Source organism: Cibotium barometz, chromosome 18, assembly GCF_041138505.1.
Source record: "Cibotium barometz isolate CiBa-2024 chromosome 18, ASM4113850v1, whole genome shotgun sequence".
NCBI classification, from domain to species: Eukaryota; Viridiplantae; Streptophyta; class Polypodiopsida; order Cyatheales; family Cibotiaceae; genus Cibotium; species Cibotium barometz.
The window spans coordinates 29,016,066-29,160,244 of NC_141063.1; the positions used below are offsets into that span (position 1 = coordinate 29,016,066).

At 44.7% G+C, this 144,179-nt stretch overlaps 2 protein-coding genes across 3 annotated transcripts; both read right to left on the minus strand.

The window, feature by feature from the left end:
* Positions 1-5,714: 5,714 nt before the first annotated feature.
* On the minus strand, positions 5,715-72,200 carry LOC147629167 (inosine-5'-monophosphate dehydrogenase-like). The gene is made up of 4 exons (XM_086812419.1): positions 71,116-72,200; positions 70,846-71,025; positions 6,288-6,545; positions 5,715-6,192 (listed from the first exon to the last, which is right to left on the minus strand). The coding sequence occupies exons 1-4, from the start codon at positions 72,121-72,123 to the stop codon at positions 6,121-6,123; spliced, it is 1,518 nt and encodes a 505-aa protein (XP_086668545.1). The 5' UTR covers positions 72,124-72,200; the 3' UTR covers positions 5,715-6,120.
* A 22,238-nt stretch (positions 72,201-94,438) lies between these two features.
* Positions 94,439-134,854, minus strand: LOC147629168 (tlg2p-like protein a). Of its 2 annotated transcripts, none has more exons than XM_086812420.1 (8): positions 134,551-134,854; positions 101,220-101,499; positions 96,625-96,714; positions 96,428-96,502; positions 96,218-96,295; positions 95,959-96,024; positions 95,797-95,877; positions 94,439-95,704 (listed from the first exon to the last, which is right to left on the minus strand). In XM_086812420.1, the coding sequence occupies exons 1-8, from the start codon at positions 134,736-134,738 to the stop codon at positions 95,597-95,599; spliced, it is 966 nt and encodes a 321-aa protein (XP_086668546.1). In that variant the 5' UTR covers positions 134,739-134,854; the 3' UTR covers positions 94,439-95,596. The 2 variants fall into 2 exon arrangements, with proteins under 2 accessions (XP_086668546.1, XP_086668547.1); XM_086812421.1 differs by having other exon boundaries at positions 101,220-101,494; positions 134,551-134,848.
* Positions 134,855-144,179: the final 9,325 nt, after the last annotated feature.

A 144,179-nucleotide genomic window follows, 5' to 3' on the forward strand; every position in this document is an offset into this window, starting at 1 on the left:
CTGCTTGTATGAAACCCTCTATTTTAAGGTATGTGATCTCTTGCCCTATGGGATTGGGCTTTGCGGATTTCCAATGGCACTTTTCCTTCACCGGCTTTGCTTTGAGGCTACAAGCTCACGTTGCGATTAAGGACATGTCATGAGAATGCCCTTGTAGATCCCTTTGGTTTGAGGTAATCCTAGACATTAGCTCTTTACCATTCCCTACATTCCATGTTCCTCGTCCAAATGAAGAAGAACTAGAACTTGGTTCCGTGGGGGTGAAGAAGCTTCTATAATGATCTCTTGTTGAAAGTGGGACTCCTACTTGCATTGTATGTGCTTGTTGTTGTGTATTTTGAGGAACACTCATCTTTACTGGTACAACAAAAGGGGACATGTCCTGATGATTACAGTAACTGTGATTGTTGAGCTGCTTGTTGTTGGTCCTAGTCAACCTAGCTCACGATCCAAACATTGTGGGCATTTGGACATGGTTTAACCACTTCCTAGCGAATGGACCTTGAGGTTCTTAGTCCTGCTCCCGCTCCTTCGCTTAGGCTTTGCCCAAAGATAGGGTAGTTTAGTGCCTTTCTCATTAAATTTATGGTGCAATTTATAAAGCCAGTTGGTGAATTCGAAGCTCAAAGGACTGTGAAGGCTCCTGTTTCCAAGTGTTATGCTATCCCTCCACTTAGTATGTGTTTTGTTGGCTCGTTTCTTCCCAAAGCTCCTCACTTTAAGGTTGAGGTGGATGTAAAGGAATCTAACCTTCTTAATAGGGGAACGCTCTGTTGAGTTGTGGCTGTTTGTTGGGATCGAAAGGGGGTGGGTTTGAGAAAGTGTGGTTTAATGTGTATAGTCAACTATATAGTCGTTTTCAACAATTAGTCTAGATTGGGTTTGCATCAAGGGTTTCACTCAGGTGAAATGAGTTTCTAATGCTTCTTGAAGTATGTATGAAACTAATTTCAAACATATCTATTCAGCTCAAGCTACACAAAAGTTGGTTTTTTTTTTAGAGTTTTGAGTTTTTTGGACCTCTTTTTTTTTGTTAGGCTTATGTCTGTAGATTCACATGTCTAGGCTCAAGTCTCAGGCTCACGCTCTAGGTTCACATGTTGAGGCTCATGTCTTTAGACTCACATCTATAGGCTCGCGCCTTTTTTCTATGAACTAGGCTCACGCCTTAGGCTCATACACATACTTTTTATTTTTACAAAATAACCCTACCTCAAGAACAAAATTTTATACATTAGGCCTATGACAGGGTTAGTGTGTAATATTAGGTGATAATTGTTCTTTAATACCCTAATAAGGATAATAATGTTTTTTTAAAATATAGCTAGTATAAATTGTATGACAAGAAAATCCTTAAAGGACATGAATAGGTATGTCCTTAAAAGTCTTTGAGGCATAATAATTGGTTGGTACAATATTAGGATACCTCGCGTCTCTAAACTCATGGCTTATGTATCTTGACTCATGGCTCATATCTCTAGGCTCACGGCGCATGTCTCTAGGCTCACGTGTTGACTTACGCATTTTTTCACGTGACTATGAGCTCACATCTTCCAACTTGTGAGCTCACAGCCCAATTCTAGACTTGTTTGGCCATGTCTCTAGGCTCATGTGTTGACTCACATATTTTTTCGTAGGGCTATGAGCTCACGTCTCCCAACCCGAGAGCTTGTTCATGAGACTACGAAGGTCACAACCCAATCCTAGACTCGTTTGGCTTAGTTTTTAGAGTTTTAAAAGGTTTTTTGGACTTGATGTGGGATGATTAGTGATCTAATTTTAGTTCTACAAGTAATTAAGTGTTCTTTTTTACTTTGATTATATTTGCATGTTTTTAAGCTATACATTTTTAAACAATGTATGAAAAAATATGAAATACATGAACATCCCACTCTAATCCACACCTAATGGGGCTTATTACCTCATGTTTTTAGAGAGGATCCCACTCCTGATCACTAAGCTATTCATTGGCTCAATACAATATGATTAAAGACTTATGGGCTTCAAAATCATGTAAATCACCAACGAACCAGGGTCTTTTCCTTTTAAGATATAACAATAGAATGTCCTAATTCAAATAAACTTTAAATCAAAATAAAAAGAAAAAAAAAACTAACACATTGAAGGCGAGCCAAAACGATATGTTTTTCAGACTGTAACCTTCTAATCAACACCGCATAATATTGGATGATTCTAATATTGTCAATATGTTTTTTAAAATGTGACCTAATTACAACACCAGATAATATTGGATGATCCTAATATTGCCATTATGTTTTCCAGAGTGTAACCTCCTAATCCACATCAATATTGAGTGATTCCAATAGCTTTAGAATTTGATGGATAAATGGAGCTAAGCCCTAGGCTAGTCTTGCCTGGTAGCAACACCAAATATGTTCAAGACTTACCTTAGGCTTGCTGATGCATGTGTTGGTGGGCCTTACCTTCAAGCGGCAAATGCAACTTCCCAATGTGAATACACTAGCTTGTCCTGCGTATCCTCACCCCATTATCACACTAGAATGCTCCATGGAGCAAAGAGAGAACTCTAGATGGAGGCAAATAGAGATTATCCTTCGCAATGGTTCTCCCTCATAGAAGGCGACGAGGAAAGAAGATGAAGCTAATGTAAAAGAGAAAAACCTACAAATAATCTTATCTAGCATGCATCCATTAAGTAAGCAAGATTCTACAGCATACATGCAAGCAAGAAGAGGGAAGAGAGCATTCTATTGCACGGGAATGATTGTGTATTGCTTATTGTAAAAAATGACTTTTATACAAGTGACTAGTTTTCACACTAGGCCAACCAAACTTAAAAATGGACGGACCTCTATTAGTAGTCTAAAGAAAGTATGTATTGAGAGTCCATAGACTTTTCCTATTAATCACCAGAGAAGGCTGCTTTATATGTTCCACCATCGTCTTACAAAAGATAAGTACTCGTTTAAAGCGAGTAAAATGGGAAAGCGTCTTATGGTAGGTTGGGCAAGTGAAACCATATTTATCTATGGGTTCGAGCTGGTAAGCTGCCAAAGCACCCTTCAGTAGGTCAGGTAGGTAAAACCATGTTAACCTATGGAGTGGTATAGCTAAAATGGTGACTAATAGGAAAAGGGATCCGGATAAATGCTTAGTTTCATCTCTCGTAGGACATACCGTACTACTAGATGTTGGAATATTTTTCCTTTAAGCTAGTTTATGAATTTGAAGCAATTCCTCCCATAGAAAAAGAGATTCAATGTCTTAGAATTGCTTTGCATGAGTGTTCAAGTCAAGAGCTTACTTTAGTCTTACCTTAATCTTACCGAAGCATGTGTCCTTGGTCCTTGTCTTTGAGCCACAATTGTAACTTCCGAATTGGGTGTGCTAGCTCATTTGCATTGTGTGTTCTCACTCCATTTGTTACATAGTAATACTCATTTGTCAATGGAGTGGAGAAAGATCTCTCTATGCATAGATGGAGACAAAAAGAGATAGCCTTCGCCAATAGTTCTCTCACAAAAGGCGAGGGAAAAAGAAGAAGCTAATGCAAGAGGAAAACCTACAAACAAACTTATTTAGCATGCATCCACCAAGAAAGAAAGATCCAATAACACACATGGGAACAAGAATAGAGAAAGAAAAAGTTTTCTATTGCAAGGGAATGATTGTTTAAGCAAATTATCAAAAAATGGCTTATATACAACCGACTAGTTTTCACACTAAGCTAGCTAAACTTAAAAATGGTATGGCCTCTATTACTAATCTTAAGCAAGTATATATACGAAATTTTTAATTTTTTCTATTTGACATTATGCTCAAGGTAAGGCCACTTTATATGTTCTAGCACCCTCTTACAAAAGATAAGTACTGGTTCGAGCAAGTAAGATGGCAAAGTGATTTATGGTAGGTCGGATGAGTAAAACCACGTTAACTTATAGAGTGTGGTTAATAATGAGTAATGTGGGAATAATGATCACATTACTGATTGTCTTGTCGTGCTCAATTAGAGGCTATGGAAGAAGATAAAGAACTAGCCCTAGTGAAGGCTAGATTTGATAAACTTCGTAAGAAGCCGAAAATCAAGAAGAGTTCATTAGGACTGAGATATGATAGTATGCTTGATGAATGACATGATTAAAAGCTTATGATTAGGTGCAAGTGTATTAGGGTCTCAAAAATGGTTCTTGGATGGGAGCAATGCATGAGAAGTAAATGGTTATCGGTTGAAGCCGTTTTTAGCAAGACAAAATGAGCCATTTGCCAGGCAGCAAGCAGTTTTTTTATGTTGATGCATGCACATGCATGCTTTCTCATGTGTGCATATATGTGTATGTAAGCTGAAAATCAAGGAGGTGTTCTCCATGGGTTCTGAGCAACATAGATGGTCAAAGAATCCTTGTTGGTGCGGTGGAGGCGCTCTCTCTCTCTCTCTCTCTCTCTCTCTCTCTCTCGGAAGCGTCCGTATGTATGTGCTTCAAATCGTATGGGAACACCGGTTTGAGAGGAGCAAAAGTTAAAACTGCTCGTCTAGGTGCGTTAAGCGTGTACAAAGAGCATTGGTCAGAATGGATCCAAAAAAACACTATGCGCAGCTCATAGCTACACGTGTGTTGCTCTTTACCACTGTAGTTTACTACAATACCAATCTGATGGGCTTCTCCAAACTACCAATACCAAGTTATTGCACACAAGGTTCTTCCTCAAGTTTTTATTAGTACCATTTGAGCTCAATTTTTTGTGTGTGGTGTACCCAGGTTGTGAGCGACTCTTCATCATATTTATAAAACTAAACTCTCCTGCCAATCAAATATAAAACTTTGCTCATATATATAATCCATCAAAAATGACTGCAAAGAGTGTATATTGCTTAGTTAGCAAGAGAGATTACTAGTCCGCTCATTCTTAAGCAGATTGCATTTGTGCTCCCTGGAAGTTCATCTAAGTGAATAAATTCCTTCTATCATTTACTCTCTTTCTAAGAGTTTGACCCAATTTGAAACATTTGTGACTCTCCACTAAAAAGTATATATATATATGTATATATATACATATGTATATAGATACATATATACATATATATGTATCTATATACATATATATGTATATATATACACACACACACACACACACACACACACACACACACACACACCGTGGACACATAGCTCAAGTCCATAACTTATGCATACAGTGTTCACATATGTGTATAAATGACGACACATTGTCACAAGGTTTTTTTTCCCTTGTTGGGTTTTCCACACAATATGCCATACTTTGATGTGCGATTATGTCTTGACCCATCGTCATCTTAGGCTACTTTGCAAGCAATAATTCATTCTATACAAGTAATATTTCAAGAAAAAGAAATTGGGGACTCGAGAGAAAAGCAAAACACTGAATTATTGTGATCATTTTGAGTACTAAATGGGAAATTGGCCTTGAAAAACGCAAGTACCACGACGACTTGCTTGATCGCACACCGATCCACTTGGTCCTTCCCCACTTGGAGAATGGATATCCTCCACTCCTACCAATACTAGTGTATCCATGTTGTGTAAAATCTTTTGCACACTCAAGTGAACCTAGCCATACGACTTTTGTGTTTGTCCCCCTCCTCTCTCTCTCTCTCTCTCTCTCTCTCTCTCTCCATGATGTCTCTACATCCCGAGCAAGCCCTCTGAAAAATTCCTCCACGTCACGCTTGCAGGTCAGCAAGCTGGACTAAAATAGTAAATTGCTACTCCAATTCATATATAAAGTAAAGTATGCGAGACAAAGCAGCAGCATGCAGCTGCAACTCCACATCTAAAGAACTGGGTGGCTATCAGCCAAATTTAAGTGTTTAAAAAGTCCATTTGTAAGTTCAAATAAAAAAAATAGCACAATAATCAGCAGAAAGCATGAAGCTGCTTGTGAGGTCCCTTTCAAGATGAAGCCGCTTGTGAGGTCCCTTTCAAGATGCCCTTGTCATGTATCAGCAGTTGGATTGATAGGAGCCAAGCCACTATATTTGAGCACAAACAACACTACGTATTATTTTCTGTGTCTAATAGAATATAGCCAAAAAGTCCCTAGGGATTGCAACTAGAAAACCTCACAAAATCCAGTAAGTAATCCTCATCCACCCCAAGCAAGTCAGAACCACTTCTTTTCATATGAGACTAAATGATGAACTCCCCCTTCTGCCTGGGCAGCACCAGTACGAACCTGCAAGTTTAATCGGTTGTTGAGTAAAAAGAGCAGACTTGATAAACAGTGAGAAGGGTCAGAATACAGAGCAAGAAGGCAACATTAGCTTTTACCTCTAGCTTAATGCTTCCCTTCGCAAGTGAATCATGAGCTTCTTGTATAGATTTGACTCCAAGATCTTGAAAGCCTTGTTTCACTGCATGCATTGTGTAGGGAATCAACTTGAGGATGGATCCTTTGTCAGCTACAGCACCTGAAACACCTTGAGCAATTTTGAGCTTGGACTTGTCACCCAGATAACGAGCATCACTCCCCTTGGTCATGGCTTCAAGAGATCCCATCCCTCTGTACTTCTTTAAACGACAGCCATCCTGTAGGAAGCACCAACCTTTGAATCATAAAACAATCGCCCTCATGGTAATTCATCCACAAGACAATAAACCATCAACATGATCAAGCAAGCAAATGCACCAGGCCGTATAGAGGTTCACTACGTGGTACAAGATCTATTCTATGATCTACTTTCCTTCACAAATTTCTAGTCTTTAGAAGGTAGGTGTGAGCATGATACACCGCATCGTGGTGCTATGCGACACACTGGCTCAGCATTATATGTAACATCATACAGTATTAATACCTTTTTAGGATTATTTGCCGTATGCCATGGCCCCATTGTGAGCCCCAGTCCGGGACATGTCACGCACCAGCTAAGTAACTCGATCTCCCAGCCTTAGGCGTCAAGGTCAGTCCCTCTTGGAGAGCATAAGCATTTAAGTCACCTAAGGATAGTACATGTAGGGGTCAGTCCAGTAGTGTAGATGTGCATGAAAAAGCATATAAGAGCATCATGTAGGGGCATACAGTCATTGTCATTGTGCAAAGTTCTCCAAAGAAATACAAGTTTGCCAGGGGGGTTTCAATGGGTAATTGGGACCCAATCTGGTGTCGACTCTTATCTTCTCACTGTACTCCTCACTCTCAAAATAAAGTGGATTGCCTAAACTCATAGGTTTAAAGAAGGCTTTGTTGCACGTTATGATGGTCAACCTATTGGTATCAAAGCTGCAGGTTGTGACTTAACTTAGGAAAAACAACCTAGGTCTCCACAATGTCACGAGAGACTTCTTCAGCCTAAACTCACAGGTTTAAAGAAGGCTTTGTTGCGGGTACGACGGTCAACCTACAGGTATCAGAGCTGCAGGTTGTGACCCAACTTAGGAAAAAGAACCCAGGCCTCTGCAATGTCACGAGAGACTTCTTCAAAAAGCTACAAAAAAGACATGGAAGGAGAGATCAACAAAGAAGGTACCACCACAAAAACGCTTCCGCAATTCAATGAACACTTTGTCAAAGCAATCTTGAAACAAAATTGATTGTGTAGGCAACAAATGGAGGCTAAAGAAGAAGAAGCAAAAAAGCCAAAGGAATAAGCTAAAGAGGAGGTTGAAAAAGCCAAAGAACTTTCAAAACTTGAAAGATTGTTCCTCATCATGGAGCAACAAAGACAAAAAGAAGAAGCCAAAAAGGTTGAAGAACGAAGGGCCAAAGAAACCCAACGTGATGATGAATGAAGGGTTGAGGATGCCAAACGTAGGGTTGACAAAGACTGACAAACAACAGGCAGACCAAGCAGCCCAACAACACCAACAAAGGCTTGAACGAGACATTATGTAATTCCAACACCAGCAGTTCATAGCATTTCTGCGGGCAAACATGATGTCGATACTTTCCACCATGGCACAACAAGGTCCAAGTTCCTCTACCATCCCAACCACCACTGTCATGCAAGCTCAACCAAATTTTAGTAAGTGTGATCATTGTTGGGGTAAAGGCATTATGCCCACCCTTATAGTGTGTACTAGCCCATAAGTTGTATAGAACATAGTACACTTAGTACTTTTAATGTACTAAGTGCACTATGTGTACTAGAGCAAATATACATGTGTGATAGGGGAGTCACACACTCACACTTGATGAGTTGACTTATCCCCACATGTCTCTCTCTCTCTCTCCCTTCTTCTCTGTGTGTGTCTCCCACATGAAACCCTAACTCTCATCTCCCTTCAACTGGTATCAGCACGGTTGTGTCTGTGTGTGTGCCGGTGTGCGGAGTCATCTTCATCGCGAAGAAGAAGCTCGGCTATGGAGCCTTGAGCTTGGCACGAGCAGAGAAGATTGCTTGGAGCTTTCTGGTGCTCAGCAAGGAGCACGTGCGCAGCAAGACAGTGAGAGGGAGTGGCAGCCTGTGCGTGTGAGCATTGGAGACAGCGCTGGACTTTAGGCAGCGTGAGCAAAGCACAAGGCGTTGGGCATCAGACTCCTGGCCACAAGGCGTAGCAACGCACACCACAGGGCTGCGAGCGGCTCGCAGCAGGTGAGGCGCCTAGAGCTAAACGCCGCTAGGCAAGTGACTTTCTCGAAGCGTCGTGGGGGACTGTTGAAAAAATCCTGGCCACCGCAAGGCGTTGCACGCGCTGCGACACGCCACCACAGAGTGTCCGCCGGCACGTTTACGTGTCCCCGTGGAGCTCCCGCCGCCCACATGCAACCCCTTCGGCAAGCTCGTTCACACCTGCACGACTCTCCAGCCGGGGTCTTGAAGGTCACCTTGTACGCCTGCACCACGATTGGAGTAGCTGACAAGTGGGTGGGCTACCAAGGGCAGCGCTGTTCATAGGCGCTACAGGTGCTCACGGGCTTCCCTCTTGGCTGCCAATTGCAGCGCTACACAAGGAGGTCACGCAAAGCATTGTGCAGTTGCGAATGAGGTGGACGCACAGACAGCTTGGGCGGCCATAGCTAGAAAACTTGGAGGAGGCAGCGGCAGAATCTAGACTCAAGCTCGTCCGGTGACATTTACTGCACCAATACAGTAGTTTTCAGACAGCAGCAGCAACAACAGCTCCTTCACGATTCAGCAAATACAAAGACACCCCCCTTTTCTGAAACAAAAAAATCAAATATTGTCTGAGGTATTTTGCTTCAATTTTTTGGGATTTTGCATGTCCTTTTTCATCAATTGAGCAGGTACAGGTCCAAATGGCTCAGATTTTGAGCAAAATTGGCAAAATTGGGTGACATTGGTCACATTCCGGGTCAATTTGCAGGAAATTGGATGTCAAAATTTGGGGCTTTTGATGTAATTGTGCCATTGAGCATTCATACATGCTGTATGATGTGAGCAATCTCACATTTGGGGCAAAATTGCAAGAAATTGGAGTGCAAATCAAAGGGCTTTTGTGCCAATTGGGTTGATTTGCATACAGGCAGCACTGGCATTTGATGCTTTGGGCAATGTGTTGATGCCTGTCAAGCACTCAATGTGCCATTAAATCAAGGGTCTTTTATGTATTGGATGTATATGTGGCCAAGGGGCAGCATTGTGAAGACTCTGGATGCCTTCATGTGCGTTAATGTACCATGTATGATCAGAAATTGATCTTGAATCAAGGGGCTTTTGCTCAATTTCTGTCCGGGACTTTTGTATGCAGTGGTGAGGACTGTTAAGGTCTGATTTTCACTCATTTGGACAGCCAGGAGAGCATTTATTGCTACTGTACTTGCTGGTACAAATTTGGTACAACTTTGTACAAGTTTTGGCATGGCTGTACATTGATTTGAGTGAGGAAAAGGTTTATTTTCAGCTGCTGTACTTGCCGGTACAGGTTTGGTACATCATTGGTGAGCACTTAGTACTGTTGTACAGTACTTTGGAAGGGGAACAGAGCACATCTAAGGTGCTGTCCTAAATCTGCAGCAACCAGATTTTGGTGATTTTATCACATTCAGTGGGAGAAGAGTTGCATTCGTGCTTCCGCAGTGGGAGATAAACTTTGGGAGAACAATTGTGAGCACTCTGTGTGCTTTGGTGCAGTGTTTTGCACATCTTGCAGGGAGTCAGGCATTGACAAAGGTTGCATATTGCTATGGCAACCACAGGTGAGAGCTCTTCATTGCTTCACATCAAGAAGCTTGAAGGCTCACATAATTATGACATTTGGCAAACCCAGTGCTATAATGTGTTGCTCCAGAAGAAGCAGCAAAAGCCCATCAAAGAAAGGGGTGTAATGCCTGCTTCTCTTACTGCTGAAGAATGGGAAGATATGGATGAGCTAGCAAGATCCACTATCATGTTGTCTGTGTCAGACACTTTACTTTTCAGCATACGTGAAGAGAAGACAGCTTGGGGAATGTGGCAAAGATTGCAGGACTTGTATGCCCAGCAAAGTGCCTCAAGCAAAGTGTATTGGTTGAAGAAACTCATAGGTCTTCAAACGAAGGAAGGGGCGTCTATGACAGCCCATCTAAATGAGTTTAATGGTGTTGTCAGCCAGGTAATCAATCAAAAGTTGGCAATGGACGATGAGTTCAAAGCCACCTTTCTCTTATGCACTTTGCCAGAGAGTTGGGACACATTCAGGACAGCCACTAGCAATTCAAATGCTATGCTGTCATATGCAGATGTTGAGGGTGCTCTCCTTCAAGAGGAGATGAACAGGAAAAACAACTCTGTTGGAAAGTCCAATGGAATGAATGCACATGGGAGATCCCAGCAAAGGGGTAAAAGCCAAGAACGGGGAAGGAGCAAGTCCCGCTCAAAAAAGGACTTGGAATGCCATTATTGTGGCAAGAAGGGACATATCAAAAAGTAATGCTACAAATGGAAGAATGATCAAAAAGAAAAGGGCAAAGGAAAAGACAAAGACAAAGATGAAGCCAAAGATGCAAAGTCAAAGGACAAAAGTGGAGTCAAGATTGAAGAAGTCAATGTGTCACATGCAGGTGACAGTGAGGATGAAGTCCTATTCACGTCTTTACTTGATGCCCATTCACTTCTTGCAGGAGATAGTCATGGTATGCACTCATGGATCATTGATTCAGGTGCCTCCTTTCATGTCACAGGTTGCAGAGACTTGTTTGTCAGGTATACTGCTAGCAATGAAGGAGTAGTTTATTTGGGTGACAACCATGCATGCAAGATTCTTGGCAGAGGTGATGTGAGGCTTGTGTTTTTAGATGGCTCACAGCTTATGCTCCATGATGTCAGGCATGTGCCTGAGATCAAGAAGAACCTGCTTTCTACTGGACAGCTTGATGATGCTGATTATGTTAGCACATTTGGTCGTGGAAAGTGGAAGATTAGTAAGGGCTCACTGGTTGTTGCCAGAGGCTCTAAAGTGGACACTCTTTACTTCATGCATGCAGGTGTTTGTCACCATGCTAATGTAAATGCAACCGAGCTGCCGGAAATCTCTATGTGGCATAGCCGGTTTCTCTAAAGTTTTCAAGTTTTCAGTTTTGTGAGCAGTGCCCCCACAAGAAAGCTCTTGGACAGAAAGATGCTCAGTTAGAGCTTGTGCATACACATGTATGTGAGATGCCTCAGCTTTCTTTGGGAGGGGCAAAATATTTTGTGTCCTTTATTGATGATGCCACACGCAAGGTGTGGGTTTATCCTCTTCGTTTGAAGAGTGATACATTCTCAGTGTTTGTAAAGTTTGTTGCTCATGTTGAGAATCAAACTGGCAAAACACTGAAGGCTTTGCGTGCCTAGCAGAGTCATCTTTGATGATGATGGACATCATGGACAACAACCAAGGGTTGTAAATCAGCCATTACAGCAGCAAAACCAGCCCTTAAATGGTGCTGAAAATGGTCCAAATGGACAGCCAGAGATGGTAGAAGATATCCCTATGGATATACCACAGTTAGAGGAGATACCGGGCATGATTTTTCAGCCTTATGGCATGGAACAGGAGCCACCAATAGGTGATATGCAGGCTGGACAGCAACCTGCAAATGAAAGTCATTGGGTACGGAGGTCCACAAGACCCTCCAGAGCCCCTGACAGGTTTGTTCCAGGGGTTGACTACTTGATGCTCACTGACTGTGGGGAGCCCTCATGTTATAAGAAGGCTTTACAGAGGGCAGACAAGGCTCTTTGGGAGCGTGCTATGAAGTCAGAGATGGATTCTCTGCACAAAATGGAACATGGAAGTTGGTGCATTTGCCTACAGGCAAGAAGGTTTTGCCATGCAAGTGGGTTTACAGGCTCAAAGTTGCACCTGATGCAAAGCCAAGATACAACGCCAGGTTAGTGGCTAAGGGCTTCAAGCAGGAATATGGTGTGGACTTTGATGAGATCTTCTCTCCAGTGGTCAAAATGACCACACTTAGAGCTGTATTAGCTTTGGTTGCTCATGATGATCTGGATTTGTTTCAGATGGATGTGAAGACTGCTTTTCTTCACGGTGATCTCCATGAGGAGATATATATGCAACAGCCAGAGGGTTATGCAGTGAATGGAAAGAAGAAGCTTGTATGCAAGCTGAAAAAGAGTCTCTATGGACTCAAACAGGCACCAAGGGAATGGTATCATAAATTTGATACATTCATGAAATCCCAGGATTTCAGGAGAAGTGACATAGATCACTGCTTATACACCAAGAAAGCTTTGGATGGCAGTCTATTGATCCTCATCTTGTATGTTGATGATATGTTGATTGCCGGGAAACCTCGTAAAGAGATGGATGCCTTGAAGAAGAGGCTGCATCAAACCTTTGATATGAAGGATTTGGGTGATGCAAATCACATTTTGGGTATGCGGATACTTCGGGACAGAAATCAGCATGTGTTGTATTTGTCTCAGAAGGAATACATTGGCAAAGTTTTGCAGAGGTTCAATATGGATGGAGGGAAGAAGACTAGTACTCCTTTGCCTCCATATGTGAAACTCAGTGCTATGGACAGCCCACAGTCGGATAGTGACAAGGCTGATATGGCCAAGATTCCGTATGCTTCAGCTTGTGGCAGTCTCATGTATGCCATGGTTGCTACCAGGCCGGACATTGCATTTGCAGTGGGAGTGGTTTATAGATACATGGCCAAACCTGGCAAGAAGCATTGGGAAGCAGTGAAAGGTGTCATGAGATACCTCAAGGGCACACAGGATATGTGCATATACTTTGGCAAACAGGATGCATTAGTGCATGGTTACACGGATTCGGATTATGCCGGTCATCCAGATAACCGGAAGTCTACTACCGGTTATGTGTTTACATTCACAGGAGGTGCTGTGTCATGGATATCCAGGATGCAGAAGTGCACTGCCTTATCTACTACAGAGGCCGAGTATATTGCAACCACCGAGGCTTGCAAGGAGGCATTATGGCTATCTCGGTTAGTGGTTGATTTGGGTTATACAGGGGATATTCCATTGTTGCATTGTGACAGTCAGAGTGCCATCCAGTTGGCAAAGAACCCTGTCTTTCATGCAAAGACGAAGCATGTGGATGTGAAGTATTACTTCATCAGAGAGGTGATAGAGAACAAGCAAATTCAGCTTGTTAAGATTCATACGGATGACAACCCGGCTGATATGTTGACAAAGAGTTTGCCTCCAGAGCGATTTGCTCATTGCAGACACTTGATGGGCATTGGATCAGACCAGTTTCAGCCTTGATATGGCCTTGTATATTATCATGTACATGCTGATTTTTCTTTTCCTTCATTTAAGGGCACTTTGCCTTTAAGTGGGAGGTTGTTGGGGTAAAGGCATTATGCCCACCCTTAGTGTGTACTAGCCCATAAGTTGTATAGAACATAGTACACTTAGTACTTTTAATGTACTAAGTGCACTATGTGTACTAGAGCAAATATACATGTGTGATAGGGGAGTCACACACTCACACTTGATGAGTTGACTTATCCCCACATGTCTCTCTCTCTCTCTCCCTTCTTCTCTGTGTGTGTCTCCCACATGAAACACTAACTCTCATCTCCCTTCAATCATGCTGTAGTTATGCAATTTATTCATCAATTTGTAGCATTCTTTCCTTTGGCTAAGCTTTCAAATCCTCAAAACCGAGTCCACCCGACAACCCCTTACCTCTCTGGCGAAGCAATTACCTGGTGGCAACATTGGTCCAATCTACATGTAGACCCAATCATAGGGGCTCCTCAGTATGTATGCGACACCTTCGTGTCCGACCTCAGAAAACAGTTTCTTCCTCCCCAATACATGACCAACCTTGAGGATGAGTTCTGTTGACTCTCCCAAAATTGGTCTCCAATACTGACATACTCTAATAGAGCTATCACGTCAACGCAACAGTTGGGCATATCCGGGGAGGATAAATTGAAACTGTTCATTAGGGGATTGGATACGAACATTAGGTTCACCATACGTAATTTTGAGCCATAATCATATGACAGGGCTCTTACTCTCACCAGCCAGGGCATTTCCCAGTATGAAAGGGGTCTCGTGGGAATGCAAAGTACAAGCTTTGGGAATGGGGGATTATCTTGGAATACAAAGGATCACACTCCTAAAATTTAGGAGAGTTGCTATTTTTGGCCTGACTCCGATGGAAATTATGTTCGTGTCATTACATCTAGAATTGAGCAGATACCAAGAGTTGCCAAAGTACTATGACAAATGGACTACTAATTGGGATATTTTTAGAGGTAAAGATTATGGGAGAACCCATCTCTTAGATTGGGACATGTGGCAAGAAAGTGGATCAAAGTGAGACAAGTGGCCTCGCACTTGTCACTTCAGCTATTGTGTGGCTCTCCACTTGTCATTATAGTCTTCTCTTGCCATTTTAGCTCGTGGGAGGCCCAAATCTATAAATTGGAGCCCTTTCTCTTCATTTGGAGGAGGCTATTGTGAGGCCACTTGTCACTTCAGCTATTGTGTGGCTCTCCACTTGTCATTATAGCCTTCTCTTGCCATTTTAGCTCGTGGGAGGCCCAAATCTATAAAGTGGAGCCCTTTCTCTTCATTTGGAGGAGGCTCTCTTGCTGCACAATAGCCTCTACCACCGTTACATGCTGCCCTAATGATGGCTACTCTCTTTCTCTCTCTCTTGACGGCTGCCCATGAAGAATACCGGCTGTTGGGCCCTGTTTTGGAGGTTTCCATCGCGAAGAAATACTGAAGGCAAGGGTATTTAATCATTTATTATGATTTCTAGCTATTGTACTGACCCTTGTACTTGCTATACCAACCATTGTACTTGTTGTACCGACTAAATGGAGAGTTGAACTTTCTAAGCCAACTCTATTGCATGAAGACCCGTGGTTTTTGGGGAAGAATCAGTACCCACACGGAGGTATATGGTTTATATTGTTGGCTTGGCATTTCTACAGCTATGTGCCGGCTGAATTTTATGGTTGCCTCGTGTTGGGCTGTGTTATGGCATTTGTATATGGATAATCCGGCATCTCCCATGGGGAGAGTAAGGCCCTCAAAGCTTGTACATGATATTATTCTCCTTGGGTAATAAAACTGCTGGTTGGTGGGTTCTAGAGGCTGTCAGCATGCTGAAATATCTCCACGACCTGTTTAATATGCCATATAATGGGGCGCCTTTTCCATATGCTGGCTGCCCTTATGCGCTGGCCTGCCTTGTTGTCTGGCCGACAAGCTGGTCAAGGCCTTGTGGGCTGGCCAACTTGGCCCCTAACCCATCTAGGCCTGGCTGCCTTGCTGCCCATGCCTTCCAAGCCTGGCCGACAGCATGCCCAGCCATATGGTGGCTGTTGGGCTTGGCCATGGCCCTCCTTGGCCCCTAGGGTGGCCCACAAGAATTACCCCCTTTGTAGGCAAGGGACTTAAACATTTTTTGGGGTGGCCCACAGGGCTGGGCCGCTTCGACCTACATGCTCATGTACCCTAAACCAAGCATGCTCCAATCTAAACCTACGATTGGTGTCCCATGCAGAGCGTGGTTCACCTCTGCATCATTCCAAAGGGTGACTCACAGTATGGACTAGCACTGCTTCATGTGTGGGACTTGCACACCTGACCAAGACCATGTACGGGACTTGTACACCTGACCTTGGATGCTTAAAGTGGAACCCTGGCTCACTCGTCCCGAATTGGGGCTCACAAGGGACCAATTTCCACTCCAAGTCCTGCATCTTCTTATACACCGATATGTCCACGTGGCACCCGAGTGCAAGATGCATATGACATCCTTATTCCATGAGGACCGACCCTTGGCTTTTGAAAGCAAGAAGTTTGATGATACCCACGTCAAATGGCATACTCATGAGAATGTCACGTGCATCCCGCACTTGGATGCCACGTAGACATTTCTGCACAGAAGGTGCAGGACCTGGGATGGTGAACTCGTCCCATGTGAGCCCAGTCCGGGACGAGTCAGCCAGGGATCCATCTCACTCGTGCGAGGTCAGGTGTGCATTGTCCTGCACATGAGTCCAAGGTTAGGTGTGCACTGTCCTGCACATGAAACAATGCCAATCCGCATTGTGAGACTCCCTCTGGAATGATGTCAGTTGTTCTGTATGTTTGGTCACCAGATATCAGACAGTTGTGTAGATGTAGGTATGCAACAGTTGTGGACACAGGGAAGGCTATGGGCCACCCAAAAATGGGGCCAAGCAGCCCCAGGACATGCCCACCAGCCCAAGGAAGGGCTGGGCAGGCTGTCGGCCAGCCCAAGGAGGGCTTGGCCAAGCAGCTGACTGGCTCTTAGGCCAGCCCAGCCAGTTGGCTAGCCATAGGGCAGCATAGGACTGCAGGCGGCCAGTGCCCAGGCGTTGCCCAGCAGCCTGCGCTGGACTGGACAGCAGCCCACAGGGGCAGCCAGGACAGTCCAGTGTGAAAGCAAGGCATTTTCAGCATTTTATATTATTAAAACCAATCGTGGAGGTAAAGTGAACCAGCCGACTGCTCCTGATGAGAAGTATAAACAGTGGAGGCCATAATCCCAATGATTCATCTCATCATTCACCAAGTGCTCAAGCAATCCAAGGGGCCAAGACAGCCAAGGGCTTGCTAACGCAAAGGGGTGAAGGATTCAGGTCAAGGGCAGGGTATTCCCAGCCAAGAAAAAGGTCCAAGATTGCTGTATTTTCTTTTAGTTTTCACATCATTCTAATAAAGCAAATACACCATCCGTGGTAGGGGCCCTACAGAGGGTAATTGGGACCCAATATTGTGTCCTCTCCATCTCTCCCTCTCTCTCTCCATTTTCTGCACTTCTCCTTTCAAGTTTGTGCGTTAATTTCCGTCGCGAAAAGAGTGCTGAATTCTGAGTTTTGAAGTTACCGATCTTTCTCCGAAGCTTCCGCATATTACAGAGAAATAGTTATATCTGGTTATTCATGCATTGAAATTTGGAGACATTATTTGTATGGATCCAAATTTGTTGTCTTGATCAACCATGAGTCGATCAAGTATTTTTGTGATAGACCTAAGTTGGGGGGGAAGAAGACACTATGGGCAGAGTTAATGTAGGATTTTGATATGGAGATTCGGTATCGGAAGGGTAGCTTGAACAGAGTTGCTAATGCATTGCGTCAGATTGGGGAGGTGAATCTTTTGAGTTTCACCGAGAGGGCTATGTGAGACCGATAGATATTTTGGTCAGTTTTAGCAATATGTTTAGGAGCTCACGGATCATTCCACCTATCAAAGTGGCTGGAGGTCAATATCTTATTCGGAACAGGTGGTTATTCCAAAATGATAGAGTTTGAATGCCAAATAGTATTGAGATTAGTAGAAGGATCCTTTATGATTGTCTCTAGCATGTCATCTGGGGTACAACGAATCTATGACTTAGTAAAGTGTATGTTTTACTGGCTCAAGATGAGGGCAAAAGTCCAAGACTATGTGGTAAATGTTGCATGCATGGAAGCCTTGCTGTAGTAATCCATAGCCCTAAGCTTGATTAAGAACAAGATGCTGAATAAACATGATTAAGACAGAGGAGAGAAAAGAGAGAGAGAGAGAAAGAAAGATAGTTTGTCAAGGTTTTCTTAGTATTATGGTACAAAAAGGTGACTGAATGGCTGTACATCTTCTAGGCCCTTGGTCTACCCCGTAGGGGTGACCTTTGGCCTTCTACATGCTACTATTGAATGCTAGACTCCTTCAGAAGGTGAATGATTGACGTAAATGCTAACTTATGCTATATATATATGCTAGAGGATTCTAGTCAGCCTATTGGGCTGCTGTTAGCTGGCTATGGACAAAGAATGTTGGCTAAAAATGCTACATTAAATGCTGCGCTTATTCCTAGATCTGTCCCATATGTTGGCTGATTAAATGATGTTGGCCGCCTACCTACCTGGGTGCCTTGCTGGCTACCGAGTGCTATATGACAGTCTCTTTTGACTGTTGATGACTGGGTAACCATGTGCTCCATGATGATGATGTTGATGATGCTTTATGCTAAGCCTTAACAATTTTCCTAAGGCTTAGGCCATGGCACGGGTGTGCCCTCCTGCTAAACTTGATGACGAGGTGGACACTCTGTCATCCTTCCTCCCTGGACTTCTAACTTTGACCTTCTACTTCTAACTTTGATACTTTGTTTGAACACCTTCCACTTCTGATCTCCATTTCCAAGTCTTGTTGAAGACCTGAGCATTTGTTCCATTGTTGTCCCCATGCCTTCTATCCCTTTCCCTTCACATAGCGGCGGGTCACTTGTCGGAACTGATCATTCCTATTGCTAGGCCTTTGTCAATGAGCAGCTTTTGCCTTTGTCAGTGACAAGCTCATGAGTCATAGTTCTGTCGGAATGGGTAGCGGAAATGAGACAAACACCTGTGAGAACAGAAATGCAGAACTGCAAGAAAGAAAGAAAGAAAGAAAGAAAGTTATATTAACGTCCACGGGAGGCCGAATCCAACCTATGGGACAGATCAGGTACATCCATTTACATTCCACTCTGGGTATCGGTGCCAAAGAGGCATAAAACTGAATAAAAATAACTCAAAATGAACTCTTAAGACTCTTAAGAGTTTAAATTACAATGGGTTCTATTGCATCTAGTTCCAAATTGAGGTTCAAAATAAAAATAGCTATATTTCATCCATGGATGGATTTGCTCTTGAGGGGGGTGGGGTATGGAATTCTTTAATGATTGCTTGTCCTCCTCTGTATATTGCCCATTTGCCATTCTTTCTTGCTTCTTTAACTTTATTCAACTCTGCCGATCTGTTCTTGAGTTGTAGCGGGGTGAGTTCATTAGCTATCCATACCTTTGTCCCTTGGAGAGACCTTGTTTGCTTCATCACTGCTATTTTCTCATTGTTGTCCATATAGGAGACTTTTGCCTGTGTACCCTTTACTATAATAGAGATAGGGTCTCCTAAGTCCATGAAGGGGACTATTTTGCTCAGTTGTGCTGTAAGTACATCTGTATCTAATATGTAGTCTTCTCGAAGCTCTTGAGCTAAGTCTGCCCTATCCCAGCCTTGAGGAAGACCACCGACTCTGATTACCTTTTTGTTACTTTCCATTCGTTCCTTTTCTTTGACCGCTGATATGACTTCTTTAACAAAATCTTGTGAGTTAATTGAATTTACCTTTGAAACATGGTTTGTCGTTTCTGTTTGTAGTGTTGTAGGTATGGGTCCTTCTCGTGCTTCCTCTTGCTTCGTCTTCATGGCTTGCACTTGCACTTTCAGTTCGTTGATTTGTTCATCTTTCTTGATAGTCTCGTGTTTCAGTGCTGCTAATTCTCCCTGGAGTTTCTTCAGTTCTTGCATGAGGTAGGCTTCCCATGGTGTCGGCTTGCTCACGGGTGGAGGAATGGGCGGTAATCGTGAAGCGGTGACTGAGGCAAAAGACTTCTTACTTTCCATGTGTTGCTGCTGATAAAGGAGAGGGCTGTTGGTGGAACGAGTCTCCCCTCAAGGGTACCCTCTCCCCTTTGGGGGAGACTTAGAAAATGCGACCTACAAGATGCTCAGCTACAAGTGCAGGGGAGAGTTATGTTGCTGCCTTGGGGACCTGAGCAAGGGTGGGTGGGGTAACGGGGTGAGCAAGGGTGGGTGGGGTAAGGGGGGCGAACAGAGACGGACGAGGAGCGAAATGCGAAATGGGCAGAGACTGAAGCGGGGGCGACGACGGGGTGAACGGGCCGAACAGAGACGGACGAGGAGCGAAATGCGAAATGGGCAGAGATTGAAGCGGGGGGGGGGGGGGGGGGGGGGGGGGGCGACGGGGTGAACATAGCCACACCACAAGCAGCCTGATACTTTGCCTCAGTAGAAGACATGGCAATAGTTGGTTGCCTCTTAAACATCCCAAAACCGATTAATGTACTTTTGCACATTATCTCCTTGTTGATCCAACTTGTCCCACTCTAAGCACACCTTCTTCTTGAAGTCCGTGGGCAAGAGTTGAGCTTTGAAAATCTCCTTGAACTCCTTCCAAGTTTTTGGATTGAGGTTCCTAGTAACAAGTGTTAGATACCAATAACTAGCAACTTCTTTGAGATGTATAGCTACCTCATGGAGTTTCGATTCTTCAGAATAATTATGATTTTTGAAGGCCAAATCAAACTCCCTAATGAAAGCTAAGATCTTTGTGATGTCACTGTCCTTCCCATCATAATATGCTAATTTCACACTTCTATCTGTTAGACATCATCTCCTTCTTGCTGGCTTCCTGTTTCGTGTCCTATTATAGCCTCTAGGACTGACCATGTTAGTCAGAGGGGCTCGTCACCCCTCACATACATTTTCCCACATTATTCCCCATATTATGGAGTCTTGGGTATTTTCCCAGTCGTGGAGGTTTTTTATGACCAGTCGGCTGCCTACTCATGGGCATATATATAGCTGGCTTGCCTCCCTCATTTCTCAATGCTTGCTTAGCATTGTTTGCTCAAGTCCCTCACATACGAGGTTTTCTCCCCTCTTGCTCGGGACATGTATTCCTTTTGGTGATGATATTGAGAGCAGGTTCTCACCTGTGTTTCCTCTCCATCTCTCTCTCTCTCTCTCTCTCCCTCTCCTGTGTTTCCACTTTCCCGTCTTCCGTTGCACATTCTATTATGGTATCAGAGCGCTGGTGATCTTCAGTGTTGGATGCTCCCTCCTCTCCCCCTTGCGTTTTTGCGTTTTCAGCAAGGTGGACAGATCTGCATTTTTTTTTCTCAGAAGTGCTGCTGACCACCTGCCTCTTCCAGGCATTTTTTCTTAGCAGCCCGTGGTCCTTCTTCATCAGTTTGACCTCTGAGAACACATGTTTTTTGCACTGTTTTCAGGGCAGCAGCACATAGGTTGCTGCGTTTTTCTACAGGTGGCTGTCTACAGCAGTTTTCAGCAGTTCTCGGCATTCATACCCCCCCTTAGTGCTGGTCACCTGTTTTGTACAGGCCGCCAGCAGCATGTTTGCTACGTTTTTTTCTTCTACAGGTTTCTGATGCTGATTTGCTGATTTGAGGCTTGGGTGTACCTATTTCTTCTGCATTTCCAGATTCAGCTCTTTCTATTGCCCCAAATACCTCTACGTTTTCAGATTTGCAGCCATGGTTGCTGCGTTTTTCCTGAACTGATCTTGCTGGTATTCACCTGGGCTTCATCTGTTGGACCCGAAGGTACCTTCTCTTCAACGTTTTTCCTCATAGGAGGTGTGGACACTGGTTGACCTGAATTTTCAGGTTTGTAGCCCCTTGTTTGGCTGCGTTTTCTTCTCCAGTGGACACAGATTACTTGCAGAGGGGGGTTTCTTGTTTGGATTGTGGCTTTGGAGGCAGTTTGGTACCTGAGGAGGATTCTGAATTTCTGATTTCAGTCAGCGTTTTGCTGATTTTGGAGCATCTATACCTGCGTTTTGTTCCTAGCCTACACGGTTTTCCGGTTTCTTCATGTTCCTTGCCTTTTGTTGGCGATGGAGTGCTATTTTTTGCTGGATAGTAGTGTTTTGGCTGCGTTTTGCTTCCCACGGGAGTTTTCTACACTAAAAGGGGGCCTTTCTCCAGCTACTTCACTTGAGGATCAGTTTCGGGAGCTGTTTTGTATCTGTGGAGACGTTCTTCTGTGACAGGAGTTTACAGATTTTGGAGGAGAGCAGTGATCTTTTCAAAGATCTTGAGCAGAGTTTATCGTGCCCGAGCCTCTGTTCTTTGCAGTGTTTGCAGAACAAGGAGGGTGTTTTGCCCTTGAGGTGTCATCCTTTCACATGGATCATTTATTTGTTGCTGATTCTTGGAATCTAATTCTACTTATGGAACAGTCTTCTGCTATCTGTGATGCTTTTGAGGACTTTGTTACCACTGCAGTTTATATTCCTGCTTCCCTTCCTCATTGTGAGGAGTCTATCTCTGCCTCTCTTTGTGATGCTTCTAAGGATGCCCCTCACCTTGCCAGTCCAGCATTTGGTTTGTTGTGTTGGGGTAAAGGCATTATGCCCACCCTTATAGTGTGTACAAGCCCATAAGTTATAGTACATAGTACACTTAGTACTTTTAATGTACTAAGTGCACTATGTGTACTAGTGCAATATACATGTGTGATAGGGGAGTCACACACTCATATCTTCATGAGTTGACTTATCCCCACATCTCTCTCTCTCTCTCTCTTGTTCTCTCTGTGTATGTCTCCCACATGAATAACCTAACCCTAATTCCTGTTTCTCCCACACAACTGGTATCAGAGCTAGACTGCCTGGACCTGCCTACCTTCAAGCTACTATGGATGGACCTGTGTTCACCTTCGAAAGCTACTCTGGACGGACTTGCTTGTGTTTTTCTTGTGAAACACTGGCTGTCGCTGCACAGTGGGCCGGACAACCTGACAGATCTTGCTATCCTGTTGGGCGCTGCAAAACAGTGATAGGGAGTGGTTGAGGTCTGGCCACCGCAAGGTATAGCTGCGCATATACTAACGCCTGGCCACAAGGCGTAAAACTCTCGAGGGGAGGCGTAACAAAACGAGCACGCACAGTACAGGTAGCGAATCAGTCGTGGGCTGGCGAGCGTTAGCCATTGAAGGAGGCGCAGCCAATCAAAGGAAGAAGCAGGCGGGTGCCAATCGAACGAGTAAGAAGCTCAGGCTGCCTACTGGGAGCGATGGCGTAGAAGGCGAACTCAGGCGAACATGGCGCCGGCTGTGCAAACTCAGCGAACATGGCGAACACACAACTGCACTCACGCGGGCTACAGGGAGCGAGCACTAGGCGAAGGCAGGCGGCATACACGTGAACGTTTCCGTGTAAGGTTTGCCACCGACATCACTGGCGCCTGCAACAACCATTCAACTGGCTTGCTCGGGACAGTCGTGAGGCGTTGGTCCAAAAGCGTGTTAAACGCTAAGCGTCCATACTCAGCCTTAGCATGGAGCGAACACAGGCTGCTTACCATAACCAGGCAGCGTAAGCAGGCGAATACACAAGGCGAAGAAGTAGACGGCTCTGCAGATCATGCTGAAGCCCAAGGTCGATGCGGCTTCAGGCCATTAGGTCTCCCCGACACGTGTGCAGCCCCCTTCTCTACAGCAGCTTCATCACCCTCTTCTGCAACAGCGAATCAGATTTCTGCAGCAGCACCAAATTCAACACACCCTTTCCTGCAACAAAAAAAAAATCAAAAATTACAAGGTATCTTGCTTCAATTTTTTTTGGGACTTGCAATTGAGCAGGTACAATCATCAATTGAGCAGGTACAGGTGCCGAATTGCTCAATTTCTGAGCAAAATTGGCAAATTGGGTGACATTGGTCACAATCAGGATCAATTTGCAGGAAATTGGATGTCGAAATTTGGGGCTTTTGATGTAATTGTGCAATTAAGCACTCATACATGCTGTATGATGTGAGAAATCGCACATTTGGGCAAAATTGCAGCAAACTGCAGTGCAAATCAAGGGGCTTTTGTGCCGATTGTATTGATTTGCAAAATTTGCAGCAAATTGCAGTGCAAATCAAGGGGCTTTTGTGCCGATTGGATTGATTTGCATGCAGGCAATCGCATTTGATGCTGTGGATAATGTGTTGATACCTTACATGCACTCAATGTGCCTGTAAATCAAGGGGCTTTCATGTATTGGATGTATATGTGGCCAGGGGGAAGCATCGTGAACACTCTGGATGCCTTCATGTGCGTCAATGTACCATGTATGATCAAAAATTGATCTTAAATCAAGGGGCTTTTCAAGTTCGTATGCTTGTTGAGCTTGGCAAAGCAGCAGGCAAGACATTTATGCCTTGAATCCTCAAAAATCAGCTTGCAGTCAAGGAACTTTTGCCCAATTTCTGTTCAAGACTGTTGTATGCAGTGTACAGGACTGTAAAAGTCTGATTTTCACTCATTTGGACAGCCAGGAGAGCATTTATTGCTATTGTACCTGCTGGTACAAATTTGGCACAGCTTTGTGCAAGTTTTGGCATGGCTGTACACTATTTTGAGTGACCAAAAGGTTCAATTTCAGCCGCTGTACTTGCCGGTACAGGTTTGGTACATCATTGGTGAGCACTTGGTACTGCTGTACAGTACTTTGGAAGGGCAACAGAGCACATTTAACGTGCTGTCCAAAATCTGCAGCAACCAGATTTTGGTGATATCATCACAAACAGTGGGAGAAAAGTTGCATTTGTGCTTCCGCAGTGGGAGATAAAGCTTGGGAGAACAACTGTGAGCACTTTGTGTGCTTTTTGGTGCAGTGTTTGCACATTTTGCAGGGAGTCAGGCATTGACAGGTTGCATTTTGCTATGGCAACCACAGGTGAGAGCTCTTCATTGCTTCACATCAAGAAGCTTGAAGGCTCGCATAATTATGATATTTGGCAAACCCAGTGCTACAATGTGTTGCTCCAGAAAAAGCAGCACAAGCCTATCAAAGAAAGGGGTGTGATGCCCGCTTCTCTAACTGCTGAAGAGTGGGAAGATATGGATGAGCTGGCAAGATCTACTATCATGTTGTCTGTGTCAGACTCATTACTTTTCAGCATTCGTGAAGAGAAGACAGCTTGGGGAATGTGGCAGAGATTGCAGGACTTGTATGCCCAACAAAGTGCCTCAAGCAAAGTGTATTGGTTGAAGAAACTCATAGGTCTTCAGATGAAAAGAGCTAAGATCAATGAGTCCCTGGGCACACTGGCCCGCTGCATCCTGGTCTGAGCACTGACTATCATGCCAGATCCTCTCAATGTCCTCAGCGAGATTGCAGGTCTGCAAGTACCCTCTCTGGGATCCTCAACTGCAAGCTGGGTTCTCGGCCTCGTCTAGCCTGGGGACCTTTAGCGGCAGGCCCAGCTCGTAGTTTTGGAGACTGGCAGGCTTTCTGCAGTCTACCAGAGGAGACCCAGGTGGAGAGGCTGAGTCACTTCAGAGGGGGGTTGATTATGAGGGATGATATTCAGGAGGCACTTTCAGAGGAGTGGTTCACACCTCTCGAGCCAGTGGCCCCACGGTGGATGGGTGCCTTCACACAGTTGGAGATCCTGATTGCTGTCAGAGCTAGCACTGAGGATGGCCGATGCCTCTATTATGAGATTCAGGATGAGGGCCGACTCCAGAGAGTGGAGGTGGAGTCGCCTTTGGTTGCAGAGTGCACCTTTCAGAGGATTCGGGTAGTGGCTGCCGCTTCTCGGAAGTGGCATATTGACCCCGACCCTGCTGACGTGCTCCCGGATTGGCGTATATGGGCATATGCAGCGCGCCCCTTGGCCCGGCTACAGTGGGACCCCGGAGAGTACGAGTGGCATGATCCTTATGCATCCCTTGAGGCCACAGAGATCACATTTTTCCAGTATACTGTTCGGCTGGGACGGCATATTTTGACGGCGAGGAGGACGGTTTCTCCAGCGGCAGCGGGGCATTGGCGATTGCAGGGACTATCACAGGAGTTCCTGGAGGATTTCTGGGCTCGACTCTGGGCTAGTCGACAGGCCCGCAGGATCTCGGCTTTTCAGTGGCTGGTCGCCCACAGGGGCTCAGCAATTGGCACTTGGCTTGTTTATAGCGGTCTTCCGGCGGCCTGCGTCCGATGCGGCCACCCTATGGAGACACAGAGACATTGCCTTTGGGACTGCCCTCAGGCACAGCAGATTTGGCTGCGGATGCTGCGTATTCTAGCCCCCCTCTCTCCAGAGGGTATGTTTACGTGGGGTGCCGCTGCTTGGTCGACTTCGTCAGGGCCTGCTATGGGCTATGAGATGGAGCAGGGCAGTCAGGCCATCAGATTTATTAGGGGCCAGCCTCGCCTGGTTCCGGCACCGGATTTCTCGTCCGACAGCTGGACACAGGAGAGGGATTTACGATGGGAGCTCCTCAGCAGCCTCACCATCTGGTTCACCTGGAGGGCCCGGTGCTTCACGGCCTTTGAGGGGAGATTAGAGCCACCAGCAGAGACTGTTCGGGGGATTTGGCAGGAGTTGATCCACACCCTGCGAGGACAGTACGACCGCATCCGGGGAGACTCGGATGAGGCGATTTTACGGCGCCAGGCCTTTCATACCACTTGGCGCTACGGCCCGTTCTACACCCTACACACGGGATCCCCCCGTTGGCACTACAGGCCACCTGTTTGGCTCTTCCCCCCCCCCCATTGTATGATTTAGCCGCTCAGTCCTTTAGACTGATGCTTGTATTTTGCAGCACCTAGGGAGAGTCTCCCGGGCTGCCATGATGTAACTGCTCTTCTCTCTGTTAGGAGCAGGAGAGATCTCTTTTGTAGCCCTACGGGCGTTTTTTTTTACATAACTAATGAAAGGATCTTTTCTCGGAAAAAAAAAAAAAAAAAAAAAAGGTCTTCAGATGAAGGAAGGGGCGTCTATGACAGCCCATCTAAATGAGTTTAATGGTATTGTCAGCCACGTCATTAATCAAAAGTTGGCAATGGACGATGAGTTCAAAGCCACTTTTCTGTTATGCACTTTGCCAGAGAGTTGGGACACATTCAGGACAGCCACTAGCAATTCGCATGCTATGCTGTCATATGCAGATGTTGAGGGTGCTTTTCTTCAAGAAGAGATGAACAGGAAAAACAACTTTGTTGGAAAGTCCAATGCAATGAATGCACGTGGGAGATCCCAGCAAAGGGGAAAAGCCAAGAACGGGGAAGGAGCAAGTCTCTCTCCAAAAAGGATTTGGAATGCCATTATTGTGGCAAGAAGAGACACATTAAAAAGCAATGCTACAAATGGAAAAATGATCAAAAGGAAAAGGGAAAAGGCAAAGACAAAGAGAGAGATGAAGCCAAAGATGTAAAGCCAAAGGGCAAAAGTGGAGTCAAGATTGAAGAAATCAATGTGTCACATGCAGGTGGCAGTGAGGATGAGGTCCTATTTACGTCTTCACTTGATGCCCATTCACTTCTTACAGGTGGTCATGGTATGCACTCATGGATCATTGATTCAGGTGCCTCCTTTCATGTCACAGGTTGTGGAGACTTGTTTGTCAGGTATACTGCTGGCAATGAAGGAGTGGTTTATTTGGGTGATAACCATGCATGCAAGATTCTTGGCAGAGGTGATGTGAGGCTTGTGTTTTCAGATGGCTCACAGCTTATGCTCCATGATGTCAGGCATGTGCCTGAGATCAAGAAGAATCTGCTTTCTACTGGACAGCTTGATGATGCTGATTATGTTACCACATTTGGTCGTGGAAAGTGGAAGATTAGTAAGGGCTCACTGGTTGTTGCCAGAGGCTCTAAGGTGGACACTCTTTACTTTATGCATGCAGGTGTTTGTCACCATGCTAATGTAAATGCAACCGAGCTGCCGGAAATCTCTATGTGGCATAGCCGGTTGGGACACATGAGTGTCAAAGGAATGGAGCAATTGTCTCGTTTGGGTTACTTGCCTTCTCTAAAGTTTTCAAGTTTTAAGTTTTGTGAGCATTGTATATATGGCAGGCAACTGCAGTGCCCCCACAAGAAAGCTCTTGGACAGAAAGATGCTCAGTTAGAGCTTGTGCATACAGATGTATGTGAGATGCCTCAGCTTTCTTTGGGAGGGGCAAAATACTTTGTGTCTTTTATAGATGATGCCACACGCAAGGTGTGGGTTTATCCTCTTCGTTTGAAGAGTGATACATTCTCAGTGTTTGAGAAGTTTGTTGCTCATGTTGAGAATCAAACTGGCAAAACACTGAAGGCTTTGCGTTCCGACAATGGTGGAGAGTACATGTCCAAACAGTATCAGGACTTTTGTGATGCTAAAGGCATCAAGAGGGAGCTCTTTACTCCTTATGATCCTCCACAAAACGGGACAGCAGAGAGGATGAACAGGACCATACAGGAAAAGGTCCGTTCTATGTTGTCACATGCTGCGTTACCTCATGGTTTTTGGGCTGAAGCTCACCAAACTTGATCCTAAGTCTCACAAATGCATATTCCTAGGATATGGTGACAGAGGTGAAATGGAGTATAGACTTTGGGATCCCGTGAATAGAAAGATTATACGCAGCAATGATGTCATTTTTTATGAAACATGCATGTATAAGGAGCCTGCAAGGCAACAGGAGCCTGGCAGAGTCATCTTTGATGATGATGGACATCATGGACAACAACCAAGGGCTGTAAATCAGCCATTACAGCAGCAAAACCAGCCCTTAAATGGTGCTGAAAATGGTCCAAATGGACAGCCAGAGATGGCAGAAGATATCCCTATGGATATACCACAGTTAAAAGAAATACCGGGCATGATTTTTCAGCCTTATGGCATGGAACAGGAGCCACCAATGGGTGATATGTAGGCTGGACAGCAACCTGCAAATGATGGTCATTGGGTACGGAGGTCCACAAGACCCTCCAGAGCCCCTGACAGGTTTGTTCCAGGGGTTGACTACTTGATGCTTACTGACTGTGGGGAGCCCTCATGTTACAAGGAGGCTTTACAGAGGGCAGACAAGGCTCTTTGGGAGCGTGCCATGAAGTCAGAGATGGATTCTCTGCATAAAAATGGAACTTGGAAGTTGGTGCATTTGCCTGCAGGCAAGAAGGTTTTGCCATGCAAGTGGGTTTACAGGCTCAAAGTTGCACCTGATGCAAAGCCAAGATACAACGCCAAGTTAGTGGCTAAGGGCTTCAAGCAGGAATATGGTGTGGACTTTGATGAGATCTTCTCTCCAGTGGTCAAAATGACCACACTTAGAGCTGTATTAGCTTTGGTTGCTCATGATGATCTGGACTTGATTCAGATGGATGTGAAGACTGCTTTTCTTCAAGGTGATCTCCATGAGGAGCTATATATGAGCAGCCAGAGGGTTATGCAGTGAGTGGAAAGGAGAAGCTTGTATGCAAGCTGAAAAAGAGTCTTTATGGGCTCAAACAGGCACCAAGGGAATGGTATCATAAATTTGATACATTCATGAAATCCCAGAACTGCTTATACACCAAAAAAGCTTCGGATGGCAGTCTATTGATCCTCATCTTGTATGTTGATGATATGTTGATTGCCGGGAAATCTCGTAAGGAGATGGATGCCTTGAAGCAGAGGCTGCATCAAACCTTTGATATGAAGGATTTGGGTGATGCAAATCACATTTTGGGTATGCGGATACTTCGGGACAGAAATCAGCATGTGTTGTATTTGTCTCAGAAGGAATACATTGGCAAAGTCTTGCAGAGGTTCAATATGGACGGGGGGAAGAAGACTAGTACTCCTTTGCCTCCATATGTGAAACTCAGTGCTATGGACAGCCCACAATCGGATAGTGACAGGGCTGATATGGCCAAGATTCCGTATGCTTCAGCTTGTGGCAGTCTCATGTATGCCATGGTTGCTACTAGGCCGGACATTGCATTTGCAGTGGGAGTGGTTTCTAGATACATGGCCAACCCTGGCAAGAAGCATTGGGAAGCAGTGAAAGGTGTCATGAGATACCTGAAGGGCACACAGGATATGTGCATTTGCTTTGGCAAACAGGATGCATTAGTGCATGGTTACACGGATTCGGATTATGCCGGTCATCCAGATAACCGGAAGTCTACTACCGGTTATGTGTTTACATTCACAGGAGGTGCTGTGTCATGGATATCCAGGATGCAGAAGTGCACAGCCTTATCTACTACAGAGGCCGAGTATATTGCAGCCACAGAGGCTTGCAAGGAGGCATTATGGCTATCTCGGTTAGTGGTTGATTTGGGTTATACAGGGGATATTCCATTGTTGCATTGTGACAGTCAGAGTGCCATCCAGTTGGCAAAGAATCCTGTCTTTCATGCAAAGACGAAGCATGTGGATGTGAAGTATCACTTCATCACAGAGGTGATAGAGAACAAGCAAATTCAGCTTGTTAAGATTCACACGGATGACAACCCGGCTGATCTGTTGACAAAGAGTTTGCCTCCGGAGCGGTTTGCTCATTGCAGACACTTGATGGGCATTGGATGAGGCCAGTTTCAGCCTTGATATGGCCTTGTATATTATCATGTACATGCTGATTTTTTCTTTTCCTTCATTTAAGGGCACTTTGCCTTTAAGTGGGAGGTTGTTGGGGTAAAGGCATTATGCCCACCCTTATAGTGTGTACAAGCCCATAAGTTATAGTACATAGTACACTTAGTACTTTTAATGTACTAAGTGCACTATGTGTACTAGTGCAATATACATGTGTGATAGGGGAGTCACACACTCATATCTTCATGAGTTGACTTATCCCCACATCTCTCTCTCTCTCTCTCTCTTGTTCTCTCTGTGTATGTCTCCCACATGAATAACGTAACCCTAATTCCTGTTTCTCCCACACATGCTGTAGTGTGCAGGTTTGTTGTTTTGAAGGATGGTTTTTTGGACCCAGTGGGATGCTTTGGATCTGTGGTTGCTAATCGTGCCTGGGACACAGTGGTACTTCCAGAGTTTTTTCGATTTGGATCAGAATCAGGTTGGGCTTGTACCAGTCCGACGATATCTTTTTTCAAAGGGGGATGTGGAGTCCTTTCATCTTGCGATGCCCACCTCAGTGGCGTGCACTTATGTACAGCATTGGGCAACTCATGGTACAGAGTTTGAGCAGATGGACCCCATCTTTTCTACAGAGTCTTTACATCTTGTGATGCCGACCTTTTCAGAGGACGCTTTTGTACAGCATTTGGCTACTCTTGGTACACAGTTGGAGCAGATTGACTCTATTTCTTTTGAGGGTTCCAGTGAGGAGAAGTTTGCTTCTCCCAGGATTGATTATATACAGGATCTGATCTTGGTTGGTTATGAGGTTTTTCATACCTTTTTCATACCTTCTCCAGGCTGGATACAGGACATTCGACTTCGAAAAGTGTTCTTACACTTGGGTTTGGAACCATTATTTGGAGCAGCACGTCGCAGCCTATATGGCTGTTTTCTTTCAGAGGAGCGGTGTACCTGGCAGCTTGTTCTGTTGCTTTTGTAGCTGAGTTGTTGAGGAGATTGCTTGTGGAGCTTTCTTGGTACCTGTTTCTACAGTCTTTCATCTTTGATCGAGGATGGCGTCTCTGGCTTCTTGGAGTTCACTCAGCATCCGGTGCTGAGAGGGGGTGTTAGACATCACCGCTTGCACATCCGGACTAGTTAATAAATCCTCCATTTCTTTTAGTCAACGAAGGAGTACTGCTTCACCTTTGGCATGAGAAGTATACCGCGTGCCTTCTCTATGGCTTATCAACCTTGAGGATTGGGGCTCTTCATCATGTCCCCTAGTTGCTCTGTCTGCATCACCACCTCTTCTTCTTGAAGATGAAACTTCTACGAACTCACTGAAATGAGCCAGTGATCTTGATCTCCATCTCTCTCTGTGGTTAGACATCTTCTTGGCAACAAAAGCCTTGTTCCTAGGGATTGTCTTCAATTACCAACAAGGTAAAGAAGATAACACCGCTCTGATACTAATGAAACTCACCACAGTTGCGTAACAAACTATTCACTGCTAATCACAGTTAGCCAACTTTAATCACTACTGAATTTTGAAGCAAACCACTCAGAATTTTCAGCAATCACTTGAGAGAGATAGAAGAATGAAACAAAGAAAGCAGACACAGCATAGACCCGGAATGATCGAGCCCCTTCACAAGAATATAGATTTTCCTCCAGAATTTTTACAAAGTGTGTTGGTTGATTAAACTCAGCAAGGTATCACAATCAAACAAGATTGAAAACAAATCATTTGGAATCTCCTTATTTGTACGTGATGACTTACCATACATGCACAAGAGTTGGAGAATGTAATATGCGGAAGCTTTGGAGAAGGATCGGTACTTCAAAACTCAGAAATCAGCACTCTTTTCGCGACGGAATTAACGCACAAACTGAAAGGAGATGTGCAGAAAATAGAGAGAGAAAGGGGAGATGGAGAGGACACAGTATTGGGTCCCAATTACCCTCTGTAGGGCCCCCACCACGGATGGTGTATTTGCTTTATTAGAATGATGTAAAACTGAAAACAAATACAGAAACTTGACCTTTTCTTGGCTAGAAAACCTGCCCTTGACCTTCAGTCCTTCACCCCTTTGCGTTAGCAAACTCTTGGCTGTCCTGGCCCTTGTTTGCTTGGAGCACTTGGTGAATTATGAGATGAATTATGGGATTGTGGCTTCCTCTATTTATACTTCCCATCATGAGCAGTCGGCCAGCTGATAAACAGGCAGCCAGCATCATATTCCCATGACTGAGTAAATTCAGCAATAAATGCTGAATTAAATCCCCAAAAATGCTGGAAAAATCCCATAATGTCTGCGCATCTCTTCCTGGCTGGCTGGACATCAGGCGCCTGCTTCTGAAGGGCTGGACACATCTTTTGTCCACAATCCCAGGGCTGGGCAGCCTGTATGGGCTGCTCCATACATGCCCTACAGTCATATAAAGGCTGTAATCTCCTGGAGATTGCCTGATCTGTGTCCTAGGGCTGTCCTATAGCCCTTCCATGGCTGGTGGGTTCAGCCTGGGCCTTCCTGGCCCTCATGGGGATGGTTCTACACCATTCCCGTGCCCACACTCAGATCCGGGGTAGCCCTATGGGCCGGCCCCTTGTCCTAAACCTAATCTACTCAGTGATCTGGCATCCGGTACCAAACCAGATACACAGAACCACTGACATCATTCTAGAGGGAGACTCACAGCGCGGACTGGCACTGTTTCATGTGCAGGACAGTGCACACCTGACCTCGGACTCATGTGCAGGACAATGCACACCTGACCTCGGACGACTGAGATGGATCCCTGGCTGACTCGTCCCAGACTGGGCTCACATGGGACCAGTTCACCATCCCAGGTCCTGCACCTTCTGTACAGAAATGTCCATGTGGCATCCAAGTGCGGGATGCACGTGACAGAGAAACTCACCAGTTTGTATGCCATCCCAATGGCCTTCCGGATGTAGAAGGTTGGGAAGTTATCCACTAGGTACTATGGACCTTTTTTGATCCCTAAAAAGATCGGAGAGGTAGCCTTTACACTAGAACTACCTCAAAATGTTAAAGTTCATCCACTCTTTCATGTCAATAGATTGAAAGAGATGCTGGGAGTGTTGGGGGACTGACACACTCACACATAGCAATGCTTTCTGTAGATTAGGGTTAGGTGCAAGGAGAAGAAGCTAACACAAGAGAGAGAGAGAGAGAGAGAGAGAGAGAGAGAGAGAGAGGGAGCTAAACACAAAATGTGTGGTGATCACAAAATGCAAGTCAACCCTTACATGTTAGTCACATCCATATAATATAGAAGTACAAAAGTTATAAGCTGCTCGCCCCCCCCCCCCCCCCCCTTGCTCGAGCCTATTGCCCGCCTTCGCCCTCGCCTTTGCCATCGCCTTCGTCCCTCGCCCCCGCCTGCCTACCTTCGCCCGCGCCCTCGCCCTCGCCCTCGCCCTCGCCCTCGCCCTCGCCCTCGCCCCCGCCTGCTCGCGCCCCCCCCTCCGCGTCCCGCCCCTGCCCGCCTGCCCCCTCTTCCTTTCGCGCCCTTCCCGCTCCCTCCCCGCTTCCCCTCGCCCTCCCCCCCCCTTTTCTCTCCTCTGTCATCCGCCCCTCCCCCCCTCGCTTTCGGTTTTTCCATCCTTGCTCCGCGCTCCCCCCCGTTCTCATGCAGCTTGGTTCTTGCAGGACCCTCCGTCTCCGCTTCGCCCTCGACTCAGCTTCAGACTCTGATGGAGGCCCCTCCCGCCTCACCTCAGAGGGACTCTTCCGCAGCCCCCTCGCCCGCCCCTGAGGATACCCCCATCAAGCTTTCTCTTTTGCCAGAAGAGGAAGCGAGCCTCGCCGCAGAGGTGGAACGCCTCCAGGTACATTCCACCATCTGCCGTATAGTTGGCACCCGCCCCAGCAAAGGGGAGATCCGGGATCTTCTCCAGGCCCGCCTTCTTGCAGATGTGGGCAAGATCCTGGACGTTCAGTTACTGGGCCACGGACACTACCAGATTGAGTTTGAGACAGCCCAGAGCGTGGCCTAGGTCCTAGCCATGAGTCCCCTTGACATCAGGGGCGCTCGGGCCTTCTTCAAACATTGGCAGCATGGTTTCGACCTAGCAGCGGCCGAGCAGGGAGAGCGCCTATTCCATGTCACAGTTTGCTTTCCTGGACTTCGCCGCGAGTACCTTCCGCTCCTTTCCAGGATAGGATCATTGGTGGGCTCGGTGCTTGAGACTGGCCCCACAGCAACTTCAGTGGTGGCTAGAGCAGCTGGCCTTCCTTCGGTCAGAGTTTTGGTTCCTGACATCTCCTCCCTTCCGAAGGTCATTCAGTTAACAAGGATAGGGGGGGGGGGGGTGGATCGATAAGAGAGTGGAGTTTTCGGGGCTCCCGAACCAGTGTTTTATATGCACGCAGGTCGGCCACCTGGACAAGGCATGCCCTCGCAGGAGACCCCGACCTTCACCACAGCATATGTTACCACATTTGGTCGTGGAAAGTGGAAGATTAGTAAGGGCTCACTGGTTGTTGCCAAAGGCTCTAAAGTGGACACTCTTTACTTCATGCATGCAGGTGTTTGTCACCATGCTAATGTAAATGCAACCGAGCTGCCGGAAATCTCTATGTGGCATAGCCGGTTGGGACACATGAGTGTCAAAGGAATGGAGCAATTGTCTCGTTTGGGTTACTTGCCTTCTCTAAAGTTTTCAAGTTTTCAGTTTTGTGAGCATTGTATATATGGTAGGCAACTGCAGTGCCCCCACAAGAAAGCTCTTGGACAGAAAGATGCTCAGTTAGAGCTTGTGCATACAGATGTATGTGAGATGCCTCAACTTTCTTTGGGAGGGGCAAAATACTTTGTCTTTTATTGATGATGCCACACGCAAGGTGTGGGTTTATCCTCTTCGTTTGAAGAGTGATACATTCTCAGTGTTTGAGAAGTTTGTTGCTCTTGTTGAGAATCAAACTGGCAAAACACTGAAGGCTTTGCGTTCCGACAATGGTGGAGAGTATATGTCCAAACAGTTTCAGGACTTTTGTGATGCTAAAGGCATCAAGAGGGAGCTCTCTACTCCTTATGATCCTCCACAAAACGAGACAGCAGAGAGGATGAACATGACCATATAGGAGAAGGTAGGTTCTATGTTGTCACATGCTGCGTTACCTCATGGTTTTTGGGCTGAAGCTGTTATGACAGCCGTTCACCTTATAAACAGGTCACCTAACACGAGGCTTGGTGGGAAAGTGCCAGAGGAAGTATGGACAGGGAAGCCTCCGTCATACAAGCACTTGAGAGTGTTTGGTTGCGTTGCGTACGTGCACATACGCAGGGAAATGCGCACCAAATTTGATCCTAAGTCTCACAAATGCATATTCCTAGGATATGGTGACAGAGGTGAAATGGGGTATAGACTTTGGGATCCCGTGAATAGAAAGATTATACGCAGCAATGATGTCATTTTTGATGAAACATGCATGTATAAGGAGCCTGCAAGGCAACAGGAGCCTAGCAGAGTCATCTTTGATGATGATCGACATCATGGACAACAACCAAGGGCTGTAAATCAGCCATTACAGCAGCAAAACCAGCCCTTAAATGGTGCTGAAAATGGTCCAAATGGACAGCCAGAGATGGCAGAAGATATCCCTATGGATATACCACAGTTAAAAGAAATACCGGGCATGATTTTTCAGCCTTATGGCATGGAACAGGAGCCACCAATGGGTGATATGCAGGCTGGACAGCAACCTGCAAATGATGGTCATTGGGTACGGAGGTCCACAAGACCCTCCAGAGCCCCTGACAGGTTTGTTCCAGGGGTTGACTACTTGATGCTTACTGACTGTGGGGAGCCCTCATGTTACAAGGAGGCTTTACAGAGGGCAGACAAGGCTCTTTGGGAGCGTGCCATGAAGTCAGAGATGGATTCTCTGCATAAAAATGGAACTTGGAAGTTGGTGCATTTGCCTGCAGGCAAGAAGGTTTTGCCATGCAAGTGGGTTTACAGGCTCAAAGTTGCACCTGATGCAAAGCCAAGATACAACGCCAAGTTAGTGGCTAAGGGCTTCAAGCAGGAATATGGTGTGGACTTTGATGAGATCTTCTCTCCAGTGGTCAAAATGACCACACTTAGAGCTGTATTAGCTTTGGTTGCTCATGATGATCTGGACTTGATTCAGATGGATGTGAAGACTGCTTTTCTTCAAGGTGATCTCCATGAGGAGATATATATGAGCAGCCAGAGGGTTATGCAGTGAGTGGAAAGGAGAAGCTTGTATGCAAGCTGAAAAAGAGTCTTTATGGGCTCAAACAGGCACCAAGGGAATGGTATCATAAATTTGATACATTCATGAAATCCCAGAAATTCAGGAGAAGTGACATAGATCACTGCTTATACACCAAAAAAGCTTTGGATGGCAGTCTATTGATCCTCATCTTGTATGTTGATGATATGTTGATTGCCGGGAAATCTCGTAAGGAGATGGATGCCTTGAAGCAGAGGCTGCATCAAACCTTTGATATGAAGGATTTGGGTGATGCAAATCACATTTTGGGTATGCGGATACTTCGGGACAGAAATCAGCATGTGTTGTATTTGTCTCGGAAGGAATACATTGGCAAAGTCTTGCAGAGGTTCAATATGGACGGGGGGAAAAAGACTAGTACTCCTTTGCCTCCATATGTGAAACTCAGTGCTATGGACAGCCCACAGTCGGATAGTGACAAGGCTGATATGGCCAAGATTCCGTATGCTTCAGCTTGTGGCAGTCTCATGTATGCCATGGTTGCTACCAGGCCGGACATTGCATTTGCAGTGGGAGTGGTTTCTAGATACATGGCCAAACCTGGCAAGAAGCATTGGGAAGCAGTGAAAGGTGTCATGAGATACCTCAAGGGCACACAGGATATGTGCATATACTTTGGCAAACAGGATGCATTAGTGCATGGTTACACGGATTCGGATTATGCCGGTCATCCAGATAACCGGAAGTCTACTACCGGTTATGTGTTTACATTCACAGGAGGTGCTGTGTCATGGATATCCAGGATGCAGAAGTGCACTGCCTTATCTACTACAGAGGCCGAGTATATTGCAACCACCGAGGCTTGCAAGGAGGCATTATGGCTATCTCGGTTAGTGGTTGATTTGGGCTATAGAGGGGATATTCCATTGTTGCATTGTGACAGTCAGAGTGCCATCCAGTTGGCAAAGAACCCTGTCTTTCATGCAAAGACGAAGCATGTGGATGTGAAGTATCACTTCATCAGAGAGGTGATAGAGAACAAGCAAATTCAGCTTGTTAAGATTCATACGGATGACAACCCGGCTGATCTGTTGACAAAAAGTTTGCCTCCGGAGCGGTTTGCTCATTGCAGACACTTGATGGGCATTGGATGAGGCCAGTTTCAGCCTTGATATGGCCTTGTATATTATCATGTACATGCTGATTTTTCTTTTCCTTCATTTAAGGGCACTTTGCCTTTAAGTGGTAGGTTGTTGGGCTAAAGGCATTATGCCCACCCTTATAGTGTGTACAAGCCCATAAGTTATAGTACATAGTACACTTAGTACTTTTAATGTACTAAGTGCACTATGTGTACTAGTGCAATATACATGTGTGATAGGGGAGTCACACACTCATTCCCATGAGTTGACTTATCCCCACAACTCTCTCTCTCTCCCAGCTTCTCTGTGTATGTCTCCCACATGAATAACTCTAACCCTAATTATCACTCCCATTCACAGCAGCAGACCTCCGATGGCCCGTCCCCACAGATGCGGCTCGGCAGGCAGCCTCCGGGACACCTGCTCAGCCCAAAGAGACCTCTGATTGGCAACCTGGACAGGGGCGCCGTAGAGGGAGACAGCCACAACAGCATGCCCAGTGACCGACACAGCAGCAAACACAGCCTCAGCATCATTGGGTTCTAGTGAGGAACAGCTTTGCTCCCCTCCAAGAGGAGACCCCAGTGCAAACTGAGGATCAGGAGATGCCAGCGCCCCCCCCCTCCTGCCTCGCCTCCTCCCGTTCCCGCTCCCACATTTTCAGCCTCTCCTTCCCCACCCCCTTCTCCCCCCCCCCCCCCCCCCCCCTCGTCTGAGCTCCTCAGAAGGCACTGGTAGTGCCCTAGCGCTCACCTGCAGTCCCGCGGGCACTGAGCACCGACCTTGCTCGTGTACCGCAGAGGAGACCTACCATGCCGATTCGTGCTTCACGGATATCCTCTATCCGCAGTCGGCTGAGTAGTCTCGACAGTAGACAGCGCTCGGAGGCTTTCGACTACTCCTTTACATGCCTATTTGGAGCGGAGGGCCCCCATGAGCCAACACCTATCAGAGTTCATGTGGTGATCCTTCCGGCCCGAGGGGAGGAGGCACTTGATTCAGCGGTGGCCTTCTCCTTCCCTCTTTGCGGCACTCGCGACCGGGAGTGGACTCTGGATCTTGCTCTTAGTGTTTTGCAGACACGGGCAGTTGAGTTTTCTCACCATGTGAGCGACTTGGAGATTACAGACATGGTAGGCCGACTCTGGGAGTTGGCACATTTCTTTGATACCGGGAGTGCGGATGCCTCCGGGAATCGACATTTGGTGGTTCGCATAGTGGCAGACCTAGCGCGAGACCCTGGCTATGTATGCATACATGAGGATTCTTTCTCCGAGCGGGAGGCAGTCGCTATGGGACACAGCCACTGGCGCCTGGTCCGAGACTCTTGTAGCACCGGGTGGGCAAATTCGTAGTCACTCGGATGGGGATTACTCTCCATCCAAGCCGCTTGCGAAGGCCCGCCGTATGGCTGAGACAGCCTCCACCTCAGCAGGTCATCCATGAGGATCATCTCATGGAATGTACAAGGCCTTGGCAGTGCACACTATGTACGTTATCGTGGTTGCTTGAGGCAGGAGCTTCAAAGATGCCTGGTTGGGGGCAGTATTGATATTCTGATGATGCAAGAGCACCATTTGAGTGAGAGCAGGATTCGGAGATATGGTTCGGTGATGCCTGGTAGATGGGACACTTTTTGGTGTGCAGGTTTTGGCCCCTTGGGTGGGCAGGAAGGAGTATGTATGGTCATTGCAGATGCATGGCGGCAGGCCATTGTGGATCGCGGGGTCATTGTGCCTGGTAGAGCGCAGTATGTTATTTTGAGGATGCACGATGAGCACATTGGTGTGCCACTGTGCTCAATGTCTATGCGCCCAATCATGCTAGTGCCAGAGCAGAGTTTTGGACCCTTGTTACAGATGCATTGCCCGAGGCCGCACATTGGTGTGTTGGGGGAGACTTCAACATGCTAGAGGACCCGGCCGATAGGGTGGGAGGCAGTCATGTTACAGTGCACGGCACGGAGCTTGCAGCTTGGGAGCGATTTTGTATGACACTATCACTGATGCATGGCAGCATGAGGCTTTCTCCCGTTCTCAGGACAGTCTTAGTTTTTCTCGATCGGATCGCCGGCAGGGAGGGACTAATCTATCACGAACTGATCGCTTCTATGTGGACGACAGGTTCGGGGAGTGTGGTGGCTCCGTTGGCATTCTCGCTGGCACCTCTTTCTCAGACCATGCGCTAGTTATTTTGACTCTTCAAGAGAGAGGACACGGGAGACCCAGCTTGCAGTTGAGGATCCCAGAGAGGATACTTACAGACCCCAGTCTTTTTGAGGACATTGAGAGGACATGGCAGGATAGCTAGAGCTCTGACCTGGATGAAGCAGGCCCAGGGGCTCATCGAGTCAGCTCTTTTTTGCACGCTACAGCCTTGACACGACTGGGAGAGACACGAGAGCGGGCGCGTCACTTGCGACGTAGCCTTGCTTCGCTCCAGCGCCTTCAGGAGCAGCAGCCTACATGTGAGTGGGTGGCGTCCCAGCTGAGCCACGCACGCTAGGAGGTTAGAGAGGCAGAGGAGCAGAGACACGAGTTTTACTATCATCGCCAGGCCTCTCAGTGGACTGAGTGACTGGGGGGTTTTTTGAGATCACCAGACCCCGCCATGCTCGAGCAGGAGTACGCCAGCTCAGGAGGCAGGACGGATCGTTAGCCATTGAGCCCGAGGAGACTAGAGCTATTGCCACTGAGTTCTACAGAGACCTGCTTTCAACGGAGCCAGCCACAGAGGCACGTGATGCTTGCAGACAGACTGTGTGGGCCCATGTGCAAAGGAGGGTCACAGATCGTATGCGCACAGCTTTGGGTGAGCCCCTTTCAGAGGATGAGCTTGGTGAGGCTTTGAGGGCCCTCCTGCGTCATAGTTGCCCTGGGGAGGATGGATTGACGCCTGCCTTTTTTATGCGCTATTGGGACCTTTTGGGGCCAAGCCTCCGCAGGGGTTTTCAACATGTTTTGGACACTGGGGTGATGCCACAGAGTTTTTCAGAGGGCTTGATCTTTCTTATCCCCAAGGGGGAGGGAGTGTCAGATGATATTCGACAGTGGTGGCCTATTACGATCCTCAATACTGTCTACAAGGTCCTAGCCAAGACCTTGAGTTTGAGGATCCAACCCTTCCTTGGGGATTTGATTCATGCTACCCAGACAAGGATTTGTCAAGGAGCGTAGTATCCTTGACAACATTTTCACCTTCTGGGAGGCGACGGCCCGAGCTAGATTTCTCGGCGAGGACTTGGTCGTTATGCTTCTCGATTTTGAGAAGGCATACGATAGAGTCGACTAGGTTTTTCTGGAGGGCACTATGCTTCGCCTGCGTTTTGAGCCAAACTGAATTCGAGGGGTGACGGCTCTATATTCCACAGCTCGTAGCCAGGTGTTGATGACAGGAGGACGGGGGCCTAGTTTTGAGTTGACCAGATCAGTCCGTCAGGGATGCCCTCTTGCTCCGTTCCTTTTTCTCTTCTTTGCAGAGGCTATGAGCATGTATCTGACAGCAGAGGAGGTTGGTTTGAGAGGACTCCAGCTTCCAATCCGGGGTGAGGTGATGACACGGGATTGTTTTTGCATGGCCAGGAGGCCAATCTGTGTGGGAGTATGAATTAGGGTTAGGTTAATTCATGTGGGAGACATACACAGAGAGAACAAGAGGGAGAGAGAGAGACAGAGTTGTGGGGATAAGTCAACTCATGAAGATATATGAGTGTGTGACTCCCCTATCACACATGTATATTGCACTAGTACACATAGTGCACTTAGTACATTAAAAGTACTAAGTGTACTATGTACTATAACTTATGAGCTTGTACACACTATAAGGGTGGGCATAGTGCCTTTACCCCAACAACCTCCCACTTAAAGGCAAAGTGCCCTTAAATGAAGGAAAAGAAAAATCAGCATGTACATGATAATATACAAGGCCATATCAAGGCTGAAACTGGCCTCATCCAATGCCCATCAAGTGTCTACAATGAGCAAACCGCTCCGGAGGCAAACTCTTTGTCAACAGATCAGCCGGGTTGTCATCCGTATGAATCTTCACAAGCTGAATTTGCTTGTTCTCTATCACCTCTCTGATGAAGTGATACTTCACATCCACATGCTTCGTCTTTGCATGAAAGACAGGGTTCTTTGCCAACTGGATGACACTCTGACTGTCACAATGCAACAGCCAAATCAGCCACTAACCGAGATAGCCATAATGCCTCCTTGCAAGCCTCTCTGGCTGCAATATACTCGGCCTCTGTAGTAGATAAAGCTGTGCACTTCTGCATCCTGGATATCCATGACACAGCACCTCCTGTGAATGTAAACACATAACCGGTAGTAGACTTCCGGTTATCTGGATGACCGGCATAATCCGAATCCGTGTAACCATGCACTAATGCATCCTGTTTGCCAAAGCAAATGCACATATCCTGTGTGCCCTTCAGGTATCTCATGACACCTTTCACTGCTTCCCAATGCTTCTTGCCAGGGTTGGCCATGTATCTAGAAACCACTCCCACTGCAAATGCAATGTCCGGCCTAGTAGCAACCATGGCATACATGAGACTGCCACAAGCTGAAGCATACGGAATCTTGGCCATATCAGCCCTGTCTCTATCTGACTGTGGGCTGTCCATAGCACTGAGTTTCACATATGGAGGCAAAGGAGTACTAGTCTTCTTCCCCCCGTCCATATTGAACCTCTGCAAGACTTTGCCAATGTATTCCTTCTGAGACAAATACAACACATGCTGATTTCTGTCCCGAAGTATCCGCATACCCAAGATGTGATTTGCATCACCCAAATCCTTCATATCAAAGGTTTGATGCAGCCTCTGCTTCAAGGTATCCATCTCCTTACGAGATTTCCCGGCAATCAACATATCATCAACATACAAGATGAGGATCAATAGACTGCCATCCAAAGCTTTCTTGGTGTACAAGCAGTGATCTATGTCACTTCTCCTGAATTTCTGGGATTTCATGAATGTATCAAATTTATGATACCATTCCCTTGGTGCCTGTTTGAGCCCATAAAGACTCTTTTTCAGCTTGCATACAAGCTTCTCCTTTCCACTCACTGCATAACCCTCTGGCTGCTGCATATATATCTCCTCATGGAGATCACCGTGAAGAAAAGCAATCTTCACATCCATCTGAATCAAGTCCAGATCATCATGCGCAACCAAAGCTAACACAGCTCTAAGTGTGGTCATTTTGACCACTGGAGAGAAGATCTCATCAAAGTCCACACCATATTCCTGCTTGAAGCCCTTAGCCACTAACCTGGCTTTGTATCTTGGCTTTGCATCAGGTGCAACTTTGAGCCTGTAAACCCACTTCCATGGCAAAACCTTCTTGCCTGCAGGCAAATGCACCAACTTCCAAGTTCCATTTTTGTGCAGAGAATCCATCTCTGACTTCATGGCACGCTCCCAAAGAGCCTTGTCTGCCCTCTGTAAAGCCTCCTTATAACATGAGGGCTCCCCACAGTCAGTGAGCATCAAGTAGTCAACCCCTGGAACAAACCTGTCAGGGGCTCTGGAGGGTGTAGTGGACCTCCGTACCCAATGACCATCATTTGCAGGTTGCTGTCCAGCCTGCATATCACCCATTGGTGGCTCTTGTTCCATGCCATAAGGCTGAAATATCATGCCCGGTATCTCCTCTAACTGTGGTATATCCATAGGGATATCTTCTGCCATCTCTGGCTGTCCATTTGGACCATTTTCAGCACCATTTAAGGGCTGGTTTTCCTGCTGTAATGGTTGATTTACAGCCCTTTGTTGTTGTCCATGATGTCCATCATCATCAAAGATGACTCTGCCAGGCTCCTGTTGCCTTGCAGGCTCCTTATACATGCATGTTTCATCAAAAATGACATCATTGCTGCGTATGATCTTTCTATTCACGGGATCGCAAAGTCTATACCCCATTTCACCTTTGTCACCATATCCTAGGAATATGCATTTGTGAGACTTAGGATCAAGTTTGGTGCGCATTTCCCTGCGTGTGTGCACGTACGCAACGCAACCAAACACTCTCAAGTGCTTGTATGACGGAGGCTTCCCTGTCCATACTTCTTCTGGCACTTTCCCACCAAGCCTCGTGTTAGGTGACCTGTTTATAAGGTAAACGGCTGTCATAACAGCTTCAGCCCAAAAACCATGAGGTAACGCAGCATGTGACAACATAGAACGGACCTTCTCCTGTATAGTCCTGTTCATCCTCTCTGCTGTCCCGTTTTGTGGAGGATCATAAGGAGTAGAGAGCTCTCTCTTGATGCCTTTAGCATCACAAAAGTCCTGAAACTGTTTGGACATATACTCTCCACCATTGTCGGAACGCAAAGCCTTCAGTGTTTTGCCAGTTTGATTCTCAACATGAGCAACAAACTTCTCAAACACTGAGAATGTATCACTCTTCAAACGAAGAGGATAGACCCACACCTTACGTGTGGCATCATCAATAAAAGAAAAAATATTTTGCCCCTCCCAAAGAAAGCTGAGGCATCTCACATACATCTGTATGCACAAGCTCTAACTGAGCATCTTTCTGTTCAAGAGCTTTCTTGTGGGGGCACTGTAGTTGCCTACCATATATACAATGCTCACAAAACTGAAAACTTGAAAACTTTAGAGAAGGCAAGTAACCCAAACCAGACAATTGCTCCATTCCCTTGACACTCATGTGTCCCAACCGGCTATGCCACATAGAAATTTCCGGCAGCTCGGTTGCATTTACATTAGCATGGTGACAAACACCTGCATGCATGAAGTAAAGAGTGTCCACCTTAGAGCCTCTGGCAACAACCAGTGAGCCCTTACTAATTTTCCACTTTCCACGACCAAATGTGGTAACATAATCAGCATCATCAAGCTGTCCAGTAGAAAGCAGATTCTTCTTGATCTTAGGCACATGCCTGACATCATGGAGCATAAGCTGTGAGCCATCTGAAAACACAAGCCTCACATCACCTCTGCCAAGAATCTTGCATGCATGGTTATCACCCAAATAAACCACTCCTTCATTGCCAGCAGTATACCTGACAAACAAGTCTCTGCAACCTGTGACATGAAAGGAGGCACCTGAATCAATGATCCATGAGTGCATACCATGACCACCTGTAAGAAGTGAATGGGCATCAAGTGAAGACGTAAATAGGACCTCATCCTCACTGCCACCTGCATGTGACACATTGATTTCTTCAATCTTGACTCCACTTTTGCCCTTTGGCTTTACATCTTTGGCTTCATCTTTCTCTTTGTCTTTGCCTTTTCCCTTTTCCTTTTGATCATTTTTCCATTTGTAGCATTGCTTTTTAATGTGTCCCTTCTTGCCACAATAATGGCATTCCAAATCCTTTTTGGAGCGAGACTTGCTCCTTCCCCGTTCTTGGCTTTTTCCCCTTTGTTGGGATCTCCCACGTGCATTCATTGCATTGGACTTTCCAACAGAGTTGTTTTTCCTGTTCATCTCTTCTTGAAGAAGAGCACCCTCAACATCTGCATATGACAGCATAGCATGCGAATTGCTAGTGGCTGTCCTGAATGTGTCCCAACTCTCTGGCAAAGTGCATAACAGAAAAGTGGCTTTGAACTCATCGTCCATTGCCAACTTTTGATTAATGACCTGGCTGACAATACCATTAAACTCATTTAGATGGGCTGTCATAGACGCCCCTTCCTTCATCTAAAGACCTATGAGTTTCTTCAACCAATACACTTTGCTTGAGGCACTTTGTTGGGCATACAAGTCCTGTAATCTCTGCCACATTCCCCAAGCTGTCTTCTCTTCACGAATGCTGAAAAGTAATGAGTCTGACACAAACAACATGATAGTAGATCTTGCCAGCTCATCCATATCTTCCCACTCTTCAGCAGTAAGAGAAGCGGGCATTACACCCCTTTCTTTGATAGGCTTGTGCTGCTTTTTCTGGAGCAACACATTGTAGCACTGTGTTTGCCAAATATCATAATTATGCGAGCCTTCAAGCTTCTTGATGTGAAGCAATGAAGAGCTCTCACCTGTGGTTGCCATAGCAAAATGCAACCTGTCAATGCCTGACTCCCTGCAAAATGTGCAAACACTGCACCAAAAGCACACAAAGTGCTCACAGTTGTTCTCCCAAGCTTTATCTCCCAGTGCGGAAGCAAGAATGCAACTTTTCTCCCACTTTATGTGATGAAATCACCAAAATCTGGTTGCTGCAGATTTAGGACAGCACCTTGAATGTGCTCTGTTCCCCTTCCAAAGTACTGTACAGCAGTACCAAGTGCTCACCAATGATGTACCAAACCTGTACCGGCAAGTACAGCAGCTGAAATTGAACCTTTTCCTCACTCAAATCAGTGTACAGCCATGCCAGAACTTGCACAAAGTTGTGCCAAATCTGTACCAGCAGGTACAGTAGCAATAAATGCTCTCCTGGCTGTCCAAATGAGTGAAAATCAGACTTTTATAGTCCCGTACACTGCATACAACAGTCCCGAACAGAAATTGGGCAAAAGCCCTTTGACTGCAAGCTGATTTCTGAGGATTTAAGGCATGAATGTCTTGCCTGCTGCTTTGCAAAGCTTAACAAGCATAAAATCTTGAAAAGCCCCTTAATTTAAGATCAATTGCTGATCATACATGGTACATTGACGCACATGAAGGCATCCAAAGTCTTCACAGTGCTTCCCCCTGGCCACATATACATCAAATACATGAAAGCCCCTTGATTTACAGGCACATTGAGTGCTTGTAAGGCATCAACACATTATCCACAGCATCAAATGCGATTGCCTGCATGCAAATCAATCCAATTGGCACAAAAGCCCCTTGATTTGCAAGGCAATTTGCTGCAATTTTGCCCAAATGTGCGATTTCTCACATCATACAACATGTATGAGTGCTTAATTGCACAATTACATTAAAAGCCCCAAATTTCGACATCCAATTTCCTGCAAATTGATCCTGATTGTGACCAATGTCACCCAATTTTGCCAATTTTGCTCAAAATTGAGCAATTGGGCACCTGTACCTGCTCAATTAATTATTGTACCTGCTCAATTGCAAGTCCCCAAAAAAAATGAAGCAAGATACCTTGTAATTTTTGATTTTTTGTTGCAGGAAAGGGGGGGGGTTTGCTGAATTTGGTGCTACTGCAGAAATCGTGATGCTGTTGCAGAAGGGGGTTGAGGAAGTTGCTGTAGCTGTAGCTGATGCTCAGATGGTTGGCTGCTCCAATCAAGCTGATGCGTTTGCTGCTGTACGGATGACGGAGGGCTGGGCGACTGTACTTGAAGCTGACGGGTACAGTCGTGCAGAGAACGTGGCTTGGGCTGGTCACAGACGTGGCCCCAGTCTAGCTTCGACGAGTTGGCGTCTCAAGCTGTTGACGCTGCCCAGCTACGTATCCGCCTGCTCCGCCTGCTTCGCTTGAATGCGCTGGCCTCCTTCAGGCTTGCCTGCCTTCGCCTAGCGCCTAGTAGCCAGCGCTTGTTCGCCAACGCCTTCGCCCAACGCTTCTTCGCTCGCCTGCCTTCGCCTAGTGGTGCTATCGCTGCTGAGCGCCACTCGCATAGGTGGCCAGCGCTTCGCTACGAGCTTGTCTCCACGATTACACGCATGCCTTCGCTTGTGTTTGCCTGCTTCACCTAGCGCCAGTCTACACCCAGCGCTACACGCTTCTTGGATTCAGCTTGCCGCCCAATGTATGGACGTATGCTGCCCAGCGCTAACACCCCTGCATTCGCCTTCTTCTCCACATGCGCCTGGGAGAGCAGCACTGCTTAAGCCAGCTGATAGCAGTCACAGGGTACGACCAGCACAGGGTACGACCAGCACCGGCTCCGATACCAGTTGTGTGGGAGAATGAGAATTAGGGTTAGGTTAATTCATGTGGGAGACATACACAGAGAGAACAAGAGGGAGAGAGAGAGAGAGAGAGAGAGTTGTGGGGATAAGTCAACTCATGAAGATATATGAGTGTGTGACTCCCCTATCACACATGTATATTGCACTAGTACACATAGTGCACTTAGTACATTAAAAGTACTAAGTGTACTATGTACTATAACTTATGGGCTTGTACACACTATAAGGGTGGGCATAACGCCTTTACCCCAACAAATCTACAGAGGGCAGAGCAATCTCTACAGGTTTTTGGTGTGGCTTCGGGAGCATTGATCAATTGACGCAAGACAGTGGCTTTTTGGATCAGTAGCGCCCTCGCTCCGGCATGGAGCCCAGACCCGGGTTTTAGATGGATTCCTCCTGGCACAGCAGTGCGGTATCTGGGATGCCAGATTGGACTTGATTTGTCACCTGAGCAGCAGATCGCCCCGCATCTTCTGAGCATTTGGAAGAAGCTTCTATATTGAAGTACAGCTCGGCTTTCCTTGGCTGGGAGGGTGGTGGTGACAAATCAGGTGCTTTTAGTGACTATGTGGTATATCACATCTTGTTGGATTTTCTTGAGCTCTTGCATCAGCCAGGTACAGAGGCTGATCAGGAACTTTCTTTGGTCTAGGCGGGATGGTCAGCCGGCTCGGGCTAAGGTTGTTGGGCAGTTATTACTCTTCCGCTCGCCCAGGGGGGCTTGGGCATTATAGATCCAGCTGATCAGAGTAGAGCCTTGTTGGGGAAGCTTATTGTTCGGGGGCTGCTTCCAGGCGCTGAGCCTTGGAAGGAGCTTCTTTTTCAACGGCTGCAAGCTAGAGCTCTCCCAGCAGGGGGCACCTGGGCACCAGAGATACGGTGGATCTTCACAAAGATGAGGAGGACAGGCCTCAGTAGAGGATAGGAGGACAGATTTGCCTTGAGTATCCTGCGAGCTTGGGAGTTGCTGAGACCGGGGCTTTCTCAGAGACCTCCCACTTGTGATGAGGAGCGGGCCAGACAGCCGCTCATCTGGAACCCCGCGGTACGCACAGAGCAGGGTCATATGCTGGGTTCTCGGCCTCGTCTAGCCTGGGGACCAATGGCGCCAGGCCCAGCACGCAGTTTTGGAGATTGGCAGGCCTTTTGCAATCTCTCGGAGGAGCTCCAAGCGGAGAGGCTGAGTCACTTCAGAGGGGGGCTGATTATGGAGGGATGACATTCAGGAGGCTCTCACTGAGGAGTGGTTCACGCCTTTTGAGCCAGCGACCCCACGGTGGATGGGAGCCTTTACACAGTTGGAGATCCTGATTGTTGTCAGAGCTTGCACTGAGGATGGTAGATGCCTCTACTATGAGATACAGGATGAGGGCAGACTTCAGAGAGTGGAGGCGGAGTCGCCTTTGGTTGCAGAGTGCATCTTTCAGAGGATACGGGTAGTAGCCGCCGCTTCTCGGAAGTGGCATATTGATCCAGACCCTGCAGATGTGGACTCTGATTGGTGCACATAGGCATATGCGGCGCGTCCCTTGGCCCGGCTCCAATGGGACCATGGCGAGTACGAGTGGCATGATCCTTATGCGTCCCCTGAGGCCACAGAGATCACCTTTTTCCAGTACATTGTTCGGTTGGGGAGGCATATTTTGACTACGAGAAGAACGGTCTCTCCAGCTGTATCGGAGCATTGGCGGCTACAGGGACTCTCACAAGAGTTCCTGGAGGATTTTTGGACCAGGCTCTGGGCTAGCAGACAGGCACGCAAGATCTCGGCTTTCCAATGGCTGGTTGCCCACAGGGGCTCTGCAGTTGGCACCTGGCTTGTCTACAGTGGCCTTCCGCCGGCCTGCGTCCGATGCGGCCACCCATTGGAGACACAGCGACATTGCCTATGGGACTGTCCACATGACAGTAGATTTGGCTGAGGATTCTGCGCATTTTGGCCCCCCTCTCTCCAGAGGGAATGCATACGTGGGGAGCCGCTGCTTGGTCGACTTCGTCAGGGCTAGCTCTGGGATACGAGACGGAGCAGGCGAGCCAGGCCATCAGATTCATTGGGGGCCAGCCTCACCTTGTTCCTTCACCGGATTTTTCGACAGCCGGCTGGACACAGGAGCGGGATTTACGATGGAAGCTCCTCAGCAGCCTCACCATATGGTTCACCTGGAGAGCCTGTTGTTTCAGGGCCTTTGAGGGGAGACTGGAGCCACCAGCAGAGACTGTTCCGGCTATCTGGCACGAGTTGATTCACACCCTGCGAGGCCAGTATGACCGCATCCAGGGCGACTCGGATCGAGCAATCTTGCGACGCCAGGCCTTCCACACCACTTGGCGCAGCGGCCCTTTCTATACTCTACACGTGGGTACCCCCCGCTGGCACTACAGGCCATCTGTTTGAATTCCCCCCCCCCCTCCTATTGTATGATATAGCCTCTCAGTTATTTGTACTTTTCTGCACCTAGGGAGAGTCTCCCTAGCTGCCTTGATTGGATCTCTGCTCTGCCTTCTTATGAGCAAGAGAGGGTTTGTAGCCCATTGGGCTTTTTTCTTTTTATAACTAATGAAAGGATCTTTTCATGGAAAAAAAAAAAAGAAGTACAAAAGTTATATGGATAGAGTGTCATTTCACACTTGATATCCAAGGGAAAAAACCACACTGGAAAAAGTGCCCTTGGTTAAGCCATGTTCACACGTAGCACTACCATACGTGAGGATATGCCTACAAATCCCCCCTGTAGTGAAAGTGTGAACCTGTACAAGGTAGCAGATCACTCTCTATATGAGAGTAAGCCCAAAGCTTTGCAGAAAGCTTCAAACTTCTCTCGAGGTAAAGCCTTTGTGAATAGATCTGCAACATTATCCTATGTAGGGTAGTAAGATAAACTGATCTCCCCTGCATGTAACCTCTCTCTAACAAAGTGATAATGAATCTCAATGTGCTTGGTCTGTGCATGAAATAAGAGATTTTGTGCCACGGCCATAGCACTCTGGCTATCAGTGTGTATGGTGATCGGTGTTTGCTGACACACAAAGATCAGCCAATAATCTCCACAACCATACACAATCTACTGTAGCTGTGAAGACTGCCCTGTACTCAGCCTCGCAAGTAGATGTGGCAATAGTGGATTGCTTTTTGCTCAACCAAGATATGCATGAACTGCCAAGAAAAAAACAATTCCCACTGGTGGATTGCCTAGTATCATAATCATCAGCCCAATCTGAATCACTGGGATAGAACAAACCAAGATCTAGGGTATCTTGAAGATAACGAAAAATGCGTTTGACTACTTGCCAATGCTTTGTGCCTGTGCTGTGCATGAATTTGCTCAACAAAGACACCCCAAAAGATATGTCAGGCCTCGTGTTACACAAGTAAACGAGGCATCCCATTGCCTGGCTGTAAATGCCGGCCTCAAAAGGCTCTCCACGGTATCGACCCATCTATTATTTTCATCGAGTAAGCCGTACACCTGGTTCTATTGGAGTAGAAATTGGCTTACATTCATCCATGTGAAACCTTTTTAGCAAACTTTTTATGTACTTAGTTTGCTGCATAACAATGCCATCATCTCTATGCATAAACTGTATGCCGAGATAGTAGTGTAAAGGCCCCAAATCTGACATATCAAATTCAGCTTTCAAATTAGCCTTGAAATCTGAAATTTGTGCTTTGCTAGTCCTTGTTATAAGCATGTCATCTACATACAAGATGACTATGAGAATATCGGCACCGGTTTTCTTCACATACAATGTGCTTTCAGCTGGACTATTTACATAACCTTGGTTGGTTAGATGAGCATGTATTTTATTATACCAAGCTCTTGGAGCTTGCTTTAACCCATACAATGCTTTGTGTAACCTGCATACTTTATGTTCCTTACCAGGAACTACAAAACCAATGGGGTGATTTACATACACTTCCTCTTGTAAATTCCCATTTAAGAATGCAGTTTTGATGTCCAATCATAGTTACCGCGGAACGGGAACGTTCCAGGAACGTCGGATGCTAGAACAGGAGCGGGTGTTGAGATTCAAGCTCGATGTCAATGTGAGCCAGCTATGCTATGCGCTGGCATGTTGGGTAGGAACATGTGTGAGACATAAATGACCGCGTGTCCAGCTGGTCATAGTGTGTGGACATTAGCTAGGGTTAGATGAGTGTGGACACGACTCATAGTGTGTTGTGTGTATTATGGATTATGGCATTATGCTTTGTGTGAGAGTGGAGATGGCTTCCCTCTATGGTTAGGGTTTGCTCCTGTGTGTGTCTTCTCCCCCTCTACCGTTCTTTCAACATGGTATCAGAGCCTTGTGCTGTTTATTAGGGTTTATGAGTGAGTGAGAGAAGAGGGAGAAGAAGCTGTGAAGAGAAGCTGTGAAGCTTGCCATTGGAGCTGTGAAGCTTGGAGCACACCGAATACTATCAGATCTGAGAGCTTGGCCTACCGGGTAAGGTCTTCTAAACATCCTTGAGCGGATTGCAGGTGATACAGGCAAAAAGCAAAGCAAGTTAGAGCAAATCAAAGCAAAGCAAAATTCTGGTTTTTTAAAGCTTTCCATTAAAGCTTGAAAGCATTGATGTATGGTGGAAATACATGCAAATCTGGCAAAACAAACATGTATCTGACAATGAGAGATGTATTGGCAACTCCTATGCAAGCCTTAAACAAATTTTGGAGCAATTTACATGCATTTGATTGAGTGAAAAACTCTGGTTTTTGAGCTCTCACAAAACAGAGAAAAAGGAGTCAAAAATTGAAGCATTTGGAGCGTGTTTTTGGTAAAAATCAAAGCATTGATGGGTCACACACTTGCCTAGGTGTGTTGGGCACTTAGTTTCATAATCAAATAGTATTACAAACACTCACAAATCCCTGTAGAGCAGGCGGCGCAGCTCCTACAGAGAAACAGGGCAGTTTTGTGTTCATTTTGAAGCGAGGAGATCAAATGCTCATTGGTTGCTTGTTATATTTCAAGTTTGCTTTAGCAATTGGTTGCTACACACATTGGAGAAGAGGGCTATGTGATTGGATTGATGAATTATGCCTAAGTGAGCTGGGAATGAGCTAATTAAACAGGTTGTCCACTGGTTGCAGAGAAACAGAGTAATTTTTAATTGAGCAATTAATCTTTGGTCTTATACAATTGGACAAATTCCTCTTACATGGAGTTGATGGACACTATTGCTAAGCTAATGAATGCCTGGTTGCTCAATTTGGACAAATATTGAAGAAATTAGAGCCATTTTACTGCTGGTTTTTCTGGTTTTTCTAGTTTTTCCCAAAACAGAGAAAGGGGTTTTCAAAAATTGATATGTACACATGTCAGATGGTGTTGATACTCTACATTGAGGTTGTTTAGGTGTCAATACAGGTTGTCCATACTTGATTGCACCACTACATTGTGATTTGGAGCCTTGGAAAGCGCATTAAAGCAGGGTATCCCGGACTGCGTGAGTCAGTTCATCTCGGATGCATACAGGTTGATTTTCTCCATCAAATTTGAAGATTGTTGGCTACCTTGGAGTATCTGGAACATTCATTGGAGTGTGGTTGAGCTGAGAAAGGCTCATTTACAAATTTGGAAGTGTGCGGAAGGTGTACACATTGAGCAACATGTCGGATAATCCAGTACAGATTGTTGGTGAAAAGCTGGATAGGAAGAACGTCCAGGCATGGAAGTACAGGATAAAAAGTTTCTTGAAAGGAAAAGGATTTTGGAATCTCATTACACGTGCTGAGCCAGAGCCTGAGCTACCTCGACAACCTACACAGCAGCAGCTTATTGCTCATAAGCAATGGTCAGAAAGAGCATTCAAAGTGCTGCATTATCTGTCTATATGTATTTCTGATGCTATGCTCATACACATACAGGATGCTGAGAATCCCAAAGATGCATGGGATACTTTGGTCAAGATGTTTGATACAGATACGAGTGCTCGCAAGTCTCAGTTACGACAGCAGATACATAATGTGAAAAGGAATAAAAGGAGCATACATGATTATGTGCAAGAAATCAAGAAGTTTGCAGATACATTGGCCACAATAAATGCCCCCATGTCTGATGATGATTTGGTGGATATTACCTTGCGTGGTCTTGGCAAGGAATACAAATCTTTTGATACATCTATCTCAGTGAGGAGTACAGGTTTACCAGACTTTGATGAGTTGGTTTCACTCTTGTTGGTTGAGGAAATCAAACTCAGTGATTCATTTCTAGATGCATCTACTAGCCATGATGATGGCAGAAATCAGGCTTTCTATTCGCAGAGAGGCTTTAGAGGCAGGGGGAGATTCGCATCACGTGGACGTGGTGGTATTGGTCGTGGATGGCAGGACAGGTCACCACAGCAGAATTTTCAGCCTTCATATGGTGCTTGAGGTGGTCGTGGATATGCACCTCAGAGAGGCAGAGGTAACCCCCGTGATAGAGGACGTTGGCAAGGCCAACAAAATTCTATGCAAGATGTGGAATGCCATTATTGTGGCAAATATGGTCATATAGCGAGAGATTGTTTCCGCAAACAGAATGATTTGAGAGGGGGTAGAGCACAACGTGGTGGTCATTATGGTGGAAATTATGCACAACATGGTGGTGGAAACTATGCATCAAGCAGTAATGATGGCACTGTAAATCATTTGTTTGCCATGAAACATGTTGGTTCTATGACGACAAATGCTAAGAATGATGACACATGGTATATGGACTCAGGAGCATCAAACCATATGACATGTCATGGTGAATGGTTTGAGCATATGAAGCCTATGGATGTAAAAGGCTATGTGAAAACAGGTGATGATACTCAGCATGTCATTACACATGTTGGAAGTGTACCATTGGTCATGCACAATGGTCAAACAAAGTCTATGTCTGATGTATTGTACGTGCCTTCTATCACAAAGAGCTTGGCCTCAGTTGGTCAAATGATGGAACAGGGATTACAGATTCGTTTCAACGAGCATGGTTGCTTCGTTGAGGACTTCAAACATGGATGTAGAGTAATTGCTAAAGGCAAGAAAGAAGGCAGATTGTTTAAGCTGGATGCTGGAATTCCTGATCTAAAATTAGCCATGTTCTCCAAAAGTAAAAATGTGGTACAGGACATTGATATGTGACATAAGAGGATTGGACATGTCAATATACAGAGATTAAAGAACATACAAGAGGCATTGTCAGTGGATTGCCTAGATTCAAATATGATGGAAAAATTTGTGAAGCCTGTCAGTTTGGAAAGCAGGCAAGGTTGAGGTTTCCTAGAGAAGGAAATATGAGTAGCAGGCCACTTGAGATAGTACACAGTGATGTATGGGGTCCTGCACAAAACCCATCTATCAAAGGCAGTTTATACTATGTGACATTCATAGATGATTTCAGCAGGATGACATGGATATACTTTCTTAGAGAGAAGAGTGAAGTATTGGAAAAGTTCATGGATTTCAAAGCTTTTGCAGAAAAGCAATATGGCTGTTGGATTAAATGTCTGAGAACAGATGGAGGTGGTGAATACACCTCAAAAGCTTTTGAGCATTTCTTGAGGAAGCATGGAATAAGAAGACAATTGACTTGCAGGTATACACCTCAGCAGAATGGTGTGGCTGAGAGAAAGAATAGAGTCATATGTGAAGTGGCTAGGGCGATGCTCAATGAAAAGAGCATGCCAGATTACTATTGGGCAGAAGCATGTGCTACTACAATATATATATTGAACAAAACACCTACAGCAGCCATTCATGGAAGCACGCCAGAGATGCGGCTTACAGGTTACAGGCCAGACATTGGACACCTCAAAGTATTTGGATGCATAGCTTATGTACATGTGCCTGATGAAAGAAGAAGGAAGTTGGATCCTAAGGCAGAGAAATGTGTACTTGTTGGATATGCACAGGATCGAAAGGCATACAAATGTTATAATCCACAAACTAGACAAGTGGTCATCTCACGAGATGTGGTGTTTGATGAGCTTGCTAGTTGGTACAAAGCAAAAGATGAGGGTGTCATTGAGTCACTTGAGGCTGATGTGCATGTGAACTTGCCACCACAAGCAAGTTCTAGTTCTACTACTATGTCTGGGTCAGCACAGCAGAAGCTGAGAGTAGCAGTGTACGTCCATGGTCAGGACATTTGAGGCATGAGAGTGTGAGCACTGGGAGTAGTGCTATGGATAAAGGAAAGAAGAAAGTCGAAGGAATTGGAATCACAGGTTATGAGTCATCTAGTTCAGAGAGTTTGGATGAGGAGCTTGGCATACCTGTTTTACACACACCTGGTGCTAGGCAGGATAGATATGTGCCACCACATGCTAGAGTTACAGGTGTACAGAGTGACCCGCATGCATTGCGGAGATCCCAGAGGGTCAGATATCCTGTTGACAGGTTGACATATCGAGATTTTGCCATGCACTATGCATATATGACATCTATGGTGAAGCATGTGGAACCTACATGCTATACAGAGGCTATTGGAGAGCATGTATGGGAGAAAGCAATGGATGTTGAGATGGACGCATTGGTCCATAATGTTACATGGGATTTGGTTGCATTACCAAAGGACAAGAATGTTATTGGATGTAAATGGGTTTACAAAGTGAAGTGCAAATCTGATGGTTCTATTGAGAGACATAAAGCAAAGTAGCAAAGGGTTATGCACAGACCCAAGGTTTGGACTATGATGAAACCTTTAGTCCAGTGGCTAAGATGGGCACAGTGAGAGCAGAGCATGGGATTGTTTTACTCGTCATCTATGTGGATGATTTGATTATCATAGGTGATCATGGTGCAGATGTGATGCATGTCAAGAAAGCTTTGAGTGGGCAATTTGACATGAAAGACCTTGGTGAGTTGAGATACTTTCTTGGAATAGAAGTGATCAAAGATCATGCAGGTACATGGTTAGTACACCGCCAATATGCATTGGATATGTTGGCAAAATATGGCATGACAGGGTGTAAGCCTATGAGTACACCTTTGGAGCAAAATGTGAAGTTGCGGGCTGATTATGGCGAGGAATTGGATGATCCTTCTATGTACAGGAAGATGGTTGGTAGTCTCATATATATGACTATCACATGCCCGGATTTGAGTTATGCTGTGGGGCTAGTAAGCCAGTTCATGCAGAGCCCCAGAAAACCACATTTGGATGCAGTGAGACGCATTATGAGATATGTGAAGACCACTGCACATTATGGTCTACTTTATGAGTGGTAAAAGCTTGAATATACATGGCTACACAGATGCTGATTAGGCAGGTAGCGCATATGACAGGAGATCTACTAGTGGTTATGCTTTTACACTTGGAAGTGCTGTGGTGAGTTGGAGTAGCAAGAAGCAACCTACAGTTGCTTTATCCAGTACAGAGGCTGAATACAAGGGTGCAGCCATTGCTACTTGTGAGGCTATATGGTTAAAGAGTCTCTTAACAGATTTGTGTGAGCCTATTGATAGCAAAGTTGTCATTCATTGTGACAACATGAGCAGTATACAGTTGGCCAAGAATCCAGTGTTTCATGCGAGGACCAAACACATAGAGGTCCATTATCACTTTGTCAGAGATGAGCTGGCATGTTAGGTAGGAACATGTGTGAGACATAAATGACCGCGTGTCCAGCTTGTGTGGGAGAAACAGGAAGAATTAGGGTTAGGTTAGGGTTAAGAGTTCATGTGGGAGACATACACAGAGAGAACAAGGGAGAGAGAGAGAGAGTTGTGGGGGTAAGTCAACTCATGATGCATGAGTGTGTGACTCCCCTATCACACATGTATATTGCACTAGTACACATAGTGCACTTAGTACATTAAAAGTACTAAGTGTACTATGTACTATAACTTATGGGCTTGTACACACTATAAGGGTGGGCATAGTGCCTTTACCCCAACAACCTCCCACTTAAAGGCAAAGTGCCCTTAAATGAAGGAAAAGAAAAATCAGCATGTACATGATAATATACAAGGCCATATCAAGGCTGAAACTGGCCTCATCCAATGCCCATCAAGTGTCTGCAATGAGCAAACCGCTCCGGAGGCAAACTCTTTGTCAACAGATCAGCCGGGTTGTCATCCGTATGAATCTTCACAAGCTGAATTTGCTTGTTCTCTATCACCTCTCTGATGAAGTGATACTTCACATCCACATGCTTCGTCTTTGCATGAAAGACGGGGTTCTTTGCCAACTGGATGGCACTCTGACTGTCACAATGCAACAATGGAATATCCCCTGTATAGCCCAAATCAGCCACTAACCGAGATAGCCATAATGCCTCCTTGCAAGCCTCTCTGGCTGCAATATACTCGGCCTCTGTAGTAGATAAGGCTGTGCACTTCTGCATCCTGGATATCCATGACACAGCACCTCCTGTGAATGTAAACACATAACCGGTAGTAGACTTCCGGTTATCTGGATGACCGGCATAATCCGAATCCGTGTAACCATGCACTAATGCATCCTGTTTGCCAAAGCAAATGCACATATCCTGTGTGCCCTTCAGGTATCTCATGACACCTTTCACTGCTTCCCAATGCTTCTTGCCAGGGTTGGCCATGTATCTAGAAACCACTCCCACTGCAAATGCAATGTCCGGCCTAGTAGCAACCATGGCATACATGAGACTGCCACAAGCTGAAGCATACGGAATCTTGGCCATATCAGCCCTGTCTCTATCTGACTGTGGGCTGTCCATAGCACTGAGTTTCACATATGGAGGCAAAGGAGTACTAGTCTTCTTCCCCCCGTCCATATTGAACCTCTGCAAGACTTTGCCAATGTATTCCTTCTGAGACAAATACAACACATGCTGATTTCTGTCCCGAAGTATCCGCATACCCAAGATGTGATTTGCATCACCCAAATCCTTCATATCAAAGGTTTGATGCAGCCTCTGCTTCAAGGTATCCATCTCCTTACGAGATTTCCCGGCAATCAACATATCATCAACATACAAGATGAGGATCAATAGACTGCCATCCAAAGCTTTCTTGGTGTACAAGCAGTGATCTATGTCACTTCTCCTGAATTTCTGGGATTTCATGAATGTATCAAATTTATGATACCATTCCCTTGGTGCCTGTTTGAGCCCATAAAGACTCTTTTTCAGCTTGCATACAAGCTTCTCCTTTCCACTCACTGCATAACCCTCTGGCTGCTGCATATATATCTCCTCATGGAGATCACCGTGAAGAAAAGCAATCTTCACATCCATCTGAATCAAGTCCAGATCATCATGTGCAACCAAAGCTAACACAGCTCTAAGTGTGGTCATTTTGACCACTGGAGAGAAGATCTCATCAAAGTCCACACCATATTCCTGCTTGAAGCCCTTAGCCACTAACCTGGCTTTGTATCTTGGCTTTGCATCAGGTGCAACTTTGAGCCTGTAAACCCACTTGCATGGCAAAACCTTCTTGCCTGCAGGCAAATGCACCAACTTCCAAGTTCCATTTTTGTGCAGAGAATCCATCTCTGACTTCATGGCACGCTCCCAAAGAGCCTTGTCTGCCCTCTGTAAAGCCTCCTTATAACATGAGGGCTCCCCACAGTCAGTGAGCATCAAGTAGTCAACCCCTGGAACAAACCTGTCAGGGGCTCTGGAGGGTGTAGTGGACCTCCGTACCCAATGACCATCATTTGCAGGTTGCTGTCCAGCCTGCATATCACCCATTGGTGGCTCTTGTTCCATGCCATAAGGCTGAAATATCATGCCCGGTATCTCCTCTAACTGTGGTATATCCATAGGGATATCTTCCGCCATCTCTGGCTGTCCATTTGGACCATTTTCAGCACCATTTAAGGGCTGGTTTTCCTGCTGTAATGGCTGATTTACAGCCCTTTGTTGTTGTCCATGATGTCCATCATCATCAAAGATGACTCTGCCAGGCTCATGTTGCCTTGCAGGCTCCTTATACATGCATGTTTCATCAAAAATGACATCATTGCTGCGTATGATCTTTCTATTCATGGGATCCCAAAGTCTATACCCCATTTCACCTCTGTCACCATATCCTAGGAATATGCATTTGTGAGACTTAGGATCAAGTTTGGTGCGCATTTCCCTGCGTATGTGCACGTACGCAACGCAACCAAACACTCTCAAGTGCTTGTATGACGGAGGCTTCCCTGTCCATACTTCCTCTGGCACTTTCCCACCAAGCCTCGTGTTAGGTGACCTGTTTATAAGGTGAACGGCTGTCATAACAGCTTCAGCCCAAAAACCATGAGGTAATGCAGCATGTGACAACATAGAACGGACCTTCTCCTGTATGGTCCTGTTCATCCTCTCTGCTGTCCCGTTTTGTGGAGGATCATAAGGAGTAGAGAGCTCCCTCTTGATGCCTTTAGCATCACAAAAGTCCTGAAACTGTTTGGACATATACTCTCCCCCATTGTCGGAACGCAAAGCCTTCAGTGTTTTGCCAGTTTGATTCTCAACAAGAGCAACAAACTTCTGAAACACTGCGAATGTATCACTCTTCAAACGAAGAGGATAGACCCACACCTTGCGTGCGGCATCATCTATAAAAGACACAAAATATTTTGCCCCTCCCAAAGAAAGCTGAGGCATCTCACATACATCTGTATGCACAAGCTCTAACTGAGCATCTTTTTGTCCAAGAGCTTTCTTGTGGGGGCACTGTAGTTGCCTACCATATATACAATGCTCACAAAACTAAAAACTTGAAAACTTTAGAGAAGGCAAGTAACCCAAACCAGACAATTGCTCCATTCCCTTGACACTCATGTGTCCCAACCGGCTATGCCACATAGAAATTTCCGGCAGCTCGGTTGCATTTACATTAGCATGGTGACAAACACCTGCATGCATAAAGTAAAGAGTGTCCACCTTAGAGCCTCTGGCAACAACCAGTGAGCCCTTACTATTTGTCCACTTTCCACGACCAAATGTGGTAACATAATCAGCATCATCAAGCTGTCCAGTAGAAAGCAAATTCTTCTTGATCTCAAGCACATGCCTGACATCATGGAGCATAAGCTGTGAGCCATCTGAAAACACAAGCCTCACATCACCTCTGCCAAGTATCTTGCATGCATGGTTATCACCCAAATAAACCACTCCTTCATTGCCAACAGTATACCTTACAAACAAGTCTCTGCAACCTGTGACATGAAAGGAGGCACCTGAATCAATGATCCATGAGTGCATACCATGACCACCTGTAAGAAGTGAATGGGCATCAAGTGAAGAAGTAAATAGGACCTCATCCTCAGTGCCACCTGCATGTGACACATTGATTTCTTCAATCTTGACTCCACTTTTGCCCTTTGGCTTTACATCTTTGGCTTAATCTTTCTCTTTGTCTTTGCCTTTTCCCTTTTCTTTTTGATCATTTTTCCATTTGTAGCATTGCTTTTTAATGTGTCCCTTTTTGCCACAATAATGGCATTCCAAATCCTTTTTGGAGCGAGACTTGCTCCTTCCCCTTTCTTGGCTTTTCCCCCTTTGTTGGGATCTCCCACGTGCATTCATTGCATTGGACTTTCCAACAGAGTTGTTTTTCCTGTTCATCTCTTCTTGAAGAAGAGCACCCTCAACATCTGCATATGACAGCATAGCATGCGAATTGCTAGTGGCTGTCCTGAATGTGTCCCAACTCTCTGGCAAAGTGCATAACAGAAAAGTGGCTTTGAACTCATCGTCCATTGCCAACTTTTGATTAATGACCTGGCTGACAATACCATTAAACTCATTTAGATGGGCTGTCATAGACGCCCCTTCCTTCATCGGAAGACCTATGAGTTTCTTCAACCAATACACTTTGCTTGAGGCACTTTGTTGGGCATACAAGTCCTGCAATCTCTGCCACATTCCCCAAGCTGTCTTCTCTTCACGAATGCTGAAAAGTAATGAGTCTGACACAGACAACATGATAGTAGATCTTGCCAGCTCATCCATATCTTCCCACTCTTCAGCAGTAAGAGAAGCGGGCATCACACCCCTTTCTTTGATAGGCTTGTGCTGCTTTTTCTGGAGCAACACATTGTAGCACTGGGTTTGCCAAATATCATAATTATGCGAGCCTTCAAGCTTCTTGATGTGAAGCAATGAAGAGCTCTCACCTGTGGTTGCCATAGCAATATGCAACCTGTCAATGCCCGACTCCCTGCAAAATGTGCAAACACTGCACCAAAAGCACACAAAGTGCTCACAATTGTTCTCCAAAGCTTTATCTCCCACTGCGGAAGCAAGAATGCAACTTTTCTCCCACTTTATGTGATGAAATCACCAAAATCTGGTTGCTGCAGATTTTGGACAGCACCTTAAATGTGCTCTGTTGCCCTTCCAAAGTACTGTACAGCAGTACCAAGTGCTCACCAATGATGTACCAAACCTGTACCGGCAAGTACAGCAGCTGAAATTGAACCTTTTCCTCACTCAAATCACTGTACAGCCATGCCAAAACTTGCACAAAGCTGTGCCAAATCTGTACCAGCAGGTACAATAGCAATAAATGCTCTCCTGGCTGTCCAAATGAGTGAAAATCAGACTTTTACAGTCCCGAACACTGTATACAACAGTTCCGAACAGAAATTGGGCAAAAGCCCCTTGACTGCAAGCTGATTTCTGAGGATTCAAGGCATAAAAGTCTTGCCTGCTGCTTTGCCAAGCTCAACAAGCATACAAACTTGAAAAGCCCCTTGATTTAAGATCAATTTCTGATCATACATGGTACATTGACGCACATAAAGGCATCCGGAGTGTTCACGATGCTTCCCCCTGGCAACATATACATCAAATACATGAAAGCCCCTTGATTTACAGGCACATTGAGTGCTTGTAAGGCATCAACACATTATCCACAGCATCAAATGCGATTGCCTGCATGCAAATCAACCCAATCGGCACAAAAGCCCCTTGATTTGCACTGCAATTTGCTGCAATTTTGCCCAAATGTGCGATTTCTCACATCATACAGCATGTATGAGTGCTTAATTGCACAATTACATCAAAAGCCCCAAATTTCGACATCCAATTTCCTGCAAATTGATCCTGATTGTGACCAATTTCCTGCAAATTGATCCTGATTGTGACCAATGTCACCCAATTTTGCCAATTTTGCTCAAAAATTGAGCAATTCGGCACCTGTACCTGCTCAATTGATGATTGTACTTGCTCAATTGCAAATCCCAAAAAAAAAATTGAGGCAAATACCTTGTAATTTCTGATTTTTGTTGCAGGAAAGGAGGGCGTCGATTTTGCTGTTGATGCTGTTGTACACACTGACTGTGTGTATGTTGAAGGTATTGCTGATGCACCTGCAGCTGTACGGATGGCTAGACAGCGTAGCTTTCCTCAGCAGGCAACGTGTTGCTCTTCTTGGGCGTGGCTATGAGAGGCGCCGTGGCTACCACCCTCTTCTGCCAGCTTCACGACATAGGCCGCCTGGTGACGTTGAGGCGGGCCTTGTCGGACTGCACCTTGGGTGACGTGTCCACCTAGTGCAGGTAGCCAGCTGACGATTAAAGCCTTCGACGCCTGTGTTCGCTCCACGCTTACGCAGCCTGTGTTCGCCTTGTTGACGTATTCGCATGCTTCGCCTAGCGCCAGTCTACACCCCGTGCGCTGGAACTCCCGCTTCGACTGCTTTTACGTGGACCACTACCCCGCTTACGAGCTCGCCTACTCACGCGGACCACTACCCCGCTTACGAGCTCGCCTCCAGCTTCGCCTGCTAATGATTGCACGGTGTCCAAAATCTGTAGCGCCTGCTGTTCACCGCTTGTGACCAAGCGTCTGCTGTAGGCGATAGCTTGGGGGCTAAGCTGCTGCGCAAGGAGGTCAAGGCTCTTCCGTTTATTTTTCTGCTAGGCGATAGCTTGGTTTGGACCATGACTTCACTGTGTCCATTGAAGGGGGCCTCGAGACTGGGTTTCGACCACCGCGCACCAACCAGCACAAGAAGGGGACGACTGTCAGCAATTGCAGCTGCCTTGTCCTCAGCAACACCTGAAGAAAATCCCACTTCTTTCTCCTCGAAGGAACTGAAGCTCTGATACCAGTTGTGTGGGAGAAACAGGAAGAATTAGGGTTAGGTTAGGGTTAAGAGTTCATGTGGGAGACATACACAGAGAGAACAAGGGAGAGAGAGAGAGAGTTGTGGAGATAAGTCAACTCATGATGCATGAGTGTGTGACTCCCCTATCACACATGTATATTGCACTAGTACACATAGTGCACTTAGTACATTAAAAGTACTAAGTGTACTATGTACTATAACTTATGGGCTTGTACACACTATAAGGGTGGGCATAACGCCTTTACCCCAACACAGCTGGTCATAGTGTGTGGACATTAGCTAGGCATAGTTGTTTCTCGTACGCGTACGAACCTGTTCGTACGTACGAGTCGTACGGTACGATACCGTACGAATTCGTACGATATCGTACGGTACGAGTTAGGGTTTTTTTTTTTTTTTCCCCCCCAAAAAATTTAAAATTCCAAATGCTAAAAAAAAATAGAAACCCTGCTGTACGAAGATCCCAAATGCTCGCAATACTTCGCAAGTTGCAACTTTCGTGTCCACTCAGTATTCCATATGGGGTTGTGGAGAGACCTAAAAAATCTGGCGAGGTAGACTGGTAGTGTACACTTGATTGGTAGGATGAGAGAATCTTGCTACATCACTTGGGGATCCCTGGTATAGGTAGGCTAGACAATTAGATTCTCAAGTTATGCACAAGGGAGAACATTTGGACATGGCCATTTTGATCTAGAGAGGAGTCCCTAAACTTATCACCCTAGATGCACTCCTCGTATTTGTGCAAGGATGGTCCCTTAGTCATAAACGCTACACTGGGAGTCCTTTGGTATTGCATTACCCATCCAGGTTCTTTTTTGGAGACAATCGGGAGATCCAACCGGGAGAGACACATGTGACATATCCATGTACTGGTTTCTCAAGCACTGTAGACTCCTCCCCTCCCAACCTTCCCTCACATTCAAGCTTGAAGCTCCATAGCTTGTAAGTGTAAAAAATAAAAACCGTATTTTATCGTACCGTATCCCAAAATTTCATATCGTACCGAATATTCCCGTACGGTATCGTACCGTACCGTATCGTATTTTCGTACCGTGACAACTATGTAGCTAGGGTTAGATGAGTGTGGACACAACTCATAGTGTGTTGTGTGTATTATGGATTATGGCATTATGCTTTGTGTGAGAGTGGAGATGGCTTCCCTCTATGGTTAGGGTTTGCTCCTGTGTGTGTCTCCTCCCCCTCTACCGTTCTTTCAACAGCGGGAACGGGAACGGGAACGGATCGGGAACGTCCGGGAACGCCACGTCATATGACATGTCAGCCAAGGCCCAAGAGAAGGGGCCAAGAGGAGGTAGGGAGAGTGGGGCAGCCAAGCCTCAAGGTGGAACAAAGAGTGTGGGGCAGCCAAGAGGAAGGGTGGAGTAGTCGGTGGAACGAAGAGTGTGGGGCAGCCAAGAGGAAGGGTGGAGTGGTAGGGGAGAGCAAGTTGCAACTCAGCAAAGGGGAGAGCACTCTGGCTTCAGCAAATGGCAAAAAAACAGCCGCAGCAGCAACAAAACACGTCGCCGCCGCCGCCGCGCAGAGACAGTCAGGCCCGACGCGCGTTCCGCCACGTTCCGAGTTTCCTAGGTGTTCCACGCTCCGATTGCGCGTTCCGGGCACGCGGCATCTTCCAGACCGGCGTTCCGACATTCCAGGAAGGCAAAACGCCGTTCCGCGGTAACTATGTGTCCAATTGATGCACTTTCCATCCTTTATGTGTAGCCAATGCAATCCCTGATCTTATTGTAGTCATTCTTGAAGTAGGAGCAAAAGTCTACTCATAATCTATTCCCTTTTTCTGAGAGTAGCCTTTAGCCACAAGTCCTTCTTTGTACCTGTCAATAGTACCATCAGACTTCCTTTTGACTTTGTACACCCACTTTGTTCCAATGACATTCTTGCCTTTCGGCAAGTCTACAAGATCCCAAGTATTGTTCTTCATGATAAAAGAGATTTCATCCGGCATGGCTTGCACCCAGTGCTCATTCTCATGTGCTTCTTCATAAAGAAGAAGGCTCTTCTGAATAAAAGAGACCACCCATAGCTAATGCAGACTCCCCATGATGCATATTCAATGCATGGCTGGAACTAGCCCTTGTTCTGCCTGTGAGTGGAGCTGCAAGTTTGCTTTCTTGCAAAGTTTTCAACAACCATCTTGGCACCGACTTGGCTCTATGTCTATGACTGTTTGCTCTTTCTTGGAACCGACTTGGCTATGTCTAAGACTGTTTGCTCTTCCCTGACAAGATCTTCTACTTCTTCCATAGAAGGGGGCTGAATTGCTGGCTGTTCCACATGTTCTACATGAGGATTTTCTTGTGTAGGGGCTGGCTGATGTGAATCCCCCCTAATTGCAATGGGTAATAGTCAATCAAACATGTCCTCTATGTCTGTATCATGACTTTTATACAAGCTGTACATGGGCTGTACTGAATTTTGCAAATACCACATCTCTACTAACAAAAATCCTGCGTGTTGTTGGATTATAAACACGGTATCCTTTGCTCTCATTCTTGTAGCCCACAAAAATGCATTTCATTGCTTTATCATCTAGCTTTGTTCGGAGTTGTTCTGGCACATGTGCATATGCCAAACACCCAAATGTACGCATATAATCCACTTTTGGCTTTCGGCTACACCAAGCCTCAAATGGTGTTATGATTTTCAAAGCTTTTGTTGGACACCTGTTCAACACGTGAGTTGCACACATTATAGCTTCCATTAAAAAATTGAGACAACTTTTGTGCTTTCACCATGCATCTTGCCATCTCCATGAGAGATTTGTTTTTCCTCTCAGCTACACCATTTTGTTGCGGTGTATAAGGCACAGTACATTGGTGTTTGATGCCCTTTTAAAGCATATAATCCTTGAATGCATTTGACATGTATTCTCCACCTCTATCTGAGCGGAGTGTTTGGACTTTACATCCACACATATTTTCAGCCATTGTTACAAAGTGTCGAAAGTATGTAAACACCTCTGCTTTTGCTTTCAAGGAATAAAAGTAAGCAAACCTGGAGTAGTCATCAATGAATGTGACGACGAAATAAAGATGCTATCAAATCCCCATAGGATCTCTTCGTAGAACGCTCCTGGTACAAGACTCGAAACTTGCAAACAAACGAAACAAACATAACAAGGGTGCAGGCCTGACTCACCTCCCAACCTTGACAGCCGTGGGCAAGCCCACAAGTCTTGGCTGTCCCCACCAAGCCATGAGCTGAGCTAACTAGATGGACGTACCGACCAATCTCTACCTCGTGACGTCCCATACCGCCACGAAGCTACCCTCGCGGGCCTCGAGCCTGTTGCCAGCCTTGGCTGCATGAAGCAGATGCACGTCTGCACTAGATCCAGGCTCCTGACCATAGAGCTCTCACAAAAACACGCGAGACTCTATACGACTAATGACTAACCTTGGCCACCCTTTTATAGGCTCTTGGCCGGTCATCAGGCATCCAAGTGTGGATGCCTCCCGTCCATACTGGGGTGCCCACCCATTAGTCTATCCCTAACTCAGCCTGCCTAGCTCCAAGCTTCCCCAAACCTCGAAGCTAGTCTTGTGTGCGTGTAGCACTCGATAGATACACACTATGAACATGACATACTCCCCTCCAAACCTCAACGCAAGTCTTGTGTGCGTGTAGCACACATAGATACACACTGTGCACATGACAGATGCCCCCCTATGGATGGTGTCCGCGTTGGACCACATACATCATTGTGTATGAGCTGTAATTTACTTTCAGCTCTAACAGCTCCATCCTTGGGGAATGGTTTTCGATGCATCTTTCACAAAATACACCCCTCACATACATGTCTTGTTGGAGACTCAAGAGGCGGCATATTATCAACCATATGATGCTTCTGCAAAAGCACCAAACTCCGAAAATTACATGCCCAAAACAAGCATGCCATAGCTCTGCATCATGCATAGCATGAGTGTGGGCAACCACTGTATTTGCATCATAAGTACGCTTGTCATAGCTATCCAGCTTATACAAGCCTTTGTATCGTGTTCCGGGAGTGACTATTTCATAACCCTTTGATGGGTGTTTTACCAAACACTTCCCATCTTCAAATTCAACCTTTAAACCTTGGTCGTTTATGGCTGAGACGGAGAGCAGATTTTTCTTTATCCCTAGAACATACAACACATTTGTCATACATATATTGGCACCATTGGCTGCAACAAGTATGACATTGCCAATTCCCTTTATTGGATATGTGGTATGATCTGCACATGATACAGTGCGGCCATTTGAAGCATAAACCAAGTGTTGAAATACATCTTTGCATGAAGTGATGTGGCTCAAAGCACCACTATCAAAATACCACGATGCATCCTGTCTGTCACTTGCTGTGTCACTAGTGCATGTGACCAAAAAAATGAACTCTTCTTGAATTACATTAGCCGATTGCTGTGCTTTGTCATCAGAAGAGTCTGCTACTGCATTGCCTGCATCTTCTTTCTCTCTTTTGCAATCCACTTTCTACATTCATTGATGTAGTGGCCAGGCTTATGGCAATAGTGACATTTGCCCTTCTTTTTAGGCTTGTTTGCATCCACTTTGTCAGACTTTTCACCACCAGAAGAGGGCTGTCCATGACCAGCCTTACTAGACTGTTGTCCCCCATGCTTAAAGCTCTTTGCTTTACCTTTATCCTTGTGTGTAAATGCCTTGTCTCCACCGCGGTTGCTAGATAGGTTCGCTCTTGTTTGCTCTTCTTACAAGAGTAACATATACATATATATATATATATATATGAATATATGGGAACTTTCATTTATATTTAACATTTGCTCTTTTTGAATCACACGCAAAGGAAAGATGCGGTTGTTGCTATTGTGACATTGATTAAATTATTGTCTTCTTAGGCCAAGTATGGCCTCTTCATGCAAGTACATGTCCATATAAGAGTTCATATATGAAAAGATCCTAGTGCTATAACACTTCCTTGATAAAGGCAATAATGGCAATGGTCTTCCACCTTTTGTGATAGAAATGTATGGATGCCCTCAATATAAGTGTCCATGAATAGTAGCAAAAACTGGCAATTAAAAAACGTACGCTGCTCTTCCTCACACACCCCCATGGAGCATACCTAATATATATATATATATATATATATATATATATATATATATATATATCATTGTCTTCCGAGGCCGAGTATGGCCCCTTGAGGCCCAATCATGCAAGTGCATGTCCATATAAAAGTTTGTAAATGGATAGATCCTAGTGCTGTAACACTTCTATGGACGGGAAGCCAGTTTCTCCACACTCCACCGACCGCTCCGACCGCCGTCACCGCCGGTGTGCTCCGACCACTCTGACCGTCGGTGTTCTCTGATTGCTCTGAACACTCCGACCGCCGGTGCTCTTTGACCCCTCTGACCGCTGGTCCCCTTCCACATCTCATACGTGCATGGCCAACTCCGATGGCACTCATGGAGGCATCACCCCTCTCCCTTTCCCAAGGCAAGGAGAGATCCCTTTCGAGATCCTGAGCACCATCTTCCTTTCCCCTCTCCCTTTCCCAAGGCACGGAGAGATCCTCTTCGAGATCCTCTTGAGCACCACCCGAGGAGGAGGACACCCAACGAGGAGTTAAGGGGAGCACTCTTTGGGCAACAGACAAACGGTCGGGGACATACTCTCAGAGGAGAGGACACTCTCTCGTGTATCACCTTGAGGTCCAGCACAATCCTATCGGAGCGGAGTCTCCCTTGTATCACTCCTTTTTGGTATTGTGATGGTAGTGTTGTGCTCTGTTTGGTGTTTTGTCTCTCTTTGTGTGAGCGAGGTGAGTGAGGTGTGAGTGATGTGTGTGGTGCCTGAGAGAGGCCTATAGAGGTACTGTGGTGCTAGGTGGTGGTCGGAGAGCACAGTAGACAGTGTAGAGCCTAGGTCTTGCATGTCTAGCCAGTGTGGTCGAGTCATCCTTGGCGGGTATACTTCCCTGAGAGGATCCACGCTCCCTTCTCCCCCAACCCTAGTGTTTGTGGCGGTTGTCTTCGAGTTCCCTAGCAAGGACCGGCGGAGTCATCCACAGCTTAGACAAAATTTAGCGATCACGATGGGACTCTCCTAGAGGTCAAGGATAGTCTCGAAATTTTTTATTTATTTTTTTTCTTTTTTGGTGATTAGTCGTAGGGTTCGTCCTCGTTCCCTTACTCTTTCCTCAGCATCTTCCTCTTCTAACCCTATGGCAGCTCTAGCGCCAGAGCCATTGGCTACTGTCCTTAACCGCGTGCAAGTTAAGCTACCAACCTTCAAAGGTACCATCACTGAAGATGCGGAAGACCATGTGCGGCGGTTCCTCACTATGTGTGACTCAAGAGGTCTCAACCGAGATGATGCACGCTTGGTCTTGTTCCCGACAACGCTGGAAGAAAGGGCCGACCGGTGGTACAGTCAATTTCCCATCAACCACTTCCCGGATTGGGCCACCCTTAGGCTACAGTTCTTGGCTACCTTTCGGCCAAGGAACTACTTCGACCTCATCACTCAAGAGCTCAACCAACTCTCCATGAAGGCGGGGGAGTCAGTGGCCCAACTTGTCACAAGAGCTAAAGTTTTGGTCGCTCGGCTACCCCAAGATCCTGGAAACTAAATGCTACAATAGTGGGTGCTTCGAGTACTCCCTACTCAAACGGCGATGAAGATGAGAGAGACTTTTCCACCCCAAGGCACCTTGCAAGACTTCCAAGACAGAGCTACACAACTGGAGAATGCTCGCCTCATGGCGGAGCATAGTACCTATTGGCCCCCAATTATCCCCGGCATGTCTTCGGCTCCTCCAATCGTTCCTCTAGCCCCGACGGTAGCTTCTACATCTGCTTCCATGGACGAGCTAGCCAAGCTCAAGAGGGAGCTTGAAGATTTCAAAAGGTCACAACAAGAGGACGCGGCTATGGTAGCGCTCCGGAAGGAGATTGGGCAGCTCAACGTCAAAGATCCCAAGATGAGTCCATGGTGCCCGGTATGTAGCTCGCAAGGCTATCTTCCAAATGATTGTCCCTCCAAGAAATATTGCTCATTTTGCTCAAAGGCCCCACTTAATCCCTTTGCCGAAGACTACATGGTGACCCCCACCAGTAGTGCTTCAACTTCTTCCCAGGCTCCTAACCACCAACCAAACCCAACACCCTTCTTGAACCCTCAATCAGCCCCAACACACAGTGATACAATGCCCATTGACATCATGCTTTGCTTTGCATCTCAAACTGCTAAAACCAAACCCTTCTGAGCACAAGATAGATCATATAGCCTAATAAGTAAATACACATACCAATAGGTAAGAATCTGACCTGATAAAAGTAATCTCCTGGAGCTTCAGCTGTGCCAGCAAGGAAACTCCCCATCATTACAGTTGAAGCACCCAATGCAAGAGCCTTAACGATGTGCCCAGAGTTCGCAATGCCACCATCCGCAATCACGGGCACACCCAATTGCTTTGCTACAGAAGCTGTTTTGTACACTGCTGTTGCCTGAGGAAAAAACACATACGATCATCAAATGCACATTGTGTGTTTCCCTCATTTTCAGTTTGCAAAAGATAGTGGCAAAAGGGCACTTACTTGGCCTCTACCCACAGCACAGACTTCCTGCGTGGTGCATATGGAGCCCGAGCCCATGCCCACTCTCAGAGCATCTGCTCCAGCTTCGATCAGATGGCGAGCTTGATAGCTTGTCACCACATTGCCAGCCACAACATCCAGCGCAGGGTATGCCTTTTTGGAGAAGGCCAGCATTTCCTTCTGGTAAACGGAATCACCTTGTGAACTATCCAGAATGACAACATTAACACCAGCGTCAACAAGCATTTGCAGCCTTTGCTTATCACTTTCTCTGGTACCAAGGGCAGCACCAACAAGAAGCTTTCCATCAGGACCAAGGGAAGGGGCACCCAAAGGGGGGAAATCCCTCTGCTGAATAATATCTGTTCTGCAAAGAAGCTCCATAACATTCCCATTCTCTAAGACTAGGGGCAACAAGCTCTTCTTGCTGCGTATCAGAGTCTGTGAAGCTTCATGGAATGTGCAACCTGCAGGGGCAGTAACAAGGTCTGTGCTCATGACTTCTCTTAACTCTGTAAAGCGATCAGATACAAAATCCACATCTCTATTGGTTACAACCCCTAGTAACCTTGACCCCATTTTCCCATCTTCTGTAACAAGCACAGAGGAAAACCCCCTGCTCCGCTTGAGGTTATCAATGTCTGAGATGGTATCAGAGGGTTTACAGCAGGCAGGGTTATGGACAAACCCTGCTCTGAGGTTTTTGGCCTTTTTCACATGGTGGGCTTGGTCTACAGGGGACATGTTGTAATGGATGATGCCGATGCCGCCTGCGGCAGCCATTGCCGCGGCCATGGAAGCTTCCGTGACGGTATCCATGGGGGAGGAGATGCAGGGGGTCCTCAGCTCTATGTTCCTGGTGAGGCGTGTGCCAAGCTCCACAGACTCGGTGGGGAAATCTATGTAGCCCGGATGGAAGATGACATCGTCGTATGTGTAAGAAAACCCCTGATGAAACAGCTTGGAAGGTATGAAGCCATCTTCTGTGCCGCCATAGCTGTTCTCCATGGCGAGGAAAGCTTTCAGTGTTGTAGTTGATGGGTGTTTTCCTCTATAGACATTTACATAGCCTAAGAATAATGACCCATAGCATATTAGTTAGGCTTTATACCAAGATTCCTTTGTAGGTGTATATTCACATCTTTTTTATGGTGTGTGTGTATATATATATACATATATATAAACATCTTTTTTATGGTGTGTGTATATATATATATATATTCAGGCTTTTTTTATGGTGTATTAATTAATGCCCACTATACGCGAGCATTAATTAATACACCTTTGAACCTTACCCCTCACCCTCCTACGCTGCTTGCTCTCGCCCACCTCCCTTAGCAAAAACTGAGAGCCTCCTTCGTCAAATTCCCTCTTCTTTCCCACCTGCCCAGCATCGAAGATTGCCCCTCTGCCCTTGAATTTATAAGCACCAAGAGCTAGGTAATTATAGTATATTTTTTATTTAGTATGTTTGGTAATTATAGTATGTTTTTAAGTTTGGTATCTTTTCTTTTTTGAAAATATACTATAATTACGTCAGAGAGAGAGGAGGTGGGGGGAACTCATGTACTAAAGTTGTATTAATTAAATGCCACGTCATTGGCATTTAATTAATACACCTACAATAAAAGTTGTGAATATACACCTACAATAATATGCTATTCACCTATAATAAAAGTTATGAATAAGCACCCAAAACGTTTTTTTGAATGGTTATTAATTAAATAAACTTTTGAATCCTTAGAATAATTATTTTAAACTTGTAAATTATAAGGTTCACAAATAGTATGTTAAAAAATTTAAATAGTATATTTAATTACTACACCTTTAGTACCAGAGTTCCCCCCACTCTCCCTCTCTCTCTCTCTCTCTCTCTCTCTCCCCCCCTTACCGTGAAATGCCCTTTAAGGCCTTTTATAGAGAATTGTGAGACCTTAAATAGAAAGGATATGGGTGAATGCTTGCAAATAGAAAGTATATGGGGTTCATCATTTCATTGCATTAAATAGAGAGGATATGGAGGGCTTAATGCATGCAAATAGAAAGTATATGGGGTTCATCATTTCATTGCATTAAATAGAGAGGATATGGAGGGCTTAATGCATGCAAATTGAAAGTATATGGGGAGTCATCATTTCATTGCCTTAAATAGAGAGGATATGGAGGGTCATCATTTCATTGAATTTTTCAAGCATTACTAATTACATACTAAAACGAAACCTTTGAAAAACACTTTTATTCTTGAAAATCTCATAGAATATATTTAACGGAAATGCAAAAAACATTTTGGTGCCATATTAGTTAGGCTTTATACCAAGATTCCTTCTTTATTCCCATCACAAGAGCCTAAAGTTTTTATAGATGGAAAGGGCTTTATCCAAATGGCAATTGTACCAAGATTCCTCCCTTATTCCTAGCATGATGAACCCAAAGTTTCCAGAGATGCAAAGGGCTTTATCCAATTGGCTCATGGTTATGTGTAACTCTCTAAGAGCTCTTAGTGTACTCACGTGCTTTAGACATTTTCCCTCAACCCAATAGTAGTTCTTTAGGGGTCAAGTCTACACAGCAGATGGTGGCACTGACTATGACCAGAAACCTATGCAATGATGTCATGGTTGCCCGGGCGTATACAAGCTTATATAGATACACGACCAACTCCTTCTCCACATAGTTCATCAATCATAACTATGAGCTTACTCTCTAGCGTCTATTAGCATACAGCCTATGTCTTAATAGTTCCAATCAGCAAATCGAAGCTCCCTTTCACAAGAGCACATAGGTATGGGGCTTTGCCATCTATTATATTACTTTAGAAATACACTATCTCTATTAATGTGAAATTAAGTTTAAACTTTTTTGTGTGAAAGAACCTACTTCTTGTGAGTGTTACTTACATACACCACACTTTTGTATTCTCTTATAGTTCCATGAACATATGTTTTTCACATCTATAAACAGCCTTAGGGTGTATTTGTTATACACTAATTTGAGGTGCACAAAGGGTGCAAAACTTTAACCTAAGAGCATAATACAAACGAGAATCTAAATCGTACTTTTTTATCATTGGGCATGGCAAGAGTTTTTGAAAGCATAAAAAACTATTGTCATCACAAGCCAAGATTTAAGGATGTTTGATAATATACTTTTCATATGCTAATAAAGTGTAGGATTAACAACCATTTATGCTCATTTTAAAACTTCTAACTTCCTTCATAAATGGTTTTATTATTACACATTGTGTGGAATGATTTTTATGGGTGTAGAGTAATGTAAATGCAAACACATGTGGACTTCATTATTATTTCACATTCTGTGAACAAAGTGGTTGTTAAGTGTGGAACAAAGTTAATCAAGGCTCTACTCTATAACTTTTGGAAAGAGAATGTAATAAAGCTTTTCTTCATGTCATTGTTCCACAAATTATGTTTGCCAAAAAATAATCACAAGGAGCATCTATTCATGGATATGGGGCCTTCTTTCCATCTAAAAAGCACCACAATCCAAATCCACAAACAAATGAATATAGCAATTCTTGTTATGCCCTCAAAGTTTGTGAAGAAGAGTGTTCCCTTCAAAATACGTTTTCAATACATTAGTGACTCATGTGAGAGCTTGTGAGGTTGTTGGAATCAATATTCAAATAATATGCCTTATAGACATGACAAAAGAAATCAAGGTATCATTAGTATGCTATGGGCATAATGTTGAATAGAGAATTCTTTACAAGTGGCCAAAGGTGTACTACCAACAATAGCTCCATGCGAAACTCCTTCCTTTTTAAAAATGACATAGCATATGGATCCAAAATGTGATAAGCCTTGAAGTGTGTAGTGCACTTACAAGAATAGGAGCTAATGAGGCACAAATAATAGTGTATAGACTAATATATATGTGAGATACATACGTTTGTTAAAAGATCTCAAGGATGTAAGTTGATTCTAAATTTAATTTATTTGTCTCCTCAAGTAAAGTAAGGTGGATCCTCAAGAATGTAAGTTGATTCTAAATTTAATTTATTTGTCTCCTCAAGTAAAGTAAGGTGGATCCTCAAGAATGTAAGCTGATCCTTAATTGATTTTATTTGTCTCCTCGAGTAAAGTAAAGTTAGTGAGGGTTACAACAAAGTAAAAATGGTGAGGGTGTAACCCTCACCAACTTTACTTTGTGTAACTAGTTCTTCTCACTCTTCTTTCCTCCTCCTCCTCCTAGCACAGCAGCCTGACTTTTAAATTTCTCCTTCACCCCTCCTCGCATCCATTCTATAGCTCTCTCTCTCTCTCTCTCTTCCCCCTCTCTCTCTCTCTCTCTCTCTCTTCCCCTCCTCTCTCTCTCTCTCTCTCTCTCTCTCTCTCTCTCTCTTCATTTACATATCCATCACTCAATATTCTTCCTTGTAAACACAGAAAAGACTTCCATATGTCCCCATCACAAAGAGGATAATAGTAACCATTAAGAGAGAGAAGAAGAGAGGTCAACATAAAGAAAGAGAGAGAGAGGGGGGGGAGGGAGGGAGGAAAGGGGGAGGAGAGAGAGAGGGGGGGGAGGGGGAGGGAGGGAGGGAGGGAGGAAAGGGGGAGGAGAGAGATTCAGGAAAACAATAAGAGGGTGGGAGGGAGAGAGCTAGGGAACTGGGGGAGAGAGAGAGTGAGTGATGGGGAAAAAAATAGAGAGAGAGTGAGAGGGGGGAGAGAGGGAGAGAGAGAGAGAGAGAGGGTGGGTATCTCTCGATCTCCTACCCGGCTCTCTCTCTCTCTCTCTCTCTCCCCCACACACACACACCCACTCTTCTCTCTAATTTTTTACTAGTCACACACACACTCTCTCTCTAATTTTTTACTAGTCACACACACACACACTCTCTCTCTCTAACTCTCTCTTTCTCTCTCTACATTTACAAACCTTTTTCCATATGTCCATCACAAAGAGGATAAAAGTAACCATTGAGAGAGAGAAGAACACAAGAGAGACTCCTCCTTTCCTTCTCTCTACATTTATATACCCATCACAAAAAGACTTCCATATATCCATCACAAAAAGACTTCCATATATCCATCACAAAGAGGATAATAGTAACCATTGAGAGACATCAGCCCAAGCCCAAACCCATTAGTTTAATAAAGATAAGGCAGATGCTTAGTTATCGAATTTTGCCTCTAAAACATGTAGGAGAATGTGACCAAAAAGGGTAGGCAATGGTGAATCATTGGTCCTTATCCAAGATGGTTTGGATGAAGGAACTATAGAGACAAGGCCAACAAGATCCAGCCAAGCTAGCATTGAATTAGAAATCCCCTAATCCTATAATTCTAGAAAGATCGATAACCTCAAAGGGAGTTGGAGAACCTCAAAGGGAGTTGGAGAATATTCCATTGGAGAATTAGAAATCCCCTAATCCTACAATTCTAGAAAGACCGATAACCTCAAATGGAGTTGGAGAATATTCCATTGCTTAAAAGAAGATTGAAAAATTAGAAATGGCAAAAGCCTTAATTAGAGAAGCCATCGGACTGGGCGGCTGCCTTAATGAAGAATGCCATGTGTCATCCTACGATTGGTCCAAAAAAGTAACCATTTCACAGTGTGAAGCACTTTGGACCAGTTCAGGACGTGAACTGTTTTGCACCAGTTCACGACGTGAACTGTTCTGGATCAATTCACGACGTGAACCTTTTAAGATCAGTTCATGATGTGAACCTTTTTGTACCAGTTCACAGCGTGAACTTTTTTGGATCATGTATGTGCAAGATTGATACCTTCTATTTCTCTTCATGCTCAAACATTCAAACATGCATTTAAAGGAGTGAATGATACCCAGTTTTACCTTGTATCCATTTTGTGACTAATGGATACCTTCATGTCTTTATTTCCATGGGAACCAAGGTGGCATTTTGGCACTTCTGGGTAGGTGTTGTTGTTGCAGGCGTTTTAACTCCGTGTGGGAGTGCTTGATTCTTCCCTCCACCCAACTGAACAGGTTTTCTATTGAGTCCTGTGGATTGGGGCTTGTATCAGTGCCCATTTGTTGAACCTTATTTTTTCTCCTTTCAAGGTCCTTGTCCAGCTCCTTGATCGAGGTGGTTACATGTATTGGTTTGGCTATATTTAACCCACCTTGTATTTAACCCACCTTGTTGGGTTGGCTTCTTCCTCCACACTAGTGTTTGTGCACTTTTAGCATTGGTTTTAGTTGGGAGTTGGTTATGAATGCCTTTACTACCCTTGCCTTTGTATTCATAGGTGTTTGCAATGGTGGCCACTGGGTGGGGTTTGGGCATCCATACTGTCGTATTGCCTTGGTAGTAACCTTGTGCCATTAGCAAGTCTTTTCGAACCCATTGCTTACGAATGCTTTGTGGAGTGTTGATTTTCTTGGAGTACCGCCAACTTGCCTATGAAGACCATTTCTGTTCCTTGTCTCTCTTTTGAACCCTTCTTGTTGATTCCTTATTGACCCCCTTCTCCTCCTTATGGAGCTGGTTTCTAAGTTTACCCTTAGGCACCCAATGTTGTGTACCTTGTGACTTGGGCTGCTTTTTGCGTAGGGATTGCGGAATTACTACCTTTTTTGCTTTTGGAGAGCCTTGTCACGTGTCTAGTACATTGACAGTGACTAAAAAGAGCGGAGAACAGAAAATCATAGAGCTTAAAGAGTTCAACAATTTCATTATGGATGTTCGGAAATTACAAATGGCTATGGTGAAATTTTATGACATCAGTGTACATGAGTGCAATGGAAGGCTGAAATTTGTTTTAAAACTTGATGAGAGTGAGGTGATCAAAGGACAGAAGCTGGAAAGGGTTAGCTTGACTTTAATGAATAGAGCTTTGGATGCAAGTATCAGTAATGCTGATGAGAGGTACTTTAGTGTACAATCCGAAAATGAGATTTGGTGGCTGGCTGCATTTGAGGTGACGTGCTATCCATTTTTGAAAAAATTATATTGTGTTGCTATCCATTACATGTTGTAGACAATTTAACTGGCCTCTTGTTAAAACAGGTTCCAACAGAGACCCATGAAATTCTAAAGTGGTACTTTAACCAGACTGAGCTTCCTTCCACTATCCTGCCAGCAGTCGAATGGCGAAAAGCTTTATGTAGAAGGATATGGTGAATATGAGGTTGAATATGAGGTTGAATGGCACCTGGTTGCAGATCTTAAAACCTTGAAATGCATGTTTGGTATTTCCCAAGGAGCAATGGCCAAGCATCCTTGCCTGTATTGCATGGCCGAACGAGGTGTCTCCAAAGGAGGAAAAGAGAGAGAATGGAAATGCCTAAATGCAATCAGTAATAGGCGTGAAGCCCCAAATCGTGATGCTCTAGGAGTGGATCCTAATTGGGATCCAATTCTTGCTATCCCTTTGATCAGAGTTCATATTTGTGTTTTGCATGCGTTGGTTAGAATAATTGAGAGACTAGTCTACATGTACATCGAATTTGCATGGATTATGAAACCAACACTAGAGAGTGAAAGAACTATTAAAAAAATAGAGCAAGTGCTTTCAGATGCAGGTTTACATTGTGGTCAAGTGAAGATTGAGAAGGACTTGAGAAGATCAGGGAAGACAGGAAATGTTCCTAGCAAACCATGTTTTGGAGGTGCAAAAGCTAGAAAGTTCTTATCTAATCATACCCAGAGAGGTCATCTGGGTACAGATTTTGAGGTGTGGAGGAAGCTTCATGCAGTTGTACCTAATCGAGGCTCTTCAGGACAAGCAAGGGTGGCAAAGGCCAAAGCGTGGTTGACACTCGATCGCCTAGCATCTTTGTTGCAAAAAGCAAGGTTTGAAGATGGGGATGTTGAGAAATTCGAGGCAGTTGTGACAGAGTTCTACACTAGCTATGAAAAGGCATGGGGTGCGACGAACTTGACACAATACATGGTTATTACTTGAATACCTACAGCTTTGAGTTTTTATTGTTGTTCAAAATATATTGTACAATACTAAATGTCTTGTTGTTGTTGTTGAGCATTTGTAGCACATTTTGCATGCACATGGACCCTTTTTTGCGGAAGAGTGTGGAAGCCTTGGGATTTGGTCTACCCAAGGCATGGAAAGATCTCATTGGCAAGAACGTTGTGCCTATCAAAGGGCCACTCAACATGGAGGAGGAGTGAAGAAAAGTAATCCCATGAAGCAACTATGTCAGTGGTGGTATAGGCGGATTCAAGTGAGGGCTTGTGTGAAGATCAAACAGTCTAAATCAGCTGTGTCATGTGCAATAAGAGAGATGCAGGCTGAACGGAGACGATCAATATATGTCTCCTCACAGGGGAGGCAGAATCATGCACAATGGCTAAGACAACGACAAAGACAGGGCAGAGTGTGGAAGCAAATTGATCATTGAAATACATATAATAAAACAATGATGTAACTTTTAAAGATTTTAAAAGAACAAGAGCTTTCATCTATGTCCCATATACATTTCATAGTGGTAAGCAAGAAGAGTATCGAGAAATTTGAAGAAACTTCTTAACAATCTAAATCTATTGTTGTGGAGCAGAGATATCCCCCAACCGAGCCCTTTTTGATGAAGTTTCTACAACATCTTCTTCATCCTCTATCAATGGCACAATAGGGACCATTGGCCTTGCTGTTCTAAGAAGATGTTTCTTCTTGCAATCACTCAATAGATTAGGATCTGTGATTCCACATGCCAAGCTGTAAGCAGCATATGTTAAATAATATTTACATATATACTCCTGGTCCCTCCCCAAAAATTTGAACAGCTACTTGCCGCTCCAGAAGTATTGCCCTTAAGTGATAGCCACCTAAATACCTGGATAGAGTCTTTATCGCCATCAGAGGAAAACTTGCATTGTCCTTGGAGAAGCTAGTGTGAAATATCACAATTTGAGGGAATTTTAGGCGATGTATATATGTTCCTAGCCAATCCCGCCATACGCTTGCCTGAAGCACGTTTGAGGAATGTGTCTTCATATATTTCCAACTGAAAAAATAAAGGAGCATTAGCCTAGAAACAACATCACCAAACAATTCAGGACAAAGTTGATAAAACCGAATCCGCAACAAAGGTACAAAAACACAACAAAAGAAAATAACCTCTTGGTTCTCATCTGCTTCAAGCAAGGCGTCTTGCCATAAATTAGTGCTCAAACTAGGAACGGTTTCCGCTGTCTTACTTGGCACATCCCTAAACTCTCCCATGTTGGTAATATTCAGTCTTTCCCTTGCTTCTTGTAGCTCTTCCTCTGTGGCATCTTTTCGTTCATATTTAAGGACATTAGCATAGATCATCTTTAGTGTTGCTACAGCAGATAGGAACTCGGTGTCTTTCACATGGCTATCCACTAGTAAGTACTTATCTATCCCATCATCATCTTCTACAAAATTGTGATCAACCTCCAGATTTTGGGCTATGAAAGCTATGCAATGGTCCTCCCTTAAGTTAAATACATGTTGTATGTCTGCCAGCAATATATACTCTGAATCTCCTACTTGGTAGGATATCAACCGCTGCAATGAGCTTCCTCTCTTCTTCAACATTGAACTCCTCAATCACATGAGGAGTGTCCTCCTCTTCAGCAACATCCTCAATGGTGGGACTAGCCTGACGAGAAACTGTGTCTTCACTTTCATTTATCACATGCGGCTCTGTACATTCTTCATCTGTTAATTGCACGTTCATGTGCAAGAAGCATAAGAAGGCATAAGAGTATTCCATCAAGTGGCATTTTCTTTTGTGAAAAGGGCATGGCAAAGCTCTCTTCTTATCACATGGTACCTTGTGCCAATCCCTGTTTAACCTTTGCTTCTTCTCCGGCGACACCTTGAGATTAAAATGAATGTGGTTTTTCCCATCAATCATCACTGTATCTTCATTTGTGAGCTCATCAAACTCTTGCTTTGCCTCTTCAAAGTATTCGGGATGGCTAGAAAGTGTATCCTCCAGAGAAAAATCACAATTGAACATCAACGAAATCGAAGGGTGCAAATCATGATGTCCACATTTGTAGAGGAAGTTATACAACATAGTTGCAGGTGTTTCTTTAATCTCTTCATCCACATCAAACTCGACTTGAACTTGTGCCATGGCTAAATTCAAGGGTGTAGATAAGACATGGAAATTATTAGTTCAAGCAATGAATCAAGAGACAGTCGGTCTTAAACACCAAATCTCTGTGTGGTGAATGGATTCAACATAACGCGAGAGGAGATGCCAGAGGAAGCCAGGTATTCCTCCTCGCGTTGTAGTGAATCTATTTTCCCTAATGCAAATAAAATTGTAGCTTCGTCACTCAAGGACCTCTTCTCGCGTTATGGTGAATCGATTCACCATAAGGCGAGGAGGAATATTGTGCTTCCTATGGGACCTTCGCTCACGTTATGGTGAATTGATTCACCGCTACATGAGGACTTTTTCATCCTTTGGCGCCGCCTCTCACGTAATGGTGAATTACAAATAAAGATACTTCTCAAGTACCCATACTGAGAGAGGAGGTGCCAAACGAATTAAAATAGTCTTCCTCGCATTGTGGTGAGTCAAATCACCATAATGCGAGGAGTCAGAGTTTTTCAATTCACCATAACGTTTCTATCATGAAAAAACAAAGCAAGGAGCTATGCACGAATGAAACCAAAAGAACGAAATAACAAAGAAGAAGGAAGCACAAAAGAGATAAAAATACCAGGAAAACGAATCGTATACAAACGTCGCAGGAGATGGAGATGAAGGAGGTTGGAGGTTTGTCTTTGTCGTTTGATACAGGACGATGAAGGAGGATGATTGATGAAGGAGGGTTGGAGGAGATAGTCGTTGATGAAGATGAAGGCCATTGGTGGGGAGATAAATGAGAATACGACTGGATGGGTACCCAAGAGAGGCAATTCAAAACCGATTTTAATGCTATGCGACACGTCAGTGCTGCGTTTTCACCCACCTTTCCATGAATGCCATGTGGCAGCCCGCCATATACCTAACACGTGTACACGCTATAAAGACTAATCAAAGCAAGAGAGGCAATTAAAAACCGTTTTTAATGCTATGCGACACATCAGCGTCGCCTTTTCACCCGCCATTCCAAGAATGCCATGTGGCAGTCTGCCATGTACCTAGCACGTGTGTTTGCTTTAAAGACTAATCAAAGCCGTTAATCACGCCACCTTTTCATCCTCTTATCGATTTCGCCTTGTCCGTCCTCCTGTTTGCCTCCTTCCAACTTCCAACTACCCCCACACTACTGAACCGATATTCCACCTCCTACACGACAGTCTCCATCCATTCCCACGCATGAAATGTGAGTTTTTGTATATTACTTGATTGTTTTGTGAGTTTTTTGTATATTCCTTGATTGTTTTGTTTTTTCTTCGACTATTTGCCCTCTGCCATTGAATCTTGCTTTATGGTGATTCGATTCACCTTAAAGCAGACGACGGGCCATTAGAATCTCAATATGGCTCCATGTGTTATGGTGATTCGAATCACCAAAAAGCTACATGGAATGGTAAGAGATTCGCGATAATCCTCCTCCCATTGTAGTAAATCGATTCACTATAACGCGAGGAGGATTGTTTTGCTTTGACTGGCCCGCGTTATGGTGAATCAATTCACTATAACGTAAGATCAAAGGGCAAAGGATTCACGATAATCCACCTCGCTTCACGTTATGGTGGTGAATGGATTTAACATAGCGCGAGGAAGTGCATATTGCTTTCTTGGGTGGCCACCCTCTCTCGCGTTATGGTGAATTGTTAATCGTGTACTACTGAATAGCTAAGTTTTCTGCACTTGCTTGTGTTTTCAGATGGCTCGTGTAAGGCATACAGCTAGATCCAAGGACAATGTAGGTCCCTCATCTAGTGGGAAGAAGATGGGTACTCTGAATGCCTTAAGATTGAGGAAATCAAGCAGTCCTTCCCGATTATCCAAATTGCAGCATGAATCGGGAAATAACATCTTTGCCCTCTAATATGATAGGGTACATAGAACTCTGGCAACAAAAATTGAAGCGCCTCCCGATTCATAGCGTCGAGTGTGCGAACATTTTCTCTTTTTGTTTGCAATGCAAGCATTGCCACATGATGTTCCCTTTGAGCGCTTGTCCGAAAATTTACCCGAGTCTCATGTTTATGTTCTGGAACTCCCTCTGTCACCTCTTCAATTCTCACTTTTTGAACGGGAAGGACATCTAAAATTTGCACCATTCGTGCATCAATAAATGTAACTGGCCTAAGTAACTTATTATATCTAAAACGAAGGGTTACTAGGCTGAAAAAATCTTTGTTCATCTCACTGTGACCCTGTGTGCATGGGCCGCAAGAACGTAACTATCCAAAAAAAATTCAATCATCCAATCCTCTGTGACCCTGTGTGCATGGGCCGCAAGAACGTAACTATCCAAAAAAAATTCAATCATCCAATCCTCTGAGGCCTCTTGCAACCAAATAGGGCCGATGCCTTCCACCTAAATAAAATTCCATTTTGCTCGCAAATTCTCCTGACAAGCCTCTGGAAAGGTAATCTTGGAATAGCAGTAGTCGGGTGCTTCATAAATCGTGCGATTTCTTGCAGCACTGACGAATGCTCTGCAAAACGCCTTTGTTTAGAGATAAACATTTTGTTTGATCCTAGAACTGAAGTCAACGACAAAGTGCTCAGATGTGTTTTAAGGTATACTCTTTTCTCTGTCCTCCCATAATTTTTCATTCTTGGCTCTTAAAAGTTTATGCCTAACTCTTGATATGTTTTCTTGTGAAGTTTTGTTATTTCACAATTGCCCGAGGATGTTCAGCATCGGGTGTTCCAGATTGATTCGCTAGTGTCAACACTTTTGCTAGTGGAGAGTTCCCTACCTTGATGTGCTAAACTGGTTTCGGGAGGTCCAGCTGGACGATGCTCGAGTAATTTTTTTGGCATATCATGAAAAGTGAGTTTGTCTCTGTATCTCTCTTGCATGATGTTTATACGAATCACCATACACGAGTTATATAGTGCTTCCTTTGGCACGTGCTCTCGCTTCACAGTGAATCGATTCACCACAATGCGAGGAGGCATTTTGTTTTTCATATGGCTTGAACTAATAGAAATGTATTTGGATGTGATGCAATGCCCATTGGAGTCTTGTTCTAGTCGATGTGCAAGACAATGTTATTTACCTTGCAACTTCGACATCTGGTGTCCATGGCTCCGTTTTGCTGTAAGTTAAAATCATTACGATACATATTATTGTTTAAGTTAGAAGTCCGGATTGACCAGGATATTGATTGGTCTTTGTTTGCAGTGGTGTCAGGAAACTAATGGCCGCTTATGAGAGCCTGAGCATGGACATCAACACCCTGGAGCGAGCGACCATTCGAAGGGTTAGTGTGCCCAAACAAGATGATGGTTATAGCTGTGGGTGGAGGGTTGCTCTGAATGCATTGTTGCTGCTACGGAGCATTTTTCAGCTCCCTTCAGAGGATGTAAGCATTTTTCAGCTCCCATACGCATGCGTACTCTTGTTTATCTTCTTGTATATTGTCATGTTGATCTTATGCCTTGATGAATTGTGATGGCAGTTTCCATCCATGTCTCGTTACGTGGACCTAGATGTCCAAACGTTCAGGGAGGAAATGATTGCGAAAATGATCGAGGTTGCAGAAGTAATGCCTCCAGACGGCCCAGTGGACTTCATCCCGCCCAATCCACGAGGGGGGATAGGCCCCCCTGAGCCTCTTACATGGGCTCCGTACTTGGGAGAAGAGCCATGGCTCCATCCTGAAGCCCAGCCCTATGGGTTCCAGTAATAAATAGTTTTTTCCTTATGGATATCTTAAATGATATTATGGTTTGAATTTTCCAAGTGTGGATTCTCTGCTTTTTAGAGTCTACTTAAGGCATGTTAATAACTTTGCTATGGAATAATTATTATTCGTGTATTATCTTTTCTCGTGTTAAAATATATCATTTCTTTACTCTTGTTCTACTCCTTATTCATATTCCAATTACTCATATTTTGCCCCTTATTCTTATTCCATTACTCTTTTTTTTACCAACTCGTCCCTCTAATTATTCGTTTGCCAATTATGGTCCCAAATCTTGGACAACTACCATACATATATGAACACTATGGGGAATTTGTTAGAGGACGAAGCCATGTCATTGCGTATAGAGCTAGCAATCACTCTACCTAACCTTAATGATAAACTATTTGAGTATAAGTGTGCTATCATAATGGTAAACTATTTGAGGATAAATGTGCTACCGTAATGCAAATAATGTTTTAAAGATTGATAAGTGCAGTGATATGGTTCATTTTGTTATTGGAATGGCTTTGTTAGTGAAATGAAGTGATGGGGCTCATTTTGTCATTGGAATGGCTTTATTAGTGAAATGAAGTGATGGAGTCAAGGAGTATGTTAACATGCTTGTTATGAAGCCTAGGCAATATATAGGATGTAGACCCAGTGGTGGAGATTGGGCCTCATGAAAATTTGAACATGTCTACTCTATTCTTAATCCTAACTAAAATGGGTTGGGTTGTGTTGTGTTTAAAATCTTTGGCTAAGATTTGATGCATAAATTAATTTCGGTGTTAAAAGAGAAGTTTTCACCATAATTTCATGTAGAAAATTATGGTATATTAATATTGAGGATCAAAATGGAGAAAATAAAATTTTAAGATATTTTTATGCGAATAAATCAATAAAATGATATATGCATATTCACAAATGGATTATTGGAAAAAGAGTTATCTTTATAAAATTCCATTATTCTCGAATAGAACTATTTATAATTCTATGGTGGTTAGGAAAGAATAAATTTTCATACTTTTGGATTTTACCCTTAAGACTAGAAATCACAATTAATTTATCAAATAAATAAAAGAAAAACAAATACAATGACATGATTCTACAAAAAAAGATACACACACTTCCAAAAGATAGAAAATAAAACAAAATAGATGGAAAAACTGAGAAGTATACATAGAACATTAAATGAAAAAATAATTATTTTGTAGCAAAAGACACACTTTTTAATTAATCGTTACATATTAATCAACAAAATCAAATGCAACTAGGCCAATTTGCACAACACAATAAACCACTTTGAGTATCCTTTTGTGAGGTGCTCTCCCATGGATCCATACAAATATGCAATTCTCTTTCTCTCTCTCTTTAAAAAAAAAATAGAAGATATATTACCAAAATTACTTTACAAATGGCCACATGGCCACCAGGTGATGTACTAGCTTTCCCTCACCACACAAGTGTAGCTCAGAGTACCCTCATCCAATATATAGCCATGTCATTCTCCACCAAATGAGCTGACCGCAAGTAAGAGACTTGCCACAATAGTAGCCCTTTTAAACAACCAATGTGAGCTGTAATACCAACTTTTGCATCATCAAATATGAAGGCATTCCTAGTTAACCATATATGCCACAAACTTGTCCACCTGAAAAAATGAAAGAAAACTGAATGTTCTAGGTTATTCGGCCCATTCGAAATCTTGCAAAAAATCTAGTCTTTATTTGACTGGAGTTGATGTTGATTCACAGGCTTTGTTGGCATGGATTTATGCAAGGATAAATAATAAGTTTGTGTATTGGAAATCTCAAGGTTGGCCTATACATGCTCGGCTCAAAGTGGAAATCACAGGCTTTGTTTTATGCAAGGATAAATAATAAGTTTGTGTATTGGAAATCTCAGGGTTGGCCTATACATGCTTGGCCTATACATGCTTGGCTCAAAGTGGCACAATCCATTATGATTATCATGATATCTTTTTTCTTGCTTTTATTGCCATGGACGAGAAAAGCATTGCATCAGATACAACATACAATTAGATTTATGCTATGGAAAAGAGCAGGAAATAAGCCAGGGTAGACGTGGATTTATTGGGAACATGTTACTACTCCAAAGAGGAGTGGAGGGGCAGCCCTATTAGATTTCAAATTACATATGATCGCTAGGAGATGGCCTTTATTGCAAGATATGTTTGTATCTCAAGAGCCATGGGTGGTAATGGCTAAGGCCCTCATAGTGGAGGTCACATTTGTGCATGGTAATACCAAGATTGATAGTACATGGTGGGATGTAGTGAATGGTTCCCAACAGGTTCGATTTGTGGCTTCACCTCTCCTTTCTCATTTTATGATCTCATGGAAGGAGGTGTTGGCACACTAAATGGAAGCCTTTAAATCAGTGATTGCAATTGAATTCTATGGTGCTACTTCACGACTTATGGAGTGGCCTGACAAACTTGTTGAGCGGCCAAAACTAAATAGAATGGCTCGATTGGGACTAGTGAGAATTATGGACACTTTGTTGCCATGTGGAGGCCGTTTATTGTCTTTTCGGAAAATTCGTCAATATTTTTGGGTTCCACGTGGATATGTATAATTATGGGAGAAGGTGAGGGTAGTACTTACACCGTTTGGTGATATTCCTCAGTTGGAGGATTAGCAACCTTGGTTAGATTGGGCATTTCGAAAGCCTCAAGACATTGTCCAGCATATAGCAAATCAAGTGTACCATATGATGGTGGAATGTGATGCATCCCCTTTGTATGACCTGTCCATTCCATCCCAAACCAAGCAAATCGCTCTCGGTACAACTTATCATAGCAGATTTCTGCATATTAATGTATAACCCTAAAGCAAGACCAAAAGTATCCCAAACAGCCATAGCCTTCTGAACATTATCTCTTTGAGCCTTAAGGAACATGAAAGAATCATTTGCCAATGTATGGCCGACCATCTACTCTCCGCTTGGAAGAGTAAGCCTTACAACTTCATCGTCCTCCACTACCTTATCCAATTGAGATAATATTGTGTGTGTAACAATTGCAAACAAGAGAGAGCTAAGTGGGCATCCTTGCCTAACCGATCTACTCTCCGCTTTGGAAGAGTAAGCCTTACAACTTCATTGTCCTCCACTACCTTATCCAATTGAGATAAGATTGTGTGTGTAACAATTACAAACAAGAGAGAGCTAAGTGGGCATCCCTGCCTAACCGATCTCGTCAAATGAATGGGCTCAATCACCCCACCATTAATCATAAGCGTAGCCACTGCATGTTGGCTAATAGTATAAATAAAAGAAGACATGCGAGGGCTAAATCCCATAGCCTGCATAAGCTATGAAAGAAAAGACTAATTAACGTGATCATAAGCCTTTTCAATATCCAGTTGATCATAACCACCTCTTGCCTCAAAGTCCTTGCATAATCAATCCCAATTTGTAAATTTAGTATATTATACAAAATATTTTGACCTTTAATAAATCCATATTGCCTTGGATGAATCAAACTACAAAGAAATCGTTGTAACCTGTTGGCCAAGACCTTTGCAAATATCTTATACATGGCCCCCATCAATGTGATTGGTCTCCATTGATGTAGATTAACTGGGGATGGAACTTTAGGCAACAAACGTACAAGCTCAATCTTCCAACTTGCATGCATGATACCTGTATTCCACACCTCCTGAAAAATAAAAGCAAGAGGGACCTTCAACTCATCAACATACTTCGTGGAAGGCTCATTGGGGAGCCTATCCCATCCCAATATCTCTGTCTCTGTCTCTGTCTCTCTCTCTCTCTCACACACACACGCACACACACACACACACGCACACACACTTATCAAGTTAAATTATGATGTACACTTTGATAGTGAGAAAGGATTACATGTAATGATGAGGACTGATGACAAGAGTTATAAATTCTATTGATAATTGAAATAATGGGAATCCTATTTGCCATGAATGGCCCCAAGATATCAGATGGCAATGGATCCCAAGGTACATGAATGGGTTGATCTAGTTGCCTAAGTGCTACTTCCGCTGCTCTAGCACTAATTCACATCACATCTCATCACATCTATTCACCTCACATCTCATCACATCCATCCATCCATTCATTCACATCTATCTGATTCACATCACATCTCATCACATCTATTTACCTCACATCTCATCACCTCTATTCACATCACATCCATCCATCCATTCATTCACATCTATCTGATTCACATCCATCCATTCATTCACATCTATCTGATTCACCACATCTCATCACATCCATTCACCTCACATCTCATCACCTCTATTCTCATCACCTCTATTCTCATCACATCCATCCATCCATTCATTCACATCTATTTGATTCACATCACATCTCATCACATCTTATCACCTCTATTCATTAGGGTGCATATATCTTTTTTATTGTCTTGTTCACGTTTTCATTTTGTCATCTTTGTTTAGAGATTTAAAGTTTCTTGCTATCGCTTATGTCTTTGTTTTAGACTTTTTTTATTGATATCTTTGCTTATAGGGTTAGGGTTTTCAAATCCAAAACGTTTTATATGAGGATTAGGATCAGGGTTAGGGTTTCTTATGCATAAGGGTCATGGTGATCTACTTTGTTTTATGTAGAGTTTGTATTTAGATCTATTGGGACTTTTTGTTTTGCTTTTTTTTTTTGTTTTCTTTTTTTATTGACTTAATGAGCATAAGGCTAACATTTTAAAAAGTAAATAGAATCCTTAAGTTTGAGTCAAAAATTAAATTAAAAATACCAAAAAAAAAAACAAAGTTGTTCCAAGTTTTTTCCAAAGAAAAAAAGTTGTGTAAATCAACACACCAAATAAAAACCTAAAAAATAATAAATAAATATTGATATTTGTTTGATATCAATTGATCACAAGCCAATTTCTTTATATCAATCGGTAATGTGATAAACAACACGAATGATGCTTAATTGTTTTTAGAATCAAAGTTATAATGTTGATTTAATAAATCTTTTTTAATAGAAATATGTTTATATATATTAATGAGAAATAGAAGGACACATTACTTTGAGCATCTCAGCTAAAGTAGCCAATTCCAATATACAAACCAAATTGCTTCTAGTTATTGATCTGGAAAATCTTAACTCATATTTTCTTATTTGTATGCAAATTACTCATTGTTTTGATATTTACTACAAAATCTTTATTGTCTTTACAATCTTGTTAGCTTATAGATGGTCAAAGCTGGCATTTAATGAGGACCCTTGATTTGAGCCTACAATGTATCCCCCACCTTGTATACCTTATCGTAGAGGCAAGGTCCATGAGGCGTATAAGGTGTAAGGCAAGGTCCATGAAGTGTAAACCTGATGAGTGGTAGTAGTTGTAGGCTCTCACAGTCTTTTGATAGAGTTTCGACAGAGCATTTACACGTGGATGTGGAGGTAGAGCTACTTGTATGTGAGGCCCTTTAGGACCTCTCGTTTGTGGAGGTTGATGGCTTGTATTTGATAGTGTTATAATAGAAAGAATGATGATCATGCGATAATGATCATGCAACATAGGGGAAGGCCTTTTTGGTTGCTTCTTCGAGGAGCACTTGTATTAATCAAGGGCCTCGCACATTCCCCCCCTCCCCCCCCCTTCCTCTAGTTGCAACTCTATATGCTTTTACTCGTAGCTCATTATGGAGATTATTGGTGATATATCAAGGATCGGTGGTCTAGACCCTATGTTGTTGTGCAAATAAGCTTAGCAAAGCTCTTGTAACCCATCTCACAGTGCTTGTCTATACAGATGAGACTGTGATCTAGGTCAAGGGCTTGCTCCTTTTATGTGGAACTTTAAACAATAAAGTAGAATAGTGCCTATCTATACGGATGAGACCGTGGCCCAAGTTACGGGCTTACTCCTTTTGTGTGGAACTTCAAACAACAAAGTATAATAGTATAACAAGCACAATGTGCTTAAGAAGACCCTCACCTAATTAGGTAAGTGTATTCTTTTACCACAAAGATAAAGGAAGCCTAGAAGAAATTGCTACAAGTTAAGGAAGTTGAGATAACACAAGAACTAGCATGAGAGTAGTATGACTAGAAGATGGCCAAGTTTTTATTACAAACCATCCATGTTACTACGGCCAAGGCCTAGCATGAGTGCTTAGAGTTATAGGCCCATGCCATATTGAGGCACTTTCCCAAGGAAGTCTTCCTTCAAAATTTCCACCTCACCCTTTGGTGGGATTTTTCTGTGTCAAATTTATCAAGCTAAATATCAAAAGAGAGGAAAACTTTCCTTTGCTTAGTAGCTATTACCAATCTTGGCCATTTTGTACTTGACTTTATAGCATATATTTCACCATATCTCCTAACCATACCAGAGTCTTGAACTGATGGTAGCAACTACTCATCACTGGGTTGAGGTGCAAATGCCCCCCTGGTTCCCCTCCAAAGGTAAGTTCCACATGATTTTACAATTGAAATAGACTTAGCTCAAGAGTGAGGTAATGGCTTTTATGCCTATTTTACACATCTTTGGTTGTGTGTGTGTGTGCGCACACGCTTCCTCTTTTAACATGTATACAAAACTTTTTTTTATCTTTATCAAATATTCTACATTAGTGGACTTGTCCACCTAGTTATTAATATATGATGATATGTGTTTTATATGACAAATCATACATTATCTAGTGTAATGTGTATGTCATGCACTTTTGTTAACCATTTTTAGTTAACATTGTTCTTTACTCTGACGAGATGACCGTACACTTTATATAATGAGCATCTTTACTTATATTATAATTTACAAAGAATGTGGGAGAGAGGGTGAGGTTTAGCTCCTTGTTGCAAACAAACTTCTTCACACACACACACACACACACACACACACACACACACACACACACACACGAGGGTAGATAAGCACATAAGAGAGATGGATGGTGATGGATGAATTTGATTCTTTCTTCTTACTTTTATATAAGCATAACATAAAGATAAGAGTACATATTAAGCACTCTACTACTAATACATACAAGGTCCATAGTGTGAACCCGACTATATGAGCTAATACGCTAACTATGCCATAAGTCTAGTAACTAAGGTGGTTGTCATACAAAATGTAAACCATTAGTGGCATATTAACCATAATCTCATCAACCATGCCATAACTCCAATAACTAAGGTGATTATCACTAGCAGTATATCAACCATAATCTCCCTAATCATGTGAGCAATATAAGTGCAGAGGTGTTATCTTAGCATGTCATCCATATCCGCACTAGTTGAGCTCAATATCTCAACACTCCCTCTTGAGCTTAACTCTATACCCTTCACTCCAAGTAAGCTTCTAAATCTATAATGCTTCTCTATACCCAAGGTCTTCATGAAGATGTCAGTCACCTAGTCCTCTATACTGACATAGCCCAAATCCACACCACCTACTAGAATCCTCTCCCTCAGAAAATGATAATGCATCTAAATATGCTTTGTCCTAACATGATACACTAGGTTACTGGCCAATGGTATACTACTCATGCTGTCACAAAAATGACAACTACCATATCCATGGACTCACCCATATCTGCAAGTAGCTTCTACAACCAAGCTACCTGACATGTTGCAACGCCCTTATATACCCAGAGCTTATGTACTTAGCAAAGCAATTTAGCTACTTCTTGTTGCTCTAGCTAACAACACTCCCAAAAGATAACATAAAGCCACTGGTAGATCTCTTATTTGAGACACTGCTAGCCCAATTTACATCTGTGTATCCATGTACCTGCAACTGTATCTCAACCTCATAGAGAAGTCCATAAAGTAATGTAAGCTTTATGTATGTGAGTATCCTCCTAGCCATATCTTAGCTTCGTCAAGGCTCACATAAACCAACTGACCAATCCAACCGAATCGCTCAAAATGGCTCGATAATAGTCATGTAAATCAAACTATTTACTATGTGCATGTACATAGTATGATCCTCCAAGAAATCGCCTATATTATTGACAAACTCGTATTGTGTTCTACTCCAATGACACTAAGATTAGCTTACCTCCCATTACCCCATACTTGGATAGCATGTCCAAAGCATACTACATCCACAAAAGCCAAATTCCATCACGTGATCTAATCACCTCTATACCCAAGAAGTAATCTTTTGTAAGACGGTGCTGAAACATATAAAACGACTTTACTTTCTGCTTAATGTTAAATAGGAAAAGTCTTAAGGGCTTCATGCACATACTTACTTAATACTCGTAATAGAGATCGAACCATTTTTAAGTTTAGTTAACGTAGTGTGAAAACTAGTCACTTGTATGTAAGTCATTTTTTATAATAAGCAATACACGATCATTCCCTTGTAATAGTTTACTTAAAAGCTCCTCTGCTCTTTCCTCTTCTTGCATGTTTGTATACCGTCGATGGATGCATGCTATATAGGTTTGGTTGTATGTTGTTTTCTTGTATTAGCTTCTCCTTCATTCTCCACCTATTGTGAGAGAGAACCATCGCAGGAGACCATCATTTAGGCATAGAGAGCTTACTCTTCACCCCTTTGACAAAGTAGTATTCTAGTGTGACAACAAAATGAGGACATCATGGACAAGCTAGCGTACCTGCAAGAAAGTTACAATTTGCAACTCCAAGGCAAGACCCAACGGCACATGTTTCGACGAGGCTAAGGTAAACTTTCAGCTTGAACATCTCTAGCGCCACTATGTGGGAGACTTGCCTAGGACTTAGCTTCATACATCTATCCATTCCAACATATTGGGATCATCCAATATCACATGGTGTTGATTAAGAGGTCACACTTTAAAAAACATACGATTTGAAGTCATTGAATACGTTTACTTACTGTGTTGTTTTTTAAGTTTATTTGCATTAAAACATTTTAGTTTTATTGATTTGGAAGGATAAAATCGTGGTTCATTAGTGATTAGATTTTATTGCTTTGAGCCAAGAAATAGCTTAACAATTGTGATTAAGAGTAAAAACATGAGTAATAAGCTTCATTAAGATAGATTAGAGTAGGATTATCAATCATGTTCATGCATTTCAATATCTTTAATATTTTTTCATGCATTGTTGAATTGGTAGCATAAAAGTATGCAAATCCTTAAAAAATTAATCAAAAAACTCTTCCTTACTTGCATAACAAACATTCACTAGGATTGGAACCATCATCCAATCAAGTTCAAAAAATCTAAAAAACCTCCAAAAACCAACCCAAACCAACTCTCAAGTTGGGAACATTAGCCCATAATACTATGCAAAAAGACATGGGCTTGGACACGTGAGCCTATAGACATGAGCTAATAGACATGAGTCTGAATACGTGAGCCGTGAACTTCAACACGTGAGACATGAGCCTGAACACGCGAGCTTGTGGATGTTGGCAAAGAATTGTCAACATGAAATATACATACCCAATTGCTCAGACAACTCCATGAACAATTATATTGCTTCATGAATAAGAATGATTACATTTCTTGTGTCTACGTAAGAGAGATGATGGTGCTTATGATATTAAAAGATGCAATCGAATAGGTGCCTTTGACTAAGGGTTCACACCATATAGATGTAAATGTAATAAGGTCAATGATATCCTTATCAATGTCTAGGCTAATGTGCATGTGCATCCACTAGCACCTAGCACACCCGGTGGATCGGATGCTAATCCTAAGTGTGAACCTACATAAATGCTAAGGCATACCAGAAATGAAATCCCATACGGTACATGCAATGCCATGCTATATATCATACAATATGAATATGTAAAACCGTGAATCAATAATGATCCACACTCCACAAGCAAGGAGTGAAACATAAGAATCTGCATGAAGCACAACTTCTGCATCATAGGCAAAAAATAGCCTATCACCAAAAAGATATGTTGATGTAAATCCACTAGCATCTGGAACATGTACCAAAAACGGCACAACACCAAGAAAACATGCCGATGAAGTACATGGTGACAAATCATCACCATAAAACCACGCCAAATAGGATCTCAGCAACAACTGCATCAAGAAAGCACGGTGGACATTCCCACCAAGCCACCTTGTTCCTTATTCTTTCCAAATTTTATTAACATGTCACTGCACAGCTAGCCACTCCATATTCATTTCAAAGCCCAAGCTTACATTCTGCTCAGTATCATAAGTCAGATAGTTTGAAGCACAAAGCTGATGACAAGCACATATATATTCGTATAACAACACATCAAGGGTGTATCTTGCAAGTGTCAAATGCTGAGAGTACATTGCCTTTGTTGTTGCAGCTCAAGTGCAAGAAATTTAACAGCGGTTCTTGGACTGCCAGTGTACACATGGAAGGACACAATATTCTATGTGCTTAAAATACCTGCCTTATGATGGGCCCTCATCCTCTTAAGTATTCTCAACTGATGGAACACCCTTCTTGTCCTACTTATGGGAAAATCTCATGCCGATTAAAGGTAATAAGCTGCCTGCTATGAATACACCAGAATCTACTTATCCAGAGCTCCAGCAAGAGGGTTGTATTTTCACTCTTTGTGTACAAAATTTAAGGCACAATGTGCCATTATTTTTTATACCACCTATTCCCAATCTTGCCTGCTACTGGACCCTGCCTTGAGCGGAAGAGCTCAGCTCAAGTTGTTTCAAGTATCAAGGTCGAATGTACCCATGCAGAGCCCCCAAAATACAGGCCAACAAAGAGAACTGAGGTATATATAACCCATAACCGCAATGACAATCTACAACAGAATCCACTTGATAATCAACACAAAGATCATGAAGAGGCAGAGACAGATAAGTATCATCACACAAAGCACCATGCCCCCCTTCTTCTGAGTCTTTTCAGCCTGCAAAAACAGTCACGAGGTTGACAAACTCAGTCCAAATAGTTCGCATTGATGGCAGATGCAGCATCCATTCATCTTTTAAAAAAGTTCACCTTCTCCAATTGTTTTGCTCCTTGCTCAACCGAAGCAGCAACGTTCTGAAGGTTGTAATCGATACGATCAACAATGGTTCCCTGGAAGCAGATCACAAAAGGCTTAGCTGCGAACCATGACAATGAAAGCATAAGATGTGCAGTCTGGAAAACCCAAAGTACCTGATCTATAACTAAAACAGAGAGGTCTTTCATGATTTGACCCAAGTCATTCACCGACTCAACTATCTGCATCAAATAAAAAAGGAAGTACACATGTTGATCTCGAAGTGAACAGCACAAAAACACAAAAGAACAGGTCTTTATAGACATCTACCCCACCCATCCATGGTGGTGGATCCCCCCACCCGTGAGGAATGGGCTCGTGAGATCCTCCCTTTTAACACCAGGTAAACACTATGCCTGAAAATCCACCAAGTACCTGTGAAATTTCCTTTTCCTGTTCTGCCGTCAACCTTTCAGCCTTCTTCACACGAGACATTTGCTGCCTGCCAAAACCCTGCCCAACCAGATTATTTAGAAAAATAAAGTAGGGCCAATAACCAGTAAATCTATGGCATATTTCAGTCATCATTTACAGCCATGAACAGTCAGCAACAGTTATCTAAATAGCTGATCCGTGTCACAGTACCAAGTCATAGTCATCGTCTATGCTGTTGGATCTATGTTCGCTCAAGTTCATGCCCAGATCAGCTCCAGCTGGAACCTGAAAACCACAAGTAAAGGTGGTCAAACCAAGTACTCATGCCACAAAGACACGTGTCTTTCTCTTCTGCTTTCAGAAAGCAAAATAAACTAAGCTCACTGCAGTAAGGCACAGGTGCATACGTCCTGTTGTTGTTGAAGGCGTTCTAGATAACCTTTCTGCTGTTTCCGAAACTCCATTGAAAGGGACTGGAGATTAGTTGCCAAGGATCTCTGTTTTGCAAACAAAACATCAACCAGGCAGGTCAGAGTAACTTCAAAAAGAAGAGTTTATTCAGCATATATTAAAAATAAATCCCTAATGCATATGTAAGCAGCGAAGCCTGTACAATCATATATGTTTGAATCGAGTTGCATAATACTTCAACGCTACCATAAGCAAACATCCCGAAGGTCTCCTGGAAACTAGCCAACAAAGAACTTTGAATGCTTTAGCGCTGTGTGTCAAAAGCGCCACACCTTAATAGCCTCAGCTTCCTGCTGTATTGCTCCCAGTCGGCTATCCTATCACCCAGCCTAAGCAGCCCCTTAACACCAGTCTTGTACAAAAAAAAAGCCACTTTTGTGACTTTTAGAGACTATTGTAGGAGATTCATTTCTTTTGAAGTTTGGTATTTCCATGGTCATAGTTTTTGTAAAAAAGTTCTAATTTTAAAATTTACATTGAAATACCTTAAATATTTTTTTTAGCACACTAGAAGTGCAAAAAAAAAAAAAAAACTTCTATATGTATTTAGGCCATTGGCATGTATTTTTTTATACACATCTCATTGAAGATTAAGCTATTATAGTAATTTTATACTACTTTCAGTAATTTTGAAAAATATAAATTTATAACGTAATGATTTTTTTTCAAAACTTTTACCATAGGTAGATGCATGCCAACCAACATTCTCGCCTTTCCATTTCTTCAAAATTCATAAATCAAGCTTTTCCACTTTTGTGGCTCAATTACAAGACTAGTGGCCTACCATGATTTCTAGAAAGGAATGAAAGATGGTCACATATTCACATGCAATTTGCACCATGAGAAATGGTGTAGATAGGCCAGAAAGGTGGAAGGTACCTCAAGGTTAGTCACCAATACATGTCAACCTAGCACTCTAAGAAAGGTACCACCTTCAAAAGATGGAGGGAACTCCAAATGTTCGCATGCAGGTGGGCACGTAGGCTGCCATCCGCACACCTTAGGCCATCATCATTCGATCGTCATGGTGCTTGCTCCCTCTTCGGCGATCCTGCAGTGACAACATTGTGCAATCCATGCCTCTATCTATCTTTCTGGAGAAGCAGCCACTTGGCAACAAAAATTCAGTGAAGTCACCTGAACTTGCATGCCATTCACCATGAATAAGAACCAAAATGAAGCTATTCACAAACATTGATATGACACATGGATTTGGTGAAGATCAAAGCAAGTATCTTAAGAGGTTTCTAGAGTCATCTTAAAAATATCTAGTCTTCTTGAGAAATGTCTGGGAAAGTAAAGTTTTCTAGATAAATCTTGGATGAATATATAGGTCCTTAGGAGCTTATAAAAAGGTCTCATCCCTCCCCCTGTATAATAATTGTCTCCATCTAATGAACTTCCATTTTTCAACTCACTGGCATCCATCTTAGTATCCTGATCCCTTGGAATCACATTGGCATCTCTTGCATTCATTGGTATCTCAACTTACCATCCCCTCATTTTCCAACATGGTATCAAAGCGTTAATTTGATTAAAATGGGGCAGGCTCCAGCTCTGTAATTCTGAGCGCCTTGCGGGTGGCATCAGAGAGAATGTTCTTTCCTAAACCACCGTCCAAGCCCACTCCTTAAATGGTTCTTCCCCACAACTGAACTGGCACTTCTAGAAACGTTGCATCCCGATCCGCAACTTGCTGGACCTTGAAGGCCCTTTTATCCTCCGTAGCCTCACCCACTTTTCATATTGGGACTGCCTTCTGCAATCTACTCTGAATCTACCAGTTTTCATATCAATTGAATCCAGTAATTCAGAACGAGACACAACAACTAATCCAATGTCATATTCAATTTCATGCTTTATGACTGCTTTATAGCAGTCAAATAGCAGTCTTTGCTTGCTTTTAAACAAAGCACACAGAAATGCAGCAGCACTCCTACAGCTCATGTGATGATGTGGAAGTTTGGGTATCTCTTGGAAGCTCTCTTGTACAAAGGCAATCTACTCTTGGACTCTTTTAAAGTACCTGGGACTCCTGGAATCTTGTGCGTTTGGAGATTTTTCTCTCGGGCTCCTGTTTATCTCAAGGAATCTTCTCGACTTCACCAACTACAACATTTCAATGTTCATGATGAGGCAATTTCCTTGTCCAAGAGTATAAGAATATCAAGTGTTGCCTTAAACACTATCATGCACAGTAACACAGCAAACAGACCACAAACTCCAGAAATGTTTTTCTCCAAAATCACCTCTACAGAGTAAAGCCTCTTCACACCATCTCACATGTGTAGGGTAGAAAAGACTACCATGGCTGGCCTTATTTTCTTCTATTCGCCTAGGGTGATAAAGACTCTTGGTATGCATCGACCACATGTCGGGGATGACATGACATGAACTTCCTGTGACTGCCTTTTTTATACACAAGCACAAGCAGATATAGTGACCAAACAAGAGCAAAACAATGTTATTAGCAATGACCTTTGGACTTGAGCCCTGTAAATATCTTCCATTGGTGAAACAGTCTTATAGGTGGTGCTACTTCTGAAGAGCTTAGACCCTGGAATTCATATGTTTGTAAATTCACCACACGCAGAAGAAAGCTCCATTTGGGGAGCTATATTGATAGAGGAGCTATCAATGGAACACGAAGATGGTAATGAACCAAGGGCTTTCACCACCAAAACACAAAGGAGCCAATGAGGTGATAGCTCAAGTGGTGAAGGTGTTTGCCTAGGACCAAGAAGTCCTGGGTTCAAAACCCCCCTTGGTGCTTCCTCGGCGGCATCGCCTACGGGCAGTGGAAAATCAGTAACTATGGGAGGATCTTGGGCCTGAGGCCAGTTGGGGAAAAAAAAAACACAACGGAAAGCCTGTGAAGGTTTCAAGTTGAACAAGCATATTCCAAACAAAAAGATAGCCAAAGAAGAAGAGCGAGAAAATTCTTTTCATCGCACAACATTACTCCAATTAAGTTACCACCAAAAATGGATCATTGGTTATAAATTTCAATCACCAAGTAAAGGTCTTCCCGCTTTGGCATAAATCCTGGCACGGACATTGAGCCCACAAGTAACTTTATCACCAAAAGTGAAAGTTTAAACAGCCCTTAAATTTCGCAAGCCCAACATTGCAAAGGCATCCAGATGTGGATATGCCCACAAGATGACTAGAGTCTAGGGTATCCTGCAAGAAAGTAGTACGTCCTCCAGATTGTGAGACAACAACCAGGGTATCCTGTGAGGAAGTGGTACTTTTCCAGATGTGGATATGCCTGTGAGACATGCATAGGGTGCCACAAAAGAGGGAAAAAATCCCTAACATGCAATCAACACATGCATAGGGTGCCACAAAAGAGGGAAAAAATCAGCGAGCCCTAAGCTCTGAAGCCAAACTGGCAGTGGTTTTCCAACTGCAGAGCATCCACGTATCCCACCATTTGCAGTATACCCTGTTTGCAATCTGGAACCACCGTGCACATCTAGCTGAAGCAAGGTTAGGCTGTGATGCCAACAGTAAGCCTATTGGTGCAATGTAAGTATAAAAAGAGATAGAATGAGCAGCAGAAGACTTCAACAGAGAAGCATTCACAAGTATCCTACTCTAATCCTGTATTAATGCTGCAACCTATTCCCAAAAGATCATCAAAAGATTGATCTCTATAGATCTCAGCCCAAGTTTGTTGTGGACTCCTGTCCCTCAGCCCAAAACTGCTAGCTGCAAATCTGTTCCTCTTTCTACTTTGCTCCAAATGGCCAGAGCTCCTGAGCGAGCACCCCAAACAGAAACAATTAACACACATCAGTTCTCAATTCCTATGCAACAGATTGCAAGCACTTCAGCAGTTAGCAGATCTAACAGAATTCTCCAAAAGTTCATAAGCTATTCACCACTTAGCGACATACGATGAATTAGAATAAGAGAATCATCGTGCCTTCTGTCATCATTACTCTTTTTTCTCTCTTCCTCATCATCTTTGTGGCAGCTTTCAGGTCATGAAGAAACTATTGTTGAAGTTGTCCCTCAATTTCTCTTGGACTTGAGCATTTGGTCATCCTTCTAGACATGATCTTGTAGATGGTAGACCACAATTAGAACCATGGCACACAACTAACCAGGAAAGTGGGCATAGCCAAAATCTGCACAAATACCTGCTCTTTGTCTCTAAGGAAAACTCTTTGTATGGATTTCCCAGAGTAGAATTTTTCTAGAAAGATCATGGCCATCCTTATGACTACTCGATCTTCTTCCTTAAAGCTACGAAAAAGTTGTGCCAACATGCAGCTATCAGAGCCATGGCCTTTAGAAATGATGTTTTCTCATTTTCACATGTATTCGCTGAATCATTGCTGCAATGTTAATGATTTAGACACCATTAAGAATAAGCCAAACAAGTCTTATGGACTACAGTACCTTGTGGGTGGTGACATTCAATGAATTATGCAAGAATGGTGATTGTCCTGAGATGATTAATAACAGAAAACAGTACCTATTTTATTGACAGAAAAGCCTAAGTTAAAAAAGGCGCACATACTTGGACATTTTTCCTGAGGTTTGCATCTTCATTGAGCCCTTTGCCTGAGGAAAGCTGCTGAAGATTCTTTTCACAGTTCTTTAACAGATGGGTCATCTCGTGTGTTAGTGACTCTATCATCCGTTGCTCTTCCTTGCTGTCACCAAACGTGGGCCTCAGTGCCTTTGCATGAGCTTTTACTAACTCATTCATCTTGACACGAGCTTTCTGCATGTCATTTGATATTTCCTCAGAGGTATCCACCCATACTGGCGGTAAACTCACAGCAACAGCCCCTGCCCTACATGCAATTCAGATTGTAAAAAAAGACATCAAAAGCATGTTGTAGGAAATGGTGATGTAACACGCGGAAGCTCTGAGAGTCTTCTTTCAGCCCTAAACACCACTTAGAACATGTTGATGCAAAAACGCAGACAGAAGGGAGAGTAGAGAGAGAGAGAGAGAGAGAGAGAGAGAGAGAGAGAGAGAGAGCTGGAAATTCAGTATATTCATATGGTACAAAAAGGTACCCTAAATCTACAGCCATAGGCTGCCTTGAAAAGGTAGTGAAATACCCTACTCTAATCCTAGTCTAGACCCACACCCAAAAGGGGAGTGAATGACTAAATCAATGAGCAAACTTGCCTTTTATAGGCTGGAGAATATCCCATGGACTGGCCGACCAGCAGTCGGCCAGCTCCAAGATATTAGTCATGGCTGGTCTGAAGTTTATAATACCCATCAGCATCTAAACCTATCAGAACCCACATTATATCATCTTATAGAAAGAATATGAAAGGCTATATCTGCTGAGCGATTCAGCCCTAGTTTGCTCAAAATCTCTCCCTCTCTGTGACGCACCTAGGACATTCAGGGCATAGGCCAGTGGACAACCAGTCGGCCAGGTGGGAATGGGCAGTCCTCAGGACTGGCCAACAGCACATTTGCAGGCCCAATTCTAAGGTAGTATTAGCTTTTCTTTTGTTCCTTAACCTCACCATCCCCCAACCTCCAATCCTATAACGTAACTATGCTGTGATCGTGGATGAGATTGTTTTTAAGTTCCAACAGTGTCAAAAGTTCAAGATCCAATGTAAAAGGGGAATCTTTGATCCGATCAATGGTGTCTACGGAAGATTTGACATCAACAACTGAAATGGTTGAGAAAAGAGCTTTCACCAATGTGAGTACCCGCACGAAGATCTAAAACTACAAAAACCAAATAATACCCGTTCCATTGCCTAGGAGTAAATTAGTGCATAGCATTGCTTCAGAATACATCATTCAAAATTGTACTACAAGAATCAGCTTTGTGTTGTCAAGAGCAATGATTTCCGCCAGGTGCTTCTACTCGAGGGACATGATGTTCCCGTTTCAGAACACCGTTTTGCGAGGGTCCGAAATTGAAGAAATTATCCCATCTTTTCTTTTGACCTCGCATATGATGCAAGATCTTCATCAATATGTATGGTTCTACCAGGTCTATCAAAAGTCAAAGCCAGATCCCAAGAAAGTTGCCGGTAAACTTCACCCATTGCCAGTTCCAGAGTTGCCATGGGAGGACATTTCAATGGACGTTGTGGTTGGATTGCCCAAGAGCCGGAGTTTTTGAGAATGATTGTATTCTTATAGTTGTTGATTGATTGAGTAAGCAAACCCACATTATTCCTTGCAAGTCAAATGCAAATGCTCACGAGGTGGCTAGGCTTTTCCGGGAGGTGTTCTGCTCAAATGGACTTGCGAAGAGGATTGTCTCATGGTTTGGGGACGAAGTTACAATTCAATATCGCCGTTCATCTCTAGACAAACGGCCAAACCGAGAGCATGAAAAACAAAGCTATGATCAATATGATGCAGTATGTAACTATTTGGCCCTCCTAGCTCTATTTCACATGATGGACGAAGTTGGCTCAAGAAAAAGCAACAGTCTTAGTCAAAAAGCAAGAAAAAGAAAAAGTCAAACTGGGTTGACCGCAAGCCAAGGGCACCATTGGAAAGAGGAGACTGAGCCGGACCAAAAATCTAAAAGCCACTTTTCCAAAAAGCAGCTCCAGGGCCAAAAAGCAAGGCCCTGAAGTCAAAAAAGAAAAGCACATCAACTTTATTAAAAGACAGGTAATATTTTATTAATAAAAGTAAAAGAAGCAAAAACAAAAGCAAAGAGTAAAAGGCAAAAGCCAAAGCATGGACAAGCTTTTAGCAAAAAGCAAGGCTTCCCCAAGGTATAAAAGAGCCTGGAGCCCTCTTGTTTGGGCATCAAGTGGGTGAAGTGTGTGGAGAGCAAGGTTATCATCATCAACATCAACTTCATCATCTTTGTCTATTCGGCGCCACCGCCCAGAGCCGCCGCAGTGCAACCCCGCCCCCACTACATCAAGCTGCCAGCATCTTTCCCTAGATTCTCAGTAGAGAGATTGGCAGTCGAGCATTCATATCCGCTGCCACTTTGGTGTTTGCTTTTTCAAGGTTCTTCTTCAGATTGGGTATTGAGTTCCCTCGGACATCTTTGAGGTTTTGGATTTGGATTCATTGGACTTGGATTCATTGGATTTGGATTTGGATTTGGATTTGGATATTGGATCTGGTACTAGCCCGGTGAGAGATACTTGTGGGTTGTCATCCTCGTGTGTTCTCGGCATCAAAGATCTTGTGCCTCGACATCGACATCAACATCGACTTGGATATCCTATATCGGCATATCTATTTGTTTTGTATTGAATATTCATTGATTGTATTTATCCTGGGCAACATGCTCGTGGATTGTTCTTGAATAAATTCCTGAAAGGGGACGGGGCTTGTTCCCCGCTCAGTGTGGTGTACTGTGCAAGATCCCTATTCCCTTCTCTCTCTCCCCTCTCTCTGTATATCTTTATCTCTTGGACACGTGGTTGAATCTATCACGACATGCCCCGCTAGGCTTATAGTGGTATCAGAGCAGGATTTCTCTTGAAGAAACTTTCTTGGGGTGACAAAACCATGGCAAGAGTAGAGGGATACCAAGGGCATAATGAAGGAAACAATTATGATGCCAACCCAAGACTTCAAGATGGGAACCAAGACCAACAGTCTATTTCTCATGAGACAGTAGCTATGACATCGGCAGAGTACCAAGATTTTCAGCAGTTTAGACAGTTTCTCCAAGATGAAGAATTCCTAGCTTGGAGAGCCAAGAAGGAACAAGACCAAAGAAGGGCTCGGATGTTTAAAGATTTTATCAAGGACCAAGCCACCGAAGCCGAAAGAGTAGAAGCTGCCAAAGCTTATCTCCGCACCAAAAGGAGTCACTATTGCACAAGGATCTAGAGGTACCCGTTCCATTTCTTGTGTGGAGGAAACACGGAGGCTATCCCTAGGCCCGCTCTCTCAGATGCAAATTCTTCAGGACACGTAAAGGAAAGGAAGGCAAAGAATCCTTCATCAACCGGTAAGATGGACTTCAAACCGGGAGAGAAGAGCATCAAGTTTGATGCTTTTCATGGAAAGCGGGATACACAAAAAGCATTATCTTTTGTTAAATAGCTTGATGCCACTTTTGGAGAAGACGACTACTCCGAAAAGTCAAAGCTTTGAATGGTTCATATGCATTTGAAGAATGCCCTCTTGAATTGGTGGCTTAAAGTTGTATAGGAAGGGACCGAGCCAAAGACATGGACCGACTTCAAGACTATGTTCAACAAGAAGTTTCTACCTGCAAACTTTGAAGCAAATGTGCAGAAGGAATGGGATGAGGTAAAGCAGAGAGTTGGTGAGAATGTGGCATCTTACCTTAATAATTTTTCAGCAGTTTCTTTGAAGTTTACTTCATATACTCCCATTTCACCAGTAATGGAGATGCGTAAGTTTGTGAATGGATTGCAACCTAAGCTTATGCAAGCAGTTTATATGGCTGGACTGAAAACGTTGGAAGAAGCCCAAGACAAAGCTTTACAAGCCGAGGCCTTGTACATGCCTTGGATGGACGGCAAGACAAAGAACGACAATCGGGATCCACCTCAAAGGAAGAAGTTTAAAGACCGATCCCCATCAAGAGCCGAGTCTCAGAGAAGGAGCGGAGTGAGGACAAACCTGTTAGAAGTCATCTCCTGTCTATTTTTATACACCAGGGCCTCTGTTGTGGGCGTGCCCGCCCTGTATAGGTGTTGCAATTTTTCCTCACTCCCCGTATTTTTTCCCTATTTTTCCCATTTTTTTCCATGGTGTGGATGGATGCCAGATGGTTGGCACAAGCCCATGGTGCTGGCCGACTGCACCTCATGGCTGGCCGACCTGTTTTACATAGTCGTGGAGGTGCTGGTGGCTGGCCGACTTGCTTCCTACAGTCGTGGAGACAACTACTGCTGGCCGACTACTTTATGCAGTCGTGGAGAGCCTCTAGCGCTGGCGACTGCATGCATGGGGCATATAAATAGGCCCCATGCTCCTCACCATTGTATCATTCAGTTTTCTGCGGGATCTTGTGTATAGAGAAGAGTTTACACGCCTATTTCTCTGTGTCTCTTGTGCTGTCTATTTTCTGCATTCTACTTGCTCTTGTCAACCCAAGTTTGGTTATCATTTCCCTGCATATTCTGACATGGTGTCAGAGCCCTAGGCTCGTGATAGATCTTGGGAGTTTTCTGAGCAAGAGGGGGATAGTTCACTTTGTTGTCCCACTTGCCTGCTCAGTATTCTGCTTTCTACTCCTCGTTGATTACGAGTGGCAGGCTCAGCACCATTACCTGGGAGGAGCTTGTGCCAATGGTCTTGGACCAGGAGGAACGTTTCACGAACCCTCCTCACAGTGGTGGTTCGGAGGCCTTAACTGGCCAACGGTCGAAAGGCCGGAATAACAACAAAGGCAAAGGCAAGGCTTCACTGGAGAAGTCTTCTGAGAAGAAGCCTGACTCAGAACGAGAGAAGCTGAAGGCCAAAAGATTCTGCAATGATTGTGGCGAGAAAGGCCACTATTGGAGGAAGTGTCCTGAGCGGACAGGAAAGAGTGCTGATTCCTCCTCAGCTGCAAAGACTCCTGCATTTGTGCACTTAGAGATGATAGACTCCGACACTTCATCATCTTCGAGCGAGGAGGCATTTGGCTTCACCGCGAAGAATACCCGGGAATGGATTCTTGACAGTGGTGCTTCCAGGCACATGACTCCATCCCGTGACTTCTTTTTGGATCTGAAACGGCAGTCAGGTCGCATCTTTATTGGCCACAACTCCACTATTCCGATACATAGTGAGGGCCGGATGGAGATTATTCCGGACGGCAAGGCGGGTAAGCATGCTTCCCATGTTCTTTATGTCCCTCCTCTGGGTTCTCATCTTCTGTCACTGCATGAAGTATGCAAGACTGGCTTTCGGGTGGAATTTGAGGAGCATTCAGTTGCTCTACGGGACCGTGAGACTGGCCAGGTTGTTTGGGAAGGCGGTGTGGAGAATGGTATCTACAAGCTCTCTGCACTCTCCTCGTTGACAGGTTCTCAGGTTGGAGATTTGTGGCACTTTCGTTTTGGCCACTTAAATGTGGATGCATTGAGGCGAGCTTTCCGAGACCAGATGGTGGTTGGCTTGCAAGATGTTGGTAGCAGGCAAGGGCGTTACAGTCTTGCATACGTGGTAAGCAGCACACGGAATCCTTTCCGAAGCAGGCTTCCAGGCGGGCTTCAAAACCATTGGAGTTGATTAACACTGACTTGTGTGGACCTTAGCAGCCACCATCTTTGGGAGGATCTCTCTACTTTATGCTGTTTGTTGATGATTGTACCAGATTCACGTGGGTCTACTTTCTTTCCCAGAAGGACCAAGCTTTTGCACGGTTCAAGGATTGGCACGTGATGGTGGAGAAAGAGTCTGATTTCAGGTAAAGACTCTCGAGTCTCAGGGCTGATAAAGGAGGTGAATTCTCCTCGACTGTATTTCTCAGATTTTGTGCAAATCATGGCATCAAAAGGGAACTGGCCAATACAGGATCGCCTTCGGAGAATGGAGTTGTCGAATGCAAGAACAGGACTGTGGTGGAGATGGCGAGGACCATGCTGGAGCATCGTGATCTTCCTCGTCCACTTTGGGGAGAGGCTGTGGCAACGACTGTCCATACCCTCAACCGATCTCCGACGACTTCAGTATCCCACATGACTCCATTTGAGGCATATTTTGGCAGGAAACCAAATGTCTCGCACTTTCGTGTTTTTGGGAGTGACGCGTATGTACATATTCCGAAGCAGCAGAGGGGGAAGCTTGACTCCAAGTCCCGCAAGCTTGTATTTGTGGGGTATAATTCTCTTTCCAAGGGATACAGATTGTATGATCCAGACAGGAACGAGATTGTTGTCAGCCGGGATGTGGTCTTTGACGAGCATGTTTCAGTATCCACTGTTGAGGAGCCGCCACTTCTTGGAGATCCAGAGGAGTCTGATGATGATTCCCAGACCATTATTCCAATTGATCAACTTCAGTCAGTAAAGGGTGCTAGGCGTGTGAGTATGGTCTACTTGAGAGGGATATAAAGGATATATGATGTAGAGATATAAGCAGCCTGCAGCTGGAGTAGAGCCCCTGCGACCTTGGGAGGCTCCACGATCTGTTCGAGTACCTAGGTGGTTGTTAGACACCCTTCGGGAGTCAGGTGTCACGGAGTTACCCTCCGAGTGGACCACAGAGGACGGCCCTCGAAGATCACACAGAGTCCGAGATAAAAGCAATACAGCGGAGCTTCTTCAGGTAAACTATGCTTTGATGTCTCGTATCATGCGGGATAAAGAGCCCACTTCCGTAAAGGAAGCCCTTTCACAGGATACTTGGAGGAAAGCCATGCAGGTGGAACTTGATGCCATCGAGAAGAACAACACTTGGGAGTTGGTACCGAGGCCGTCGAAGCGGTCAGTCATTGGTGTCAAATGGGTCTTTAAGACCAAATACGCGTCTGATGGGTCGGTGGACAAACACAAAGCCAGGCTTGTGGCTAAAGGTTATGCTTAGCGGCCAGGCATCGACTACGAGGATACCTTTGCACCGACAGCGCGGATGTCCACGATTCGGACCGTTCTTGCCCTTGCTTCTTCTCAGAGGTGGCCCGTGTATCAAATGGATGTAAAATCTGCGTTCCTTAATGGTGACCTGTAGGAGGAGGTGTACGTTGAGCAGCCTCCAGGCTTCATTGTTCCAGGATCGAAAGGGATGGTTTACAGGTTACGTAAGGCCTTGTATGGTCTTAAGCAGGCTCCCAGGGCTTGGAATCAGAAGATTGATTCCTTCTTTGTTCGGACTGGATTTCAGAGATCGGTTGCAGATCCAAACCTATATCTCTTTCGGGAACGCGGCATGGTCACGATTATCATCCTTTATGTGGATGATCTCATTCTCACTGGCGGTCATGTGGAGCACATTGGAGTGACGAAGGCTACCTTGTCAAAAGAGTTTGAGATGACCGACTTAGGCTTACTCCACTTCTTTTTGGGATTGGAGATCTGGCAAACCCAGAGGGGGTTTTTCATCTCTCAGCAGCGGTATGTTCATGAGTTGCTTGAGGCCTTTGGGATGGAGAACTGCAAGCCTATTACTTCGTCGATAACCGTTACTGATCCTTTTGAGCCAGTTGATGCCTTGCAGTACCGGAAGTTGGTTGGTTCATTGATCTGGTTGCTGAACACCAGATTGGACTTGAGCTTCTCCGTGGGGCTATTGAGCTCTTTCATGCAGACGCCATTGAAGTCTCATTGGGACGCAGGATTGCGGATCTTGCGTTTTTACCCTCGGCTTAGGAGCAGTTTCTTGGAGCAGCAAGAGGCAGCCAACTATTGCCCTCTCTTCGACAGAGGCAGAGTATCGGGCTGCTTGTGGAGCTGCTTGTGAGGTTGTGTGGCTGCGGAGGCTGCTAGGCGAGATTGGGTTTCCACAGAAGGAGCCCACAATCATCTAGTGCGATAACTAGAGTTGGATAGCTATTGCTCGGAACCCGGTTTTTCATGCCCGGACCAAGCACATAGAGATACAGTATCACTTTGTACGTGAGAAGATCTTGGCTGGTGACATCTTGCTACTTTATTGTTCGACGGAGGACAATGCGGCGGACCTCTTCACACGAAGTCTCTACCTCAAGCTACGCTCAGGCGGCACTCCAGCTCCCTTGGGTTGATTGCACAGCCATGCGCTGAGAGGGGGTGTTAGAAGTCATCTCCTGTCTATTTTTATACACTAGGGCCTCTGTTGTGGGTGTGCCCGCCCTGTATAGGTGTTTTATCATTTTTCCTCACTCCGTGTATTTATTCCCTATTTTTCCCATTTTTTTTCATGGTGTGGATGGATGCCAGATGGTTGTTGGCAGGAGCCCATGGTGCTGGCCGACTACACCTCATGGCTGGCCGACCTGTTTTACATAGTCGTGGAGGTGCTGGTGGTTGGCCGATTTGCTTCCTACAGTCGTGGAGACAACTACTGCTGGCCGACTGCTTTATGCAGTCGTGGAGAGCCTCTAGCGCTGGCCGACTGCATGCATGGGGCATATAAATAGGCTCCATGCTCCTCACCATTGTATCATTCAGTTTTCTGCGGGATCTTGTGTATAGAGAAGAGTTTACACGCCTATTTCTCTGTGTCTCTTGTGCTGTCTATTTTCTGCATTCTACTTGCTCTTGTCAACCCAAGTTTGGTTATCATTTCCCTGCATATTCTGACAAAACCTCCACTCTTTCGAAAAAGATTGTCCCTCAAGCAACGTGAGGAATATGCCAAAGAAGTGAAGTGTTTCCAATGTGGAAACAAGGGACATATAGCTACAAATTGTCTTGACAAGCCAAAGCAAGAAGCCCGAAGGATCAAAAGATCATCATATTGACATCCTTCCAAGAAGTTTGTCAAAGTGGAGATTGCATTGGAGCAGTCTTGTACCATGAGGGCCATGTTGTAGCCTATGAAAGTCTTTGATGAGGATTTCAAAGATTGTATTGGAACAGATTATATGATGGAAATTTTGTGACTTTTCTTGTCTCATCAAGGAGGATTCTTTAAAGTGTCTATAACTCAATTTTGGGAGAAGCTACTACTATTTGCCTAGCAAAAAGAACATTAAGTTTTATGCTCAAGAATGTTTGGTTTTGTCAAATGGACAAGTTTGACTGACAAAAACTAGAAGGATTATTACACTCATTGAATGTTCTATGGAAGCCAATGACCTTGTCTTCGTCAACACGAACTTGCGAATGCTTTGCAAGAGCATGACCAAGAAGGTAGATCCCTTCACCCAGTGGGAGATGAGTCAACAAGAATAGCCTTCCGAAGTCTGGAAGACAACTTACCGAGTGAGCTTCCAAACTCGAACTCACACCTGGCTCTGAAGTAGCGGAGGAGGGTCTGTCAAGAGAAGCTGTATGTAGAAGTCGGTGGCAATGGTGCAAACCTGTGGTGAAATCCACAGTCACTGGAAATTTTCAAGTAGCGATGTGATCAGGGCCTAGCTGAAACCGCAAGCTCCCCGAACCCTGTTTCACTCCCTTCCGCCTTTGATCCTTCCTCCGCCTCTGTTCCTCTGCCTTCGCTTCCTTCCTCCATCGTTGCGCCCCTCTTTCCTCTTTCGTCTCTTTCCTCCTCCGCTGCCTGAATCGCTCCCCTCCGCCTCCGCCTCCACCTCTGTTCCTCTACCTTCGCTTCCTTCCTCCTTCGCTGCCCCCTCCTTCCTCCATCGTTTCCCTCCTCCTTCGCTGCGCCCATCCGCTTCTTTTCCTGCTTCGCCCCCCATCCTCCTCCGCCTCCTCTCCTTGCCTTTGCCCACCCTATTTCACCCTTCCCTCCACTCTGTCCGCCCCTGCCCCTGCCCGCCCTTCTCTTCCCTCTGCGCAGCACTGTTGTGCTGCCCGTCCCCCGCCCCTCTTCGCCCTTATGTCCAGCCTTTTCCCCTTGTTTCCCTTTCTTTTTTGCTTTTCTCTTTTCCACCCTCCTTTCCTTTCCTCCGCCTCAACGCCTCCCCCTTGGTTCGGATTGCTCCTCATCCGGGTTCAAGTCGGCCTTTTTCCTCGATTAGCATCATGGCTAATCATTCTCCCTCGGCCGGGCGAACCATTGTATTTTCCGAAGCCGAGCTCGCGGTCCTCTACGCCGAAATAGAAAAAGACTCCAAAACGACCCTCATTGCCAGAATCTTTGGATCTCACCCGTCCCGTCTCCAGGCTCGGGATTGGGTCCTGGTGGCTCTGACCTCGCTCTACACTTTCGAGAGGTTAGGTTGCTTGGAAGAGGTTTCTTCCAAGTGGATTTTGATTCTCAGGACGCAGCCTCAGAGGTTTTGAAGGGCAGCCCTTTGCCATTGGGCCCGAGGAAGATGTTCTTTCTTCCCTACTCCAGCTATTTTGACCCTGTTGAGGAAGATCGGAATTGTCCCGATTACTCTCCAATTCCCAGGTCTTCCTCGTGCATATTGGCCTATGTTAGAGGCCATCGGGTTTGCCTTTGGGCTTGTTCTTCAAGTGCCCCCCCTTCACGCCTTGCCGACATCTTCTGCCCAGGTGGTCACTGCCTCGGCGGATGCTGTCCCCAGGGTCATGGTTCTTGCCCGTGACATTGAGCTCTTTGAGGACTATGTTTTGCTTCCGGGTCCTTGTGGCCCTTTGAAGCAACGTATGGAGATTGCAGGTAAACCCGATCAGTGCCGGGTTTGTCACCAACAGGGTCACTTTGCTCGAGATTGTCCTCGGGCTCGAGGTCGTAGGAGGCCTCGTAACCGGGTCTCTTAGCCGCCACCTCCCTTGGTTCCTTCTCGTCCTTCAATCCGCCAGGTGTGGCGAGTTGTCTCTCACGCCCGCCCCCCTGGTGCGATTGATGGGAAGGCTTCCTCGGATCATGTACAGATAGATGATGTTTCTGGTTAGAGGGATGTGTCAGCTGATGCATCTTTGCAGAGAGATGATATCTCAGATCAGGATGACTTTGTGGAGTCCTCTCTACTTGGAGGGGGCGATTGTTAGAAGTCATCTCCTGTCTATATTCATACACCGGGGCCTCTGTTGTGGGTGTGCCCGCCCTGTATAAGGTGTTTTATCATTTTTCCACACTCCCCGTATTTTTCCGTATTTTTTCCCATTTTCCTAATGGTGGGGAGGGTTGCCAGAGGATGCCAGGAGCACTCCAGTGCTGGCCGACTGCATGTTTCTCAGTCGTGGGCTACTGGACTGCTGGCCGACTGCATTTATGCAGTTCCCATGAGCTAAAATGGCAAGAGAAGGCTACAACGACAAGTGGAGAGCCACACAATAGCTGAAGTGACAAGTGTGAGGCCGCTTGTCTCACTTTGATCCATTTTCTAACAAGTGTCAGGCCACTTGTCTCACTTTGGTCCACTTTCTTGCCACATGTCCCAATCTAAGAGATGGGTCCTTCCATAAACTTTATCTCTAAAAATATCCCAACTGGTAGACATTCTGTCATAGGCACTTTGCCAACTCTTGGTATCTGCCCAATTCCAGATGTAATGACGCAAACAGAATTTCCATCGGAGTCGGGCCAAAATTAGCAACTCTCCTTGGTCCTTTGTATTCTAGGATAATCCCCCATTCCCAAAGCTTGTACTTTCCAAATATTTAAACATCCTGGAGTCCACCAAACTCCTTTCGTACTGGGAAATGTCCAGGCTGGTGACAACAAGGAGAGAGCTATTAGGCGTAGGATTGCTGCTCTTCAGAGGGAACATGAAAAGCATCCACATGCGACTTGGATTACAGACCTCTTGACCACAGTTAGAGCAGAGCTGCAGTTGACAGCACACAGGCCTTCCCATAGCAGGGATTCTGTGAGGTATTTGCAGGATTCACGGGGTGAGGTTCAGATTGAGCCTGATAAATTTTATCGGTCTTTGTTGACTGCAGAGGTGCCCTCCCCTCAGAGAGATGTGGCACGGCAGAAAGTTTGGGAGTGCATGCCCAGGCTCATTTCAGATGCTATGTGTTCATCCCTGGATGCCCCTTTCTCGAAGGATGAATTCCTTCACGCATTGCATGCTCTTTCCAGTGGTTCATGCCCAGGGGATGATGGTCTTTCTCCCGCCTTCTTTATTCTTTTTTGGGATCATATTGGAGATGCTATCACTGTTGCCCTTCAGGAAATGTGGTTGTCGGGTATGATGCCTCCATACCTCACGGAGGGGCTGATTCACCTTATCCCCAAGAGTGGGGACAAGACTGACATCAAGCAATGGAGGCCCATCACCCTCCTTGGATCTGCATATAAAATCTTAGCTAAAGCCTTGAGTATAAGGTTGCAGCCGATTCTCCAAAGGACTATCCATGATACCCAGAATGGGTTCCTCCAAGGAAGGAGTATATTTGATAACATCTTTTCTTTCTGGGAAGCTGTCGAGTGGGCAAAGTCTAGTCAGCAACCTCTTGCCATTCTTTTGCTTGATTTTGAAAAAGCTTATGATAGAGTGGATTGGGGTTTTTTGGAGGGCACTATGGTTTTCCCAAAACTGGATCAGAGGTGTGTCTTGCCTTTACAGGGAGGCTCATAGCATTGTTTTAGCCCGTGGGGGGTGCGGTGAGCGTTTTCAGAATTCCCGTTCAGTGAGGCAGGGCTGTCCCCTCGCCCCTTTACTGCACCTCACTGTAGCTGAGGCTATGAGCAGGTTTCTTCAAGCTGCCCCTGGTGTTGTGGGTCTCAGGCTGCCTTTATGTTCGGAGGAAGAGTTTTTGGACTCTGAGTTAGCAGATAATACGGCGTTGTTCCTTGAGGCTTCACATGCTTGTTTATGTGCTTTCTGGACAGCCTTGGAGGCCTTTTGTTTGGCAGCAGGAGCTACCATCAATTGGCATAAGTCAGTTGGTTTTTGGATCAGTAATTCTCCTCTTGCAGATTGGGGTACAGATGTTGGTTTTACTGAGATTGAGAGAGGATGCTCTGCCAGATACCTTGGTTGTCAGGTGGGCGTTGACATCTCCCCTGCACAACAGTTTGCTCCAGTGCTCTTAAGCATTAAAAGCAAACTTCATCACTGGAGTAGGAGGAAGCTCGACTTGGCCTCTAGAGCTTTGGTGGTTAACCAAGTTTTGCTAGCCACGACTTGGTTTATCGCTTCGTGCTGGATTTTTCATAAGGGCTGCATTGGCCAGCTTCGTCGCCTTATTCGGAACTTTCTTTGGTCAGGGCTTGATGTAAATGCACACACCAGGGCTAGAGTTGCTTGGGAAACCATTATCAGGCCTAAGCAGGAACGGGGATTGAATATCATTGACCTTGAGGTGCAATGTAAGGCTTTGCTCTGTAAGGCTTTGCTGTGTAAGCTAGTTGTTAGGGGCTTTCTTCCAGGCACTGAGCCGTGGAAGGACTTTCTCATGTAGCAGATCACGAAGTGTGTCCCTGTTCGCGGAGGTGACTGGACTCTCAGCTCACGCTTTATTTTTCGGATGCAATTCACCGCTCCCCTTCATCCCCCTGGTTAGGTCCCTCCTACGGGCCTGAGACTGCCTGAGGAGTTTTTTGGTACACATCCCCCCGTGTTCAGCGGAGGAAGTTAACCGACAGCCCATTCTGTGGAATGACTTGATCTTAGATGTGCATGGTAGGCCTCTTGGGGCAGCTATGCATATTCTTTGGGCTGGCTGGGAGACCCTTTGCCCTACAGTGTTGGCTTGGAAGAGGTTTCAGAGCCTCACCGAGGTACAGAGATTGGATCTCACGCAGCATTTGAGAGGCTCTAGTCGGAGGATTGCACAGATTGATGCAGCCATTCCCAACCACTGGATTACTGGATCTTTCTTGGAAGACAGTCATGATTCTTGGTTTGGGGTTTTTTCTGGGACAGGTGTTCCTCTTCACGTTATGGGTCTCCCCTTGCCTAGGGAGGATGATGTACCGGTCTTTTTTTCTGTACAGGATGGATGGCAGTTGGAGAAATGTGACGTGCAGGACCTTATTGAGGGCCCCCTGATTCGTCCAGTCAGAGTTGTTGGCAGGTTAGGGAAGCACGTCTTTGTTGACCCCCCCCCCCCCCCCCCCCAAGGGATGATCACAGAGAGTGTTAGCCTTTGGTTGTATGGTAGCTGCCCTATCAGACATTTGCATTGGGACCCCGGTGAGTGGGTGTGGAAGGATGCTTGTAACCCCTTGAAAAGCATGCCTTTTTTCAGTTATACGGTGCGGAATGCTAGACATCTTATCTTGGGACACATTCAGAGTGTCCCTACTCTTAGACCCCATTGGGAATCTTATGATATTTCGACTGACATTCAGAGGGTTTTTTGGCGGAGATTGTGGCATTCTTATAAGAAGCCACAGATTTCCTCCTTTATCTGGGTTTCTCTTCATGGTGGTCTGGCCACCAATCAATGGAGGTCAGTTACTGGTGCTTGCCCAGCATGCCCTAGATGTGCAGGAGTTTCAGAGTCAGTTTACCATTGTTTATGGATTTGGAGTGATATTATTTACACCATCATGGCTACCTGGGCTAGAATCCAAGGATCTTCGAGGGCTGCGGAGAGGAAGCGCGGCCAGTTTATGAGAGAGTGGGACATTGGTATCTTTTTCACGTCCTCTCATTCGGGACCCTATTGGCAGCACAGGGCTCCTGATTGGTTGAGATCTCCACCTTTTTTGGTGTGAAATCTCCATTTTGTAAATTTTTTTCTCCTTTCTGAAAAAAAAAATGTTCTATGGAAGAGTATTGCTATGGATTTTATCTTTGGATTGCTAAAGTCTGGAAATGGAAATGATGGTATATGGACCATTCAAGGAAACCAAGAAGATCAACAATATATGTTATCGGTTGGACCTTTCAGATCATTGGAGGACACATATGTAATATGCGGAAGCTTCGGAGAAGGATCGGTACTTCAAAACTCAGAAAACAGCACTCTTTTCACGACGGAATTAACGCACAAAACTGAAAGACGATGTGCAGAAAATAGAGAGAGAAGGGGGAGATGGAGAAGGACACAGTATTGGGTCCCAATTACCCTCTGTAGGGCCCCCACCACGGATGGTGTATTTGCTTTATTAGAATGATGTAAATCTGAAACAAAATACAAAGTACTTGACCTTTTCTTGGCTGGAAAACCTGCCCTTGACCTTCAGTCCTTCACCCCTTAGCTTTAGCAATGTTCTTGGCTGTCCTGGCCCTTGGTTGCTTGGAGCTCTTGGTGAATTATGAGATGACTACAATGAATTATGGGCTGGGCTTTTATACTACTCCCTTCATGCAGTCGGCTGGCTTCAGGACAGCCTCACGACTGAGTATTTTAATAAAATACTCACACACTTTAATAAAGTGTTTTCACACTTGTTTAATGGCTGTCCAGCCTGCGCACACATTCTGGGACAGTCCCTAACTACTGGACACCATGCGCATGGGTGTGGGACTGCCTCCCACACCTGGCCGACTGCTGTTTAGGGCCAGGTGTGGGAGGCAGTCCCACACCCATGCGCATGGTGTCCAGTAGTTAGGGACTGTCCCAGAATGTGTGCGCAGGCTGGACAGCCATTAAACAAGTGTGAAAACACTTTATTAAAGTGTGTGAGTATTTTATTAAAATACTCAGTCGTGAGGCTGTCCTGAAGCCAGCCGACTGCATGAAGGGAGTAGTATAAAAGCCCAGCCCATAATTCATTGTAGTCATCTCATAATTCACCAAGAGCTCCAAGCAACCAAGGGCCAGGACAGCCAAGAACATTGCTAAAGCTAAGGGGTGAAGGACTGAAGGTCAAGGGCAGGTTTTCCAGCCAAGAAAAGGTCAAGTACTTTGTATTTTGTTTCAGATTTACATCATTCTAATAAAGCAAATACACCATCCGTGGTGGGGGCCCTACAGAGGGTAATTGGGACCCAATACTGTGTCCTTCTCCATCTCCCCCTTCTCTCTCTATTTTCTGCACATCGTCTTTCAGTTTTGTGCGTTAATTCCGTCACGAAAAGAGTGCTGTTTTCTGAGTTTTGAAGTACCGATCCTTCTCCGAAGCTTCCGCATATTACAGTGGTATCAGAGCCTACTTCAAGGACAAAGATTCAGCAAAGAAAACCAGAAAATTTTTTCGCTCGTGTGGTTGGTTTTTAGACGCCGGTGGACCACCCCTTTCGGAGTGACTCCTGTCCCTCGAAGGACGGTTGGTTTTTAGCCTCCGGAAGCCTCCGGAAGTCTCCCACACAGATAGTGGATGGTCAGATTGCGTTCCGGAAAGGAATTGCATATTCCCGCTATGGCGAGCTTTGGCGACGAGAGAGAACCAGAACCATGGGACCAGAGTGCACCAGGCAGCCCAGCTAGGGCACCCGGCTTGAGTGTACAAGACATGTTCCAGCAGATGATGCGAGCAATCGCAGACCAGACAACCAAGTTGGATGAGCAGAAGGCGCGGATTTTGGCTCTGGAGGAGCGTTCTCGCTCTCCAGCGTCGCGTTTTCCATCTCCTCCTCCCTCTCCTTCCGTACCCCAGATACCAGATCCTCGTCACAGGGACCCTCTCGGGGGGTCACAGCCGCAGCCAAGCTCCTTGCTTGAGATGCAGATGCGTGCATTGGAGATTCAACAACGAGAAGACGAAGCCATGCGACGAGTGGAACACGAGCGTTACCTCCGAGCTCTGGACGCTAGATTGACACCGGCGGCGCCCTCGAATCATTTTCCCGAGAAAATGAATTTCAGTAAGTATAATGGTAAACTCGATCCCACTACTCTGTATTCATGGTTACATCAATTTGAAGCTTACTTTGCCGCAGTTAGGAAATCAGATATTGACAAAGTGATCTTAGCCAGTTGGTATTTGGAAGGTGAGGCCATTCCTTGGTGGACTCAGTGGGCTCATGCCCACACCAGATCAGGTATGGCAGCTTATGGGTGGGACGAGTTCGTCCGTGACCTTAAGCAGCGGTTTTTACCGCCCCACTACCTTGAGCGACTCGAAGACGAGTTCAGGGGTGCACGTCAGAATGCGCAACCAGTCCTTCAGTTTGCCAATAGAATTTCGACCTTGTGTCTACAATTAGGCTTATCTGATGCGGACAAGAAAGGGCAGTTTTTGTATGGCCTGGACACGCACATCCAATGGGAGGTGCATATGTTTAGACCAGCCACCTTTGAGGACGCACTCTCGCTTGCGCAGAGTGCAGAAATGAAACACAATGGTGGCAAGCCCAAGACTTCCCAGCCGGCTTCTCCCAAGGCTAACGCTTCGGGGGGCAAAAGCCAGAACCAGACGGGGTCTTCCCCAGGACAGAGCCCGGGAGCCTCTGGCTCCAAGAACTCGAACAATGCGTCTAAGCTTACTCCAGACCAGAAAGCGGAGGCAGGCAAGACAGGTGGCAAGTTGAGTGCTGAGGAGCTTGCTCAGTACAGGAAGGAGGCTAGATGTTACTTTTGTCACACAAAAGGACATACTTCTCGGGATTGTCCGAAGAAGCCTCCAAAGGCCGCCGCCGCCTCCACAGCTTCCGTGGTGAGCACAGCTCCCACACAGACCCCAGTGGCTACCCCTAGTTCTTCAACCCCCGGTGCTTCAGTTGGAGCAATTATTAGCCGGGAGCTCGAAGATAAGCAGAAGGGCGCCCATGACCAGGAGTATGAGCGCAACGAATTGCTCAAGTCCTTTGGCTACATAGGTGGCCAGAGAGTCGTTGTCTTGTTTGACAGCGGCAGTACGGAGGATGTGATCACGGAAGAGGCCGCTAGGCGTGCCCGTTTCGAGCTAACTCCGGTGGACAAACAAGTTGCGGGTTTTAGCACAGGTATGACAACGAGCGTCAAGTATGAAGCTCTCGGTGCTAAGTTAGTCATTCAGGGCATAGAGTTTGTGCGTGACTTTATGGTTGCCCCTCTTGTAGGAGCAGACATAATTTTGGGTATCCAGTGGTTTCACAAGTTTCTTCCTGATGTCAAGTGGGACAAGCACACGTTCCAAATCGATCGGAATGTGTCACACCCCGGTGACCATTAAGTGTGAGCCAGGTATTCCAAACTTTCTGCTCATAAGCCACTTGCAGGCTAAGCAAGCAGTCAGGAAAGGCGCACAGTGTGCGATGATTTACGTCCAGACAGCCCAGACGGTGGCCAGTGCTTCCGAGAAGTACTCGGTTCTCCATGAAAAGTTCCAGAAGATTTTTCTTCGGGACAGTCTCCCTCCCCAACTTCCCCCGTCCAGACCGGAGGATCACAAGATTGACCTCCTCCCAGGCTCGGAACCCTCGAGCAAGTTTCCGTATCGCCTTTCTAAGGCAATGGAATCGGAGTTGGACCGCCAACTCCAAGAATTGTTGCAAGCTGGCTTCATCCGCCCCAGCGTGTCGCCATTTGCAGCTCCGATCAACCATTTCAGGTGATCACCGATGCGAGTAACATCGCAATTGGAGGTGTATTGCAACAGAATGGTCATCCGGTAGCTTACATGTCTCGTAAGTTACTGCCCGCCGAAAAGAACTACTCAGTCTATGATCGTGAACTCCTAGCAGTAATACAGGCCTTGAAACATTGGAAACATTTTCTGTATGGCCGTGACTTCGAGGTCCACACTGACCATCAGGCATTGCGCTGGATTCAGACGATGCCAAGTGCACAGTGGAGTGATCGACAACACCGCTGGAGTCAGATATTCCAGCAGTTCGGTGGTATGATTGAGTACCTTCCAGGAAAGGCCAATCCAGTGGCCGATGCTTTGAGCAGGAAGGGACAAGTATCTGCGATTCAGACCACTAGACTTGACCTGGTTGGTACTGGACTAGAAGACATGAAGCGCACGTACGCGGATTCCGAGGAATTTGGTACGCAGTGGGAACAGGCATTGGATGCCACAGGACCATGCCATTTTCTGATACGCGATGGTTGGCTTTACTACAAAGGCCGACTATGTGTCATGAAATCATTCCGGGCAGCTCTTCTCCATGATGCCCATGACGCCATTACAGGTGGTCACAGGGGCATGAATTCGACTCTGGAGAAATTAGAACGGCAATACTATTGGCCAAAGATGAGGCGTGATGTGTTTACATATGTACAACGCTGTGACATTTGTCAAAAGGTGAAAGCTCCTCGTGGAAAGAAGATAGGGTTGTTACAGCCTTTGCCAATTCCTGAGGGTCCTTTCCAGGACATTTCGATGGACTTTGTCACAAATCTGCCTCCCAGTCCGAGTAAGCGTAATACACAGTGTTTGACTATTGTTGACAGGTTCAGCAAATTTGTGATGCTTATTCCTTGCAGGGCCAATGTGACCGCCGAGGATGTTGCCCAGCTATTCATTCGGCATTGGTACCCGATTGGTGGGATTCCTAGGACCATAGTGTCAGACCGAGATGCCAAGTTTACCAGTCATTTTTGGAGGGCATTGTTTGATAATTTTGGTACTAAGTTGAATTTTTCCAGTGCATTCCACCCACAGACAGATGGCCAGACAGAAACCAAGAAGATCAACAATATATGTTATCGGTTGGACCTTTCAGATCATTGGAGGACACATAATGCCTTAACAGTTTATTGGAACCATGTACGGGGTTACCCCCAGAGAAGCCTGTATTGAAGGACCTACCAGGTGTGGAAGAGCCAGAACAGATTGAGTTTTATCCTGTGAGAAAAAGAGGAAAGATAGTGGTAAGAAAGTTCCTCTTGGAATTTTAGAATTATTCGCTATTGGATACTTCAAGGACTATCTAGATAGACTTCGAGCTTGTTAGGAAGTGGTTGGTCTAGATAAAATACAGATATGGACATCTTGTGATCAAGACAAATTCAAGAGGGAGGGATTGTACCTCTAGCCCTCTTCATTGTATATATATATATATATATATATATTGGACTGGAATTGATTGTTATTCTGCTTATATAATGATTACTTGGACATGCTCTAGTTTGGGTTGCAACGATGCCCGATAGCCCAAGGAGCAAGATTTGTATTTGGGTGGCAACGATGCTAGATGACCCATTGGACGGCAACAATGCCAGATGACCCATTGGACGGCAACAATGCCAGGTATCTTGGACTTCACAGTCGAGCGGTCATTGTGACCAGATGGCCCAGATGACTATATTGGATTTCACAGTCGAGTGGTCATTGCAACCAAATGGCCCAGATGACTCTATTGGATTTCATAGTTGGGCGGTCAATGCGACCAAATGGCCCAAATGACTATTGACGAATTCTTGGGCGGTCCTAGTGACCAAATGGCTTTGAGCGATAGTCTGAGCGGTTTCCCTTGGGAGCCAGATAGCTCAGCACAGTTTTCGATGAAACCAGAAAGGACAATCCATTAACAGGAGGATAATTACTTGTGCACTGCATACTGATGTCTATTTGAACTTCTTTGACTTTGTATGTTGTTTTTGATGTGTGAACAATGCTTGGATTTATGGCATGTGATAGTCCCCTGGGCTCCAGACTACCTAGCCAGTACCTGGAATACCCAGTAGACGCGGATGATGCATACTTGTTTGTTGACTAGCTACTGTCTAGTTTTCGCAGGAGGTATGTATGCATTTATTTTAACTAACACATGTGACACGCCATAAAGACGTACCATCAAGAACAAAGACATTGGTCAAAGATAAGGCATAGAGATGTTGCCGGATGATCAGATGACACCACAGATATGGGGAAAGACCAGATGCACAAACTCACCCGATAGGGCTAGTAATATTTATTTCACATGATGGAACACATGCCCGGACACATGGATAGGTTGATGAAAGCATGGGAACAAGAATCATGAAGTTGGCTCTGGAAAAAGCACCAGTCTTAGTCAAAAAGCAAGAAAAAGAAAAAAGTCAAACTAGGTTGACCGCAAGCCAAGGGCACCATTGGAAAGAGGAGATTGAGCCGGACCAAAAATCTAAAAGTTGCTTTTCCAAAAAGCAAGACCCTGAAGTCAAAAAAGCAAACCATATCAACTTTATTAAAAGACAAGTAATATTTTATTAATAAAAGTAAAAGAAGCAAAAACAAAAGCAAGGAGTAAAAGGCAAAAGCCAAAGCATGGACAAGCTTTTGGCAAAAAGCAAGGCTTCCCCAAGGTATAAAAGAAGCTAGAGCCCTCTTGTTTGGGCATCAAGTGGGTGACGTGTGTGAAGAGCAAGGTGATCATCATCAACATGAACTTCATCATCTTCGTCTACTCGCCGCTGCCGCGGGGAGCTGGCAACTGCCCAGCTCCGTCGGCCTACGCCACCCGCCGCATCAAGCTGCCAACATCTTTCCCCAAATCCTCAGCAAAGAGATTCGCAGTCGCGCATTCATATCCACCACTTTGGTGTTTGCTTTTTCAAGGTTCTTCTTCAGATTGGATATTGAGTTCCCTCGAACATCTTTGAGGTTTTGGATTTGAACCAGATTTGGGATTTGGACTTGGATTTGGATATTGGATATTGGATTTGGAATCATTGGATTTGGACTAAGTTTTGGATTTGGACTTGGCTTTGGATTTGGATATTGGATCTGGTACTAGCGAGATACTTGTGGGTCATCCCCGTGGTGTGCTCGACATCAGAGATCTTGTGCCTCGACATCAACATTGACATCAACTTGGATATCCTACATCGGCATATCTGTTTGTTTTGTATTCATTGATTGTATTGATCCTGGCCAGCGTGCCTGTGGATTGTTCCTGAATAAATTCCTGAAAGGGGGTGGGGCCTATTCCCCGCTCAGTGTGGTGTACTATGCAAGATCCCTATTCTCCTCTCTCTCTCCCCTCTCTATATCTCTATCTCTTGGACACATGGTTGAAACTGTCACAGCACGCCCTACTGGGCTTACACGGTGTTATTGTCAGGAGCATCAAACTCTTTAGGAGTAGATCTTGCCATAGGTGGAGCATGCCAGTAGGTGTTGACCAAGAAGACTCCCATTGTTGGAGTCCTACGTTTAGCTTCAACACCATTTGAAGACATGGTGGCTTTGTTGATCGAAAAGAATCATAGGATTAAAGAAATAAAGCCATCCAACAGCAACCTTGAGTACAATAAGGCTTTTTCAGGAGTTCAAAATTGGAAGGTAAATAATAAGAAGCTGAGGTGCAAATACTGCAATTGATTGGGACATAAAGAAACCAACTGTTTCAAGAAAATGGAGAAAAAGCAAGAAAAGTACCATACCAATCTTGTTACAAAGGATGATACAACTAAAAATCCAATGACGACATCAACAAGATAAGCACAGCGCAACAACACAAGTCTCCATCAATGAGGAAGACTGTGATTGAGTTTTTTAAAGCCCTCTTTCTTTTATGTGTGTTGAGTCATGGGTTCTCTGCCCAGGATGTCCCCAAAATGAGGTATAATAATCTTGTGTATTGTCCTTGTGTGTGTTCTTTCTTTTATACGTTTGTATCGCCTTCACTTATAAAAGGCTGAGTGTTATCTTTTATCCTTGATAGAAGCCAAAGGGGTGACAAAGTGCTCGCCTCCCTAGACTCGATCTTACCCTGATAGGAGAGACTCTGTGATCATGGCAAGGGAGGTGCAGATGGTGAGTCTAGCGATAGGTGGTAGCATCTTTTCTTGCGTGAGAGTCTCACCACCTTCACTCTGAAGGAGGGATTGTCGAGTATTCGGAGTCTTTGTTTATGTACCCGCTTGTGTCCATGTGTGAACAGCCCTTATGTGTGTAAACACTCACTTATGTATGCGTGTAAATGCACGTGAAGCACCTCTTGTAGCCACTTATGTGTGTATGTGATAAGCAGTGATGTCGTGGGCACTTTCCATGTGTCATTGCCTAGTGTGTGTGGTGTCAAAAGATAAGGCTCCAAAAGCCTATAAAAGCATTGCACTCTTTGAAGCATTTACCATCATTAATCAAAGTATACTTGAGTCATGCAATCACTCAGCTCCTCCCCTTCAATTTGTCACATCTCTTACTCTCTCTTTACTATACTCATCACATGTTGTAGTGTATGGTGACAAGATGGCTCATCATCAGTGCATCATTGTCCAACAGTAGGACCCTTTATGATATGATATTGTCGTATGCCGTGTCCCCATTATAAGCCCCAATCCGAGATATGTCAGGCACGAGCTACGTAGGTCATTCCTTAGCCTTACAACGTCAGTCAGTCAGTCAAGTCTCTTAACCCACTTGAAGAGAATCATTCATGCATGTAGAAGTCAGTAGAAGCCTTAGGGTTTGCATTAGAAAGCATTCTACATTTGCATAGCATTCATCTCATGTGCATGTGAACCCTTGCATAAGCCTTAGAATGTTATTTCACCATTTATCCATTATTATCATTTAGTTGGCAGCATTTAATGCTAAGTCGGGTAGCTTATTACCATTAAAAACAGCATATATCACATTATTCAAGTCGTGTAGCTTTTATTCAGCAATTGGCCAGCTATGTAGCCAGACGACCGGCACCATATGCTCATATAAATAGCAATCATTTTGCATCATTCATCCATCTCAAGAGTCCACATTCAGCAATTACTCCAACACAGGTGAGAAAGGGAGGCCATGCATCTGCAATTTCAACACACCCTCTCTTCGGTTTCTCCGCCCATAGGTGCCACCAGCCAGACTCCCGCACATCAACGACTGTCATCCGGACTCAGCCCAACTTTAGTAAGTATGACGATAAGTGTGATCATTTAGCTGTCAATCAAACGTTGAGCTTTCTTTCCATAGTTTTGAACCTTTTCATATAGTTAAGAAGCTATGTGATGTCTCCATGAAGTTAAAGTTGCCTAAGAATTGTACAATGCATAATGTTTTCCATGTTTCTTGGCTAAAACCATATGTTGGACCAGAAGTTTTTGATGTTTCAGATGAACAGCAGCTAGACGTGGTTGACGAAGCCGAAGTCATTGAGACTGATATCAAGATGTACATAGATCCAAGCCAATCATGGCCTCCAAAAGGTAACATCTATATATATATACCTATGCCTATGACCTGTCCCACCTATGAGGGATCAGATGACTACACAACAAACTGCTCTAGCCTATTTATAGGCTCATGGAACTGCCCCTACCTGTACCCGACTGCTGTCAGCTAGGTCCTTGGACAGCAAAACACCCAAAAATCCCATAAGCAGACTGGTTAATGCCTAAAAAGACTCCTAGCTCCTAGTTAAAATAGAGGGTTAAGTATGTCCACATCTGTGCATGTGACAAGGAGCAACTCTACAATCCCACCCCCACATCCATGTTATTCTTTCTTCACCTTTGGGATGCAAGATCCAGGTTTATGAGGAGCGCCCTATCTCCAAAGCCCTTGAGTCACTGGATAGCACAAGGCAGGAAATGGCTCTGGAGTAGCTTATGCCCCCACAAGATCTTCTTGTCATCGCTGACCCCACCCATAGGAGTCTAGGAAGAGGCACCTGGCTTGTGATCATGGGGTCCCTGGCAGCATGCTACTGCTGCAGCATTGCATTTGGGATCCACTAGATTTAGTAGCAAACCCTCTGACTGTCAAATCCCCAAGGGTCTCCTCGTATAGCAATCCTGAAACGAGACTTGAACCTGCAAAACAAAGCCATAAAACGTGAAGGGGGTGCAGGCCTGACTCACCACCCAACCATGACAACCGTGGGCAAAACCCACATGACTTGGCTGTCCCCACCGAGCCATGAGCTGAGCTAACTAGCAAGACGCACCGACCAATCTCTACCCCGTGACGTCCCATACTGCCACAGAGCTACCCTCGCGGGCCTCGAGACTATTGCCGGCCTCGGCTGCATGAAGCAGGTGATAGAACGCACAGCGGAAGATGGAAAGTGGAAACACAGGAGAGAGAGTGAGAGAGAGATGGAGAGGAAACCCAAGTATAGACCTGCTCTCAATATCACCAACCAAGAATACAAGTCCCGAGCAAGAGGGGAGAAGGCCTTGTATGTGAGGGACTGCAGCAAACAATGCTAAGCAATGCAATGAATAATGAGGGAGGGTATGCCCGGCTATATATATGTCCATGTAGAGGCAGCCGACCAGCTCACGACTAGGGATAAATGCCCATGACTCCATAAAATGGAAAAATAGGTGGGTAAATGATGTGAGGGGTGACCAGCCCCTCTAGCTAACATGGTCAGGCCTAAAGGCTAAAACAGAACACCAAACAGGAAGCCAGTAGCAAGGAGATGATGTCTAACATCCCCTCTTTGTCACGTGCATCCTGCACTTGGATGCCACGTAGACATATCTGAACAAGAAGGTGCAAGTCCTGGGGTGGAAAACTGGTCCCATGTGAGCCCAGTCCGGGACGAGTCAGCTAGGGTTCCACTCCATGCATCCGAGGTTAGGTGTGCATTGTCCTGCACATGCGTCCAAGGTCAGGTGTGCATTGTCCTGCACATGAAGCAGTGCCAGTCCGCGCTGTGAGTCTCCCTCTGGAATGATGTCAGTTGCTCTGTATGTTTGGTCTATGACCATATGTCAAACGACTTTGTAGATGTAGGTATGCATAAGGTATGGGCACGGGGAAGGCTATGGGCCACCCCAAAAGGGCCAAGAAGGCCCTAGGCCTTGCCCACCAGCCCTACTGTGGGCTGGGCAGGCTGTCAGCCAGCCTAAGGGGCCTAGCCAGGCAACCGACAAGGCCTTTGGGCTAGCCCCAGCTAGGCGGCTAGGCCAAAGGGCTGCCCAGCAGCCAGTCAGCCAGTGCCCAGGGGCTGCCCGGCAGCCCGCGCAAGCCTGGACAACAGCCCACAAGGCAGCCAGGGCAGTAGTGTGAACACGTGGGTAAAATAAGCATTTAATGCTTATTAAAACAGGTCATGGGTCTTTTTCAGCAAACCAACCCCTGATAAACCAACCGACCAGCATCATGAAGGGGTATAAATACCCAAGGCATCATTCAGTCCAATTCATCTCATAATTCACAAGGTGCTGAAGCTACTCAAGGGCCAGGACAGCCAAGGGTGAAGGATTGAAGGTCAAGGGTAGAGATCTATCTCAGCCAAGAAGGTTCAGGTTCAGTCTTTTATTTCAGATTTTGCATCATTCTAATAAAAGCAAATACACCATCCGTGGTGGGGGGCCTACAGAGGGTATTCGGGACCCAATACTCTGTCCTCTTCTCCCTCTCTCTCTCCCTCTCTCTCTCTCTCTCTCTCTTTTTCTGCACATCAATATTCAGTTTTGTGCATTATTCTCGTCGTGAAACGTGTGCTGATTTCTGAGCATTGAAATCTCCCCCCAAGCTTCCGCATGTTACACTCTCAGCACCGGATGCTAAGTGAACTCCAAGAAGCCAAAGATGTCGTCCTCGATCATAGATGAAAGACTGCAGAAACAGGTACCCAGAAAGCTCCACAAGCAATCTCCTCAACAACTCAGCTACAAAAGCAAACGAACAAGCTGCCAGGTACACCGCTCCTCTGGAAGAAGACAACCAAGTAGGTTGCGACGTGCTGCTCCAAATAATGGTGCCAAACCCAAGTGTAAGAACACTCTCCGAAGTCGTATGTCGTGTTTCCAACCTGGAGAAGGTATGAAAAACCTCAAAACCAACCAAGATCACATCCTAAAGATAATCAATCCTGGGAGAAGCAGGCTACTCCTCACTGGAACCCTCTTAGTCCATCTACTCAAACTCTGTAACAAGAGTTGCCAAATGCTGAAAAGAAGCATCCTCTGGAAAGGTCGACATCACAAGATGTAAAGACTGAAGAAAAGATGGGGTCCATCTGCTCAAACTCAGTACCATGAGTTGCCCAATGCTATACATAAGCACACTCCATAGAGGTGGGCATCGCCAAATGACAAGACTCCACATCCCCCTCTGAAAAATGATGTCGTCAAACTGGTACAAATCCAACCTGATTCTGATCCAAATCCAAAAAACTCTAGAAGTACCACTGTGCCCCAGGCACAGTTAGCAACCACAGATCCAAAGCATCCCATCGGGTCCAAAAGTCCATCCTCCAAAACAACAAACCTACACACCACATCAAACCCAATGCAAAATTGGTAGGGAGAGGGGCATCACAAAGAGAGACAGAGGTAGACTCCTCACAATGAGGAAGGGAAGTAGGAATATAAAGTGCAGTGGTAACAAAGTCCTCAAGAGGATCACACCTCACAAGAAAAACACCCTCCTTTATCTGCAAACACTACAAAGAACACAGGCTCGAACAAAATAAACACTGCTCAGGATCTCTGAAAAGATCACTACTCTTGTCAAGAAAGAACTACTCTCCTCCAAAAGCTATAAACTCCTATCAAAGAAGAAAGTCTCCACAGATACAAAACAACTCCCAAAAACTAATCCTCAAGTGAAGCAGCTGGAGATGGGCCTCCCTTTGAGTGTAGAATACTCCTTTGGAAAGTAAAACGCAGCCAAAACACTGCTGTCCAGCAAAAAACAGCACTCCACTGCCAACAGAAGGCAAGGAACATGAAGAAACCGAGTAACTGTGTAGGCCAAGAACAAAACGCAGGTATAGATGCTCCAAAAAATCAGCAAAACACTGACTGAAATCAGAAATTCAGTGTCCGGACCTAATGTTCAGGACCTGTGGTTGACAAATTTTGTCATTACGGAACAATAAACCATTCCGAATCATCCACTGGTCTTCCGCAGCCTGAATGGTAGGCTTCTCAGTCACTAAGTCTTGGTCAATCAGCTCCCACCCAGGATCCTCTACCAATATGGACCAAAATAACTATCATTCCTGCAAAGCTCTCTCAATGACTGAAATAAGTCCAAGGAAATCTCGGTGAACGACAAAGTATTCACCTCTCTGAAGCGCATCTGCTACACTATTCATGGACCCCTTTCGATAGCGTATTTCAAAATCAAAATCTTGCATTAACTGCCCATCTAGCTTTGCGTTCTCTCAAATCATCCGCATCACACACATATTTGATTGATTGATGATCAGTCAATACCACAAACTTGGAGCCATATAAATAATGCCTCCAAATCTTGAGAGCGTAAATGATAGCGTAAAGCTTCCTCTCAAGGGTTGGCCAACGAGATTGAGTGTTGTCCAACTTTGGACTCTCGAAAGCAACAGGTCTACCATCTTGGAATAGAGCAGCCCCGATCGCATAGTCACTCACGTCGGTCTCAAGAACATAAGAGGTAGGTGCTTCCTTGACTTTATCTTTTAAAAATCTGAAGGCTGTATCCAAATCATTATTCCAAGGGATAGGCTGATTCGACTTACGTCCACGACCTTTCAACAAGTCGGTCATCGGTAGTGTGAGCTGAGAGTACTCCCACACAGATTTCCAAAGAAAAACAACAAAACTGAGAAAAGAACGAAGTTGTCTCACCGTCTGCAGTATCGGCCAAGCTAAAACCTTCGGAACTCGGTCATAGTCAATGCTCAAACCGTCTTGTGTGATCTTGTGTCCCAAGTAAATGATTTATGTCATAAAAACTCACATTTACTAAATTTAGCATACAGTCGATTATGTCTATGTTCATGAAAAAGATCGTTCATCATTTGCTGGAAAGTGACTGGAGCATTGATCAACCCAAAAAGTAATACAAGAAACTCGTATACCTAGTCCGAAAGGCGGTTCTTTCGACATGCCTTTCATGAATAGTGATAGCCAGTATGTAAATCGATCTTTGTGAAATACTTCGCTCCCACTAAACGGTCAATTAGGTCATCTGATCTAGGAAGAGGATAGCGGTTCTTGACTGTCACTTTGTTCAATCTCTTGTAATCTACACACATTCGCCAAGTGTTGTCCTTCTTTCTCCTAAGTAACCCAGGCGCACCCCAAGGTGATTTACTTGGACGGAATCTAACCCATCCTCAAATAATCTGCGAGTTGTTTGACCAACTCATCTTCCTCAGCCTGGCTCATCCTGTAAGGCGGAATACTAACAGGTTGAGCACCAGGGACGAGATCAATACGATGATGGCAGCTCATTAGGAAATACACCTTGAAACGAGTCAAGTAGCTTCTTTAATTCTTTGCTTTCAAACACACTTAATTCATTAACATCAATAATAGATATGAGAAATGAAGAAAGTGGAATCAAGAGACAATGGAAAACAATATACAAGAAGAATCCATTATATTTCCAAAATCAACTGTATTTACAAGAGGTCCCTGAGATGGATGTATACAATCACCTAGGATACAAAACAGGGTGTTCCTATGTTCAAAAGAAAAAAAATGACTAGACCAATCTATCTAGACCTTAAGGGTCTTAAACCACTCAATCCCTAATAGCAAGTCTACATGCTCTAGGTGCATAATATAGCACTCCAGAATATCTCTGTAGTCCAGAATCTAGATCGGTAGCTTCTCCATCTTTCGATCCCACACTTGTCATCCTACAGGTAGGCGTATCTCGTAGGTATAATCGCTAGGCGTCGTGTCCAGACCCAATTTCTGCACAAGTTTGTAATTAACAAAGTTGTGTGAGCTTCTAGGATCCAGAAGAATGTGGTTCTATGGCCATTCACTTCTCCATAAACTCAGAGAAGATCATGCAAGCTGAAAACCTTAGAGTTGAACAAACAATCAGAACATGAACTAGAGCGAGAAAGCACAGTGACTAAAGTACGTGTCAAAGACAACTGGTTGGCTGCCTTCGTCTTGGGTCTTGCGTTGGTCTTAGCACCCTTCTTCTTCAGGCACTCATTATACATGTGTCCTTTTTCTTCACAGATGAAGCAACGTCTCTTCTTCTTGAGCTTCAAAGCCTTGAGAAGACAATTTTTTTTGTTGGAGTCCAGGTAGAATTCTTTGAAGGTTGGTCCGAAGATTTTTCTTCTGTCGTGCTAGTCATCGGTGTGGAGAACGTCCTTTTGTGCTTGTTCCCCTACTCGATTATAGTCTTGGTTTTGGAAGAGATCATTGTATCATCATAAATACGCGCAGAGTGCATGACCTCGTCCAAAGTTTTGTACTTATTATTCTTGACCTGCAAACGGTACGAGTAAACCCAATAGAGTAGTAGAATCCATCTTCGTAGCTTTCATCTGCAAGTCTCTAAACTTCTGGAGGTAGACCTCATAAGTGAGATTCTAGAAAGTCATGGTCATACTGGCAAACTGAGAAACTATGTCATAGGCATCCTCCTTGAGGAACTCTTTCTTGAGAAATTTTGCAAAGTTACAACTGTGCGGCGATCTATGCCTGATGCTCCGAAAAAAAAGCCTCGAAAGTAACTTTAAACTCCCGAAAATCAGATTTAGTCACGAAATCTTCAAAAAGATTGCCATCGGCGGCCTCAAGTGCCAGTAAGTCTTCATGTTCATGAGCAGGTTCCAACTCTGATACTTGGGTCAACATCGTGAAGAGGGAAAGTTGGAAAGTGAGAAAAGCCTAGCTGTAAGCAAGAGAACTCCAGGAGAAGTGCTGCTCTGTAAACCAAAAGCGCACGCTAGGCATTTTTTATAAGCCCGCAAAAGCCTTTTTGTTTTGTTGCTTTTTTGTTTTTTGTTTTTAACCACACGAGATGGCTTTTGTAAAAGCCACTCATAAACCGTGAAAAAGCCATGCATAAACGTTGAAAAGCCACACTTTTTTTTTTACACGCTGCATACGGGTCTTTTGTTTTGCTACGGTTTTTTTTTTTAACGCAAGGTTCTTTTTAAAAAAAACGGAAAGCAACGGGAGGGCTTTCGGCTGCCTGCCACCTGGCGACTGGAAGGAAGGTCTCCACCGTCACCTGCGAGCAACAGCGAAGTTTAAAAAAAACACCACCCGACTCCTCATCGTTCGCCGACAGGCTTGGCTGCCTGTTTCTCACGCACAGCCAACAAGCTCTCTCCCCCTCTCTCTCTCTTGCTGGTTCACAGCCAACGATCTCTCTTGCTTCTCTCCTTGCCAAAAACAAAGTCTCTTCACATGCTGTTCAAAACGACCCTTTCCAAGACCACAACAACCCAGGTTCCAACGATGTAATCAAGAAACCATACTCTACTTACCAACTTACACGCTCTCCGAGGCTCGCTTTGATACCACTATCAAATCCCCAAGGGTTTCCTCGTAGAGCAATCCTGAAATGAGACTCGAAACCTACAAAACAAAGCCATAAAACGTGAAGGGGGTGCAGGCCTAACTCACCACCCAACCATGACAGCCGTCGGCAAAACCCACAGGACTTGGTTGTCCCCACCGAGCTGCGAGCTAAGCTAACTAGCAAGACGCACCAACCAATCTCTACCCCGTGACGTCCCATACCGCCACGGAGCTACCCTCGCAGGCCTCAAGACTGCTACCGGCCTCGGCTGCATGAAGCAGGTGCACGTCTGCACTAGATCCAAGCTCCTGACCGCACAGAGCTCTCACAAAGACTCACGAGACTCTGACTAACTTACTGACCTTGGCCACCCTTTTATAGGCTCTTGGCCCGTCACCGGACATCCACACTTGGGCGCCTGCCCATCAGTCCATCCTTAGCCCAGCTCACCAATCAGCCTACCTAGCTCCAAGCTACCTCAAGCCTCGAAGCTAGTCTTGTGTGCGCGCTACACACGGTAGATATACTCTGTGCACATGACACTGACTCTCACCCTGAGAGCTACAAGGTTCAATTCATTACCCAAGACAAAGTTGCCTAGCAAGCTTGCCAATACGCTATGAGTACGGCATGAGACTTGCATTGCAACTGACGCATCATCACATTATCGCCACCACAGCAACCCAAGTTCATACGCCACTGCTGTGGAATCTTCTGACCTGCATCAACCAAGGCAAAAGTCACGGATGCATCATCTTTTTTTAGTGAAACCACTGTTTGATTAGAAAAAACAATGTACATTCAGAGTTGTCCCAGAGTGGGGCAGCTACTACTTGGTTCAGAAACAGCGGGAAAACACTTCTAGTTGCCGAAAGGAAAGCCCTCCAATTTCATGAGAATCTCGGAGGGATTGCAAAAGGGCTCTTTGGAAGTCACTGATGCATCATCACATTATGGCCACCACAGCAACCCAAGTTCATACGCCACTGGAATCCTCTGGCATCTGTCTACCAAAGGTGGGACTCATCAACAGCATCGCCGCGAGGCACATTTAATTTGCATCATACAGCAAAGTAATAGAGGGGCCAGCGCGCGCGCGCGCCCCCCCCCCTCCCCCGCTTTTTGGTAGATTTAGTGTCAAATCCACCAACTCTTCACACTGAGAGCCACAAGTTCCACTTCATTACCCAAGAAGCAGTTGCCTAGCAAACCCGCTGGTAACTACGAGGACAGCATGAGACTAGCATTGCAACTGATGCATCACCACATCATCGCCACCACAGCAATCCAAGTTCATGTGCCACTGTGGAATCCTCTGACCTGCATGACCAAGGTGGAGCAAATCAGCATCATGTTATGGCCACTGCAGCAACCCAAGTTCACGCCACTGTGGAATCCTCTACCCTCCATCTGCCAAAGGTGGGACTGATCAACAGCATCACCGCAATACACATTTAATGTGCATGGTAAAGCAAAGCCATACAGGGCCCACCCCCGCCCAAGCTTGCGGCTACTGAGAGCCCATTCAAACTACCCTCGTGCATCTTAGGCACATGCATCAGCTTTTTCTTCCTATTAAAATCCATGGCCCCTTCTCCCTGATGATCCCCTTGGATGCTAACACCCTCTAGTGTGACTCCCCAAACATCCCCCCTCCCCCTAAATTCCCCCTTCGACACACTGCTGATTTTGATCAATCATGCCCACTTGAACGATCAGCTGCCTGATGACCCCCCACATTAGGAGCCCTTGCTGTACAGGGTGATAAACAGAATACAGATCTGCAGTTGCTTTAACAAAGTCTGCTATCTAGATGAGAAGATAGAAACCCATACAAAATGGCAAGTGCCTCTCAAAAGAAGACCTCTCAGAAAACAATGTTCCAGGCTAAAAGGACATGCATTGGCACTGCTGTCTACCACTATCCCCACCCAAAAGGTGCCTTCTGACAGCCAAAGGTGAAACGATACCCATTGCATTGCAGTGTATCTGGATATTTTAACGATTGAGGCATGCTCCCTGGCAAGCTGTCAACTTTGTAACTTGTTGTCAGAAAAATTTTTCCTTGTTGCAAGAAATTTCCTGGAGAATATCACTGAATGTTTCCAAAGGTCGATGACATTCAAAATGTGGGAATTCTTCCTGAAACATGGGCACATGGGCAGACACATCCCCCCACATGACTCCCTGCTAAATCTGAGCAATACCGATCAGCACTCTACATTGAAATCTGAGCAATACCGATCAGCACTCTACATTGAAATGGTCATATTTGCAGGCAGACCCATCAATCGTATCATTGAATGCACACATTGATTTGTCCTATGAAATTGTATGCCATGTTTAGAGACATGCTGGCTGTAAACGGAGTAATTTCCAAACAGGCTACTGAACCACAACCATTCCCAGTTGTGCATCTCATTTCCCCCCATTCAATCTCCCACAAATCACAAAACACACTACATACCACACACGCGTCGCACACACACGGGAATTTCTTGTGGAACAGATCGTTGGATCGCGTGTTTATGCAAGAAGGGCATACCGAGGGTTATCGAAATCGACGGTGCTAACGCTGTTGTAACCCGCTTTCTGCTTGAGGAAAGGAGCCGTCGCCATTTCGATGACGGGGCCTCCTGATGATGATGGAAGCCCGACAGCCGAGGAAACGCGAACCTGCCGCAATGCATCTCTGTACTTGCGAAACAGAGAGGTGCGATTGCGCATAGCCATCGCTGCAAATTGTGAGCTCCTCCAGATCAGATCTGCATCTGTTTAAGAGTTTGCCTGATTGCAACAAATTGGTTCTTCTTCCAGCAGCCAAGTTCGCGCAGGAAAGAAAGAGAGGTTTTACGCTACAGGTAGGTGAAAAGTCTCTGTGATGTGACAATCTCACAAAAGAAAAGAAAATAACGTGGCAAATCATGATTCGCTGTTTTCACACCGTGGCGCTTTTAGGCTATGTAAGAACCAATCCAACTACCGTGGGAGGTGCAAGTGATGGGTCATTATAGTCACCATAACATTTTCTTCGATGTGATAGGTGACAAATTCATTTTGACCTCATCAAAGGCATGGCCTCCTACAGAGAAGGATCAATGCACATCCCCTACACATTAGCAAATCCAAGGCCACCTTCGAGTGAGTATGAGCTAAGTGAGCATGAATATCGCTCGAGGGACATAGCAGGCCTCGTAGCCTTCTTATCCAATAATTTCTCTTAATTCTCAACTTTGGAGAGACGTATCCGACTCGATGACTAGGAACTTTTAACAACCCACACTCTTGACCTGAACAGGAGGGAGGATGAGCTGTGCCACATTGAGTGTTCACCTTCCATATCCAAGACAAAAGGGCAACCACCAAAAGTGCCCATGGGAAACTACTTCAAAAGTGATCTCCACAACTTTGGATGGTGGTGTTGGTGTCAGCATAATCACCAAGGATTGTTGGGAGGCTTGGGGAAGCTTACCACTCGTACAAATAAGCCTCATGGTCAAGCTTGCCGACATGAGCACAACTAAAACTTTAGGCATCATTCATGATGCAAAGATTAAGATCTTCAGGCTAAGCTTTCACCACACATTTGTGGTGATGGATTTTCAAAGAAGAGAGTCGTACACCATAATCCTCGGAAGACCTTTACATGAGAGACACAAGGCTAGTTCATGATTGGGAAACTAATCACATTTTCATACGCAAAGGCAACACATAACAATAACCAATCCTTGAAAATAAGGAAGACTTGAGAAGAATGCGGGGGAGAGGGTGAGCTTGAGCTCCTTTGCAAGTAAACATGTACACAAGAGTAGATAGTACACAAAAGAGATGGATGGTTGAATGTTCTTCTATATCTCCTCTCTTCTCTATAACCATAACATGAAGATAAGAGTACATACTATAAGGGAAAGTACTCTTCTACTAAAACATATAAGGTCGATCCATAGTGTGAACTCAACAACTGACTACATGAGCTGGGGCTATAACTATGTTATTATTATAGTGAACCAAAGTCGGCTGTCACACAACCTGTAAACCACTAGTGGCATATCACAAGATACCCCTAACACTCAACATTCCTCTTGCCTCGTCGTGTCGGCTACCCCCTCAAACCATCATGGAGATCCAAAACCTTGACGCGGCAAAGAGACAAAGACCACCCTCCAAACCTTAACCTCAACAACCCTTTAAGGAGGTCACAAAGAAGGAGTGGGGTTCACCCAAGAGTACCCTGGCTAGCCAAGTAAAGTATGATGTCCATGCAAAGACCCAACTGGCATCCAAAAGTCTACCAGGAGATCTAGTAGGAATCCCATGCAACAAAGTTCACCCAAACCTAAGCCCCATTGGATCCTCATCAAAAGTTTACCCACCATGAGTGGAGATCTGGTAGGAGCCCCATGCAACAAAGTTCACCCAAACCCTGAGCCCCCCATTGGATCCCCATCAAAAGTTTACCCATGAGTAGAAATCTAGTAGGAGCCCCATGCAACAAAGTTCACCAAAACCCTGAGCCCCATTGGATTCCCATCAAGATATCAAAAGCTCAAGGCTTTTATGATAAAAACCCTTCCATTTGGGTCCCAAAAACCTCACGGGTTGCACCCTAATCTCCAAATCCAACGAGAGTTAGAGGTGACGACCTCGAATGCCAGTTTAAGCCAAGCAACTAACATTCTATTGGGTTCGAACCAGTCTATTAAAAGCACAAGACTTCTCTACAAAGGGAACCTAGTTAAGATAACTCACACCACAAGCCTCTACAACCACACCAAAGATGGAGTAAAGACCAAAAGCCATGCCTCTGACGCCAACCCCAAAGCTTAAGCAAGAATGGGAAGCCATGGGTTCCACCTCAACTTATGTGCCGACACTGCCTTTAGAGAACTAGGAGGGGTCTGTGGATGCTAAGCAATGAGAGGAAATATCCATCATTGTTCCCATCAAAGAAGAGACGCCCCTGTGGTGCCAAACCCCAAATAGCCGTACACACACTTTCATGGCACCCCACCAATCGAGCAATCCCAAGGATTAAAAATTTAACACATGACCCCATAACACCCATATGTACGAACAACACCACAACACCAACTAACCACAGGTAAAGCTCATTCAAGCATGCCAACAAAGCCGACGATATTGATGTCAAGGCTCTCCTAGTGGATGGGCAAATGACTGTACTTAGTGAGGCCACAATGGTAAGCTGAAACCTTAAAGCCTTGTTATACATATGTAATATACCACTTCCTATTGATTTTACATACACATATACCTGAGAATGATTAAAAACTTGAAACCCAAAAAACAAAACCAAAAACAATTAAAAAAACATGTAGGTGCACGTGCACACATTACATGTGCATGCACGCATACACACACACCCATAAAAAAGAGGGCTACATTGCAACATAGGATCATGTGTACCACGTGACATTGAGGCTTACGGTGCCACATCATCATTAAAAAAATAAAAATAAAGTTCCACATTGGCGACGTAGGCTCACGTGTGCCATGTAACAATGTAAACTCAGTCTTAGGCTAGGGAATTTGTTCCCTCAAGTCCTCTTCTTTGGTGCACAAAAACCTTGAATGTTTAGAATGGTGTTGTTCTACCAGGAATTCCGGCATGTTGGAGTGTCAAAGTGCCTTAATCTCATTTAAGTGGTATGGCGCTTATCTCCCATTCATATCTATATTCATTGAAAAGAGCCACTAAATGTTAAACAAATTGGTGCATGTAGATCGATCCCATGTGCCATGTGTAAAATTTAACTTTATCACACACACACACACACATAAAGAGGAGAAACAAAGAAAGAGAAAAAGAGAGAGAGAAAGGGAGAAAATGAAATAAAGATAAGGAGCGAGAAGGAGAGAGAGAAAGAAGAGTGAGAGAAAGAGAAAGAGAAAACAAGAGAAGCAATGAGAAAGAGAGAGACAAAGCGAAAGAGAGAGAGAGAAAGAGGGCGCAAGAGGGTGCATGAAAACCTCCCCCAAGAAGAGAACTAGGAAGAGAACCTAAACGGGGAGAAGTGCGAGAAGTCCTAGCAATGTAACTGAAGCTGACAAAATCCTAAGACTCAATTGGGATACACATCTCCCTCCACAAGGCATAAAACAAGCCCACAACTATGCTAATTAAATGAGGTAGACATGCCCAGGTCCATCCCATGGTCGGCATTGTTCGAGAAGCCATCTATCGCTCGCAACTTACCAACATACATGCCATAATGGGTGTCCTAAATTCTTCCATTCTCATGGATAACCCAACCTTATTCACACCCGCCAGCCTCTGGCCACACATCAACACTCTCAATTACCTATCTGAAACCATGTTTTAAGATTGAAAGAAAGCAGACAAGTCATCCAGGAACCTTTCTAGATGGGGGGGACCATGGCGGGCACAAGTCTAAGTATCTTTCTAGATGGGGGGGACCATGGCGGGCACAAGTCTAAGTATCTTTCTAGATGGGGGGGACCATGTCAATAGCCATCCAAGTACCTTTCTAGATGGGGAGACCATGTCAATAGCCATCCAGGTACCTTTTTAGATGGGGAGACCATGTAGGATAAAATTCTAGTGCATAGTAGAATCCTTCGCTTAGACCTTCCTCAAATCAGCAAGAACCTTTTGTGGATTTTTCCCAACCCCACCACCCATTGATCTGTACATTACCTCTATCTCTAATGCTGATAATGCCAAATCCCTCAGGCCACAAAGGCCGCCCAGCTCTATTGTAGCTATGGACAAAGCCATCTGCCATGCATCAATAATCTAATGATCTTGAATACCCAAGAAAAGGGATGTCGATAAAATGTCAAAGAAAAAAGCAAAGAGAGTTGAAGAAAGCACTTGAGCTAGTGAAATCTTCAAATTAGAGGAGTGCACACATAGGAGCACACCTTCTACTTACCCATGCACGTCACCTACATATTTCACTACGAGCATCATATTTTTTTTCATATCTCGCATCTCATGGCACATGCAAAAATATGCACTGTAACTAACCTTGTCCAATAGCCCTCCAAGTACATCTCTCGAGGGGGGACCATGGTAGTGAGCCTATCCTATGGTACTACCCATCGCTTAGAGAATCCTCAATTTGCAAGTACCTCCAAAATGAGCTTCAATGCATGCAACCTTTATTTACCCACAAAGAAACACAATCTCTAGACATCGTTCTATGAGGTCGGGGTATAATATCATGTTGTGCCATAAAGATCCAGACCACCCTCTATCCATACAAATCATTCCATGGTGGTCATGATACTTATCATGCTGTTAATCACAAAGTGCATATTTTTTCTACCAACTACCTAATTTTTGAAGGGTCCCAACCAATTCCATAACATAAGGAGGCCTTGTATGAAGAACTTCTACTCCTAATTTTGAAGGGTCCCAACCAATTCCATAACATAAGGAGGCCTTGTATGAAGAACTTCTACATCATCTCCACCTTTCATGCCACCTCAACAAGTTGCCCACTACTACTAGGGCTACCCAAAGCTTCTCACCCAATATGCCCTACATCTAGCTATGGATTGGTCCTCCTTAAACCATAGCACCTAACCTTGCATGCCAACTTCATGGCATATCTTGGATCATCCACACCTTTCCAGCCCAGTAGCAACTTTACCGTCGACTTGGGTATGATGTGGACCACTATTAGAAAGGGGAGAATGTGTCTTATGAGATAGAGAGTGAGAGTGTACTCTAGTGCATGTTCCTCTTCTATGCATGTGTGTGTGGAAGAGTGAGAGGTAGATTACCTTGCATTGTGGTGAGAGCGACTTTGCGATGACATCATGGAGGTGGAGATTAGAGGAGTGGATCTTCCAAAAGCGAGCTTGGGGAGCCTCAATGGGCGCGTGAGCTCAAAGCATTGGTAAGTACCCAACGGTAGTTGTTGTCTATTGCTTCTTCTGATTGTGAATGGGTAGAGTTCTCTCTTGGGAGAGGTGTGGTAGCCCATAACATTTTTGGCGCCGCTGCTGTGCCAAGGAAACACCATTGTTTCTTCCATCCTCTTAGAGCTCCATATCCCATAATGGAAGATTCACTATTGCATTTGCATTGTGAAGAAATTGTGTAGATAAGGTTTGAGTGGTAGAGAAAGAATTACATTAGTTCTGGAAAATCGTGTGTTGAAAGTGTGGGTGAGTACTTGGTAGAACCTAGAGGAAAGCTAGACTTAGTTTTACATTCAATTTTGATGTTTTCTGTCACCAATCCCTATAGTGTGAGCTAGCAGTTGGTGATATGCAGTGTATTATTTTTTCTAAAAAAAACTACAAAAAAAGGAGCCATTGGTTGTGTTCATGTCTTGCATTGCATTCCTAATCCTTGGCACAATCTTTTTGGATCAATTGGATAGGGAAATCACCTTTTAACCATCATTCTATCTTGACGCGACTGTAAACATGTGAAAGTGCAAGAAACCATTCACAACGTGAAACATAACTTGTTACTTCACGGCGTGAAAACTTTTCGCAATCAGGCCAGGAATCTTGGGATTACCTTACTAAAATTAGGGTGCCTTATCATGACACAACAAAACATAAAAATCTTATCTCGTGAAATAGCACTGAAGCACTTGTTGACGACTTGAACAACATTCTGTTTCATGGTGTAAAGCATAGTCTACTTCACCACGTGAACTGCAGTCTACTGTTTCACTCACGGCATGAACCATAACCTCCTACTTCACGGGTTAACACGTCACGCTTTAACTCTTCACATATTAATGCTTCACGTGTTAGTATTTCACAAAATAACCTTTCACGGACTACTAGTTCATGAATTAAGGGTTGTCAGACCAAAGATAAGTGTTATGGCTCACCCTAACCCCCCTTGAAATACATCCAACAAGAGATTCCCTGGTGAACCACAACCGTCATGTGAGGATCTTTCCAATGGCCAAACTCGTAACCCTCCAGGTCTCCAAGCTCTACAACTCCTTGAGAAGCAATTCCACCACGTCTCCTACGAGTGTTATCACACCGCCGCGTTGCACTGCGTGTACTCTTGCCTCCTCTCACCTCGCATCATTCAGACACACTTACTAGCATGCATTAGAGAGAGAGATATTAGTAAGAGCAAGACTCAATTGCACAATGGGAGAGTATATTGTATTATGAGAGATATTCACTTATATACATGGCCATAAATGTTCACACTCACTTAAACTGTGGCCGACCAAGCACTTTAGGCTCATAAGAGGCCTAATACTATTACAATGACTACTCTCATAATATATCCATGAAGTACATCACTTGGGACTTCATCCTAACTTGCTACCACACGCTCTTGAAGTGGGAATCGCCATAAGTATTTCATCAAACCATTACGGGTGCCCATCCAAGTTGTAGATTTGGACACCATTGCTTCATATCTTGAATGTATGACCTTTTGGTGTATCTATCTTGACTCCTTGATATAAGATAATGGTAGTAGATCTTGTTAACCCTAGGAATGGTTAACAATAAGAGAGTACCCTAATTGCACCATTGGAGTCTATTCGACTTAGATTAAAGTAATTTTGAGTTGAAAATTCGAAACGTGAAACACTGGTTGCCGTAGCATGAAAAATAGTTCACGACGTGAATAACATTATGTTTCACGGCATGAACTGTTGTCTGCTACTTCACGACCTAAACCATTGTTTGCTATTTCATGGCCAAAAAAGATAGTTCGGAAGAAAACCAGGTGAAACGGTTGGAGTAGTGATTTCGCCTGTTGTTGAAACACATTCTCATGCACTTGAGGTCTGGGAAACTCATTGGGGATGACCTTACCCTCAATGATAGTGCATCAAATCACCCAGGTTCTTTCTACCAAAAAAGTTTTGGCTTAGGCCACTCGGTGAGTGCTCATTTGAGTGTTTCAGCTTGGAGGAACCATCTCTCCCTGTGGTATGAGTCCGTAGTAGTGCCTCTCTGTGGCGCTTGGTCTCTAGCAAGAACTGGCCAAATCTGCGCTAGTCTGCGGATTCCATGATCTAGTGGAATGAGGGATGTCCCCACTAAAGATGATGGTGTATCTCTCTTTAATGTCACTATATGCTCTGCATCTACATACATAATGCTCCTCACTCTCAACCTCCTCACGGCATAGTCTGCATATCCTCTCTGCTCTAGGGATCCGTGTTGCCCTACCTGCCTCAATCTCAAGCTGGTGTGATGACACTATGAGCTGGCCAATTGCCACTCGAGCACTGTGAGGCATGTACACATCTATATATCCGAGAGAGAGAGAGAGAGAGAGAGAGAGAGAGAGAGAGAGAGAGAGAGAGAGAGAGAGAGAAAGAGATATATATATATATATATATGTCTGCGAAAGGCCAAAGTGGCCTATGAGACCAGAACACCATAGAAACAAGTAGTGAGGAATCCATGGAAGAAGAGCTAAGATTCTATGGACTTAGAGAGGAAGAAAAACAATCTTCTCTTGTGGGGTCTAGCAGAATCTTTGATATGGCCAGGGGATTTTTCAGTCTCCAACACGGCACGAAAGATGAAGCACAATCTGCGGGCATGGGCCCGTCAACAAGCGTAGGACATGGTCTAAGACCAGATCTACCAACCCAACCTTCTGGCCCCAAGAATGCTAACACGGTGAGGATTAGTGGGATGACCTCGAGGGTTAGAAAGGATAAGGAAAGCACCGCTAGGACAGGCCAAGTCTTCTTCCCCACATCAGAGGAAATGGAAATGGGCTTGAAGAGGGCTGGGCGGCAGAGCGACGATTACGGCTATTGAGCTTAAGAAAACAAGAGCTCGATATGCAAAGAACAAGGGTGGAACAGAGGGAAATGGAGGATTTGAATCCGTTTCAACGACATGGCAAAGAACTAGAAACATCTAGAAATGCCACTAATAGCATGTGGATGGGAATAACAGGAGTGATACCAACTCTAGAACCCATCAATGAGGAACCAAGGGCTGTCAAAAGCCTTGAAACACAAAAAGAGGAGGACAATCTACCTAGGGCACCTGCAGGAGGTGAGGATCATCCCTATACAAGAGACAATATACAAGAAATGATCAATGATCCCACGTTATTGTAGAGCATGGAACTCTTGATCGAACAAAGGCGGGCTAAGGCTACTGACAATGAGCCAAGCAATGAGGAATTTACCCGGACCCAGCCCATAGACCTGAATTGAATAGAAGAACCTATCAAGGAAGAGAACACGGTCTAGGTAGGGAGGGGGTTAGCTCCTCGGATGCCAATTGTGGATCCCAATGCAGATCTAAACGCAATCACAAGGGCGGATCTGCTAACAGTTATTACCTTACTTCCGGAGCAGAAGTCCGAGATCATAAGATGCATGACTATTTAGTGTTAGCCCGACCACACGACTATCTAGTGTTAGCCTGACCATCTACTCTAGATACTTGCTTAAGCTGGCAATTTAATATGAGGACAATGTGCTTGAGTTGTTGGCAGTTAGAAGATGCCAAGGCAGCTTCAGTAGTGGCAACATCATGAGTCTCCAGTCATCCAGGACACATGAACCAAGAGCAAGCAAGTTGGCAATATGACATTGGAAGAACTTAGTAATGCCATCTTGAAGAAATTACAGGTTAGGGATGGGAGAGAAGCATCATGGAATGCTCATCTCTACCCTCGGAGAGAATTGATTTAGTGCTCAATTTGCAAACAAAAACACACAAGCACCGAATGTCCTCACTTAAGACCAAGGCAATTACTCTATTGTGCTTACTATCAGAGATTGGGAAACCATGACACTGCCATGTGCAGATATCCAAGGGTCCAACCCTTAGCACAACTGCCAACACCCAGAGTGCAGCTAGCCTATCTAGCACCACCAGTACAAACCAATGTGACTGCAAGGCAGCCCAATACCTACATACCAAGAGGAATGTTTTGAATGCCGAACATGTCGCCTTTGTCGTTACCTATTCTAGCCCCATAGCCACCATAGGCTAAAATCAACCAAGTGTTGATTTTAGCCTATGGTGGCTATGGGGCTAGAATAGGTAGCGATAATCAACCAGGTGTTGATTGAGGAGCCCTTAGATGGGGGAAAAATCATGCACGAGGTAGAAGTCAATAATGACTACTAACGAGGAGCCCACGGAGATCACATTGGAGTATTATGTTTTACAGATCAGCACGCTAGTACGAGTGTTTTAAACCACGGTGCAATG

What these genes read in the sequence shown, in the direction of transcription:
- LOC147629167 (XM_086812419.1), bottom strand. Translation starts at nt 72,123, where the DNA reads ATGGAGAACAGCTATGGCGGCACAGAAGATGGCTTCATACCTTCCAAG. An exon ending in GTGCTGTGGGTAGAGGCCAA is followed by an intron (nt 71,026 to 71,115) that starts GTAAGTGCCCTT and finishes TTTTTTCCTCAG; the next exon opens with GCAACAGCAGTGTACAAAAC. An exon ending in AGGGAAGCATTAAGCTAGAG is followed by an intron (nt 6,193 to 6,287) that starts GTAAAAGCTAAT and finishes TTAAACTTGCAG; the next exon opens with GTTCGTACTGGTGCTGCCCA.
- LOC147629168 (XM_086812420.1), bottom strand. Translation starts at nt 134,738, where the DNA reads ATGGCTATGCGCAATCGCACCTCTCTGTTTCGCAAGTACAGAGATGCA. An exon ending in GTCGATTTCGATAACCCTCG is followed by an intron (nt 101,500 to 134,550) that starts GTATGCCCTTCT and finishes AATTGCATGTAG; the next exon opens with GGCAGGGGCTGTTGCTGTGA. An exon ending in TAGACGATGACTATGACTTG is followed by an intron (nt 96,296 to 96,427) that starts GTACTGTGACAC and finishes CTGGTTGGGCAG; the next exon opens with GGTTTTGGCAGGCAGCAAAT.